The sequence below is a fragment of the Hyperolius riggenbachi genome, chromosome 1 (genome assembly GCF_040937935.1).
Source record: "Hyperolius riggenbachi isolate aHypRig1 chromosome 1, aHypRig1.pri, whole genome shotgun sequence".
Lineage (NCBI taxonomy): Eukaryota > Metazoa > Chordata > Amphibia > Anura > Hyperoliidae > Hyperolius > Hyperolius riggenbachi.
The window spans coordinates 78,315,538-78,459,716 of record NC_090646.1 but is presented as its reverse complement, the minus strand read 5'-3'; the positions used below and the strand labels follow the sequence as shown (position 1 = coordinate 78,459,716).

At 43.7% G+C, this 144,179-nt stretch overlaps 2 long non-coding RNA genes across 3 annotated transcripts; one reads left to right on the top strand and one right to left on the bottom strand.

The window, feature by feature from the left end:
* Window positions 1–22,766: 22,766 nt before the first annotated feature.
* On the bottom strand, window positions 22,767–104,854 carry LOC137545584 (uncharacterized). Of its 2 annotated transcripts, XR_011026061.1 has the most exons (5): window positions 104,765–104,854; window positions 104,278–104,477; window positions 61,405–61,685; window positions 27,023–27,093; window positions 22,767–23,057 (listed from the first exon to the last, which is right to left on the bottom strand). It is a non-coding gene; the product is annotated as an uncharacterized lncRNA (long non-coding RNA). The 2 variants fall into 2 exon arrangements; XR_011026060.1 differs by lacking the exons at window positions 22,767–23,057; window positions 27,023–27,093; window positions 61,405–61,685 and adding an exon at window positions 85,649–86,017.
* On the top strand, window positions 88,457–127,463 carry LOC137545589 (uncharacterized). Its single transcript, XR_011026062.1, has 2 exons — window positions 88,457–88,675; window positions 126,997–127,463. It is a non-coding gene; the product is annotated as an uncharacterized lncRNA (long non-coding RNA).
* The last annotated feature ends 16,716 nt before the right edge of the window (window positions 127,464–144,179 follow it).

Genomic DNA, 144,179 nt, shown 5'->3' with positions numbered 1-144,179 from the left:
GCAGGAAGTTACCCCTGAAGAGTCAGCATTGCTGATGAAACCAGTAGGGTGGAGCTTAGAGAGACACGCTGGACTTGCATAAGAAAGGAAGATGCTGATAGCCGCTGCTGGGACTGTCCTGCAAAGATGGTGAATATGTGGTGTGTTTATTGCTTTTAACTGCTTTTAATGGATATTTGTTGCTAATGTTTGAATAAATTGCGCTGATTTTACACATGGGAACTGCTTTGTTTTGAGGTATACCGAATTGCTGATGATTTAAACAGAGGTGTATGCAATGTATGGAGAGGTCTGGTTCATCTGAAGAACATTGCAAAGATTAAACATCTGATTCCCCCAGAGGATCTTCCAACCCTAGTCTACGCCTTCATCACATCACGGCTGGACTACTGCAATGCCCTTTATGCTGGCCTCTCCCCAAAAAGGACCTGCACCACCTGCAATTAGTGCAGAATGCTGCTGCCAGATTGTGGTAGCCAGATCCTTCGCTCACTGCACTGGCTACCAGTAGAATGGAGAATACTCTTCAAGATTGGACTGCTGACATTCAAATCACTGCACAATCTAGCCCTGCATACATGAAGGACTTGCTGAAGCTGCACCACACCTCTCACAACCTCAGATCAGCAAGTTCTATAAACTTGGTCACTCCCAAAGTGCACCTCAAAAAATCTGGAGACAGAGCCTCCTGTCATGCTGCCCCTACTCTTTAGAACTCCCTGTCACACCCAGTAAAGACAGCACCATCCCTGGAGCTATTCAAGTCCAGACTGAAAAGCCACCTCTTTAGCCTGGCATTTCCGGACTTATAAAATTCTTCCTCTGTACCACGATGGTCTGAGCCATGCTTAAGCGCTTTGAGTCCTACGGGAGAAACGTGCTTTACAAATGTTATTTGTTGTTGTTTGTTGTTGGTATAAGCTAATACAACAAGGTTTACTATGGGGATATTGATACATGGAAGCTAGGATAAGCAACCTGGTTTATTTGTACAAGAGACAGATCTGGTGAGCAGGGGAGGTGTAAACCCATGACCCTGGTGCTGGCTCCTCATGTTCCAATTTGTCTGTTTTATGGCAGAGCACACTGCAGTGGTGAATTATCCACCTAGTTGTTCAAGCTTCACTATGATCTGTTTTTAATGTATAAAGGTGTGCAGTGTCTCAAAAGGATCTGTGGCCTAGGATTGCTGCAGGCACTACTTGAACACTGAGCGCCTCGTGAATTGGATTGTATGTGCATGGGACTATAGGGTGGCCTTATATGCAGCGCTCCACCGTGCAAAGGACATTATAGGATCACATGAGATTTTAAGCGCGGATTACATTAGTGCAATTAGGAAGTTGCTAAGGTCCTCTGTACTCCTGGGCACAATTACAGCTGTCAAGTGATTGGCATGTGTTGTGCTCAGTAGAGGCATATATATATATATATATATATATATATATATATAGAGAGAGAGAGAGAGAGAGAGAGAGAGAGAGAGAGAGAGAGAGAGAGAGAGAGAGAGAGAGAGAGAGAGAGAGAGAGAGAGAGAGAGAGAGAGAGAGAGAGAGAGAGAGAGAGAGAGAGAGAGATAGATAGATAGATAGATAGATAGATAGATAGATAGATAGATAGACTATTTGCCACTTTCTCCACCCTCTGTATGAGAGTCTATTAACTGCTGGAGAAAAAGGATGGGGGTGGAGTCTCGTAGGCTTGAGATAGACAGGTCATACCTGATGATGCAAATTTAATGCAAAACTTTGTGCAGACTGAAACTGACCAATCAAAATAATCAGATAGTGCACTTGATTGACCCTATTGCAAGCTGCATACAACCTGTTTTAATAGGATCTCATTATCATGCTCATTATCATTACCTGTAACATGTAGTGTGCAGCCTTGCTCATTGCTCACTAAATATTGGTTTTCAGACAGTGCTGGGGTTCTTCATCAGTTACTATTTTGGAATAATGAATCATTGGGGATGTGGTTAAGTCTTGGAAATTGGCACCCATTGGCAAGGTTGGCTGCTGTGACATACAAGAGACACTCAGGAACCTGATGGAGCAGAGTGGTCTGTACACACAGATAGGCACTCAGTATAACAAGTCAGAACGTGTCACTGAAGACAAACATGCAGAGATAAATCATACGCCACCATCAGGATGGGCAGGAGATGCAGCCTACTCAGAACAGAGAGGACAATAACATGAATACAGGAAATCACAATACCATGGAGATCTTCCCATCATTCTACAGTCAGTGACACCGTGTTGCTTTACAATACTGCAGTTTAAAGTAATCCTGTTGATACTACTAAGAGAAATAAGTGTAAAGAATGCACTGGAGATGGCACTGAAGCAAAGATGGGTCAGATATGCTGTACCACCAGCAGCAGTCATATGAGTGCAGTCTCTGGTTGGAGGGCACTGCTGGAGTTGGTGACCAAAGGTGAGATAAACTTAAAGTTCCTTTGTCGTGAAAATCTTAAAAGTTAAAATACATGTAAACATATACAAATATGAAGTATGTTTCTTCCAGAGTAAAATTAGCCTTAAATTACTTTTCTCCTATGTTGCTGTCACTTACAGTAAGTAGTAGAGATCTGACATTACCAACAGATTTTGGACTAGCCCATCTTCTCATGAGGGGGGGGGGGTGTTCTGACGGTTTTCTTTATTTTCAAATGCACTTAGCGAATGGCAGTTGCTCTGTCCAACTACCAAATAAGTGTACAGCGAGCAGGGAGGTTGGCCAGAATCTTTGTATAACTCATTTTTAGAGAATGGGCCTGATTCACAAAGCGGTGCTAACAGTTAGCACGCTGGTGAAAAGCCCTTTATCATGCCTAAACTCAGTTTAGGCATGATAAGTTTAGGTGTGATAAGTTTAGGTGTGATAAGTTTAGGCATGATAAGTTTAGGCATGATAAGTTTAAGCACCAACTGGGTTAGCACCGCAGTGCACAGCTGATCAAAAGTTTTGTGCTAGCAAAGTCTGCTGCACTTCGCATAGAGTTTAATGGCGCTGCTTTGCGTGCGGGACTTTGCGCGCGATCTAAACCTATCTAAACTTATCATGCCTAAACTTATCACGCCTAAACTTATTACGCCTAAACTTATCACGCCTAAACTGACTTTTCACCAGCGTGGTCTCTAACTGGGTTAGCACCGCTTTGTGAATCGAGCCCAATGTCTTTATAAAGAATAAAGGCCGTGCTAAGAATCCCCCATGCAGAGATGAACTAACCCAAAACCTGTCGGTAATGTCAGATTTCTACTACCTACTGTATAGTGTTTGGCGAACACCTAGATGTTCGGGTTCGCGAACGTTCGCCATGCACCTTGGGAGTGGGTACAAGAGGGAAAAAAATATTTGAAAAAGAGCTTATAGTTTTTGAGAAAATTGATTGTAAAGTTTCAAAGGAAAAACTGTCTTTTAAATGTGGAAAATGTCATGTTTCTTTGCACAGGTAACATGCTTTTTTTCGCCATGCAGTCATAAATGTAATACAGAGAAGAGGTTCCAGGAAAAGGGACCGGTAACGCTAACCCAGCACCAGCAGCAGCAGACGTGATGGAACAGGAGGAGGCGCAGGAGGAGAAGGCCACGCTTTGTGAGACACAACAACCCAGGCCTTGCATGAGGACAAGAAGCGTGCGGATAGCATGCTTTGTACCGCCATGCAGTCATAAATGTAATAAAGATAAGTGGTTCAATAAACAGGGACCGGCAACGCTAACCCAGCAGCAGCAGACGTGATGGAACAGGAGGAGGCGCAGGAGGAGAAGGCCACGCTTTGTGAGACACAACAACCCAGGCCTTGCATGAGGACAAGAAGCGTGCGGATAGCATGCTTTGTACCGCCATGCAGTCATAAATGTAATAAAGATAAGTGGTTCAATAAACAGGGACCACGCGGCAACGCTAACCCAGCAGCAGCAGACGTGATGGAACAGGAGGAGGCGCAGGAGGAGAAGGCCACGCTTTGTGAGACACAACAACCCAGGCCTTGCATGAGGACAAGAAGCGTGTGGATAGCATGCTTTGTACCGCCATGCAGTCATAAATGTAATAAAGATAAGTGGTTCAATAAACAGGGACCACGCGGCAACGCTAACCCAGCAGCAGCAGACGTGATGGAACAGGAGGAGGCGCAGGAGGAGAAGGCCATGCTTTTTGAGACACAACAACCCAGGACTTGCATGAGGACAAAAAGCGTGCGGATATAGCAGCAATGCTTTTTGCCGCCATGCAGTCATAAATGTAATACAGATGAGAGGTTCAAAAAACAGGGACCGAAAAAACGCTACACCATCCCAGATGTTCATTGGTCATGTTACTTGGTTGGGGTCCTGGAGTGTTGCGTAGTCATTTCCAATCCAGGATTGATTCATTTTAATTTGAGTCAGACGGTCTGCATTTTCTGTGGAGAGGCGGATACGCCGATCTGTGACGATGCCTCCGGCAGCACTGAAACAGCGTTCCGACATAACGCTGGCTGCCGGGCAAGCCAGCACCTCTATTGCGTACATTGCCAGTTCGTGCCAGGTGTCTAGCTTCAATACCCAATAGTTGAAGGGTGCAGATGGATTGTTCGACACAGCTACGTCATCTGACATGTAGTCCTTGACCATCTTCTCCAGGCGATCGGTGTTGGAGGTGGATCTGCACGCTTGCTGTTCAGTGGGCTGCTGCTGCATGGGTGTCAGAAAATTTTCCCACTCCAAGGACACTGCTGATACCATTCCCTTTTGGGCACTAGCTGCGGCTTGCGTTGTTTGCTGCCCTCCTGGTCGTCCTGGGTTTGCGGAAGTCAGTCTGTCGGCGTACAACTGGCTAGAGGAGGGGGAGGATGTCAATCTATTCTCTAAAGTCTCCACAAGGCCCTGCTGGTATTCTTCCATTTTGACCTGTCTGACTCTTTCTTCAAGCAGTTTTGGAACATTGTGTTTGTACCGTGGATCCAGAAGGGTATAAACCCAGTAATTGGTGTTGTCCAGAATGCGCACAATGCGTTCAATGCGTTCAATGCAGTCTAGCATGAATTGAGCCATGTGTGCCAGAGTCCTACCAGAATCCTCATCATCCTCTTGTGAGCGTTGTGATAGTTGTTGTGATGCATCATAGTCGTCACCTTCCTCCTGGTCTGCTTCTGCTGACCATTCGCGCTGAATTGTGGAAGTCCAACGTGCACCGCTCTGGCCCTCGTCAGTGGTGGCATGAAATTCCTGCTCCAACTCCAGCTGTTCCTCCTCCTCTTCTTCGTCATAGCTGCTGGGGCCAGTGTTCCCTGAGGCGGATGGCCTGATGTTGGTACCATCACGCTGATCGTTTTCTCCTTCAGATTCCCCCAGTTGCATCATGACAGCTGTTTCCTTGATTTTCAACATTGACCTCTTCAGTAAACACAGCAATGGTATGGTAATGCTGACTGAAGAGTTGTCACTGCTCACAAGCAACGTGGATTGCTCAAAATTTTGGGGGACTTGGCAGAGGTCCAACCGGTTGGCCCAATCGGATCCACAGAAGCTTGGCAGCTGTCCGGATGCGCCTCGGTACTGCGCCGTCATGTACTGGACCACTGCACTCTTCTGCTCACAAAAGCGGGCTAGCATGTGCAGCGTAGAATTCCAGCGCGTAGGGACATCACACAGCAATCGATGGTGGGGGAGATTGAAGCGCTGCTGCATCTTGGCGAGTGCCCCCGAAGCAGTACTGGAATTTCTACAATGTTTGGCCACTCGACGCACCTTCAACAGAAGATCGGCCACGCCTGGGTATGTCCTCAGGAACCGCTGAACTACTAGGTTCAACACGTGCGCCAGGCAAGGGATGTGTGTCAGCTTAGCCAACCTTAAAGCGCGAATGAGATTACTCCCATTATCACACACAACCATGCCCGGTTTCAGGTCCAGCGGTGCCAGCCACAAATCCGTCTGTTCCTTTATTCCCTTCCAAATTTCCTCCCCTGTGTGCTGCTTATCCCCAAGGCAGATCAGCTTCAGCAACGCTTGCTGACGCATGCCAACAGCTGTGCTGCACTGCTTCCATGATCCTACTGCTGCTGGGTTAGCATTTCCGGATGAGGTACAGCTTTGAGATGCGTTGGAGGAGAAGGAGTCAGAGAGGTAGGTGCTGCTGTTGTTATCCAGTGGGAGGGACGGCGGTGCAGCTGTTTGCGGCGTAGGCAACACCCGCGCCGTAGCAGGTGAGGAATCGCTGCCAGGCTCCACAAGGTTCACCCAGTGTGCGGTAAGGGAGATGTATCGACCCTGGCCGAACGCACTCGTCCAGGTGTCAGTGGTGAGGTGAACCTTGCAGGCAACGGCATTCTTCAAGCTTCGGGTTATTTTGCTGACCACGTGCTCATGCAACTCAGGCACTGCAGAGCGCGCAAAGTGGTAGCGGCTGGGAACCACGTAACGTGGGATGGCCACTGACATCATGCCCTTGAAGCTGTTTGTCTCCACCACTCGATATGGCAGCATTTCGCAGGCCAGAAGCTTGGCTATGCTGGCTGTTACTGCCACGGCCCGGGGGTCATTTGCTGGCAATTTCCTCTTGCGCTCAAACATCTCCGACACAGACAACTGAACCGTAGCGCTGCACACGGAAGGGCTGTTGGTTGTTGTGTTTGATGAACACTGGGAGACCTCAAGAGCACTACTCCGGAAAGTGACAGTGTCAGCGTCGTCTGATGTTTGTGAATGTTGTGAACCACGCAATGGCTGGGCTACTGCTGCTGCTGAGGCGGGTCTGGTGGTGAGTCTGGTGAACCCAAGGGAGGCAGTGTTGCTGGTACCCTGTCCTGCCGTGTTTGCCCACAGAGTGGGATGTTTGGATAGCATGTGGCGGCTCATGCTGGTGGTGGAGAGGTTGTTAATACTTTTCCCCCTGCTCAGGCGGGTCTTGCACACCTTGCAAATCGCCATGGTAACATCCTCAGTGCAGTCTTCAAAGAAAGCCCAGACTTTGGAGCACCTGCCTTGCTGGCGATTTCTGTTTGCTCCTCTTTTGCCTCTCACTTGAACTTCCACGCTTGTGGTGCCTGAAATTGCGCGCCGCCTACCTTGTGGCACAAGGCGAACTCGTGCAGCAGTGGGTTCTTCAACAGACTCATCTGTGCTGCTGCTACGACGGCGATGTTCTCGTTCACAAACAAAATCTGGGTCTCTGTCCACATTGTCCATACCCTCCTCTTCCATCTCCTGAAACTCGTCATATGTCATTGTGGGGGGCCGCCGCCGTGGAGTAGAGCTCCCCAGAACAACCTCTGCGCAGCTCACTCCAACGTCGTCTTCCAGATCTTGTCGGCCGACCTCCTGCAATTGCAACCCCTCCTGCCCAACTTGCTCTGGGATTTGGGTTTCCGAGTCCTCCTCGGACTCGCCTTGTATTTCAGTGCGCGGTGCATTTCCCACAGTTAATGGTTGTGAATCCAGGCACAACATTTCTGGCTGTTCCTCCATTGACCTTTGAAAGGTGGAAGTTTGTTGGTCTGGGAATAGCTCCTGCGAATACCCCATTGTGTCCTGAGGTAATTCATCGGACTGGTTATCTGGCAGTTGTGTGCGTGGTGTCGCTGCCGGTTGTGTCAGCTTTGTGCCCACTGGCTCCTTGTAACTGGCTGAGGACTCGGACCTCGTGCGTGATGTGCTGGTGCTGCTTAACCCACTGCTGGACGCTTGAGAGGTCATCCAAGTAATTATCTGGTCCTGTTCTTTTGGATTTGTGAGGGTTGTTGTCCTGGACAACATGGGCGGTATTGAGTGGGTTTTCTTGGGTGCTCCCCTGTGGCCTGTACGTGAACAGTCAGGGGAAACACCTCTTCCCTTGCCCCTCCCTCTTTCACCGGATTTCTTCCTCATTTCACTTATCCTTACAGTACACGCTGACTGGCAGCAGTACAGTGGCAGTACAGAAATGCTATACAGTACCACTATTCCCAGCAGCGACACAGAGCACAATGCTATACAGTGGCGGGTGAGCGGTGTACCACTATTCCCAGCAGCGACACAGAGCACAATGCTATACAGTGGCGGGTGAGCGGTGTACCACTATTCCCAGCAGCGACACAGAGCACAATGCTATACAGTGGCGGGTGAGCGGTGTACTACTATTCCCAGCAGACACAGAGTGGCAGTAAACAGAATGCTATATAGTGTGGCTGAGCAAGGTACACAGAGTGGCAGTAAACAGAATGCTATATAGTGTGGCTGAGCGAGCGGTGTACTACTATTCCCAGCAGACACAGAACAGTAAACAGAATGCTATATAGTGTGGCTGAGCGAGGTACACAGAGTGGCAGTAATCAGAATGCTATATAGTGTGGCTGAGCGAGCGGTGTACTACTATTCCCAGCAGACACAGAACAGTAAACAGAATGCTATATAGTGTGGCTGAGCGAGGTACACAGAGTGGCAGTTAACAGAATGCTATATAGTGTGGCTGAGCGAGCGGTGTACTACTATTCCCAGCAGACACAGAACAGTAAACAGAATGCTATATAGTGTGGCTGAGCGAGGAACACAGAGTGGCAGTAAACAGAATGCTATATAGTGTGGCTGAGCGAGCGGTGTACTACTATTCCCAGCAGACACAGAACAGTAAACAGAATGCTATATAGTGTGGCTGAGCGGTGTACCACTATTCCCAGCAGCGACACAGAGCACAATGCTATACAGTGGCGGGTGAGCGGTGGACCACTATTCCCAGCAGCGACACAGAGCACAATGCTATACAGTGGCGGGTGAGCGGTGTACTACTATTCCCAGAAGACACAGAGTGGCAGTAAACAGAATGCTATATAGTGTGGCTGAGCGAGGTACACAGAGTGGCAGTAAACAGAATGCTATATAGTGTGGCTGAGCGAGCGGTGTACTACTATTCCCAGCAGACACAGAACAGTAAACAGAATGCTATATAGTGTGGCTGAGCGGTGTACCACTATTCCCAGCAGCGACACAGAGCACAATGCTATACAGTGGCGGGTGAGCGGTGTACTACTATTCCCAGAAGACACAGAGTGGCAGTAAACAGAATGCTATATAGTGTGGCTGAGCGAGGTACACAGAGTGGCAGTAAACAGCAGGGCCGGGCCGAGGCATAGGCTGGAGAGGCTCCAGCCTCAGGGCGCAGTGTAGGAGGGGGCGCACAATTCATTCAGCTGTCATTCCTACTTGTGTTTGAAGCAGAAAGAAATAAGAAAAAGAGATACATGGAAGTGACTACAAGCCAGATAACTATAGATTAAAGTGTCGGGGGCCCTGGGGTGCCTCTTAGTCTAAGAGCAATCAGCGTGTGACGGCTGGGGTGGGAGGGATGGAGGGGCGCACTTTGGTGTCTCAGCCTTGGGTGCTGGAGGACCTTGTCCCGGCTCTGGTAAACAGAATGCTATATAGTGTGGCTGAGCGAGCGGTGTACTACTATTCCCAGCAGACACAGAACAGTAAACAGAATGCTATATAGTGTGGCTGAGCGAGGTACACAGAGTGGCAGTAAACAGAATGCTATATAGTGTGGCTGAGCGAGCGGTGTACTACTATTCCCAGCAGACACAGAACAGTAAACAGAATGCTATATAGTGTGGCTGAGCGAGGTACACAGAGTGGCAGTAAACAGAATGCTATATAGTGTGGCTGAGCGAGCGGTGTACTACTATTCCCAGCAGACACAGAACAGTAAACAGAATGCTATATAGTGTGGCTGAGCGGTGTACCACTATTCCCAGCAGTGACACAGAGCACAATGCTATACAGTGGCGGGTGAGCGGTGTACCACTATTCCCAGCACCGACACAGAGCACAATGCTATACAGTGGCGGGTAAGAGGTGTACCACTATTCCCAGAAGACACAGAGTGGCAGTAAACAGAATGCTATATAGTGTGGCTGAGCGAGCGGTGTACTACTATTCCCAGCAGACACAGAACAGTAAACAGAATGCTATATAGTGTGGCTGAGCGAGGTACACAGAGTGGCAGTAAACAGAATGCTGAGCGAGCGGTGTACTACTATTCCCAGCAGCGACACAATGACTGGGGGGACCCTGGCTGGCGTGGCTGGAGCGCGAACCACCCTGCCTGCCTACCCAAAGCTAAACCCACAGACAAATGGCGGAAATATGACATGGTTCGGGTATTTATTTACCCGAACCACGTGACAGTTCGGCCAATCAGAGCGCGTTCGGGTCCGAACCACGTGACCCGTTCGGCCAATCACAGCGCTAGCCGAACGTTCGGGGAACGTTCGCCCATGCGCTCTTAGTTCAGCCATGCGGCCGAACGGTTTGGCCGAACACCATCAGGTGTTCGGCCGAACTCGAACATCACCCGAACAGGGTGATGTTCTGCAGAACCCGAACAGTCGCCCAACACTACTACTGTAAGTGACAGCAACATAGGAGAGAAGTAATTTATGGCTCATTTTACTCTGGGAGAAATGTGCTTCTTGTTTGTATGTGTTTTAAATTTTAAGATTTTCGTGACAGTTCCTCTTTAAGCTGAAGGCTGCAGGAAGCATGTGTAAATTGATGCTGTATAGCGAAGTCCATCAGGGCCTTGGTGTCATAAGAGAAGAAAGTGAGCAATAACAACTTGACAAAGGTTTGGCCTTTACTGCAATATGCAATACAAGAGTTTTCTTCATTGCTATTTCTGTTGCTGTTAAAGAGATTATTATTAATGTGTATTGCATTTACATAGGGCCAACATACAGTATTACGCAGCACTGAACAATAAATAAGGTTACAGACAATAATAACTGGGGTGAAAACACAGGTAATAAGCAATAAAGTACACAATGCCAGAACATACACTGGTGTGGTGGTTCCAACAATACAAGTTTGCATTATTCTGTGGGCAGGATGCACAGTCAAGTATGATACACAAGTAGGGAGGGCCCTACCAAAGGCTTACAATCTAGAGCATATATGTCAAACTCCGGCCCGTGGGCCAAATCTGTCCCTCAGAACAATTCAGTTTGGCCCTCCATGACTTTGCATTATGTTTGGCCCGCTCTAGACCACCAGGGACTCTATTTGGAGGTGAAGCCCTAAAACACCAAGGAAGCCATATAGGGAGGTAGGGAGAAAGCACTGAACACTATGGAACTGTATAGGCGAGGGTGGGGGCCACTAGACACCAGGGAACATTACAGGGGAGGGATGAGGACCACTAGACACCGGAGAACTGTATAGGGGTTAGAGGGGATCCAGTAGACACCAGGGAACTTTATAAGGGAGAAAGGGGGCCAGAAGACATTGAGGTTGGCCCGCGACTAGGTGTTCCCAGTGTTCAGTTTCAACCCACCTTGTATCTGAGTTTGACACCCCTGATCTAGAGGGAGGGGGCGGTGACACAAAAGAGATTTGCACACTTCCTGTCTGGAAAGGAAGTGAGGTAAATTCTTCTCAGTGGAGACAATTCCAGGCCAGCAATAAAAAAACAAACGGCTGTAACCTTCTGCCATTCGATCTAAAACTAAAATAAAAATGTTAAGTGGGGTTGGGCATTAATGGGATGAATATGTCAGGAACTGCGGTGTGGGGGTTATCAAGGCCAATTTTAGCATCCAAAGTTCTACTTTAATAGGCTAAACAGTTAAATAGTCCTCTGGCAACGGCTGAGGCTGGGAGACATTCTTTTGCAGTTCTCGTTTTAGAAAAACTTGTTTTGTCAACAACAATATTGCTGAAGCACGAGAGACATCCCGAATTCATAATGAAGTAATTGGATGGAGAAGAACAACATTGGCGAGTTGGAAACAGGACTGGATAATCTCCCGGCATGGCTGGAGACTGCCTGTGATTGGATAGCATCCTCGGCGCAGATCTTGGCCTTGTTTTGGGGGATTTAGTCTCATCCGTCCAGATGAGGCGATTTGGAAAAGGCACTTTCTCTCCTGTATTCACAACAGCACTGAAGAGCTGGTTTACCTGTCGGATGGGAATTTATGATGTGTATATATTGCCTCTGGCGCAGACAACCAGGAAAGTGCAGAAAGATCCCGGCTTGCAGGTGTCAGTGTCCCCCCCTCCCTTCTAGAGCAGATGTTTGCGCTGTCTCATGATGTCACCAGCTTCACACAATGCTTCTGAGACTCAAAATCCCTTTAAAGTTTTTTTTTAAGATATGCATGTGAACACAATCAGCTCAATGTAAATCATTTCTCCAGTGCTTGCCAATGTGTAGCTCCAGCCAAAGCCTTGTTAGTGCGAAGAAACTTTGTGAGGTTTTCATCACATCCTGTGTTCGTCTTCCTGACTCCCTGTTCTCTCTCACCCTGTCTCTAGTACAGGAACTGAAGAAACATCTTAATGGGGATGCAGACAGCAATAAAAAACAAATTTTTGTTAGAGGTTTAACAATATAGTTACCTTAACCTTTAGGGGACCGCCTCTATTAGATTGTAAGCTCGCAAGGGCAGGTCTCTCTCCCCCTTTTGTGTCTTGGAAATCATTATACATTTTATTCATCATGTTACTTTTATCACTGTCATTACCAATTCTATAATTTGTATTTTGTATCATTCTTTGTATTTTGTCACTAATTATGTATCTTGTATATTGGTGTACACCATTGTCTGTATTATTATGTACCCCATGTTTGTTTCTTACTTTGTACAGCGCCACGGAATATGTTGGCGCTTTATAAATCAATAATAATAATAATAATAATAATTAGATCCTACACCGCACTTGTGGCAGTTCCAGCCTGATACGGCGTAGGATCTACGCCGCCCGCCATTACTGCTCCCCACGCAATCGAGCGCACCCGAGAGGAGAGATTAAGCTGTCATATGACAGCTAACATCTCCCCTCAGTGATCAGCAGCCATCGCATATGGCTTCTGATCACTATGATCGCCGGCGGATCATAGTGACAACTGCGGCGGTAGGGGGGAAGAAGAGCATCCACTCACCTCCCTGCCATTCCCCTGACAATCGACGCTCCCCACTGATCTGGCCGGCATCCCCGTTCGCTCTGATGTCAGTGCCGGGTCATCAAGCCGCGACCCGGAACTGAGTGGCAGTAGGAGCGGAGATGCCGGCCAGAGCGGAGGGGTCCACAGTGGCTCATCGCTGGAGCCTGGGATGTGAGTAAATGCTACTGCATGCAGGGGGGACACCTGGCCACACAGGGGACACACAACCCAGCTAGCCACAGAGGGTATCCGGCTGCCTGACCCCCCCAAACACACCCCGCCCCGCATGCAAATTCGCTTGGTCCTTAAGGGGGAGTTAGGCGGCCGGTCCCCAAAGGGTAAAAGAGATACTTAAGTCTACTTTAAAAAGCCAGTTTTACTTACCTGGGGCTTCTACCGGCCCCCTGCAGTCGACCTGTCTGGGCCCCTGCTTCGGCTCAGTTTCAGCGACTGAGCTTGTCGCTGGTCACTGCGTCTGTGCCAGAGGATCATAGAATAACGGTGCGGCTGTAGGTCGACTGCAGGGGGCCGGTAGAAACCCCAGGTAAGTAAAACTGGCTTTTTAAAGTAGACTTAAGTTCCCTTTAATCTGCAGTATAGTAAAACAACCACAAGATGTCACTGTGTTTAAAATGCAATGGTGATCTGAATGGGATTGTTATTTCCTGTATTTTCTCTGTATTCTCTCTGTTCTAAACAAGCTGCATTTCCTGAGGGTTGTGTATGTATATCTCTGCATATTTTTCTTCAGTAAAGAGTTTTGACTTGTTATACTGCGTGCATATCTGTGTGTACAAAACACTCTGCTCCAACAATGTTTACACAACCTACTAAAAAAAGAAAAAAGAGGGGGAGGAGGAGGTGCTTATTGGCTAATGTGCTACTGTTCACAAGTTTTTTACTCACTTTATCCAATTAAAGCAAATCTGAAGCGAAAATAAACTTGAGATAATGAATTGTGTGTGTAAAGGTGGCCACACACCATACAATTTTTTAAATATCTGTTCAATTTAAGAATTGCAATCAATTTTTCTGACTGATTGTAACATTTAAAAAAATCTGACCAATGTACCACACACGTATGTTAAATTTTTCCCCAATTATGATAAAAATTATTGTAAACTATGACAAAATTGCTTGGGTGTGTATATTAATAAACTGACAATCTAACACACACCATACAATCTTTAGAAAGATTGAAGAAAAATATCTGGCATTCCGGATCAATAAAAATCGAAGAAAACGGGAAATCCGATCGGATTTTTCAGTCGAATGAAAAAAAAGTTTTCGATGTTTTCGGGAGATCCGATTTTCTTTAAACTTTCTAAAGATTGTATGGTGTGTGTTGGATTGGTAATGTATTAATGTACACACCCTAGCAATTTTGTCAGAGTTTCCAATCATTTTTATCATAATTAGGGAAAAATTTAACATACGTGTGTGGTACATTGGTCATATTTTTGAAATGTTACAATCAGTCAGAAAAATTGATTGCAATTCTTAAATTGAACAGATATTTAAAAAATTGTATGGTGTGTGGCCAGCTTAATACAGATAACAAATAGAACATTAGTAGCAAACAAAAAGTCTCATTTTGTTTTCCAGTACAGGAAGAGTTAAAACACTTACATTGTTATCTATGCAAAAGAGCTTTGACATTAACTATGCTTTGTATTACAGTTTAAAATACAGAGTGCGGTTTCTAAACTGCAAATCTGACAGAATGATGCAATGTTATAAAGCTATATAATAAAAATATGAGACTCTTCTCTTTGCTACTAATGTTCTGTTAATTATCTGTACTGCACAATTCATTATCACAATAATTTATTTTCGCTTCAGTGTCACTTTACATTTTTCTCCATGGAGATAATCATTCAACTTATCTAAAGAATAGCTTTTCAACACTTATCAATTAAACAAGTGTTAAAAACTACAGTGGCTGCAAAAGTATTCGGCCCCCTTGAAGTTTTCCACATTTTGTCACATTACTGCCTGAAAAATGCATCAATTGTATTGGAATTCCACGTGAAAGACCAATACAAAGTGGTGTACATATGAGAAGTGGAACGAAAATCATACATGATTCCAAACATTTTTTTTACAAATAAATAACTGCAAAGTGGGTTGTGCATAATTATTCGGCCCCCTTTGATCTGAGTGCAGTCAGTTGCCTATAGACATTGCCTGATGAGTGCTAATGACTAAATAGAGTGCACCTGTGTGTAATATAATGTCAGTACAAATACAGCTGCTCTGTGAGGGCCTCAGAGGTTGTCTAAGAGAATATTGGGAGCAACAACACAGTGAAGTCCAAAGAACACACAAGACAGGGCAGGGATCATGTTATTGAGAAATTTAAAGCAGGCTTAGGCTGCAACAAGATTTCCAAAGCCTTGAACATCCCACGGAGCACTGTTCAAGCAATCATTCACAAATGGAAGGGGTATGGCACAACTGTAAACCTACCAAGACAAGGCCGTCCACCTAAACTCACAGGCAGAACAAGGAGAGCGCCGATCAAAAATGCAGTCAAGAGGTCCATGGTGACTCTGGACGAGCTGCAAAGATCTACAGCTCAGGTGGGGGAATCTGTCCATAGGACAACTATTAGTCATGCACTGTACAAAGTTGGCCTTTATGGAAGAGTGGCAAGAAGAAAGGCATTGTTAACAGAAAGCATAAGATGTCCCATTTGCAGTTTGCCACAAGCCATGTGGGGGACACAGGAAACATGTGGAAGAAGGTGCCCTGGTCAGATGAGACCAAAATGGAACTTTTTGGCCAAAATGCAAAACGCTATGTGTGGCGGAAAACTAACACTGCACATCACTCTGAACACACCATCCCCACTGTCAAATATGGTGGTGGCAGCATCATGCTCAGGGGGTGCATCTCTTCAGCAAGGACAGGGAAGCTGGTCAGAGTTGATGGGAAGATGGATGGAGCCAAATACAAGGCAAACTTGGAAGAAAACCTCTTGGAGACTGCAAAAGACTTGAGACTGGGATGGAGGTTCACTTTCCAGCAGGACAATGACCCTAAACATAAAGCCAGGGCAACAATGGAATGGTTTAAAACAAAACATATCTATGTGTTAGAATCATAAGCTGTGCAGAGGCGCCAAAAGGATAAAAGTATGCTAAAAAGTTTAAAATATTCGGGTGGCGGTGGTGGACCGGTCACTCCAAAAAGGACACGAAATTGTCACTTGAGGAAAAGACAATTTAATTAAATACTCCACGAACAATGAATTGTTTGTGGAGTATTTAATTAAATTGTCTTTTCCTCAAGTGACAATTTCGTGTCCTTTTTGGAGTGACCGGTCCACCACCGCCACCCGAATATTTTAAACTTTTTAGCATACTTTTATCCTTTTGGTGCCTCTGCACAGCTTATGATAAAAAATTCCACCCTGGTGGAAGGGTGATACACCCTCTTTTCCTTCTACAGAGAGCGACATCTTAATCCTGAGTGGGGACAGGTTTAATCTCCCCACCTGCCTATACAGTGGTTGCCTATGCGGTAACCCATGTTTGTGAGTATAATACTTACTTTTTAATTATTCTCCTGGTTCCAATACGCACTACACCATACCGGGCTCTCGGTTTCTTCGTTTTATGTGTTAGAATGGCCCAGTCAAAGTCCAGATCTAAATCCAATCGAGAATCTGTGTCAAGATCTGAAAACTGCTGTTCACAAACGCTGTCCATCTAATCTGACTGAGGTGGAGCTGTTTTGCAAAGAAGAATGGGCAAGGATTTCAGTCTCTAGATGTGCAAAGCTGGCAGAGACATACCCTAAAACAGTGTTTCTCAACACGCGGTTCGCGTACCCCAGGGGGTACGCGAGACCATAGCTGGGGGCACGCAGCCAGGAGGGGATGCAGCGCAAAACGGGGGAGCATGCCCACACATAGCGGCGGGGAGGGGGGTCCACTCCCCCCCACCCTCACCTTGGACTCCCCCGTCAGTGCTTCCCCCTCCGACACGCATTAATAGCAGCGCCGGCGGCGGCATGGTAAAAGGAACGCGGACTTACTTCCGCGTTCCACGCCAGAGGTCCTTCTCTCTCAGCGATGACGCTACTTCCTGTTTATCAGGAAGTAGTGTCAGGCTCAGAGAAGATCGGACCTCCGGCATGGAACGCAGAAGTAAGTGTGCGTTCCTTTTACCATGCCGCCGCCGCTGCTATTAATACGTGTCGGAGGGGGAAGCACTGACGGGGGAGTCCAAGGTGAGGGAGCAGGGGAGTGGACCCCCCTCCCCGCTGCTATGTGTGGGCATGCTCCCCCGTTTTGCGCTGCATCCCCTCCTGGCTATACTTTGGGCACACATGCCTAACTAAACTGTAGGCACCCATGCCTAGCTATCCTGGGGGCATCCATGCCAGGCTGTACTAAGGGCACCCATGACTGGCTATACTGGGGGTACTTATACCTAACTATACTGGGGGCACCTATACCTGGCTATACTGGGGGCATCCATGCCAGGCTGTACTAAGGGCACCCATGCCTGGCTATACTGGGCGACACCCAATCCTGGCTGTACTGGGGGCACACATGCCTGGCTTTACTGGGGGCACCTATACCTAGCTATACTGAGGGCACCTATACTGGGGGCAGGCACCTATACCTGGCTATCTATCTATACTGGGGGCACCTATACCTGCGGTGCGGTATATATGCGGTATAAGAGTGCGCGTGTATGTGTATGTATATGTGTGTGTGTGTGTGTGTGTGTGTGTGTGTGTATATATATATATATATATATATATATATATATATATATATTTATATTTATACACGTGGGGGGGTACTTGGCTGAACCTGAATTGCGGTAGGGGGTACTTGGGCCGAAAAAGTTGAGAAACACTTCCCTAAAAGACTGGCAGCTGTAATTGCAGCAAAAGATGGTTCTACAAAGTATTGACTCAGGGGGCTGAATAATTACGCACACCTCACTTTGCAGTTATTTATTTGTAAAAAATGTTTGGAATGATGTATGATTTTCGATCCACTTCTCACGTGTACACCACTTTGTGTTGGTCTTTCACGTGGAATTCCAATAAAATTGATGCATGTTTGTGGCAGTAATGTGACAAAATGTGGAAAACTTCAAGGGGGCCGAATACTTTTGCAACCAACTGTAAATAAAACGTAATATCACACTCATTTTGAGTTCTTTCTTGCATGTATTTTTTCTAAACGGGTAAAGATAGAAGTCCAAGGAGGACACAGGAACATTGGCAAGCAAAAGAAGATTAAAAAGGTGTGCTTATTACCAAAGCTTAAAGTGGATCCGAGGTGAACTTTTGCATAATTGTGTTCCTTCCCTATTGTTTATAGGGCATTCCTCAAGCCAAATACTTTTTTATTTTTGTTTTAATACTCTAATTCCCTATAAACTAAATAAACCACGCCCACAGGTTTTCAGAGAGCCTTGGCAGTAGCAAGGGCTCATGGGAGCTCAGTCTGGGCAGGAGGAGGAGGTGTTACTAGCCATTGATTTCAGAGGCAGAGGGGAGGAGGGAGGAGGGGGGATTCGTTTTTTTTCACAGGCTTAGTGATCAAGATACAGATAAGCCTGCCTCTGTGTAATGTTTACAAATAACATGGCTGCTGTCATTGTATCACAGGAAGAAATAATAATTTTCTATTAAAGCTGTTTGCTGCTATATTTGCTGTGTAAACTATCTAAACTTTAGATAAGATATATAGACAAGTTACTTGTTATAGTTAGTTTTTCATCTCGGATCCTGTCAGGATTGATGTAGTTACCTCTGCAGCGGGGAACGGTGCGGCCGCCGCTCCCGTGTCTGACATCACCGCGGATCTCGCCGCATCATCTCAGGCATTACCTTCCAGTAGAACAGGTCTCTCCAGAGTGCATCAAAGCAGGGCAGCGCACGCACGCACCAGGAGACAGGACCTTTATGCTTTGAGGAGGCAGGTCAGCTGACCTGCCGGTCAGCTGACAGCAATGGGCTGGCTTTCGCCGCCAATTGGCTGAAGTTCGCAGGGCGGAACTTTTGGAATGTGCTGTTGTATTTAAGCCTGATCGATCAGTGTCTCATTGTCTGTTGTAACTTTGCGGTTAAGCTCTCAGACCTTAGTCAGTTCCCAGTGTGTTTGATCCGGCAGGACCCCGGGGATTCACACATAGCTAGGAATACTATTGATAGCTGTAAAAGTAATATTCATTATTGTATTGATTATCTGTGTATGACTCTTTGCCTGATACTCTTGACTCCGCCCTCTGCCTCTTGATTCTGTACTCTGCCTATCTGATTGTTGCCGACCTCGACTCTGATATTGCCTCCTGATTTTGTACCTTCGCTCATCTGATCTGTTGCCTACCTTTTGCCTGGTTCTCACTACGTCTTTGCCTGATGATTCTATACTGCCTCCTGACAGACCTGTTACCGATATTGCCTGACCCCGCCGAAGTGCAGCATGGCTTTTCCCTCATGCTGCGTCCCCTCCACCCCCCCAAACTTTAGAGAGACAGGTACTGGAAATAACATGAATCTCCACTCTTAAAGGAGAACCAAATTGTAAATGAGAGAGTGTAAACATGGACTTACTGTACAAGAAATACAGATTGCCTCGCAATCTCATGGTGAATCAGAACTCCTAGGAGTGTGTAATCCTGGGAATACACGGGTCGATCCGGCAGCCGATTAGCCGCCGGATCGACCCTAGCCGCGTTCCTGCCGCATCCCCGCTCGCACGGGGATCGATTGCCACTCTTCCCCGCTGGCGCTTTATCAGCCGCTCGATTCCCTGCCATTGTCCGCCGGCGTGGATCAGGCGGGCGGGAGTCGAGCGGCTTGATCGGGCCAATTAAATATTATCAGCTGTCCGGATCAGCTGGTCGATACACGGTACAGAAACGTACCATGTATCCCCAGCATAAGGGTCTGAAAGAGACCGAAAAGCCCTGTCACTAAGATTATATGAAAAAGAGAAGTTTTCCTTCTTAAAACAGAAGGTGACTCGCAGTGCATCACTGATGAATATGCAAAATATCTCTTTGTTGTCCCTGATAGCTAAACACACCTCCAGAATGCAATGATGTGGCAGCTTTATTATAGCTTTTTGGTCTCTTTCAGCCCCTTACACAATCCTAGGAGTTATGGTTCACCATGAGCTTGCTGGGTAATATGTAATGCTGGGTGTTAAGTCCTACCCCATAAAGAATATTAATCCATGCCATGCACTGATGAGGATCAACCAATCGGAAACAGTCTGTATGCATGTTAACCTGTTTTGGCTCTGAAATAGTAGCAAGCTGCATCCCAGTGGTTCTGGAGGTGTATTTACTTCAGGGACAACTAATGGACAATTTGCATATTCAGCAGTGATGCATTGTGGGACACTTTAGAGAATCAGAATCACTTTATCAGAATCACTTTATTTTGCCAAGTACAGCAGGAGCTGTAATCGGAATTAGTTGTGGTACACATGGCATAGGCAGAGTATAAGACAGACGCACAGCACGTACAATTTATAATGCAGAATCAGTTCATATCGTCCATTTCACTGCTGTGCAAATACAGCCCAGTAAATAATAACTCCAACCTGAATAATTGCAAATACCTTCTGCTGTACAAGAACGTGTCAGTAAAACCACTACTACCCAAATCCTACCCATAGAGCACTATTAACCACTTAAGGACCGCGGTGTTAAACCCCCATAGTGACCAGGCATTTTTTCACAAGTTGGGCCACTGCAGCTTTAAGGGCTCGCTGCAGGGCCACCCAACTCAGCACACAAGTGATACCCCCCCCCCTTTTCTCCCCACCAACAGAGCTTTCTGCTGGTGGGGTCTGATCCCTGCTACTGTTTATTTTTTTTTATAAATATTTTTTTTTAAATACATTTTACTATTATTATTTTTTTTTAAAGCCCCCTCCCTCCTCCCACCAGCCAATCAGCGTGATCGGCTGTCATAGGCTTCAGCCTATGACAGCGGATCACAACTTTGCCTCCCAGGGGGACAGCCGTGTCACTCCTATTAGACGGCAGTATCACAGTCTAACAGTCTCCGAGCGGCGATCGCTTGGAGACTGAAGGCGGAGCCTCCTAAGCGGTGATGCATGCGCTTGAGCGTGTGCGCTCTCCTAAAAAGCCCATTCCCAGTCGATCACACCAATCGGCGTGGAGCGGTCCTGGGCTTTGTACTGATGAAGGGTATTATTATTATTGATTTTTAAAGTGCCAACATATTCCTTTGTGCTGTAGGGTAACATATCTGTCTGCAAGTTAAATTATATGGCTCTGTACACAAGCCCAGATTTACATGACAGAACCCTATAGGCACAGATGTCCTGGCACCCTAGACCTCTCCCTCCATGAACCTACAAGTGTGTTGGCTGGCCCCGCTGTCACTTCACCCTTACTTCCCTTGCCCATTATAGGTAGCTACAGGTGCCCCTTAGCATTAGGTAGCCAGGGGTACCCTCAGTATTAAGTAGCTAGTGGTGCCTCTGACTGAAGGGAGGTCTGGTCAGTGGAATGGCATTGGCGAGAGCTAGGAGAGTAACCTCTCATTTACATTCTGCTTGAGACTCTGAATAGGGAAGGATGGAGAGAGGCGCTTGGGGAGAGGAGTGAGCCCCCTTTCTATCATCAGGCACCTGTAGGCACGTGCCTACAGTGCCTTGTGGTAAATCCGGCCCTGGCTCTGTACGATTCATATGCAATAGGCTCACTATAGGGACACAATAAAGTCTCAACGCATGCCTGGCTTCTCAGGTACCTAAAACAATGATTTGCATCAGGGGCGTAGCTAGACATCACTGGGCCCCCCTGTGAAACTTTGGATGCCCCCCCCCCCCCCCCCCACCCCCACCTCCCTCAGTTTCTGCACAGGAAAACTGAGGACCAGTGTGTTTTCCCCATGCAGATAAAAACACTTAGACTTAAAGGAAGTGTCAGGCAATATATGCTACCCCCAGATCTACTTACCCGGGGCTTCCTCCAGCCCCTTGCAGCGGACAAGTTCCTCATCGCAGCTCTGCTCCCAGTAACAGTACACATGCACACACAGCCTTATTATTTTACTGCATGAGAGCACATGCTATATGGAGGAACAACAATGACATGCTGAACATAAGATATAGTATTCACTGTAACTTCGGCAAAACATTCAGAATGTCACTGATTGATACTGTAATTACAGGATCTTGGACTTAGTATGAGACAACAAGCTCTCAATGAGGCACTGCCAGTCAGACATCAATCTTACCCACTCCGCTGTGTTTTAAAAGTAATCAGACACCATAAGGTCATTCTCCTGTGTGTGATAAGAATCTAGGAATCTCTTTGGAGGGATTGCTGATAAGGGACAGTCTACAACTTTTTTTTAACCTGTAACTCCTTTGTTTGTAAGGTTGTACATGAAGTCATCAGAACTTAGCTTAGCTGCGGTGTGAGACAGATGTTTTTTACGAACCCTAGGGAGCAGGTGTGTGTGATTCCTTTTCTGTGTGGTGGACACATGCAGTCAATATAACAATGGTGCGAGAGCAGAATAAGTTTTTTCTCTCCATGCCCTTGGTTGTTAGTAAGTCTTTTCCCCCCATGGGCCCCCTGTGGCCTCTGGGCCCCCCTGCGGAGGCATCCCTTGCAGGGTCTATTGTTATGCCCCTGATTTGCATATTCAGTTACTGAGCAATAGTGACATATTATGGGAGTACATTTTTACTCACAACAAGCTGAATCATTTTAGATACTTTCTTTTTTAAACTTTTTGTATTTAGCATAGTTTGTATAAGAAACGATAAAAAAAAAATTACAACAGACTTTGTTTGCAAAATGTTTTTCTGTTTAGCTTTATTTTTAGCAAGCGATATCAGACATACCAGCAACATCTAGAACACTGAAAAAGACCATTTTGAAGATATTTTCTTAATTTACTTGTATATTATTTTGTCAACAAATTAAAATACAAAAAGATAATTTGTTTTGTATTTGAACATAAAATGTCCTAATAATTACACCCAATTTATCGACAAGTTTGTTACCAATGCAGTTCTCTCCTTCGCAGACAGAGGGCGTTCCATTAGTGACGTTTGCATTTCTTTGTGAGTCAAGTGTTGGTAGGAAGATGCTGTATATTCTTCTGGGTAAGAAACTTCTCTACAAACCAAAATCAGAAAAGAATTAGAGAAGAAGCCTCTGTAAGCCATAATATACTCGCAGGGTGAAAAGATCAGCAGATTTACCGAATCACACATTTCTATGCAAGATAATGTAACTCCTTAAAAGTGATACTTAAAGGGGAACTTCAGCCTAAACAAACATACTGTTATTAAGTTACATTAGTTATGTTAATTAGAATAGATAGGTAATATAATCTCTTACCCACCCTGTTTTAAAAGAACAGGCAAATGTTTGTGATTCATGGGGGCTGCCATCTTTGTCATGGGGGCAGCCATCTTTTTGGTTGAAAGGAGGTGACAGGGAGCATGAGACACAATTCCAACTGTCCTGTGTCCTGATTACCCCTCCCAGCTGCACACACTAGGCTTCAAATGTCAAAATGTAAAAAAACAAACAAATTGCACCAAAACAGCAGAACGAGAACAACAACATCAGAAATCCCATCATGCTTTGCACAGCATAAGGGGAAAACTGCCCGGGCAGTTTTCTTCTGTGCAGCTAAAAATGAGGTTTGTATAAGAGAAACAAAGTTCTGATGCTGAGAAAATGTTAAAGAAACACCAGGCCTTTTTAGTGCTGCTGAGTCGATTTTTAGTCTGGAGGTTCACTTTAATGGGAACCTGAGACGGGGGATAGAAGAAATGTATACATCCCTGGGGCTTCCTCCAGTCCCCTCCGGCCTGATCACTTCCACACCGCCGTCCTCCGCCTTCGGGATTCTCGCCAATTGGTCCCGTAAATGTTGCCAGTCTGGGATTACTGCGCATGTGTGGCCTGGCCACGAGCGCACCTACCATCATGCTCCCACAGCTAGGAGCCTTCTGCCTGCACAGTACTACTGTGCAGTCTCACTACTGCGCAAGCACAGAATGATCCCAGCCACGGGAGCGAGACTTGGGAATACACACAGCCGCACTGCACATGCACTGACTGGCTGCGACTGGCTGAACTTACGGGAGCCATTACCAAGGACACAATGTAAGTGAAAACAAAGTGAAGAGATAAACAATAGTATCTATCCTCTTACTCCTAAAATTACTTTTAGATATGCCACAGTTTTATGTTATGCTTTAAAACTTAAAAAAGCAGAAACACAAAAGTGTTTGAAGGTGTGTAATTTAAGTCCCCGGGGGGCGGTGCATGCCTCTGTTGGTTTCATTTCAGTTCCAGCCTGATTGAGCACCGCCAATCTTTTTTTCCCCCGTTATTTCGAAATTGTGTAGACCATTTATGGCTAGCAGCCTTAGGTCCATACAATGTTTTACTGTTTAGCTAGTGGTTAGGTCTCTTGCGAGAGGGCACGTCATTGTCGTGGAATAGTCTAGTATTGTACAATCTGTGAAGCCAACATCCTCCTTTGCTGCATCTGTTTTGAATGCAAGTTGTGTAATCTAATATTTAACCATTTACAAAGTAGATTGAATGTTTTGTTGTCTCTGCTCAGTGGCAGTCTACTAAGTGTCCCCAAGTTAAAGTACTATTGATCCTTTTTATCTCTCCCTGCTCTCAGAAGTTGTATTCTGCCAGGAAAACTTTTATGGCTGTAATTTGCTTATCAGTGATGTTTACTCTATTCCTGACAAGGTACCAACAAGACAGAAGCTGTCACTTCCATGCAGAGCTGGGACAAGGTCCTCCAGCACCCAAGGCTGAGACACCAAAGTGCGCCCCTCCATCCCTGCCACCCCAGCCGTCACACACTGATTGCTATTAGACTAAGAGGCGCCACATTGCCCACAACCTCCCCAACACCTTAATATCTAGTTATCTGGCTTGTAGTCACTGCTATGTATCCGCTTTTCTTATTTCTTTTTGCTTCAAACACAATTAGGAATGACAGCTGAATGAATTCTGCGCCCCCTCCTACACTGCGCCCTGAGGCTGGAGCCTCTCCAGCCCATGCCTCGGCCCGGCCCTGCTTCCATGCCTAGAAATTAACTCTTTCTAGCAGCAAAATAAAGCAAGTAAAACAGCCTGGTTATTAATATGTTTTGCACTGTACATACACATGTGATCACGTCACATGTTGCCTTGTGTACACTTTAATTTATGTTCCTATTCCATTTTTATAAGTTATTGGTACTTTATGGTGATATGTCTTTTTTCAACTAAACTAACTATATAACTACTGTATAAGTAAAAACATTATTTATTCTGTACTCATCTGTGTCTTATACATCTTCTGGAGAATTCCATTGCCCTTTTTTGTGATTTGTGGAAATGTATTGCGGTCAGATGATTGCGTGACTTTGCATCGATATTCAGTTTATGGTGCATCTTGGGTTTCTTTCCAATTAGCTGGGTTTATATGAATTTAAGTATCATGTGATGTGAGGGTAATTGTATGATTTATTTTGTTATACTGTGTTCAGAGCATTGGCTTTATTCCAGAGTTAGGATTAAAAGCTTTGAAGTTGACCTGCAAGGTCAGTTAAAACAATGGTTACCCCATTCTATGCTTTATGCACTCTTAAAATATAGATTTTTTTAGTGTTGGATAGAACGGGGGGAGGCCAGATTTTAGAGTGAACCCAAGGTGAGAGTGATATGGAGGCTGCCATATTTGTTTCCTTTTAAGCAATACCAGTTGCCTGGCAGCTCTGCTGATCTATTTGGCTGCAGTGGTGTCTGAATAACACCAGAAACAAGCATGCAGATAATCTTGTCAGTTCTGACAATATTGTCAGATACACCTGATCTGCATATGCTTGTTTAGGGTCTATGGCTAAAAGTATTATGCTGGGTACACACAATGCATTTTTTCGGTCGATTTCCCGGTTCGATCGATTTTCGATTTGTTTTTCCGTTCAATTTCCCGCTCGACTCTCTTATCTTTTCTTATTAATTTCCATTCATTTTTATGAGAAATCGATCGATAAAGCGATCGAAAGTAATATCGGGCATGACGGAAATTATCAATCGCACGCATCTATTGACCGCAAAAACGCAACGTGTGTACCTAGTATTAGAGGCAGAGGATCAGCAGGACAGCCAGACAACTGATATTGCTTAAAAAGAAATAAACATGGCAGCCGCCATATAACTCTAATCACGGGTTCACTTTAACTGATCTGTGTTCCTGTTGAGGACATATCTGCTCACTTCTTTTTTCTGAAGACGTAACACCAAAAGCTGTTTTAGTAATACCTTAGATGACTAACTGTACAATATTTATTTGCAAGCTTTCAAAACTTTAAGTTCCTTCTTCAGGCATGACACAGAACTGGATAAGGACCATATAAAGTTTGTGTACATAAGGAATAGCTTTATACAATTCCGATATGGTTCTGTATCATGCCTGAAGAAGAAACGTAAAGGACTACTATAGCGGAAAAAAAGGAAAGCAGTTACAATCTGACAGGTTTTGGACTACTCCGTTTCTCATGGGGGGTTCTCAGTATTTATTTTATTCTTTCTAAAAGCATTCCCTGAATGGAATTTGCTAAGTCTAACTGCCAAAATAGTGTGCAAGTGAGTATGGAGGCTTGGCTGGCATCATACTATTTTGGCAGTTAGACTCAGCAACTGCTGTTCAGGAAATGCTTTTGAAATTAAAGAAAAACCTGATAAACCCCCATTAGGAGATGGACTAATCCAAAAACCTGTCAGTTCTGTCAGATTTGCCTGCTTACTTTTTTTTTTGTTGCTATAATGAGCTTTTAAAGTTTTGAAAGCTTTCCAATAAATCTTGTACATTTAGTCATTAAAGGTATTGCCTAAAGAACGTCTGTTGTTATGTCTTCGGATTATCTCCATGACTAACACCGGACCACACACAACTTCCTGTTTCTGTAACATCAGAGGTTGTGAGTCCATGATGACACAAGAGAAGGAAGGGAACAAAAGTAGAAAAGTCCTGGTAAAACTGCTTCTTCTGTCATATCCTACATAAAAAACTTTTATTCAGTACATTGTCTGTTCTGCAGAAGTCGTGTACCCACTTCCTGTCTTTCACATTGCGGATAACCTTCCTGCTAGATCCCTCTGGTCACTCATTCTTGTCATTGGCGTCCTGTGGGCAGAATCGTGCATAAGTCCTTGTATGCATAATGACTGAGACATTTCGTACATCATACCAATGTGCTTTTTCGTGTTTTTATTATTATTATTATTAGAATTCAACTGCAACTGACTTTTGAAGTTATCATCCTTTTTCCTCCCTACTTGGATAGTTCATTTTCAGTGGTCACTGTGGGTGAATTTGCACTGATTCAGTTGGTTTGTTTGGACAACAGGTTGTGAGCGCATTAGCAATAATAACTGAGAGGAGAACGACTTTGCCAAAAGGTTTTTAATAATTCGCAATAACGATGCAAAATTGTAATGCAAAACTATAGGCTCAATCGTAATTCATTTTGTTTGTAAATGTAATGAGGAACCGTAATTTCACAAATTTGTGTAATTTTAGCCTAATTTCATTCCGACTTTAGCAGTTAATAACAAAGCCCTCATATCATCACCAATTGCTAGGTTTGTTAATGGGAATAGTGAGAATAGTGCACACACAAAAAAATCCAAAAAGACCTTGTAGTTTATGAGAAATTCTGTTTTGAAAATGCAAAAAAAAAAAATTGTTTTTAAACTTAGAAAAACCATTTTTCCTTTGCATTTTCAAAGACAATTTTCTCAAAAACTACAAGGTCTTTTTGAAAAAAAAAAAAAAGGTTTTGCCTTGTTTGCACTATTCATCCTAACAGTCATAGCCATTTTGGTGATGATAACATGTATGGAGGATTTGTTATTAACCACTAAATTCGGCAAAAAATTATGTGACAGTTATGCAAAATTACGAATGGATTACCCAAAATCAATGGAATTCCCAATTATGTATGGGTGTTAATGAGAAAAATTACACAACATTTTGCGTAATCATAATTAGCAGATTACAACCATCACTACTGCTGGCTATGGGCTAAAATTATAACTTCAATAACATTTTTATTGATAAGTTTATTTTTTTTATTTTGGCAATGTGGAGCACAGATAAAAGCCTAGAAATGACTGCTGTCTATGTCCCTGTTAGGTGTGTACAGCATGGCAGAGATGGGCACAAGCAGAGGAATGCTCAGTTCCGATTAGCTTTAAAACAAAGGTGTGTGCCCTCACTGGGATGGGTGGCACCTTGACACCGGAAGTGGGAATAAAACCAGCGTTCTGGTGATGAGCATCATGGCAAGTGTTATGCCTAGTACACACCATACAATTTTCTGTTAGATTTTTCTTAGATTTTCTGTTAGATTTTCTGTAATTAGATTAATTTCTGTAAAGTACTGGTAGAGTACTTTATGTTTATTTTATGCAAATGTATGCAGCTTGGAATTGGACCAATCAAATTCAGCGTCTGATTGTTTATCGTTGGTCCAGTTTTCAAGCTGCATACTTTTTGTAAAAGTAATACAAATTTGGCATCAACTCAAAATTATCATCCTCATGGATGAAAGATTCAATATTCATCTGAGAAAGTAAAAAACAACAACAAAAAACTCTTTTTTGTCAAACTATTTTTCAAAAACATTGTTTTATATAGGTATGTAACATAGCCATTGTAAGGATGAAAGGATGTCAGGCATTATTTTTCTAAACTAGTAACACCTTCAAAAATTGCCAGATAGAGGGCAAGATCTCTACCTGTTATCAATATTTGAAAGAAAATAACTGCAGGCTACATTACACTAATCAGTTTAGCGTATCAAGTAGGCTTAATAAAATAAACAAAACTTTCCAAATGTTAAATGATCTATTATAATTAGTACAATATAGTCTTGTTCAAAGTGGAACTAAATTCAGAACTTCCTTTTGAAAGATTAGCCACAGCATGATAACCTTTAAATGGAACCAGAGACGTTGGGGGAAAGGTTTTATACATACCTGGGGCTTCCTCCAGCCCCATAAGCCTGGATTGCTCCCACGCCACCGTCCTCCGCTGCCTGGATCCGCCGGTACCGGGTCCCGTCATTTCCGTGAGTCGGCCAGTTGGCCGGCGGACGCGGCCAATTGTCCGCATCACAGGGGCTCCCTCCATATACCTACGCGTGCGGCTGCATACTGCGCAGCCGCATGCGTAAGGGTAAGGAGGGAGCCCCTGTGCATGCGGACAATTGGTCGCGTCCGCCGGAAGTGATGGGGCCCGGTACCGGCGATACAGGAAGCGGAGGATTGCGGCGTGGGAGCGACCCGTGCTTATGGGGCTGGAGGAAGCCCCAGGTATGTATAAAACCTTTTCCTATTTTTCCCTATCCTTCCTCTTTGGTTCCCTTTAAGGGTAAAAAAAACTTCATTACAATTTATAGAAATCCTTAAAAAATAACTAAAGTGCTACTAATGCTGGGAATACATGGCTCGATATTAAACCATTAAGATGGCTCGATAGATAATTTCCAACATGTCCGATCACCGTTTGATCGTTTTGCCGCTCGATTTCTCATTGAAGTGAATTGAAAAAAGATAAGAAAAAAGAGCGGAAGATAAAAGAATCGAGCAGGCAAAACGATCGGGCGCAGAATTGAGCGCCAGAATCGACCCGTGTATTCCGAGCATTAGATTCACTTGTGCAGAAAGCACTGCAAAAGTTAAGCCTCAGTGTTTACTATATGGAGAGCTGTGTTAGCAGAGCACTGAGTCCTGCAGTCTAGTCACAGCTGCTGATAACAACTCATTAGACAGGTTGAGCTGTCTAAACAAACACAGGACACAGAGAACTGAATTTCTTCAACAAATACATATGTAATAAAGACTTCATTGTGTGCTGTGCAAGAGTGTGGGTCCGCTTTAGTTGTAAACCAGCCAATTCTGTCCTGAAGACAAATAGACCAAGACTCTGTTACAAAAACATTCAGTACCCAAGGCTGTGTTTCGCAGAGATCAACATCTGCTTCTTCAGAGATATTGGCCCATATGCAACTCACAGTTTTCTCCTAGGAGATCATTTTTCAGCTTCGATTTAGAAACACTTTTCAGGACTTTGCAATTGAAAAAGTACCAAAAAGTCGGTGACAACATACTATCAGAATTATTTTGAGAATTTTTCAGTTTTCTGGTGGTTTAAAGAGGAGCTGTTAGGTATAGGGTCTCAGAGAAAAAAATACATATATCAGTAGCTAAATATTGGCTGTACTTACATTACATATGCATTTCACTGTCCACGTTTGGATTTCACAGAATTTTTATATAGGATATGCAGAGAATGATGCTCCTGACAGCTCATGGCAGGTTCCATGTTTGTCTGTCTCCTATGAAGCCAATTGTGATGTCATATCCTCCCTGCTTCCTGATGATTCGACTCACAAAACAGATCCTAATGGACAACACTACTGTGCAGTGAATATTAATTAGCCATGTGGCTAGGAACAATAGCGGACTCATCCAGTATACTCTAACAGAACATGTGCCCTGTGATTTTTCAGTGCTGTGAGTTTAGGCTGCTGCTGTTAGAAGCTGCTGTAACATGAGCCTGTAACTGTGAAAGCAGCCTTAGGGCGTGATAGGGAAATGAAGGGGAGGACCCAAGGTACTGCAGTGGGGAGAAGAGGCAGCCCCAGAATGTTTTGCAGTATGTTATGCGTCCTGCCGGCCTCCTTACATAGCTTGGGAATAACAGCCTTGCTGTTCAGCACACATCACAGTAAGAGAGATTTTTAACTTCAGTATTGCCTTTTTGGCTTCCTTCTAAACTGTTTAACACAGGAGAATAGAGGTATAAATTAGCTTTTGCAGCCTGACAGTTACTCTTTAAAAGGGATTTTACTGGCTAGTTTGAAAATATAACCTAGGAGAAAACTCAGGAGAATAAGTGAATTGCATATGGGCTTTTGTCATAAAATGCATTTTAAACCCCCAGCAAGCAAGAAAATTCTGATTCTGATTTTGATAATAGATTTTCACCAACTTTTGTGTTTTTTTTAAATTGTAAAATGCTAAAAAGTTATTTTAAAGAGAAGATGAAAATTATCACCCAGGAAAAAACGTGGGGTAAAAAGTGAATTAATTGTTAATTAAATTACTTGACAATAGAAAACAGCCTCCCAAAATAGTGACAAAACAAAGTGACAAATAGAATGTGAATAGGCAATAATATTATTATTTTTGATTTATATAGCGCCAGTACTTTCCATGGCCCGGATATGTGAGGTACATAATAGCATAAATAATTAGATTTATAAAATAGCCATACTCATTGCTTGAAAGTAAATTCTATTGACAATAATATTTCACAGTCAGATATACATGACCAAACTTTATTTATTGCCATAAATAGACCTCTTATGAGCACCAGCACAGTCCCCAGATTTGACTTCCTGATATGGATGTGTGTCCATGTACCTTAAGGCCCATACTCACGGGGGACGGCCGTCGCCGCAACCGCGTGGCACGCGCGTGTTGCGGCGACAGTTCCCCCGTGTGTATGATGCGCGCGCCCCGAACCGTCGCCCGTCGGAGCTGTCGCCAGGCGATTGACATGTTCAATCGCCGGCTACAGTCGTCGCCGCAACCTCGCCGGAACTGTCGCTAGCCCCGCATGTGTATGCGGGCTAGCGACAGCTACCCACACACACCACACGGAGCTTCCGGCGGGGGGGAGGAAACTCGGCGACAGCTTCCGCCGCATCGCTAATCCCTCTGCTGCCGTGTGGATGCAGAGGGATTTGGCGACGAGCTGTCGCCGAACTGCCGCCGAACTGTCGCGCACACGCTCCCGTGTGCGGCGACAGCTACAATTGTACCCCCGTGGGTACTTAGCTTTAAACTGGCGCACCAGATAAGCAGAGGTCATGTGGGTGGGAGAAGGTCTTTTCTCCAGGTGTCAGTGCAGAGAGCTAGTGAGGTGATAGGCCTGGTTCACACATCTGCACATTTCCAATACAGTCCTGCATCAGTTTTACCTGACGGGACTGGAAATGTACACCTTTTATGTGTGAACACCACCATAAAAATATATACAAAATTGACAGGACAAGACTGGACACCTTTTTTCTGTGTGAACCAAGCCTTAAAGGATAGCACTTACAAATCTGAAAAATGCCTACTGTGTGTGTGGGGAGTTGTGCAGATGCTGATCGCTCCTCCCGTGCCCGGGCGTCACCCTCCGTTCTCCGGTAATTGGTCCTGTACTTTACATCCTGGTCTGCGCGGTCGGTGCCCTCTGACCTGTACATACTATGCTGCACATGTGTTGTATGTCCGCCAGGGGTGGAAAGTGCACACATGCTGATGGGAGTCACATGGGGCCACATCTACACCATTCAAAACTAAATATGTTGTTCTGGAGCTGGTCTTTTCATGTACCACCTAGAAGCAATTAAAGGGACCCTGAGCAGAGCATACAAATGAAAATCTGCACTTACCTGGGGCTTCCTCCAGCGCCCCCTGTAGCCTGTGATGTCCCTCTGCATCCTCTGGGTGCCCTCTGTGGTCCCGCTGGTGGCTCCTTTAAGCTGGCGACTTTGGCTGAACTGTGCCTAGGTGGTCGTCCTTGCACCCGAGGGAGCTCGAAGGCTACGAGGGGCTGGAGGATGCCCCAGGTAGGTGCAGATTTTCATTTGTATGCACTGCTCAGGGTCCGTTTCACCATGTCTATGTGTCCATACTAAATTCTGCAATTGGACAGTATTTAGATGCAAAACAGCTAATGATTTCTCAACTGCTTTGTCTATCACAACCTAAAATGTGCAGTTGTTTTGGCCAGATACATTAACATGGTTTGTTTGGTTTTTGGGGCCGCCCAGCTATGGACTTGTTCTAAATAATTTGGGTTTACTGTGTGGTCTCAAAATAAATGTGTTTATTTATTTCCATAGATAAATGAATAGGGGTGTCCACAATAGGGGTTCTTTATTTATATTCACCGCTAAATAAGGATTTTTTTTAAACAATAACATTTTATTAATCACATAAAAAAAAGTATTGTACAAGCATGGTTGGAACTGATACACAATACAATAGCCAGAGATACAATGTATATCAACAAGTAAAAGAATGTATAAAAAAATAAGTAGTTAACCCTTGTCAGTATAACACTTTAAGAAATAAGCAATAGTTTGTGAGGTCAGTTAGAGTGAAGACCTCCACAGGAGAGAACTGGCCCAACACAGGCTGTCATACTTATATATTATTCAAACCAGCATACGGTGACCAAGAGCAACCTAATGGCTCAGGCATAAAAATCAGAAGAGGAATAGGGGGAAGCATCCAAAGAGAGAGGTATGAGAGGTATGAGGAAAAGGAAAAGAAAAGGAGAGGAAAGCAGAAAAGGAAAGAGAAAGGTGAGAAGAAACCAAGAAGTGAAGAAAGAAGGGAAAAACTGAGGGCGAGAGAGGGGAGGGAAAAAGAGAGACTTTTTAATGTCAGATCCAAACATGGCAACCATATTTCTTCTTGATGGAGCCTATCATTCCTCTAATTTTTGGGTGGGTTTTTATGGCATTTTGCTGGTTGTTTTGAAAATGTAACTAAACCGTTTCTTATATTGACGCAGCGCTTGCACCAACAGCACTAGTATGAATATTATAGGCTCCTGTCCCAATATGTACAGTCAATTACCAACATAACAATGAGGATTAAAACTACATAAAAAGCAAAAAGCGTAAAACAAAAAAGCCAATAAAGCATAAAAAGTTCTCCCCTCCGGATGAAGGCCAAAGTCCTATCAACAATAAAAGCGGGTCGTACTGAGGTGCATAAATTTGCGGTCTTCAATATTCAGGTGCGCTACGATCAGATCAGGATGAGTAACAATTTCCAGATACAAAGCATGCAGTTTAGTGCATCAGCACTTCCTACACCTTCACCTTTACACCCTGTGAAAGGCTCACTCACCAACCAGAGCTGGATTTCTGGGAAGGCCACAAAAGCCCGGCCTTGGGTGATTGCAGCCTACGGGGGTACCTGAACATGAAAGAGGGGCTGCTACATTGAAAGAGGAGGCTAAAATATGGGAAGCAACACATAAAAAAGAGAAACTGATGTTCAAGGGAGCTGTTCATGAGAAGATGGAAGAGGGAGCGGCACGTGGAAGTGGAGGGGCGCTGCGGCTCAAGAAAGGGGAGAAACAGCATACCTAGCCTAGGGGCTCAAAAAGTAGAAATCCGGCGTCCATCACCAACAGTGCTAAGCTATGATTTCAGTAACCAGCAAACACATTCAACAGACTCCCCTGACCGTCTGTGACTCTCAGATGACCTCCTTATATTTCCAATAGCTTATCTTCACAGTATGTACCTCAATGGACATATAAGAACCTCATTGCGCAGAGCAGTTTAAAATCATGAAAACCTTATTGAGAATTGCACTCACATGTCAGCGCAGAACTAGTAGGCTATTAGAATTTGGGAGCGGGTTCCACCCCACGCAGTATCCCGGGCTGACCATCGTTCCACCCCACGCAGTCTCCCTGGCTGACCATCGTTCCACCCCACGCAGTATCCCGGGCTGACCATCGTTCCACCCCACGCAGTCTCCCTGGCTGACCATCAATCCACCCCACGCAGTCTCCCGGGCTGACCATCGTTTCACCCCATGCAGTCTTCCGGGATGACCATCGTTGAGCCCCACGCAGTCTCCCGGGCTGACCATCGTTCCACCCCACGCAGTCTCTTGGGCTGACCATCGTTCCACCCCATGCAGTCTCTCGGGCTGACCATCATTCTACCATACGCAGTCTCTCGGGCTGACCATCGTTCCACCCCACGCAGTCTCTCGGGCTGACCATCGTTCCTCCCCACACAGTCTCTCGGGCTGACCATCATTCCAGCACACGCAGTCTCTCAGGGTGACCATCGTTCCACCCCTCGCAGTCTCTCGGGCTGACCATCGTTCCATCCCACGCAGTCTCCCAGGCTGACCATCGTTCCACCCCATGCAGTCTCCCGGGCTGACCACCCCACGCAGTCTCCCAGGCTGACCACCCCACGCAGTCTCTCGGGCTGACCATCGTTACACCCCACGCAGTCTCCCGGGCTGACCATCGTTCCACCCCACGCAGTCTCCCGGGCTGACCATCGTTCCACCCCACGCAGTCTCCCGGGCTGACCATCCTTGCTGACTGTTACCTCTCCCTCATTTTCCATCAGTTTTTCGAGTTCCGAGTTTATCTATATAGCGCCAACAAATTCCATAGCGCTGTACAATGTATAAAAATATTGCCATAAATACTCTGCTGCAGCGTCAAATGAATTAAGCTTTTTGCTGTGTGATGCAATGGTGGAGTATCAAACCGAAAACGCAATGACCAGGTGTAAAACCGACCTAAAATGCATTTTATTGATAAAGATTAGCCTTGAAAGAGGAAACAAAAATAAAGTAAAACATAACTTTTAATGAAAGATCAAAGATAAAAACATAGTATTTGTGAGAAAACGCGGAAAAGCCGCCGCATGTACTCAGAGCAAGGCGGCTGATTCCGCGTCCAACGCTGCGGTTGGCACGCGTGGGTCTACATCTGGTGGTATGGCCAAAGGCGTCCAGCGCGGCGGGTGCTTTGCAACACATGTCTAGTGTGGCTGGGACTGATAGTCCACACAGGTTCAGAAGGACGCGCGCGCGCTGAGAGGCTGAACTTATATGACAGCCAGAAGGGAGTCAGCTGACCAGGCCGGTCAGCTGACGGTTCTACTACTTCCCATTGGTCCAGCACTTAGGGGAGGCGCTGGAGGGCGCTTTGCTATATATGCTGGGTGCTGGTCATTCTCTGGTTGTCTGCCGTTGCGATCACTACGTGGTAGCACTCAGACCATATTGTCAGAAACTGTGTATTTACTGTGTTATACTTCAGACTAGTTCCAGGGTGTTGATGATTACGGAGCTCACACCCAAGACTAGGAATACTGTGCATTTTCTGTGTTATACTTCAGACTAGTTCCAGGGTGTTGATGATTACGGAGCTCACACCCAAGGCTAGGAATACTGTGTATTTTCTGTGTTATACTTCAGACTAGTTCCAGGGTGTTGATGACTACGGAGCTCACACCCAAGATTAGGAATTAGCTTTACCATCCTGTTATACTTCAGACTAGTTCCAGGGTGTTGATGATCTAGGAGCTCACACCTATAGACTAGACATTGTTGATTATTTGTTATGACCTTCTGCTTCCCTGACCTCTCTTCTGATCTCTGATTTGGTACTTCGCTATATCTGATACTCCGTTGCCAAACCTTGCTTGCCTTAGGACTCTGATTCAGTCTCTTCCCTCTGTTTCTCATCTGTCTGTCTGTCTGTTGCCGACCTGGCTTGTCCGACCTCGAGAACTATCTCCTCTGTTTAGAGATAGTTCACAGATCTGTCAGTGACATCTCACCATTGGTGTCACTCACACTCTGTCCTTCCCTCTCTCAGCCTGACTCCTCCCCTTGGGGAGCCTCAGGCCATTGGAAGGAGCTTGTTCTTGGGCAGTATCTCTTACTGCTTGGCACCCTCGAGACAGGTGCTCTCCTCAAAGTATTACTGTTGCACCAAACACTCCTATTACTCAGGTGTCCAGAGGTTAGAGATATATCTGATTATCGGTGATACTGCAGATCATCAATAATCGGGTATATATCTGTATTCTCGGTGATACTGCAGATCACCGATAATCAGATCCTCTCTGTGTTACACCGAACGTTACAGTATTGCTGCTAACACATGCTAGTTTGGTTATAAAACAGTGGAAGGTGATACAAATGAATGGTAATATCCTCAGCTTACATTGCAAGGGATAAATTCACTCTTCTCACTGCACTGATACAGACAAAAATACACTCCCCTACATGTTTTGGTCCTTCTACAAATGGGGACCTTCCTCAGGGGAACAAAAAGTGCTAAACGTACAACATGCTATCATACTGTTACTTGTTGTGATAAATTACAATGTACCCATTAGATTGTAAGCTTACCCATTAGATTGTAAGCTCGCAAGGCCAGGCTCATCCTCCTAATGTTTACTGTTTTTGTAACAATATTTGTGCTGCTTGGAAATCTGCTGTACATTTGTTAGTTGTATCTATGTTCCCCTTGTCGTCTTATTGTGCTTTGTAAAGCCCTGCGGAATATGTTGGCACTATATAAAATTAAAAAAATAATAATAATAATAATAATGTACTGTTTTTAATGCGCTTTAGCACTTAGCACCTTGCTGAGGATATTATCATAAATTTGTATCGCCTTCCATTGTTTTATTACCAAACTAGTATGTGTTAGCAGCACTACTACGCTTTTATCTTTGATCTTTCATTAAAAGTTGTGTTTTATTTTTTTTTTCAAGGCTAATCTGTGTTTAAATATTTAAAGAGGATCTGTAACATCAAAAGATCCCCTGGGGGGTACTCACCTCGGGTGGGGGAAGCCTCCGGATCCTAATGAGGCTTCCCACGCCGTCCTCCGTCCCTCAGGGGTCTCGCTGCAGCCCCCCGAGAATAATGACGTCAATATTTACCTTCCTGGCTCCTGCGCAGGCGCTCTGACGGCTGTCAGCTCCGAACTACACGGAAATACCTGATCGCCGTCGGGTCTGCTCTACTGTGCAGGCGCACGTTTCCGGTGCCTGCGCAGTAGAGCGGACCCGACTGAGATCGGGTATTTCCGTGTAGTTCGGAGCCAAGAGCAGCCACAGCGCCCCCGCTGGAGCCTGCAAAGGTAAATATTGAACTGACAGTCGGCTCTGTCGCCGGCTGTTCGGAGGGCTGCAGCAAGACCCCCGTGGGACAGAGGACGGCGTGGGAAGCCTCATTAGGATCCGGAGGCTTCCCCCACCCGAGGTGAGTACCCCCCAGGGGATCTTTTTGACGTTACAGAGTCTCTTTAAATAAGGTGTGTGCTCTATTTTATTGATAATAACGTCTGAAAATAGCACCTAGGAGAAAACTTAGGAGATAAAGTGCACTGAACAAAGGCCTTTATGTTTGAGGATGAAAATGCATGCAACGATATGTACTGTACATCATCAGTCATCATCTGAATGATAACACCTCTCCTATCCCGGTTACCTGTTTTGGTGCCCCAGTAGTTACATCTGAGGTTGTTACACTATTTACCAAAACCCTGGAAACCAAAAACAAACTGGTTAGTAAAGGGAACATGTGTTACAAGAAAGGAAGGATAATAATGGTAGTTCATATGGCTAACACAGGACCTCTCAGACACAGGAATGTAAGAAAGATCTGTGTGATATACAGCCAGTGGTATTACTGGTATCTGCAGGGCCGTACATGGATTACTGGTATTCTCTCTCGGAATGACCTTGCCAGGGCATGACACACCCTCTATTCTGAACATGAATTACCACAGACAGAATTATGTCAATAATCCTGGGGCTCCAGTATCACAGTGACATGCGAGTGACAAGGTAAACAAGTACATAGAAATACAAACACCTCTGGTGTGCTCCAGTAGCGTGACATCTCTCCACCTGCTGGTGATCGGTCAGAGGTATCAGAAGTGTTTTTCCATGACGTCAGGTCCAGAGAGAGACACGGGACTTTTTAAGCAATTGTGACTATTGGAGAGTATATTAAGCTACCTCAGTCTGTACCATGCAAGAGGTTAGGAAGGATGGTTGACTTTACATTACGTTATAGATAATGTAGGAAGAGAGTGGTAGAGAAGTAACACAACTTTGCTTCAGTTGTTAGCAGGCAAGATTAGATACAGGAAAGAAGTATCTCTGATGAGTAAATCTCTTCACTGTGTCCCCCCACATATGTAAAATTGTTACTATTCTTTTTTATTTCTTTTCTGTTTAGTTTAGTTTTTTTGTTAATGTGAAAAGTGAGTTGAGTCGGTTTTTGCTTCCACGGGGGCTTACACGGGGGTTGAGGCGCCCAATATATAAATACTGACTTCATCAAAGTAAAAAAGTGCCTTCAAAATGACTGTGTGGACACTGGCCTGTGCAATTGACTTGAGGAAGCGGGCAGAGACCCATGAAACGCATTGTCACCTAACAGTTGTGCTTGTATAACACATTTTCCAGTTACTTGGTGTTATTCATCTTGTGCAGTAAGAAATGCCTCTTTTATTTCCTTGATTGATATAGTAAGTTCTTATATATTGGGTACCTCCACTACGCGTGTCAGTTTGTTTAAACCTCCAGAGGAGGTGATTGCTTTATTGGTTCATACCATAAAGATTTCTAGGAGAGTGACCGTCCAGTTCCTAAGAAGTCATGGAGAACCGAATGGGGATGGTTATTTTCCTGTAGGCGCATATGGTGGTTACAGGAACTGCAACCTACCCTTGTGAATATAAATTAAGCAACAAACTCTACCACCACTTACTAAACAATACAATACCACTGGGCTCCTGGACCTCCTTTTACCTGTAGGTGACCGAGGTTGAAAAACTAGGGGCGTAAGTACAGGGGAGCAGCTCCTGTAACTGCAGTGGGCCCAGAGATAACAAGGGGGGCCCAACTGCTACTTCACTCCCTGTGATAAAGGGATCCATTCTACAGATCAGGTGTTTTGGGGGCTACACTTGTTATGAGTGTGAAGGTTATAATGGCCTTTGCGAGATGGGCCCTCAAGCTGTGAGGGTCACAAGGGGTAGGCAAGGGAGAGAGTGTGAAAATTGGCGGGCTCCATCAATGTTTTGCTTGGGAGCCACATGATTTGTAGTTACATTCCTATGAGAAACCCCATTGACTACTTTCCTCATGGTTATTGCTTCAAAAAGTGAAGCAATGCAGCGGAGGTTAGAATCCATTGCCTCATGACAAATGGCGGGTTTGTGAAAAGTTACCGCAATTCATCAATTAGCTCCACAGTGTCACATACACAATTTGTAACAGATGCAAACCACAAGTTCAGTTTCGAATGACCATATATTATATACTAGCTGGACCCCCGGCGTTGCCCGGGTATGTATTTGGCTAGTGTTGGCTCTACCCACTTTTCCTAACCATAACACACAATTACTTAATGACCAAGTATGTGAGCTTTGCGGTCTTTGGCATCAATAATTTGCAATGAAATAAAATTAATCTGATTGGATGTGGCTCCACCCCTTTTCTAAATTTGAACCCCAATCACCCAATGGCCAACTGTGCCAGGTACAGGTGATTAACAGTGCAAGAATGGCAGCAATTAAATACTCCTCTTAAAAATCAATAGGTGGATTTTGATTGGCTTTTATAGGCTCCACCCACTTTTCTGAATATTAATCCCAGTCACCCAGTGACCAATTGTGCAAAGTTTGAGAACCCTACCATTAAAAGTGTAAGAATTGCTGCAGTTTACATTTTCTCAGTGAAATTTGCATTTGTCTCCACCTACTGATGACCTGACATTGCCCGATTATGTATTTTTCAGGTGCTGGCTGCGCCCACTTTTCCTAACACACAATTAAACAATTACTCAATGACCAAGTTTGTGAGCTTTGCGGTCTTTGGCATAAATAACCTGCATTACAATGAAACAAATCATATTGGCTGTGTGTGGCTCCACCCTGTTTTAAGAATGTAAACCCCAGTCACGCAATGATCAACTGTACCAGGTTTGAGGCTTGTGCCATTAACAGTGCAAGAATGGCAGCAATGAAATATTCCCCTGAAAAATCAATTGGTCATTTTTGATTGCCTTTTGTAGGCTCCACCCACTTTTCTGAATATTAACCCCAGTCACCAAGTAATGAACTGTGCAAAGTTTGAGAACCCTACCATTAACAGTGTAAGAATGGCTGCAGTTTACATTTTCCCAGTAAAATTTGTATTTGTATCCGCCCACTTATGACCCGGCGTTGCCCGCTTATGTATTTGGCTGGTGTTGGCTGTGCCCACTTTTCTAACACTAACGCACAATTAATCAATTACTCAATTACCAAGTTTGTGAGCTTTGCGGTGTTTGGCATCAATATTTTGCATTGGAATGAAACAAATCTAATTGGCTGTTTGTGGCTCCACCCCCTTTCTGAAATTGAGCCCTAGTCACCCAATAATCAACTGTACCAGGTTTGAGGCTTGTGCTATTAACAGAGCAAGAATGGCAGCAATGTAAATATTCCCCTTGAAAATCAATATGTTAATTTTGATTGGCTTTTGTAGACTCCACCCACTTTTCTGAATATTAATCCCAGTCACCCAGTAACCAACTGTGGAAAGTTTGAGAACCCTACCATTAACAGTGTAAGAATGGCTGCTGTTTACATTTTCCCAGTAAAATTTGTATTTGTCTCCGCCCACTTATGACCCGGCGTTGCCCGCTTATGTATTTGGCTGGTGTTGGCTGTGCCTACTTTTCTAACCCTAACACACAATTAATCAATTACCAAGTTTGTGATCTTTGCGGTGTTTGGCATCAATAATTTGCATTGAAATGAAACAAATTTAATTGGCTGTTTGGGGCTCCACCCCCTTTCTGAAATTGAACCCTAGTCAGCCAATGATCAACTGTACCAGGTTTGAGGCTTGTGCCATTAACAGTGCAAGAATGGCAGCAATGGTTAATTTTGATTGGCTTTTATAGACTCCTCCCACCATTCTGAATATTAATCCCAGTCACCCAACGACCAACTGTGCAAAGTTTGAGAACCCTACCATTAACAGTGTAAGAATGGCTGCAGTTTACATTTTCCAGTGAAATTTGTATTTGTCTCCGCCCCTTTTTGGTTATGGGAAAAAAAAGTATCCTATACTTTATTCCAGGTAATGTACTATGTGTGTGCCAAATTTCATTCAAATCCATTCAGCCATTTTTGCGTGATCGAGTAACAAACATCCAAATATCCAAACATCCAAACATCCGAACTTTCCCATTTACTATATTAGTAGGATGTATCCTCGCTGCTACCAAATATGTCACATTAGCAGAAGCTGGTAGCAGCAGATAATAAAATAAGTCCACAAAATAAGTCCTTGGAGGCACACGTTTCTGCTACTGATACAACTGGTAAAAACTCAGTTGGATAACATTAGTCACGAAAGAGAATCTACGTGCAAGTGTGACATAGCCTATTCTGACATCTGAAGTGCTTTCTTTCCCTGCATGGTTCCCAATGATAATCATGGAACTGAGTTGCTGACAAAGCGTTAGAATCTTAATGGAAGCTCTGAAGTCAAACAGCGTTATGTCCTATATGGCCATACAGCTGGTCTATAGCTGCATTCCTTGGCCTGCCATACCTGTATTCTGCAATCCAGCATGCTATGCATTGTAGAGTGGCAGCTGCTAACCGCAAAATAGAATGCCCACGTGATTATCACAGAGGTTGCAGGTATCCCATTACCATGATTCATGCAGTCACATTACGACGATGCCACATACATCACACTGTGAAGGGTATCAGGAGAGTTGGCACGCATCTCAAATAGACATCAACAGGCCAACCGTGCAAACCAAGAAGTATTCACAGCTCGGAAAAATGGCTATTCCCTTGTTGCAGATAATGCTGTTGGTATTTATTCAATTTGGTATCAGTAACAGTTGGTAACAGTATTTAGGAACAGTATTTCATCTTTCTATGCTACTTCTCCAACTTGTTCTGGAATTATGAAGTATTAGAATCAAAACATTACATCTGTATTAGTCACTTGTAACATTCAAATGAGCTCTAAGGAAAGTCAAAACAAACTATATCTTTGTACCTATTTAAAATGTTTGATAGTATTGTGATAAGTTTGCTGCGCTAAGTCTCCTGACATTCTTCCTCTGCACATCCTATATTTACTAATGAAATAAAGCAAGGGATCGGGTGCGGTTGAACTAGTCTTAGGCCCCGTTCACATCATCAAATGCAGATGGCTGTGCGTTCCGTACGAACACACGGCATCTGCTTTTCTATGCGTTGTGTGACTGATCCCATTCACTGAAAGCAAATGGGTCAACCACGCGTTTTGTTAAAAATTACGTGCAGCATGCGTTCGCGGACCGCACTGGTCCCGAACGCATGCAGTGTGAACATCAGACAGTGCAGTCTATGCACTGTCTGATGTCGTGCATGTCGGCCTCCTGCTCGCGTTGCCGAAATGTGGACGGCATCACGTGCAGTGTGAATGGGGCCTTTGGCCCATATGCAATTACATTTTTCTCCTGAGTTTTCTCCTAGTTGATATTTTATGTCAATAAAATGTCTTTTAAATCACCAGCAAGCAAAAAAAAATACTCAAAATAATTTTGACAGTACTTTACACAATTTTTTTAGTACTTTTTCCATTGCAAAGTACTGAAACGTTATTCTAAATCGAGGATGAAAAATTAACTCCTAGGAGAAAACTCAGGAGAAAAAGTTAATTGCACATGACCAACATGTTTTCTCATATTCAATTCACGTTTTCTCCTGACTTTTCTCCTAGGAGGTACATTTACATCCTGTATTTAACATAACTTTTCAGCACTCTGCAATTGAAATACAGTAGTACCAAAAAGTACGTGGAAAAGTACAATCTAAATTTCTTGCTTTCTGGTGGCTTAAAATGCATTTTATTGACAAGTTTGAAAATATCACCTAGGAGACAACTCAGGGGAATAAGTTAATAGTATATGGGCCCTTAGCTTTTAAATATGTATCTATGTCTATGAATGATTTGTAATGGGATTAGGGACTATTTACATGAATACATAAATTATATTGTGAATAATATTTACTGTTAATTATTTTTGTTCTTTTAATGACATGGTTTTTTAAGATGAAAAATATTAAGATCCTCATTTGTAAAAAATCAATCATATTATTCAATCTCTACAATTTAACTGCAGTTTATTATTTTAAGAACAGTATATATCAAATATATAATTCCAATGATAGATATAACAATAATTATAGTAACTGCATCAACAGCAAATAAAACATGATGGCGTGATTAAATAAATCATAGCTGCAGTATTTATTTATATAGTGGTACAAGCAGTAGAGTGTTGTACCGTATTAGCCATCAGTAAAAGCAAGAAGTTTTGAATCAGAATGATACCATTTATTGGCTAGAGCCAATAAATGGTATCATCCTGATTTAAAGAGACACTGAAACGAAAAAAATATATGATATAATGAATTGGTTGTGTAGTACAGATAATTGCTAGAACATTATAAGCAAAGAAAATATTCTCATATTTTTATTTTCAGTTATATAGTTTTATTTATAACATTGCATCATTCTCTAATATTTGCAGTCTACACAATATTTAGCATTCTAAATGATTTTACAGCGCAGTCTGTGAACTTTTGAACTCTTCTCTGCCCAGAAAAAGAAAATACTTGGACAGACTTTTCACATAACGGGTTTCAGAACACAGAGCTCTCGGCAACTTTAAGGTCTCTTTCACAGTGGGACGGTGCGTTTGATGCGACGTTAAGGTCGCATAACGAGCCCCTAATGCAACGCATTGAAAGACTATAACTTGGATGTTGTAGTACATTCTTTAGCCCTGCGTTTGGTGCGCCGTTTTTGTCGCACAGTGATGGAACGAAAACAGTGCATGCGTTACATTTAAAAAAAAACACATTACTGAGCATGTGCAACACACACAACGCAGCAGATTTATTGCTAAACGCACAGCATGCAGCACTTTCTAAATATTGCTATACGTTACACACAACGCAACGTGTGCACTGTGAATGTTGCACAGACTGTATTGCTGTACGTTAGTCCACGTTAAAACATTTTCTAACGTGCGACCTTAACATCGCACTGTGAAAGAGGCCTTAATGTTGTGGAGCTCAATGGCAATTTGCATAGATAACAACTGGAGTTTCCTACCTCTTCCTGTACTGGAAACAACATTAGACTTATGTCTCTGCTCCTAATGTTTTATTTCTTAGCTGTATTACACATACAAATCATTATATCATAATTATTTTTTTCATTTCAGAGTCTCTTTAAAACGTATTGCTTTTATATAGTAGTAACATATTTTGTTATCTATATATTGATTTATATTGTTTCTGAGTAATTTTTTTTTATCACCATTTACTTTGTCAGAGGCGTAAAAATAATATTGCATGTTTGTAATTTTAACATGAACTGAGTAAGGTGAATGGCAGTATAAAATTATAAGTAGTAATAAGGACTTACTTGCTGCTAGTATATATTGTTTTTTCATGTTTTAAATCTCTGATTTTGGCATGCGATTTCTGCATCTAAGTTCCTTAGCGTATGTGACAATGACTGTTGGATATACTGAGTCCTTTGCTTAATTTGAAATAGTTTTTGTTTTATTTTGTGCATGATTATATTTAACCAGAACAATATTATATTCAGAATGTACTGCAGTAGAACGGTTTTATATTCTATAGCTTATAGTCTTACTTTGGGAACTGAAATCAAAATAATAATACATTCTAGTTCTCCTCCTGTGCATTTCCTATTACCAAAGGCTTGGCGAAGGGGTATGTTTTATGTCTTTAGCCCATAGAAACATGTTAAACAGCCATATACATTTATTTCATTTGAAACTAGCCCTAGGATTTTACAGTTGGACGCTGGACAATTGTTTCAGTTGAACTTTTTCAGCTAATTTCAAATATACTGAGTTCACAAGTTAGATGCAGAGACACACTACCTTTTATTGTATGGCACCTTGTGTTTATTTATGTGTCTAATCACTAAGCTATCTTTATACAGGTTCACTTAAATTACATAGTTTAACATTCAATTTTGCATAATTAAATAGATACTTAACTGGTGTGATTAATAAGAACGAGAAAAAGCGGAATGCTAGATTGACCCAAATTGTCCCACATTAGAAAGCAATGAACAGGCCCATTTTTTTTTAAATATTCATATAGATTTAAATGTTAATATAAACATAACTGTTATGAATTATTTTGCCTATAAGAATTTTAATTTTTTTGCTCTGAAAAAGCTGATTAAAAAAAAAAATCAAAACTTTGCAATAAAAATAAAATCAATATTTATAATATTATTGAGCGGACTGGGGAACCTAAAAATGTACATAGAATGGTTCTGAGGCAGTTTCAGAAATATGTAATAAAAAGCAAGAATCTAAATCTCAAAGTCAGCACTCTGATGAAAAAAAAAGTTACAAATGCTAAATAATCCGGAAATACACAAATAATTTAAAAACAGAATATTTCAATTTTAGGACACATTTCATACCAGAAATTAACATTTAGAAATTACCTCCTCCCCAAAAAAGAAAATGAATAACAATAAAATTATTGCAATTTGCATGGTCCCAGATTTAAACACATTGTGATTATTTGTTTTGTTTTTTTACTTAATTTTTTTTCTTTAATTCTTCAATCACCAATTGTTATTGTTTGATTTTTAACTAGGAAAATATGCATGCTTAACTGGACAGTTTGAGTGCTAAATAAGGCAGTTTCCTGTTTTACTGAGATATAGTAACGATAAACCTATAGTGAATGACAGGGCCTAATTATCAGTCAGTAAGTCATGAGCCATATTAACTGTAATGCTACTGACGTGTTTACTGATTACAACTATGTTGTACAATGTTGCTGTCTTTGAACAGAAGGTATTTGCAGCTTTCCACATGTACTATAAGAAATACCCATGATGCATCACATCAGGACAGTGAGTGAAATATGCAAATCATTTCTTTATGCCCTTGTAAGCCATGTGTACATTCATACAGATACAAATCAATAGGTCAGAGCTCAGAGATACAAAGAATATAAAAAAGTCCATGCACTTTACAGCTGAAATTGAATGTTACTCTAACAGCGGTGACACAGTAACACTTCACTTCTGCTGTGAGAGTGCCATTCAGTTTCAGCTGTGAAGTGCATGGACTTTTTTATATTGTCTTAAAGGGCCTCTTTGTATCACTGAGCGCTGACCTATTGATTTGTATCTGGATGATCCATCACTTTTCACACCCTGATCAGCGCAGTATATTTGCACATTGTACATTCATAAACACTAGTTTTGTAGCACAGCTATAGCAAGATGCAATCCAAGTTACAGATAGCTGTTTCAGGCTCTTTTAGTCTTCATCAGTGCAAACTATGGAGTAACACTAAGGGTCTATATGAAAAGGGCGCCGTTAAAAAAGGGCGCCTGGTGGAGCCCATATATACCAACTTCGACTACAAAAAAGGCGCCTGGTGTAGCCCACATAAACTTCGGCTACAAAAAAGGCGCCTGGTGTAGCCCATATAAAAACTTCGGCTACAAAAAAACTCCGGGATGTGTTAATTACTATTCACCCTCCAGGCCGCCATGGATAGTGGGGGAATGAAATAATTCGGCTTCCAGCACTTGTAGCCCATATAATAACTTCGGGTACAAAAAAACTCCGGGATATGTAAATTACTATTCCCCCTCCAGGCCGCCATGGAGAGTGGGGGAATGAAATAATTCGGCTTCCAGCACTTGTAGCCCATATAAAAACATAGGCTACAAAAAAAGGCAATAATATGGGCTACAAAGGGGCACCTTACTGTAGCCGAAAACCTTGTAGCCGGAAAAAATATGGGCTACAAAGGGGCGCCCTACTGTAACCGAAAACCTTGTAGCCGAAAAAATATGGGCTACAAAGGGGAGCCCGCTTGTAGCCTATATCAAAACCCGGGCGCCCTTTTCTACTCCTTGTAGCCCATATTTCCAGAAATAACATTGATGTCTATGGCAGCGCCCTTTTCATACAGGCAGCTCGGGCGCCCTTTTCATCCGATACCAACACTAAAAGAACACAGCTGCGCTAACCCTTTACACTTCCCAATATAAATATTGGGCTAATTTAAACCCTGGTGCAGTCCACTATAATTGCATTCCTTGTGGGCACGCAACAGTAAAAAAAAGTCAGATAGATCTCAACTTCTGCTGTGGTCTACGTGGAACGTTATCTTTAGGGTCCTTTTCCACTATATCAGTTGCTGTCAGTTGTAACTGAAAGTACAACTGATGTGCTAGGTAATGCCAATGTTTGTCTATGGCGTTTTTCAAACTAAATGCTGAAAAAGTTTTTTCACAATGCACTACTATGGATAAACAAAAACGCATTAAAACACAGCGCACAACAGTGCATTAAATCGCATTAAAGAGAAACCGTAACCAAGAATTGAACTTCATCCCAATCGGTAGTGGATACCCCCTTTCCCATGAGAAATCTTTTCCTTTTCTCAAATGGATCATCAGGGGGCTCTGTATGGCTGATATTGTGGTGAAACCCCTCCCACAGTGTGATGTCAGGACCATGGTTCTGATATCCCACTGTGGGAGCCTTGTTTGATTGTGGGAAATAACAGCTGTTTTCAACTGCCAAAAAAGCAAGCAGCATCTCCTTCCACTGACATCACCTGCCAGCAGTAAAAATGTCACTATGTGATAAATGTCAGAATGTAAATCAGGGAGAGAAAATATTTTACAATGGGCAAACACTGACTAAATCATTTATACATAATTGTTGTAAAAATGAAGCACTTTTTTATTACATTATTTTCACTGGAGTTCCTCTTTAAGTATAAAAGGGCCTAACCCTGGGCACACTTGGCTGAATTTCCAAACCTGTCTCACAGACCTGCAATATGCAATACGGTACCACCACTGATACACCCTGACCCAGGGGATCAGCATCTGTGTTTAGGGAGGGTGATCACTACATACACCTACTCCAAATACGCAAGGCTCCCCAGATAAACATCAACTCAGGCTTAAATACGAAACAACCACATGAAGATAAATCTGGCCAATTTCCTGTAACTTGCCGCCATATCACCTCAAAAAAAGCAACAGGTCATAGCATACCAGAAAGTTTTAATCATTAACAAAGTTTGGAATTGCACTTATAAGCGTAGATAGGTTATCAGCATTGTATGAAGCATGTGTATTCATCAGGCTAGGCTCCTGCAGCGTCCCATAATCACCCACCAATTGATCTCTCCTTACAGCCCACGATCCACCTGGATGGTGTATTTATTTAATTCAGATATTTTTAAGTGAGTGTGTTTTACATTAACATTTTAAGTTAACATGAACTCCCTATAGCGATTAGGTATTGAGTCATACATTTCTCTTATAACTTATTATTTGGGAGGAGGCAGACATTTGGGGGAATACTAGCTCACATTATGGATGGATAGGCAGTTATTATAGCTTGGAAGAGGGGGGGGGGGGTACTCAAAAATAAGAAAACAGGGGTGTGTTTTTGGTTTTGTTTTTTTTACAAAATTTGCTGATATTTACATTAAATATATTCACACATAAGGAAATCCTGAAAACACTGAGAATCCCCCATGAGGAGTGAGTCCAAGTACAGTTGATGAAATGATCAGAGCCTCCAGATTAATACAACACACTGTAATTACCAACTATATAGGAAAAAAAGGGTTTTATAGCGGTTTTCACTCTGGGAACACTGTACCACTCATACGTATGAGTAAATGTGTATTTTAAATTTGACAGTTTTTCAAGATATTGGCCCTTTAAGGAGACAAAATAAGCAAGATGATGATAGCTTTATTATGCCCTTATTGCACTATAGGATTAGCTTTTCTGAGAATCAAGTTAAATGAAATCACTGGAAAGGGTAGACTGTGCCAGCGACCTGACAAAGGTAGTGAGACCCACGAAAACAATTTCTTTTTCTTTTTTTTTTTTTACAATTTCTGAATGTGCGAATAAAAGGAGACTGAAGCGAGGGTAGTCATAATTAAACAATGATGTAATTGTCACATATATATATATATATATATATATATATATATATATATATATATATATGATGCAAGGGGGTGAGCAGCGCAAACCATACAATTATAATTGTGCATTGTTTGCAAGCGGCAAAAGAGTCCCTAATCTCCATGCAAGCATAAAAATATAAAGGACTGCAGTACACAATTGTAAAAAAGGAGTAACAAGGGCTCTTGGTCATGCTTTACAGCATTAGTAAATGCGCTCAAGCTTGCCGACTGTGCCAGTTACCCTCATACAGTGACCCATATGCAATTCACTTTTCCTCCTGAGTTTTTTCCTAGGTGATATTTTTGCACCTTGTCATAAAATGTCCTTTAAACCAGCAGCAAGCAAGAAAATACTCACACTAATTTTGGCAGTACTTTTTAACCGGTACTTTTTCAATTGCAGAACTGAAAAGATATTTTCAAGAGAATATGAAAAGTATCTTCTAGGAGATAACTGAGGAGAAAAAATTACTTGTATATGGGCCAGTGAGTCCTACTCCAATAATGCAAAAAAATGCTACTTGTCTTCACAACTGTTTAATGAGGACAATGAGATGCATCTATGCAGAGAGCTCAGTCAGAAGCTAGTTGGAAGGGTGAGGTGCTTTTAATTTCATGTTTATACCCATTTGTTTGATCCTCTGGCTTTTGGCATTGTCCCCATAAAAGAGATGTGAAGAGAAGTAGCATTTTGTTTGCACGGTTAGAATAGGACTCATCGTATGGGGCCTACATTCAAAATGGCTGTAGGCAAATTTGGGCGCAGGGTGAAACCAAAAGATGGCTCACTCTGCTGCTGCTGAAACTCAGGGTCAAATTAAATTCTATTCTACCTACGAGTTGTTGCAACTCGGGGGAAGGGACGGGACATGTAATTCCTGCACCGGCTATAGGCGGTGGACAAATTACCTGTGTGTTTGTTATTTTTTATTTGAGTTCCGACAATCGCCAGTGTCCAAATGGGTTACTGAGCATCGCCATAGCCGTAATTCTCATTATGGCCTATGGCGGTGCCCACACGATAGCGCTGAAATTAGCTTATCCGCCATATAGAGAACACTTTGGCACAGTCGGTGAGCTTGAGCGAGCGCATTTACTAATGTTGTAAAGCAAGCCCTTGTTACTCTTTTTCCAATTGCATTTTATATATATATATATATATATATATATATATATATATATATATATATATATATATATATATATATATATATATATATATATATATGGCCCGGCGTTGCCTGGGTATGCATTTGGTTGGTGTTGGCTGCACCCACTTTTTCTAACTCAATGACCAAGTTTGTGAGCTTTGCGGTCTTTGGCATCAATAATTTGCATTGAAATGAAACAAATCTGATTGGCTGTGGCTCCACCCTCCTTTCTGAAGTTGAACCCCAGTCACCCAATGACCAACTGTACCAGGTTTGAGGCTTGTGCCATTAACACTGCAAGAATGACAGCAATTAAATATTTGCCTTGAAAATCAATAGGTGAATTGTGATTGGCTTTTGTAGGCTTCACCCACTTTTCTGAATATCAATCCCAGTCACCCAGCGACCAACTGTGCAAAGTTTGAGAGCCCTGCCATAAACAGTGTACGAATGGCTGCAGTTTACATTTTCCAGTGAAATTTGTATTTGTCTCCGCCCACTTTTTGGTTATGGGAATAAAAAGTATCCTATACTTTATTCCAGGTAATGTACTATGTGTGTGCCAAATTTCATTCAAATCCGATCAGCCATTGTTGCGTGATCGAGTAACAAACATTCAAATGTCCAAAGTTTCACATTTATAATATTAGTAAGTAAGATATACAGTATAATATAGTTTACCAGAGATTGTAAAATTGTGTTTTATCTCTTACATTCAGTGTCATATAAACAGGGGATGCTGAGCTTGCGACCACACTGGGGCCCCTGGACCAGAGGGGCACACTCCTTCATTCATTGATTCTATGCTGGTAATGAACACCGCTATATGTGCGTTGCATAGTGGTAATCCTTAAACTGTTTCCTCACTCTAAATACACCTCTCTGACACTGCAGGTGTCCTTGGCAGGTTTTGGGGCTCCTTATCAATAGAGTACTTGGGGCCCCTTGTAAAACTCGCACTGGGGCCCACAGCTCCTTATGGCCCATACTCACGAGGGACTTTTGTCGCCTCAACACGCGGCGCGCGCGTGTTGCGGCGACAGGTCGCCCGTGAGTATGGGCCGTGCGCACCCCCGAACTGTCGCCCGGAACGGGCGCGCAACCCGAACTGTCGCCCGTCGCTGATGTCGCCAGGCGATTGAAATGTTCAATCGCCTGGTGACAGTCGCCGCCGCAACTCCGCCGCAGCTGTCGCTAGTCCACGTGAGTACGCGGACTAGCGACAGCAACCTCCATTGGGATACGCATAGCTTCCGGCGGGGGGAGGAGGAACGTCGGTGTGTACGCGGAGGGACGTGGCGACGAGCTGTCGCCGGCATGTCGCCCACACGCTCACGTGTGCTGGCGACAGGCTACTTTTGCTGCCCGTGAGTATTGGCCATTAGTTACACTGCCTACATTTGCCAATAAACTGCCTCTTATCATTCATCTTGAACTATTATGTAGTTTGTAATTGCTGTTTACCGCTGTACATTCTATAGGATTTTCCCGTGGGAATAGCTAATTTTCGTTGTACTAAGCGGCTTCCAACATAAATCAGCCCAACTTATAATTCCGGTCTAACAAACAGATTTTATGAAGGTAGTACAACCTATTAAAGTGTAATTCAATAATAGGAGCTTCCACAGCCAAACCAGCTCGATTATACTTCCATGTGATTTCCTTCTGCTGAGAGATAGTTTATTGTACCGAGTATTAATCCTTCTTTCTGGAATGGTTCTAAGCCTAATAATCGACTCCAGCGAGTGTCCAGACTGTAAAGACTTTTTACCACTGTCTAAAGTGGAAAAGAACATCTGGTGGATATTTGGCTGTACGTGTGACTAACCACAAGATTGGCTTCTGGAAGAAAACCCAGAATTCCTTGTAATAACAACCCACGCTGAGGAATGTTACCCGGCAGATTCTAAACAGGTTAAATAACAGCAGTGTGGGACGCCTGTGTGACAGGCAGCTATGTCATCGTGAGTACAATCTACCTACACCCATCCTCACAACACCATGCTTAAAGGATACCCGAGGTGACATGTGACATGATGAGATAGACGTGTATGTATTTACAGTGCCTAGCACACTAATAACTATGCTGTGTTCCTTTTTTTTTCTTTCTCTGCCTGTAAGGTTTGAAAATCAGGTATGTATGTGACAGTTCCTGTCTGGGTCAGGACTGGGCCAGACTACTGTACAGTACAAACCTCAGTGATAAGGAATTACAGTCATAAAACACTTTCCTAGCAGAAAATGGCTTCATAGCAGTAAAGAGATAAAAAGGGTCAATGGTTCATAGATTTTAGCTCTGGCATACAGTACATCAATGAATGTGTCATTGCGCAGAAACAATGAAACAGTAAAAACTTAAAAAGTAGATTTAGGTCGCATTCACAGTGGGACGTTATGGTCGCACGTTATAAAGCCTTATAACGCAGCTTACCGCACTGCAATGCTAATCCTATGGGCCGTTCCCAGTGCGATGTTAAAGTTGCGTTAAAAAAATTGTTGCGTTGTGGTAACTCACTGCTTGCAGTGCGTTACCTCTTAACGCAGACACGTTGCGAGACACGCAACATCCCTCTGTGAATACAGCCTCAAATGTAAAATGCAGCTGTGAGATATCTAAAAAAAAAAGTCATTTCTAGGAGAAGGAGGATAGATACAATTGTTTATCTTATCGGTTTATTTTTTACCAAAAATTGGTTTTCAGTGGGAAACCATTGTATATGCAAACTTGATGAATATCAGTCCCTCTAGAACAGGCATGGGCAAACTCGGCCCTCCAGCTGTTAAGAAACTACAAGTCCCACAATGCATTTGCCTTTATGAGTCATGACTGTGGCTGTCAGACTCCTGCAATGCATTGTGGGACTTGTAGTTCCTTAACAGCTGGGGGGCCAAGTTTGCCCATGTCTGCTTTAGAAACACAATTAATTTTCCCTTTAAAAAAAAAAACACTTTTTAGTTATACACCTAAATCTTGATACTAAACGAAATACATAATAAAAGGGAATAATATACAATTAAAAAAAATCCTTGCATTGCAAGTACCTTGGTTTGAGAGTGCTTTGCAACACAAGCAAAAATGTTTATGGGCAGCAGAAAAAAAGGGCGCCGGCTGAGGGTGGACGAAAAGGGCGCCTTCATAGACTTTAATGCAATTATCGTTAATACGGCGAAAAAGCAATTTACATTACAACATTATAGTTTTTATCGTTTTAGAAGTTTACAACGGTATAGTTATTATTTCGTTAATAACTACAGATTTTATGCTTTCTGCAGAGGGAGTGGTTAGGGTTAGGCACCACCAGGGGGAGTGATTAGGGTTAGGCACCACCTAGGCGGCGGTTAGTTTTAGGCAACACCAGGGGGTTGGTTAGGGTTAAGGCCCATACACACGTCGGATTTCCGCGAACGACGGGTCGTTTGAACGTCCCGTCGTTCCGTCGTTCGCCCGCTAAATCGGGCGTGTGTACAGGCTGTCGTTCGCTTGATAAGGGTGAGTTTGAGCGATCCGCCCGGCGGATCGCTCAAACTCACCCTTATCAAGCGAACGACAGCCTGTACACACGCCCAATTTAGCGGGCGAACGACGGGACGTTCAAACGACCCGTCGTTCGCGGAAATCCGACGTGTGTATGGGCCTTTAGGCACCACCAGGGGCGTGGTTATGGCTATGCACCACGGGGGGGGGGGGTTAGGGCTAGGCACCATCGGGGGGTGGTAAGTGTTAGGCGCCACTAGGGGGGGAGTGGTTAGTTTTAGGCACCACCAGGGGAGGGTTCTGTGTGAGGGTAGGGTTCGGTTAAGCAGTATTGATGGAAAACGTAACAACATTTAACGTTAATATTTATTCGTTATTATTTCTCGTTTGCTTTTGCAACAGTAATTATCGTTAATAAAGCTTGACAACGATGGTTCTCGTTAGCAAATTTCGTTAATACCTGGCGCCAAATTTGTTAATAACTCGGGCCCTTTTCTCACGGTGCCCTTTTGTCATGCATGTTGTTTATGGCATTTTGACTTTATAAGCAAACGTCTTGATGTACACAAAATGTATGCGCGCCTCTCGTCATCACAATTGAGATGATGTCTCTTCCCTCTTTGGCGCTGCAGGATTGTACTTATTTGTACTTAAAGTGGATCTGAGATGAACTTTTACACATTGCATAATTGAGTTCTTTTCCTATTGTTTACAGGGCATTCCTCAAGCCAAATACTTTTTTGTTTTTGTTTTTATACTGTAATTCCCTATAAACTAAATAAGCCACGCCCACAGGTTTTCAGGGAGCCAAGGCACTTTCAGACAGTAGCAAGGGCTCATGGGAGCTCAGTCTGGGCAGGAGGAGGGGGTGGTATTACTAGCCAGAAGATTTCAGAGGCAGAGGGGAGGAGGGAGGAGGAGGGGGGATTAGGTTTTTTTGCTCAAGATGCAGATAAGCCTGCCTCTGTGTAATGTTTACAAACAACATGGCTGCTGTCATTGTATCACAGGAAATAATCTATCATATTCTATTAAAGCTGTTTGCAGCTAGATTTGTTGTGTAAACTATCGAAACTTTAGATAAGATATATAAACAAGTTACTTGTTGTAGTTAGGTTTTCATCTCGGATCCGCTTTAATCTGAGTGTAGGGACTTTACAAAGTCACATTTCCATACATTTCTCCAAAGTAAGCAAAAGCAACTGTCACTGAATAAGTTCCTTGTTAAAGCCACAAATAAAAAATTCAACTTGGGTTGAGTAAACAGCAATGATTCTGTTAGTAATACTGAAGGTATTTTCCCATTTTTACTTTATACAGTACAGTGCTCTGTATTAAATATTTTTCTACGAATGTTTTTGGATTGTAAAACGAGTGTCCATTAATTCTTATAGGGAAATTTGCTGTGATATAAGAATGCTTTGGATTACAAGCATGTTTCCTAAAAGAATTATGCTCATAAACCAAGGTTCCACTGTACATCCAGCTTAAAGAATCCCTGAACAGAGGATAAAAATGGAACTTGAACTTACCTGGGGCTTCCTCCTGCCCCCCGTAGCCCGTGAGGTCCTTTGGCGTCCTCTGGGTCCCCTCCGTTCTTCCACTGGCAGCTCTGATATTGCGAGACTTGGCCAGCAGTTTTGCACAACTGCGCATGTGCAGCCCATCCACGTGCCTGACTCAATCACATGCCCATTGTAGTAAGCATTCTAAATAAGCACGGTTCACTCTTTGTGCACAGTTGCGCACAACTCCTATCAAAGTTGCACGCTACCGGAGCCACCAACGGGAGAATGGAGGGGACCCAGAGGATGCCAAGGGACCTCACAGGCTACGGGGGGCTGGAGGAAGCCCCGGGTAAGTTCAAATTCAATTTTTATCCTCTGTTCAGGGTCCCTTTAAAGCAGGGGCGTCGCCAGGGGGTGAAAGGGGGTGCTCGAGCACCCCCTAGAATTGTCAAAGCACCCCCTGGCATGAACTGACTTCAGGCGTCTAAGAGACGCTGAGTCAGTTCACAGCGACAGCAGAGCAGGGCTACGGTAAGATGGCTTCCGAAAGCCCTGCTCTGCAGACTTCGAGTCTGCAGTGCAGGGCTTCGGGCGGCCATTTTCCCGTAGCCCTGCTCTCAGCATACAGGCAGGAAGTCACGTGATGTCGGGAAGGAAGAGGATTGTGGGAGCTACGCGCCATAAGGAGGTCGGGACAGGAGGTGTTCTGACTGTAGGTAAGTAAATGGCTTTTTCTTTTTCAGGTGGTGCTGATTGTGGTCAGAACTGCTGAGGATTGTGCATATTGTGGTCAGAACTGCTGAGGATTGTGCATATTGTGGTCAGAACTGCTGAGGATTGTGCATATCGTGGTCAGATCTGCTAACGATTGTGCATTTTGGGGTCAGATCTGCTAACGATTCTGCATATTGGGGTCAGATCTGCTAACGATTGTGCATATTGGGGTCAGATCTGCTAACGATTGTGCATATTGGGGTCAGATCTGCTAACGATTGTGCATATTGGGGTCAGATCTGCTAACGATTGTGCATATTGGGGTCAGATCTGCTGAGGATTGTGCATATTGGGGTCAGATCTGCTGAGGATTGTGCATATTGGGGTCAGATCTGCTGAGTATTGTGCATATTGGGGTCAGATCTGCTGAGGATTGTGCATATTGGGGTCAGATCTGCTAACGATTGTGCATATTGGGGTCAGATCTGCTAACGATTGTGCATATTGGAGTCAGATCTGCTAACGATTGTGCATATTTGGGTCAGATCTGCTGAGGATTGTGCATATTGGGGTCAGATCTGCTGAGGATTGTGCATATTGGGGTCAGATCTGCTAACGATTGTGCATATTGGGGTCAGATCTGCTATCGATTGTGTATATATGGGTCAGATCTGCTAACAATTGTGCATATTGGGGTCAGATCTGCTAACAATTGTGCATATTGGGGTCAGATCTGCTAACGATTGTGCATATTGGGCTCAGATCTGCTATCGATTGTGTATATATGGGTCAGATCTGCTAACAATTGTGCATATTGGGGTCAGATCTGCTAACGATTGTGCATATTGGGGTCAGATCTGCTGAGGATTGTGCATATTGAGGTCAGATCTGCTGAGGATTGTGCATATTGGGGTCAGATCTGCTAACGATTGTGCATATTGGGGTCAGATCTGCTAACGATTGTGCATATTGGGGCCAGATCTGCTAACGATTGTGCATATTGGGGTCAGATCTGCTGAGGATTGTGCATATTGGGGTCAGATCTGCTGAGGATTGTGCATATTGGGGTCAGAACTGCTAAGGATTGTGCATATTGGGGTCAGATCTGGCAACAATTGTCCATATTGGGGTCAGATCTGCCAAATTATTGAACGTGTTTTTTGTTCAAATCTGCTCACATTACGTGTATTTTCTTGAGAAAACCTGCACAATTATGTGAATTTTCTGGGGAAAGGGTCACCAAAACTTGGGCCCTCTGTCTTTGCGTTGCACTTTTAAAGGGAACCCGAGGTGAGAATAATATTGAGGCTGCCATATTTATCTCCTTTTAAGCAATACCAGCTGCTTGGCTGCCGTGTTGGTCCTCTGCCTCTAATTCTTTCAACCATAGACCCTGAACAAGCATGCAGCAGGTCAGGGGTTTCAGAACTGACAAGATTAGCTGCATGCTTGTTTCTGGTGTAATTCAGTTCACTACTGCAGCCAAATAGATCTGCAGGGCTGCCAGGCAACTAGAATTGTTTAAAAGGAAATAAATATGGCAGCCTCCATATCACTCTCTCCCCGGGTTCACTTTAAATTACAGTTAGCCCCGTCCTCATCCGGTCATGACCACACCCATTTTATTGCCACAGCGCGCTTTGCACGCCGCAGGTTGTAGCCACACCCATTTTTTTGCCCATCTGCTTTAAAGTGAACCAGTTTATAGTCATAAGAGGTTTTTAGAAATGGTGATTTCATTTTGCACACAGCCCACTAAATAATCTGCTTTTCTGATGAACTGTGTTTTGCATGAAGTTTTAGTAAAAAAAAAAAAACCACAAGAAACAGCATACCAGAGCTGCGAAAATACCAGGTATAGTATTTATTTTGTAAAAACTGTCGGGGGATATGATTATTTTATGCCAAAGCGTTCATCTCTGGTTTCCTTTAAGGTTATGAATCTAACGCAAATGTCATTCGTAAAATGAACGCTGAACATATTAGCATGAATGTTCCCATGGGAAGCCTGTAATGTTTGTTGCTTAAAAAGCTCAGCTCTCATCTCTTAACCTACAGTATGTATGATATGTGACAATGTAAGCAATACTAGAGTGTTACGTTGCCTAATAAACTCCAGTATGTGAACATCTATGTGTATTGCTGCTGAAATACCATACTCCACCTCTTCAATACAACTCCACCCTCGCTGACAGTATCTATGTAACGTTCAATGTTCTTTGTAATTCATTGAATTGTGACGCTATACTAAGTAAAGTGCATTAATAATTTGTATCATCCATACTCATACCGTACAGGCGTATTACACAATTCCGTGCAAGGACACAAAACAATTCATACATTTGCTCCACAACACGCAGACAGAAAACTAGGTCCCATATGCAATTGATTTTTCTCCTGAGCTTTCTCACATCCTCTATAATAAAACCCCTGTGTCCGTGCGCTGTCCCTGTGTAGCGTCCGTGCTGGACCGTTGTACGCATGTGCACACTGCGCAGCACGGACAACACTACACAGAGATAACATGGGACCAAAGAGACGAGTGGGCGGCGTGTCAGCGGGCGGCCGGGGTTGCGGCGGGTCAGCGGGGCGGAGTGCACGCTCGGCGGGTGCACACATGCGCGGTGTGACACTGCTGCGGAGAGTGGGAGGGGAGTGGAGGAGAGGGGAGGGGAGGTGGGAGGGAAGTGGAGGAGAGGGGATGGGGATTCCACACAGACCTAGAGCCCATTTTTAAACGGGCTTAGGTCACCTAGTTTTATCAATGAAGCATCTATAAGTTCCCAACAACCAAGTCATTACTCAAAGTAAGCTTGATAGTACCTATTCTTCAATTGCCGGATGCAGATTTTTTTTGTTTTTTTGTAGACGAGATCAAAATGTATCTCCAGGGAGAAAAGTTAATTGAATAACAATAACATTTCGATAGCGCTTTTATCCCATAGGACTCAAAGTGCTTAGGTTCTCTTAGATTCAATAATTGGTAGTAGGATAAAGTATTAACAAAGAGGATAAAATTATATTTCTGCAAATGCCAAACTGAGCAGGTTGGATCTAACCACCTTATGACCCTCTATCGCCAATTGGCGGTCGCAAGATGGCTCCGAACGCCGATTGGCGTCAAGTCCTGGGGGAGGAAATTAGCAGGGATCGCATGTGCATCCGCGCTTGAGTGATGGAACGGGCTTCGTCAACAGTCTGCCGAACTTACGAGAGCCCTTCCGGTGGATCCAGAAGGCGGAAGACGGTGGCGCGGGACAGTTCAGGCGAAAGGAAGCTGGAGGAAGCCCCAGGTATATACACATTTTTTTTTCTATCATGCCATCTCAGGTTCACTTTACACACATCCAGAGCTGGAGCTGTCCTGATCTGCTGAGGTAAGAAGTTCCATAATGTAGGAGCTGCATGACAAAAAGTTTTCTGTGACCAAATGTTTTCAGGTGGACTCTGGGTATGACTAGATTAATAGAACCTGTGGATCTGAGACTGCATAAATTGCTATGCAGCTGCAACATTTCTTTCATGTATCCAGACCATATGCCAAATAAAACTGTAAGCGAGATTGAAGCAAAATTAACCCAACCCCCCAAATCCTCCAAATACACAGATACATGAATTGGGTTCCCCCCAAAAATGATCTTAGTCTACGATAGGGACATTGAATTATAACTGTGGTAGCATTAGATTGAGAGCTTCTCCAAGTGTTAGAGACATGACTATGTACTCTATAAAATACTACATACAGTACATGTCAACACAAGATAACTACATAATAATAATAATAATAATAACATCCACATTGTTACAAGCGGACAATTGTTTTAGAAACCAGGAGTTCATATCATCTGTTTGTATTATAAAGCAGTAACTGCTATAATTTCTATTCCCCCACTGGGGCTGTACAAAGTAGATATGGAAGTAGTGATACAGAGACAACAGGAGCCCAGTCATACAATATGTCACTAAAGTTGACCACGAGTAGAAAAGGATGAAATGGTCCTCACAAAAGTGGGTTGCATCAAGGGGCAACCAACCACATCAGGTAGGTGGAGAGTTATAACGTGCCTCCACTCAGGTATCCCTAACGTGGTGTGTTGGGGGTGGTCACTCTCTTCAGAAGAGTACTGGTACTGATTATGGCCAAACTACTATAGACCAATAACACCCAAAAAGGGAGGTATTTAACACAACAAGTGTGTAGAGTCACCCAGAGAGGATAAGAATGTGTTAAAAACCAATAAAATGGAAACAAAGTAGAGGTGACTACCTCTCCAAGGACACTAAAAGGCATTGCAAGAAAGGATTATTTTGCACAGGTTGGCAAACCTTTCTCACAATATATTTTATTGTCATTTGAGAGGTAAGCAACCTCTACGTTCCTTTCCATTTTATTGTTTTTTAAAACAATCTTATCCTCTCTCGGGGCGCCTCTTTACACTTGTTGTGCAAAGCAGGTTGTTCTCACTCAATAAGAAGTAATTAGACAGGTGGATCTACTTAAACAAACACAGAACACAGAGATGTGAATTTCTTCAGCAACTATGAGTGGAAGACTTTTAATTGTGTGCTGTGCCAGAGTTTGGGCATAAATAAGAGAAATCTGTGAAACACAAATAGTCTATGAGCTCTTCTGAGCTGTATACTCCTTTCCATCTGTTCCTTATTTATTGCACAGCTCTGCATCACTGGATAATATGCTGACCCTTTAATAATAAAGTAAAATTATACTGTATTCATAATATTATACATCACCATCACAATAAATAATAATTTGCCTTCAGAATGTAGAAGCAACAAGTGCTTAGGTAACTGCAAAAACGCTAAGAGCCATTTTATGAGTGAATTAATAAATATATGATATAGAACAGCATCACAGACATTTGCAATATTTAACTTTAGTTTTTTTTACCTTAATAAATGACTGCTTGCATTTTGAAGGGTCCTCTGAATGTCTCTTCTTCTCCTTCTTCAGAAGCCTGGAGTCACTCTGCACACAGTCAGGGAGATGAAAGGCAGTGGCCGGGGTGCTGCAGCTGTCTTGTTGAGGCATTTGACATTCAGCGGGTGAAGACCACGGAAGGACTGATGTTCCAGAGATCTGCTCCTCAATAATTCAGTGAATGCTTCTTGTTATTTTCCTCCTTGGAGTGTGGCGAGATGAAACTGCCGCCTAATTATTATAATCCCTTTCTGCACAAACAAATAAAAGTGTCTTTTCATGTGCCGAGGCATCCTTGTGAAGTTGCAAGGCTTTAATTGGAATTGATATTATTAGCATAGAATTTGAATGATTGCGAGTCTTCCTCAGCTTTGCTGTGATCTACTGAGGCTGGAGACATTACAGAGAATAAAAAAATGTTTTGCTTTTTTCAGTTATTGACTCCAATGCCTGAGATGTCCACAACATGTTCACTAAGGATGATTATAGCCATTCTGGAAAACTTTCTCTGTATGCAGATAGAATCAGTACTTATGTGTTTCTTGAAGCAGTAGTTCTGCACCTGCGCAGTACGCTGCGGACAACATGGACTTGATTGACAGCGACGCTTCACGCAGGCGCAGTAAGGACGACCTCGAGGTTGGCTTCTGTACCAGCGGGGACACTGGGCCATGCTGTTGGGACATGTCGGCTTCAAGGGGCTGGAGAAAGCCCCAGGTAAGTACTGTACAATGGGGTTCAGAAGTTTGGGCAACCTTGTTAATCGTCATGATTTTACCGTATAAATTGTTGGTTGTTACGATAAAAAATATCAGTTAAATATATCATATAGGAGACACGCACAGCAAAGCACATAGCACTCTCTGCTGCAACTCACTGGCTCACGATCACATGACCAGCTGCATGGGGTTCAGGGACCAAGGGGGCCCCATGTCCATGACATAATTATGCACAGGCTGCTCTAGAATTATTTTGTAATGGTGGCAGGTGAGCTATGCAGGTGCTGGTTTCACTAGGGTGGGAGCTTGGCATATGCGGTGTGGCCATGCGTGGGAATATGGGCGTGGTCATAATGGGTTATGGGTGGACCCAAATGTATATGAAATAAGTAGCAGTGTTATTCACAGACAGTGGGTCTGCCCAGATAAACTTTAGATAAAATAATCAAGTAGTTAAATGCCTTATGATATTTCACTGCTAAATAAAAATATTATGTAGTCACACACCTCTAGATAAAATAATTACCGGTAAGGAGTCAGGTGCCTTACAATGAGCAAATAACATTTTAATTAAATAGCTTTGCTATGTTCTTTGCTGGGCTATTTCCTGGGTGCTTTGCTGTGCAGTTTGCTGGGTGCTGGGCTGGGGGCTTTGCTATGTGCTTTGCTGGGCTATTTCCTGGGTGCTGGGTGCTATGCTGTGCAATTTGCTGGGTGCTGGGCTGGGGGCTTTGCTATGTGCTTTGCTGGGCTATTTCCTGGGTGCTGGGTGCTATGCTGTGCAATTTGCTGGGTGCTCGGCTGGGGGCTTTGCTATGTGCTTTGCTGGGCGCTGGGTTCTTTGCTGTGCAATCCTGGGTGCTGGGTTCTTTGCTGTGCAATTTGCTGGGTGTTGGGCTGGGGGCTTTGCTAGGCACTTTGCTGGGCTATTTCCTGGGTGCTGGGTTCTTTGCTGTGCAATTTGCTGGGGGCTTTGCTAGGCACTTTGCTGGGCTATTTCCTGGGTACTGGGTGCTTTGCTGTGCAATTTGCTGGGTGCTGAACTGGGAGCTTTGCTGGGCAATTTGCTGGGTGCTGGGCTGAGGGCTTTGGTGGGCAATTTGCTGGGTGCTGGGCTGGGGGCTTTGGTGGGCTATTTGCTGAGTGCTGGGTGCTTTGCTGTGCAAGTTGCTCGGTGCTGGGCTGGGGGCTTTGCTGGGCTATTTGCTGGGTGTTGGGCTGGGGGCTTTGCTGGGCTATTTGCTGGGTGCTTTGCTGGGCTGGGGGCTTTGCTGGGCTATTTGCTGGGTGCTTTGCTGGGAAATTTGCTGGGTGCTGGGCTGGGGGCTTTGGTCTGCTATTTGCTGAGTGTTTTGCAAATTGCTCGGTGCTGGGCTGGCGGATTTGCTGGATAATTTGCTGGGCTGGGGGGCTTTGCTGCACTATGTGCTGGATGCTAAGCACTTTGCTGTGGTGCTGGGCTGGGGGCTTTGCTGGGCTGGAGGGCTTTGTTGTGCTATGTGCTGGATGCTAAGCACTTTGCTGTGCAATTTGCTTGGTGCTGGGCTGGGGGCTTTGCTGGGCTGGAGGGCTTTGCTGTGCTATGTGCTGGATGCTAAGCACTTTGCTGTGCAATTTGCTTGGTGCTGGGCTGGGGGCTTTGCTGGGCAATTTGCTAAGCGGCGTAGGCACTTTGCTGGGCTGGAGGGCTTTGCTGTGCTATGTGCTGGATGCTAAGCACTTTGCTGTGCAATTTGCTTGGTGCTGGGCTGGGGGCTTTGCTGGGCAGCGGCATAGGCACTTTGCTGGGCTGGGTGCTGCCTCGCTGGGTAGTAGGGCTGGTCGCCACACTACCGCTACTCACAGACCTCAGATCAGTGATGACCGGAGAGAGGCAGGGCGCACATTACCGGCCGGGATGCGGTACAGAGACAAGGGTCAAGGCTGGCAATGCTGATGCTCGATGTAAGCATTCATTCTGTCACTGCGGTGACAGACAGACCTGTGAATTCTAACAAGGACACAGGAAACAAACGAGGACACAGGGGGACAAAAAGGGGCATGGATGAGGACATGAGGTGGGCAATAAAGGACACAAAGGGGAATGGAGGAGGACACAAGGGGGACAGAGGCGGACACATGGAGGACACACGAGGATTACCCCTCCCCCCAGTTGCTTAGAGTAACGCCTTTTTTGTTTTACATAAAAACACCCTGCTCTTTATGATTAATATGTTCTCTACCACAGCAAAGGAAAAAAAGATGCCTATATAGGATTAATTCATTAAATTAATGATATAACAGTCATGAACCAGTTGAGTAGTCAAATTGTAATCAGTTTATTGTGGACATATCCTTTAAAAACAGTTAAAATCCAAAATGATTAAAATCTCCCTGAAAGCTGTAGGTAAACATCACCCCTCCCAAACAGGTGCTATAATGTCGAGCGTCAAAAAACGTGCATCTATTGAATCAACTGGGACCAATCTAGATCAGTGTTTAGCCAAAGACAAGACAAAAATACAAATATCAAAAAATAGTGCTACACAAATCATCACTCCAATGTAATACAATCACAAACAACGATATCCACGCTGTAAAATAAATTGTCACGTGTAAAGTGCAATAGTGCTGTATAGAAAGTGTATGAAGATTGGCTCATCAGGCTGTCTCCCTGTCCCTCTCCTGGTGCCATTTCCTGGTGAGCCAATCTTCATACATTTCTATACAGCACTATTGCATTTTATTTTACCCTGTACTGTATTTCTGGTATCTACCTAGTCCTGCACTATTGCGTGACAATTTTACAACGAGGATGTCGTTGTTTGTGATTGTATTACATTGGAGTGATGATATGTGTAGCACTATTTTTTGCAATTTGTATTTTTGTCTTGTCTTTGGGTAAACACTAATCTAGATTGGCCCCAGTTGATTCAATAGATGGACGTTTTTTGACACTCGACATTAAAGCACCTGTTTAAGAGGGCTGATGTTTACCTACAGCTTTCAGGGAGATTTTAATCATTTTGGATTTTAATTGTTTTTAATGGATTTGTCCACAATAAACTGATTACAATTTGACTGCTCAATCATTGGTTCATGACTGTTATATCATTTATTTAATGAATAAACCCTATATAGGCACCTTTTTTTTTCTTTGTTGTGGTAACTTATTTATTAGCCCTAAAGGGTTTACCAATAATTTAGCACTGTGAAGTGCATGCTCCTGTTTATGGTAGTTAAGATACGTTCTCATTGACAGGGAGCCTTTTCAAGGTGGTACATCTTCTGTAAAGCTGTACACAGGTGCGTAACAATAGACCCTGCAAGGGATGCAGCCGCAGGGGGGGCCAGAAGCCACAGGGGACCCCGTGGGGGGAGAAGTTTCTTTTCTCTGTCCTGAGAGACTGACAGCTAAGGGCACCGAGAGAAAAAAAACTTTCTGCTCTCCACACAATTGTTCTAATGACTGAATCTGCTAAGGCATCATACAACGTTTTGCTGACAAAGATTTGTAGACAGTCTCTATTCAGTGTGCAGCAGGCTCTTGTGTATGGTGCCCAGCCCACAACCTCTTGACTCCCGTGTGTGTCTGTATGTGAGAAAACATGCACATTTTATTACAGAAGCTTATGTCATTGATAGAGAAAATGTTCCCAGTGCTTCACTGTTGTCTGTTTATATCTGCATGGGGAAAACACATTCAAGAGTGTACTAGCCAATTGAAAAACATTGGTTCTCAATTTACCTGTGCAGAAAGTGAGGGTGGAGGAGGGGGCTCCATCCAAAGTTTTGCAGGGGGGGCCCAGTGATTTCTAGTTATGCCCCTGGCTATACATAATACAAAACAAATAGAAGGGAGCAAAGAGACATGAGACTGTATGATCAGGACATCCAGCAATACAAATACAGACATTGTTGATGTGTGGTGTGAGACATCCCCAATTCTGGTACGTGTTCATATGATAATTTCAGCATAAGAAACACTAGGAGGAGGTCCCTGCCCTTGCAAGCTTGCAATCTAGAGGGTAGTGGGTTGGAGACATTGGGGAAGGAGACACAGGAGTTAGCATTCATTTTTGTTCTTTCATAAAGGGCTCTTAGGTATTCTATAGAATGCCTAGGCAAAGTACATAATATGTTAAAACGAAAGAAGGCATTTTGTACTTTACCTGAAACAATTTAAAAGGACAATATTGATTAACCTGTTTTGTTCAATTGAAATAGGAAATGTTTGGATAGTGTTGGTGTATACATTTCACTGCTTATCTATTTGATTACTGTTATCTAGAGATGTAGCGAACGGTTCGCCGGCAAACGGTTCCAGGCGAACTTTGGTGGTGCGCGTTCGCCTGCAGCAGGCGAACTTTTGCGGAAGTTCGATTCGCCCCATAATGCACTATGAGCGTCAACTTTGACCCTCTGCATCACAGTCAGCAGGCACATTGTAGCCATTCAGGCTACACTAAGCCCTGGAGCCCCCCTCCCCCCCCCCCCCTTATATAAGGCAGGCTGCGGCGGCCATTAGCCTCACTCGTGTGCCTGCTAGAGACAGACTAGGGACAGCTGCTGCAGACTTGTTCTCCTAGGGACAGATTAGTTAGGTTCTTGGCTGCTTCGCTTGCTCCTGGCTGATTATTATTGTTTTGATAGCACCCCTCAATAGCTCTTGTCAGAGCTAATCCTGTTCTTTTTTTTTTTTTTTTTGGAGTGTGTGTCAAACTGACACTTTTGTTGCAACACAGGCTTGCTAATTCATAGTGTGTGTGCCACTGCCAGCAGCCCAGCACATTTAGTGGCTACCTGTGTGTGTGACAGGGAGCTGCACATTGTACTGCCCAGTACTGCATATACCCAGTACCTGTTGTGTTTACTTAACCCACCTCATCACTGCATATACCTAGCTTTCTGTTGAGTGAACCCAGCTCACTGCATCTAACTACCTGTTGTGTTGAGTAAACCCAGCTCACTGCATCTAACTACCTTTACTGTTCAGTGAACCCACCTCACTGCATATAACTATCTTTATTGTTGAGTGAACCCACCTCACTGCATATAACTACCTTTACTGTTGAGTGATCCCACTTCACTGCATCTAACTACCTTTACTGTTTAGTGAACCCACCTCACTGCATATAACTACCTTTACTGTTCAGTGAACCCACCTCACTGCATCTAACTACCTTTATTGTTCAGTGAACCCAGCTCATTGCATCTAACTACCTGTTGTGTTGAGTGAACCCAGCTCACTGCATACAACTACCTGTTGTGTTGAGTGAACCCACCTCACTGCATCTAACTACCTGTTGTGTTGAGTGAACCCAGCTCACTGCATATATAATTACCTTTACTGTTCAGTGAACCCACCTCACTGCATCTTACTACCTTTACTGTTCAGTGAACCCACCTCACTGCATATTATTATTATTATTATTATTTAGTATTTATATAGCGCCAACATATTACGCATATTATTATTATTACATATATTATTATTATTATTTAGTATTTATATAGCGCCAACATATTACGCATATAACTACCTGTTGTGTTGAGTGAACCCACCTCACTGCATCTAACTACCTGTTGTGTTGAGTGAACCCAGCTCACTGCATATATAACTACCTTTACTGTTCAGTGAACCCACCTCACTGCATCTAACTACCTTTACTGTTCAGTGAACCCACCTCACTGCATCTAACTACCTGTTGTGTTGAGTGAACCCAGCTCACTGCATCTAACTACCTGTTGTGTTGAGTGAACCCAGCTCACTGCATTTAACTACCTTTATTGTTGAGTGAACCCACTTCACTGCATATAACTACCTTTACTGTTCAGTGAACCCAGCTCACTGCATATTACTATCTGTTGTGTTGAGTGAACCCACCTCACTGCATTTAACTACCTTTATTGTTGAGTGATCCCACCTCACTGTATATAACTACCTTTATTGTTGAGTGAACCCACCTCACTGCATATAACTACCTTTACTGTTCAGTGAACCCACCGCACTGCATCTAACTACCTTTATTGTTCAGTGAACCCAGCTCACTGCATCTAACTACCTGTTGTGTTGAGTGAACCCAGCTCACTGCATATAACTACCTGTTGTGTTGAGTGAACCCAGTTCACTGCATATAACTACCTGTTGTGTTGAGTGAACCCACCTCACTGCATCTAACTACCTTTACTGTTCAGTGAACCCTCCTCACTGCACCTAACTACCTGTTGTGTTGAGTGAACTAAGCTCACTGCATATATAACTACCTTTACTGTTGAGTGAACCCAACTCACTGCATATAACTACCTTTATTGTTCAGTGAATCCACCTCACTGCATATAACTACCTGTTGTGTTGAGTGAACCCAGCTCACTGCATCTAACTACCTGTTGTGTTGAGTGAACCCAGCTCACTGCATCTAACTACCTGTTGTGTTGAATGAACCCAGCTCACTGCATATATAACTATCTTTACTGTTCAGTGAACCCAGCTCACTGCATATTACTACCTGTTGTGTTGAGTGAACCCACCTCACTGCATATAACTACCTTTATTGTTGAGTGATCCCACCTCACTGCATTTAACTACCTTTATTGTTGAGTGAACCCACTTCACTGCATATAACTACCTTTACTGTTCAGTGAACCCACCTCACTGCATATAACTAACTGTTGTGTTGAGTGAACCCTTCTCACTGCATATACCTAGCATCCCCCGAGATGGACAAAATGGACAAACCAGGTAGAGGAAGAGGTAGAGGCAGACCCAGAGGAAGGCCACCTGGCACCGGCAGGTCTGTGCGAGGTGGTGTTGCTGTGATTTCGTGTGGACCTGGCCCAAAATACAGTACTCAGAAGAAGGCATGTGCCATCACTTCCCAAGATCAGGACGTGCTTGACTATTTAACACAGAACACCTCATCTCCCGCAGCCAGTGCCACCAGCGCTAGTACAAGCACCACATCCGCTGCATTTGACACTTCGCAGGAGTTATTTGGTGGTGGTGGTGGTGAAATCACTGATTCACAGCCACTACTGCAACGACAAGAAGAAGGCGCAGGTACACCACCTTATACGTCTGAGTTAGGTGGCGATAGTATGGACGTAACGTGTGAGGAGGGGGATGATGAACCACCTGAAGTTGGTGCAGTTGTGGAGGTGTCTGAGGAAAGCGAAGCTGGGCAGGAGGATTATGATGACGATTATACGGATGCCATGTATGTTCCAAGTAAAGGAGATGACCAGGGGGACAGTTCAGAGGGGGAGTCAGAGAGGAGTAGGAGGAGACGACTCCATGATAGAAGCAGAGGGAGCTCGTCCTCAGAAACAGCTGGGGGCAGTGTCCAGCGCCATGTATCGCCAGCTATGGACACCCAGCCAACATGCCCTTCAACCTCAGCTGCTCATGCCACCGTAGTGCCATCATCCCAGGGGGGCTTAGCGGTTTGGAAATTTTTTAACATGTGTGTCTCAGATCGGAGCAAAGCCATATGTTCTCTCTGCCAGCAAACATTGAGCCGTGGAAAGGCCAACTCTCACGTAGGGACAAGTGCCTTACGAAGGCACCTGGAGAAAAGGCACAAACAGCTATGGCAAGAACACCTGAGGAAAAGCAGCACCCAAAAGACAAGCCACCCTCCTTCTCCTCTTCCTCCTTCCAGTGCATCATCTTCATCCGCTTTCTCCCTTGCACCTTCACAGCCACCCTCCTCCACACCGCCTCTGCCCTTGAGCGGTTCCTTCTCCTCTGCCCACAGCAGTACCCAGCTGTCCATAAAGGAAGTATTTGAGCGTAAGAAGCTAATGTCTGCCAGTCACCCTCTTGCCCGGCGTCTGACAGCTGGCATGGCGGAACTATTAGCTCGCCAGCTATTACCATACAAGTTGATGGAGTCAGAGGCTTTCCGTAAGTTTGTGGCCATTGTTACACGGCAGTGGAAGATACCAGGCCGCAATTATATTTCACAAAAGGCCATACCCAAACTGTACCGTGCAGTTGAGAGGCAAGTGGTGTCATCTATTGCGAAGAGCGCTGGGTCAAGGGTCCACCTGACCACAGATGCCTGGTCTGCCAAGCACGGGCAGGGCCGCTACATTACGAACACAGCCCTTTGGGTCAACCTGGTGACCGATGGCAGCAAGCAGGGAGTATGTGGCTGCGCAGCGGACCGACTTGTCACACCTCCACGGCTTGCAGGCAGGCCTCCTGCCACCTCCTTTCCGCCTGCTACATCCTCTTCGCTGTCGTCATCCTCTTCAAAAGCTGTCACCCAGTACCTGTATAATTACAGTAGAAGGACACAATCTGGGAAGATGGGGATGTTGTGGCCCAACAACTGGACACTGATGCGAAATGCATGCAGGGTCATGGAGCACTTTGAGGAGGTGACCAAACTGGTGAGTCGCGCTGAGGGCACCATCAGCGACTTGATCCCCTACTTACTTTCTGGAGCGTGCCATGGGTGGATACAGCTGTGGAGGAGCGTGAACGAGAACAGTTATGGCAGGAGGAGTCGTGGGAGCGATTTTCATCCGAACCAGAGGTTTCCTCAGCACCTGCGGCAGCACAGACGGGGGAGGAGGAGGAAGAAGAGAAGTGGTGTGGGGAAGGAGAGGAGTCAGATTCTGATGATGATGAGGAAGGTGTTTCTGTGGAGGAGGAAGAGGCGGCTGAAGAAGAACAACCGCGGCAGCCGTCACAGGCAGCTTCTGCTGCTCCACGTTCCCGTGGTATTGTTCGTGGCTGGGGGGAGGAAGTGGAGTTGCGTGCCATCACTGAGGAAGAGCAAGAGGAGATGGAGAGTACGTCTGCATCCAGCTTTGTGCCGATGGCCTCTTTCATGTTGTCCAGCCTGTTGAGGGACCCCCATATCAAAAAACTCAAGGCGAATGACCTGTACTGGGTGGCCACGCTACTAGACCCTCGGTATAGGCACAAAGTGGTGGACCTGTTACCAACTCAACACAAGGCAGAAAGGATGCAGCACTTGCAGAACAAGCTGTCAATGATGCTTTACAATGCATTTAAAGAGAATCTGTATTGTTAAAATCGCACAAAAGTAAACATACCAGTGTGTTAGGGGACATCTCCTATTACCCTCTGTCACAATTTCGCTGCTCCCCGCCGCATTAAAAGTAGTCAAAAACAGTTTTAAAAAGTTTGTTTATAAACAAACAAAATGGCCACCAAAACAGGAAGTAGATTGATGTACAGTATGTCCACACATAGAAAATAGATCCATACACAAGCAGGCTGTATACAGCTTTCCTTTTGAATCTCAAAAGATCATTTGTGTGTTTACCTTCTTTCCCCTGCTTCTCTCATGCACTGAAGTGACAGGCTTCCTGCAGACAGCTCTGCCTGTGCCTGTGTTTGTAATTCCTCAGTATGTGTCAGCCAGCTACTTTCACAGCCTAACAGAGGAGGATTTTTATCCAGCTCTCTTCTATCACTGATAAGATAGCAGAGACGCTGCTGGCTTATGTAAATACACACACACTGGAGTGTGCATAGAGGGGCCTGGAGACTGTGCATAAACATACCAGCACGGAAGAGTTGGCAGCCTTCCAGACACAGGCCGACAAGTCTGACAGGGGAAAGATACATTGATTTATTACAGAGACAGTTATAGTAGAAAGTGCTGCTGTAAGGCAGAGCACATTAGAACAGCTTTAGGAACTTGTAGGATGGTAGAAAAAACGTTGTAATTTTTGGTACAGAGTCTCTTTAAGGGTGATGTGGCAGCACAACGCAATCAAGGTACCACTGGCAGTAACCCTTCTCCTCCAAAGTCCACGCAGGCAAGGACAGGATGCTCCAGCGATCTCAGGGTGATGTCGGACATGCGGACATTCTTTAGTCCAACTCCTGGCCATAGTCCTTCCGGATCCACCCTCCACCAACGCCTGGACCAGCAGGTAGCCGACTACCTGGCCTTGAGTGTGGATGTAGACACTGCGAGCAGCGACGATTAACCCTTGGACTACTGGTTGCGCAGGCTTGACCTGTGGCCAGAGCTGTCCCAATTTGCCATACAACTTCTCTCTTGCCCTGCCGCAAGCGTCCTGTCAGAAAGGACCTTCAGTGCAGCTGGAGGCATTGTCACTGAGAAGAGAAGTCGACTAAGTCATGACAGTGTTCAGTTCCTGGCCTTTATTAAAATGAATGAGGCATGGATCACGGATGGCTACTGCATGACCGAAGACTAAGTCAGTCCCCACACACAGCATCTCTGCCTGCAGGCCGCTTGCCTTCTCCGCCACCACCAACAGGGTCCAGGACTCTAGGCGGATTCCTGAATTTTTAAGGCCACTACACTAGCAGCGGCCGCTACACTAATTTTTCTGGTGCGTGTACATGCCTGCCTAATTTTTCTGGCTGCACTGCCGGCGGCTGCAACAAAAAAACAAAAGGCATGTACATGTGCCCATCCCACTTCGCGATCATTACCTTGTCGCGGTGAATGGGCTTGCGTATCACAATGAAGCAATGACCGCCGGCTATTTGAGTGTCTCGGGTGGGGGTGGGACACAAAAGATAATAAGGTCGTTGCTTCATTGTGGTCAGACCAAATTTGATCAGCTGGACAGTCACTGTTGTTCTATCATTGAGCTACCACAGCCCGGCGACCATATGGGCTTAAATACCGCCACGGCCTACACTCTCGCCACGGTGCGCACCAGTCCAGCACGGCCGTCACTACGCAAACAGCTGTTTGCGGTGCGTTACACAGTGAGTTTGGTGTGTCAGTGTGAAGCAGAACTCTAATTACACTCCCTGATTGATGTATACACATGCAAGATGTTTTAATGCACTTTAGGCTTGCAATTTAGCATTCAATGTGATTTCTGCCCTTAAAACGCTGCTTTGCGTCAAATCCAGATTTTTCCCCGGGACTTTGGCCATGTATCCCACTCCGCCATGCCCCCCTCCAGGTGTTAGATCCCTTGAAACATCTTTTCCATCCCTTTTGTGGCCAGCATAATTTTTTCTATTTTTCAAAGTTCGCCTCCCCATTGAAGTCTATTGCGGTTCGCGAACTTTTCTGCGAACCAAACCTTCCGCGAAGGTTCGCGAACCGAAAATCAGAGGTTCGGGACATCACTGCTGTTATCTAATTCCTTTCACATTTTTCTGACAGCAGTCTGCTGAAAGTCTGACAGCAGACTCAGCCTTGAGGGGAGGGGGGAAATTCCCTCACAGTGTATCTGTTAACTCTGTGTGTCCAGACCAGAGAGCTCAGTCAGAGACAGACAGAACTTTCTCTCACAGAGAGCAGATGAAATGTATCTTATGTGCAACATAAACATTTGTATACTGTAGTGTGTGAAACCTGATACCCGTTTTCATATAATCTGCTTCAATATTACACTATTCTTGGCATGTCAAGTTGCAGAGATTCATACAGATTCATACCTCTGCAAATGAGACATTCCAAAGTAGCTAAAATCTACACACAGTGATTTAAAGCTTTTGCCTCTGATGTGGAGTTAAGTGGAGGTAAATAAAACAAATTTAGATTGATATATTGTGACTCAATTGAGTTTTTTATTTTCGAGGGAGGTAAGTCCACCTGAACATCCCTCTCTTTTAGACGGTTTTTAAACATTTTTATTCTACTCTGGCGCCTCTGTACAGGCTTTTGCTGAAATTTTGCCTCTGATATTTAACATGAAAAGTAGGAAAATGTTTACACAGCTACTTAGACATTATTTGTACATTGTCATTTTAGAACACTTGGGTATTGATAATGTTCCTTTAAGCATTTTATAAAATGGCTGGAGTTTGTACTTTGCCTGTAACATATACATCTTATATCGTCTGCACTGGCTGCTGTGTCTACACTTTCCTCTTAAAACCTTCTCTTCATATTTGAAGGATATATGATGCCATTGGGCCTTCGTGTTCCTTATTTGTTTCTTCTGTTCTTAATATTACAGGCACTATCTGCATGGATCACTTGTAATGCTGCAAACAGTAAATCTGGATAAAGCTGAGACGAAGGCTGGATATTCCATTTGGCCTTCTCGCTGCTGAATGTGAATGAGAAGCTTGTTTAGTCTACAGTGTTAATTTATATTGCAGGAATATTCTCAGGAGACATGGTGCAGAATGAGTGACAGAGTAAAGTCTGCCCTAAAAACTGAAGAACAGTAAAGAGATTGTTCTACTCTACAAGCAGCACTTTGGCTAAGTGGTTAACCCCCTTGCCTTGCAGTACTTTGGTCTTGGGTTGAATTTCTATTAGGGACACACACCGCAAGGAGATAGGATACTTTAAGGGCTTCTTTTGGGTACTTGATGTTCTTCATAACCTCAAGGTAGCATACTATTAGGGTAGGAAATTCTGCCCCTAATGGCTTCAATTCGCTAAGCATTACCCAACATTTTGTAAAATGTCAATTCATTAAAGAACAAGCGACACCCATGCTAACCTAGAAATAAAAAACACATATATAAGTAGATAAATACTACTTCTACTTACATAACAGATGTATTGTGCTATCCACGTAATGATTCCTGTGAATTTTATAAAGGAAAAGCAGAAAATCCTATTCTAGGCAGTGGCCATCTTACCAAGCTAATGCTGACATCATATCCTCTCTGACTCTTGTTTTTCCCCCTCCTTTCTCTTGCTCATTGTGTATTCATTAGCTGCCCTCCTCCCAGAGTCTTTTTTTTTTATTTACACATCCAATCACTGAGTCACCTCAGCCTTGCTTGTAAACACAAGTGATCAGCTAGGCAGGGAAATAAATGTAAGAGGAGGAATATATTATAGATAAAAAGAACTCCCAGCATTCAACTATTTGGCACTGTTTGGCACTAGGGCCAGTGCTCCTATAGTATGTAATAACTCCAAACCATAACAGCAGAAAAAAGTTTTGAATGCAGGATTACCATCTTTATCACTTAATACACTCAGACCAGTTGCTGTTGAAATTTGATTTTTATGGTGACAATCCTGCTTTAAGGCTGTTACCACGTGGAAAACGGAAATTACTGACTACTAGTGAGGTTAATTACCGACGTGAGGCCTGAGGAAGTCTGGAAGCAACTAGTACAGTATTTCCACGGAAATCCAATTTCCAATTTCCGTTTTTCTGATTTCCCAGGGGTCCTTTTTTGGTAATTTTTTGCATTCCCTAATTGGCCAATATTTCCGAGTTGACTCTGCATTCTCTGATTGGTCAAATGCTTCCAAGTTCTGTGTTGGGGCTAAAATTACTGAGTTGCGGTAATGCAAAATCTGATTTCCGTTTGGAAATGCAGACATTTTTTCTGAGGAATCCAAGTGAGCATCACTAATCGTGAGTTAAGACAGATGAGGAGAGATACATCATGAGTAAAGACCTACAGTCAGGGCTGGTTCACACTGGGGCTCTGTGACGCTTACGTGGTCCCCGAGAAAACCGCAAATGCGTCATTTGAGTTACAAGCGCACATTCCCTTGCAATACAAAAATGTAATCTTAAACCAACTCCCCCCTCCCTTCTCCCTGGCTCTGCTAGCAATCACTGGAAGTTTTTTTAATTACAGAACCTTCCACCCAGGTGTGAGAAGCTTTCTCCTAGCTCCCATGAGACCCCTTAGAAGGTTTATAGTCTCATCCATCAGATCAGGTCAGATATGAGTTTGACAGAACCAATTTAAGGGATCCTTTCCAAGACAGCCCGTGACCAATCTCAGCAGGGCTTGTCACCTCTCTGTATAACTGGGGAGTTCAAAAGGAAATCCCATCTCCCCAGCTGGTTGCTATAACTGCATGGTTAACTGTAATCTATAAAATAATCCATAAACTTCTGTATTTATCATATTTCCTGTATTGCAAAGCTGCCAGGTCCTTCACATTCGCAGAGTGTGTTGGACTTTACGTGACACTAGACCTGAGGGATTTTCAACAACTTGGATCTCCCAGAACTAGTGCTACAAAGGTTGGAATTAAAAAACTGTGCTTTGAGTCATCCATGGTCCTCATGTTTAGTATCAGAAAATTCGTAAATTTATGCTGAGGATGAATATCAATCATATGTCTCCGTTGGGAGACATGGGCGCCGGAAATTGGCAGAACCAGGATTCTGCCACATTTTGTGTATCTGGGACAGGACTTGCCCCTATTCAAATGAAACTGGGCTGGACTTGGACGTGTCATAACCCACATGACACATAACCCTCCCAACTACAGTGAGGGTTAAAACACAATGACACACTGAGCCCAGGGTCCTATATCTTTAATCCGACGTCGAAATACCATCAATCGACGGCCAGCTGGACAGTGGCAAATTGCTTTGGATCACTTCTAACAATGGCCTCTGGCCGCATGGCAGTTGGCCATCTTGGACTTTTCTCCAAAGACTTTCGATTGCTGCATGGACTACCAATACCGGTATTTTGAACTGTATTATAAGACATTCTATTTCCTTTTTCACCTCTACTCATTTCTATCACCCAGTCTGTTCTGACTGACAGGTATATTTACCCATTGGTTGTAAAGTATATTTGTGTGTATAGTTTTAGAATAAAACTAACAATTTTATTGTTCAGTCTTGAACTTGTTTCTGGTATCTGATCATTGCTACAAGGAATCTGCCCTCCGAAGAGTAGTGTTGGGCGAACACCTGGATGTTCGGGTTCGGGTCCGTTCTGCCGAACATGGGCCAGATGTTCGGCATGTTCGGCCCGAACCCCGAACTCAATGGAAGTCAATGGGACCCCCGAACATGCCGCTTTTGGGGGCCCTATGGGGTCGCAGGCATAAGTAGGGAGCATGCCCCGATCGCGGGGGGGGGGGGTCGGAAATTCCCCCCACCCCCTCCGCTAGCGCTCCCCCCTCTGCCCGCTTCCCCATAAAAAAAGTTTGCGGAAAGTTAATAGTACCTGGTGTGGCTGGCTGGCTGCTGGCAGTGACTACTAGGAGACGCGTTGAGGCCGGGCAGCGGGCGGTTCAGCGGTAGTACCCTTGTGGTACTTCCGCCCTTTCTCTGACCTCACGTCCTCTACGTGATGACGCATACGAGGGTACGCGTCACCCGTCATGAGTGGCTCCAGCCTCAATTGCATTCCCGCGGCTATGAGCGTGCTCCACATACACAGTTGAAATATGTGGTCGAGGCCTGGGCCACGAATGCGCAGTAGCCCACCATAGGGCTCAGTCGGACAGCTTTCAGAGGGGCTCAGCAGCTGAACAGAGTGGACCGGAAGGACAGCTAGGAAGCTGAAGGAGTACATGGGGCTGGAAGAAGCCCCTGCTAAGTTACACAATGACCACCCTTGGGTCACTTAACCCATTAGCAGCTTCAATAGAGTTATCTCGTTTGAGATAAGTGCACTGCAGTCTGCTTTTGACCTCAGTAGGCAGAATGTGTTGTGCTGTAAAATCTTGGAGTGCTTTGATCTCTCTCTCTCTACTAGCAGAAAATATAGAAACTGAAAGCAGAAGTCTTCCGTTATAGTCTCACCCTGCCCCCTAGTGACAAGTGGCCATAAATACACATTACAGCAGTACTAATTAGAAGCAAGGGACTTTAACAAATAAGAAATAAAAAACGTGCTAAAATAAATTGGCCTAGAGCACTTTCAAGCCTCTACAAAAATTGGCTGCTAAAGGGTAAATGTTCCCTGTAAAGGCAACCTTGACTGAGTTTAATTCTGCATGTGTACATAACTGAAAGAGAGGAGCAACCACTGTGACCCCTGCTTCCATGTCACACTTTCTGCTGTCACTGTCCCTCCTCCCATAAAGATTTTCAAAAGTTGGGATTTTCCCACCAAACCAGTCAAACCAGCACAATAATAAAAGTATGGGAATGCATAATCTCCAAATTGTGAAGGTTTATAAAATATATCAAACAAGGTTGACATAAAGCAATCTCATGGAACGCCAGACAAATGGCTCGCTGAGAACTGTAATCCTGTAATTTAGACAGGTGTTTTACAAGGACAAAGTGATGGATGGCGAGAACAATGCTTCGTTTAGAATATGTTTACATTCTCCTAAAGGCTTTGAAGTATTTTATAATACTGCAGTCCCACCAGCCATGGTCGTGTATTGTTCGCGATGAATGTCACGTGGGTGTGCTCCCAGGTCGTCACAAATCACAGAACAATGGTTGGCCGCACAGCTTTGTACATGTCATGTCAGGTGACACAATGGCACTTTCACTATCAAACATGACATCAAATAGCCGATCCCTCCTTCTTTAAAATATGTCTATTACAATAATCCTGTAAAACCCCAATAATACAAGCTACCTGTGTTGTCATATCTACGGCTTTGCTAAAAAGAAGCAATCTTTCGTGAACTGCTTGAAATATACTAAACATCTAGCCAGACACATACATTGCAATTTGCTCAATTTATTTCATTCCAATTTCATTTAAAAGCCAAGAAAATTATGCACTTTGACTTCTGGATATGGACTATACAGTATATTCTCAAGTAAAAAGAAAAAAACAAGATTTTATGCTCCTAAAATGCCCCTCAAAGCAAAATTTTTGTTTATACTCAATTCATATCTTTGTACCTGAAGTCTAGTGGCTCCCCCCCTCCCTCTCCTATAGAGTGTTCCCTTGAGTGGCCGCCCTCCCTCCTTCCCCTCAGCATCCCCTAACTGTAGAGTAATAGCAGCAAAGGTGGTAGAAGGACAATCTCACTTGATCCAGGGCCGGATGATTTTGCCCTGTGACTCTTTGGGGGAGATTTATCAACGCATTACCGACAGTTTTTTCTTCTTAATCTGTTCTAACCAGCAGGGAGAACAGTTTTGCATGATAATAAGAACCTTCTTAAAGCGGAATATAACCCTGCATTTCAACTTTGCTCTAAAACATTATTTACAGTATATTATATGCAACCAGCATTTTTTTTTACTAGACCAGCATTGGAAGGGTTACACAGGGCTTTAAAGTTCCTGGAGATTTCTGCAGACGCATCCGAACCTGAAATAGATACATTTTGTTTACATAAATGTATCTAAGTGTTGAATGTGACTCATCTCTCTCACTGAGAAGGAGCTTGGAGGACAGCCAAAGAGTGTGTAACATTTCTCAATAGATACATTTGACTAAATAGAATGTATCTATCTGAACTTCTGCATATCTCTCCACGACTTTAAACCTCTGTGTTTACCCTTCCAATGCTGGTCTAGTAAAAAAAAAAAATGCTAGTTGCATATAATATGCTGTAAATAATGTTTTAGAGCAAAGTTGAAATGCAGGGTTATATTCCGCTTTAAATCCTAGGTATCCTTGCTTGGCTTACAAGGGCGAAAAGGGATAATTTGCATATTTAGTGGTAGTGCATTGTGGGTAACCACAAATGTCCACTTATAACTGAATTATTGCAAATGTCCTTCTGTTTTAAGAAGGCAATTACACCAAGCTTTACTTTTTCAGTAGGAGGGCTTTTTGGTTCCTTTTATCCCCCTATATATTCCTAGTAGTTTGGGTCACCCTGAGCTGCTTGGTTACTCTGTTGTACTGGTCCAAGCCCTATTTCAAACAGCTTTATCAATCCCTGCCATGTACTGATGAAGACCAAAAGTCTGAAACAGGCTGTCTGCATGTAGGTTTGGTATGGCTGTGTAAAACTTAAAGCTATAGGCTTGCTATACACCAGCAGTTCTGGATGCTTGCTTGGCTTACAAGGGCGAAAAGGGATAATTTGCATATTTAGTGGTAGTGCATTGTGGGTAACCACAAATGTTCACTTATAACTGAATTATTGCAAATTTCCTTCTGTTTTAAGAAGGCAATTACACCAAGCTTTGCTTTTTTAGTAGGAGGGCTTTTTGGTTCCTTTTATCCCCCTATACATTCCTAGTAGTTTGGGTCACCCTGAGCTGCTTGGTTACTCTGCAAATTCTAGGTAATAGTGGCAAGTTAGCATGAATTTCTGGAGCTGCACTACAGTTAAGAAAAGTGCAAATCCATCCCTAAACTGGCGCAGATTAAGAAGTGCTTAATAGCAGTTCTACAGATGTAGAACTGCTGGCTAGACATGATTGCAGATTGCAGGCTATACATGATTTGTGATGTGCTCCTCCCCCCTGCTGATTTTCTCCTCATAGCCTGCTGTTATCAATACAGCAGATGCATTGGTTACCTCAGCAACAGCAATTCCCCTCACACACTGCACTGTCTGAGAGACCTTCCTAGCTCCTCCTATTATACAGCAGTTTTAGAAGGAATCTGCACTATCTAATGATTTCTTATGATACCTGAGACAGTTCTGCACGGATTTCTAAAAACCTACCAATATTTTGTCTCAGACACTCTTGGTAAATCTGGCCCTCTGTGCCTTCCTCTAGTGTGTGCAGCTAGCAAACTATTTCCCAGTTCTGGAACTTTGGAAGTAGACAAAGAGCTACACATAGTAGGGGCGGATCCAACGAAAGGCACAGAGAGTCACAGTGCTGTGTCATCTGGCCCTGGATCAGGTTCGATTGTGCTTTTACCACATCTGCTGCCATTAGTAGACACCAGGTACATAGTATGGGGGAGGGAAGGGGAACCGCTAGAAGCCAGATATGCTGTGATGGAGTAAAGGAGGACCACTAGACACAAGGTGCACTGTATGAGGGAGGGAAGGGGAACCAATAGATACAAAGTACGCTGGATGGGGAGGGGAACAACTAGACACCAGGTATGCTGTATGAGGGAGGGAAGAAGGACCACTAGACACCAGGTACAGTAGGGGAGGAATGGGGACAGCTAAAAACCAGGTATGCTGTATGGAATAGGGAAGGGAGACCACTAACACCAGGTCCACTATATGAGGGAAGGGGGACCACTAGACACCAGGTATGCTGTATGGGAAAGAGATGAGGGACCACTAGACCACCAGGGAACTGACAGGGGGATGTGGGTGTTAAAAATAGTCAAACAATGTTTAGGGTGTCTGAAGGAAAAAATAAGTTCCTCGGTCTATGGTTGGATCAATTTATACAAGGTAGCTATTTGCCTTCTGTTTCCAACGCTCAAAAAGCAGAAGACCACATTGGGCTCTATTCACAAAACTTCTCATACATGACTTCTTTATCACCTAATTCATTTAAAAAATAAACAACCTTTCAGCACATTTACAAGCAAAATACCTGCTCAAAGTAAGTTGTTCCTGATTATGATTAACCTAATATTAATATTACTTTTCTTACCTTAATTATATTATATGTTTGCTCTTTGAGAGCCTAAAAAATGTAGCATAGATAAGGAAAAAACAGAGGAAAGCAGGTGAAAAAGCTTTGTGAGTCCTGCCCACATTGTCCAGGCTGCTACAACTACAAGGTATCCTCTCCTCATAAATGTCCCATCAAATAGCCCTTTCATAACAAGGTTTTTAAATCTTTAATTGTTCCCCAAAATAACTCTTTGTTAGTTTATTTATGTACATAGTATGTGGTATATACTACACAGTGTTATTGCTCTACGTTTCTACTTTTTTATGTATGTGTTAAGTACTAACTTGAGTTTTTTTTTCATATGGTAACATTGATTTGTAAGGGAAACACTAGAAGAACTGTATGGACTATGATTAAAGATATATTAATATTAACTGGAGTAAATTATCTTAAATATCTTCCTTTCTTACCAATGTAAAACGTTCAACACTATAAGCCTCGCTGACAGGCAGCACAAACCAATGATGATGAACAGTTAAAGTGAACCTCCGGACTGAAAATCTACTCAGCAGCACTGAATAGGCTTGGTGTTTCTTTAACAGTTTCACAGCATCAGAACTTTGTTTTTCTTACCAAAGCATCATTTTTAGCTGCATTTTTAGCTAAGCTCCACCCATCAAGAAAACTGCCCGGGCTTTTTTTCCCCTGATGCTGTGTAAAGCATGATGGCATTTCCTATGTTGTTATTCACGTTGCCTAGCAACTGGGAGGGGTGATCAGCACACAGGACAGTTGGAACTGTGTCTCATGCTCCTTGTCACCTCCTTTTAACCACAAAGATGGCTGCCCTCAGGAAATCAAACATTTGCCTCTTCTTTTAAAACAGGGTGGGTAAGAGATTATATTACCTATCTATTTTAATTAACATAACTAATGTAACTTAATGACAGTAGGTTTGTTTAGGCTGGAGTTCCTCTTTAACAACAGTAGTTATGTCCATCTAATGTGCAGACCAACAGCAGTGCTGCTAAATGCTTGTTTTAATGTATGCTGCACCTCATAATAATCTATTAGAAACATCAGCACTGACAGATTTCAGTAATGCAATTAAAAGTAGACAGGCAATAAAAGAGTTAGACACCACCAGGGGTGCTGCGTTAAATTATGCTGAACTCGATTTGGAAAATCGATCCCTCCCCGCCCTGCGGAATGAGCCCAACAGATCTGTTCCAACTGAGCAATGTGAATAGATCCTATTGAATAACATAGGATGTGTTCACATCTGTTAGGATCCGGTCCGTTACGGTCTGCTCATTGTGTATTGTGGATGAGCTATTTTTAAACGAAGCAATAAAATAGATTTTTTTTCCAGATGTGCACCACCGCTTTTTCCTCTCCTCAAGCTGGTATGACTACAGATTGGTGAGTTGCAATCCAGAGCTGGAGATTGTATCCTGCGCATTGGCTTTTCTTCTGCTGAGTTACATCCGTTACGGTGTGCTAAATGGAACATTTGTATGGCCAGTCTGAACTGATTCTAATGCATTTGTGGAAAGACTAATTAAGGTTATTATAAAAAGCTAAAGAATGGAACCCACCATTATACCAAGTAGAACATAATCAAACCCCTACTCTCCAAACATAAACCAAATCAAAGTACAACATATGGCACACAGGGACATATCAACGACATACCGTAATAAATACAGGAGCCTAGGGAACCAGAATATGTTGGTCTAACTGGCATTCCTCATGAGGTAATGACCATTCCATTATAATAATTGCTTTATAACATGGGTCTGTACAATTGCTCTAGTCCCTGCCTACAGTCATTTGTAATGTTTTGCTCATAAAGCATGTGGTGATACTCTGTGAACCTGTTCCTGTCTGCTGATACTTGTTGCTGGCTCACATAGCCTGACCTCTGCTTGAACCTATCAAATGCCTGCTGTATGCCTCAAATACTGCTTGAACCTGACTACCAATCGCCTCCTGACAACCATGACATTAGCCTGCACTCCACTACCAACCTTGTCTATTTCCTCAGGCTCCACATGAAAGCTCCTGTTCTCTTGTCACCTCTGAGGCGCAAACCTTGTGGTCTTAACTTTCTCCTGGCGGACTCAAAGCGCCAGAGCTGCAGCCACTAGGACGCGCTCTATAGGCAGTAGCAGTGTTAGGGAGACTTGCCTAAGGTCTCCTACTGAATAGGTACTGGCTTACTGAACAGGCAGAGCCAAGATCTGAACCCAGGTCACCTGTGTCAGAGGCAGAGCCCTTAACCATTGCACTATCCAACCATTAGGTCTAGTCTAGTAAAAAAGTAATTGCTAGGTCTAGTAAGACGTTTTTGGCCTGTCTTTCCTTGTAGGGTGATTGGGGAAGACCAAGGTTTCACTTAGATTTCCTCACACTGGGCTTGACCATGATGTCACCCATCTTGGATATGTCCCCAACAATAGCTCTAAAAAAAATCTAACAACTAAAAGTTGGTGTTAATCATTTGCTTAATATTTGTATGACAGGCTCCCTTTGAAACATGCAAAGGTACATTTTGTACACACTGGTATGATCACTGGGCATGGGCTGGTGTCCAGGCCCAATTCAGTGCAGTGTGTCTTTCTGGGCCCTTCTTGTCATTTTCTGCGCTGGATTTCCTTTGTCCGCAATGTTCTATTTTCTTCCTCTGTGTCTGTCGCCCTTATTCAGTTCACTTTTCTCCTAAGTTTCTCCTAGGAGATAATTTTTCATCCACTGTTTAAAATAACTTTTCAGCACTTTGCAATGGAAAAAGTACAAAAAAGTAGGTCAAAAAGTACAATCATTTTCTGAGTATTTCCTGGCTTGTTGATGTCTTAAAAGGCATTTTATTGATAAGGTGTGAGAATATCACCTCGGAAAGAACATAGGAGAAAAAATAAATTATATAAGGCCCTGTCTGTCTGCCTTTCACACCTGTATCCCAGAGGGATAGTCAGACAGGTATTTAGCCTCCTGGTTTCCCATCATGCATTGCTGTTGCATCATGAGCCTGGTCCTTTTGATGTGAACAGGTACTTGAGTTTCCTGATAATATCCTGATCCTGTGTTTTTCTGCATATAGTAATTCTGGTTACCCGTTGACTGGCCTAAGCCTTCTATGATTCTATTTGGTTAAACCCTGCCTTATTCTATAGGATAGATTCCAACTGTCCGTCTTTCACAGGGACAGCCCTTCTTTGGGAACCAAATCCCCTTGTCCATCTTTCTTCCTCATTTGTGCCACCTGCAGGACTGATGTACAGACATGCGTAAATATATATATATTTTTCTACTGTAAACGAACTGACTCTAAACTGTATTCCCATCATTTAAATTGATACATTTCTCATTTATTTTCAAACGTTAAAATGAAGGAAAACTACTAATGATAGAAAGGACCAGTGAGGTCTGAATGATAAATGTACATCTTTTGCTTCTGGAGTCTTTGTGATATGCATAATGAGGGTTGTGGTGGGGCGTGGTTAGAGGTGTGACAGGGGTGTGTCTTAACCTCCCTAGCATTCTGGAGGAGCTGAGCTCGTCCAGAGACGCTAGAGGGCACCGCTCAGGCCTGCTGGGCCGATTTTGATAGTATTTTTTCAAACACTCAGCTAGCAGTTTGCTAGCTGCGTGTTTGCTCCGATCGCCGCCGCCCGAGACCCCGTGCGCAGCCTGGCCAATCAGTGCCAGGCAGCGCTGAGGGGTGGATCGGGACTCCCTATGACGTCACGACGTCGATGACGTCATTCCGTTCGTCGCCATGGTGACGGGGAAAGCCCTGCAGGAATTCCCATTCTGAACGAGATTTCCTGATGGCCATCATCGCCGGCGGCGATCGGAAGGGTGGGATTCGGCTGGGAGGGGGGTATCATGTAGCTAGCGCTAGGCTAGCTACATGATTAAAAAAAATTAGGTTTAAAAAACCATGCGCAGCCATGCGGCTGCGCATAATCAGAACGCCAGGGAGGTTAACGTGTCCCTCTTTCTTGTCTCAAAATGTTGGGAGGAATGCCATGGATATCTGTGGACTTTGTCTATTGAACAATACCGTGTGGATTTAACCTTGCTTCCTGTTTTCATTTTCAACCTTGCCTATGAACTTGTGGTTTCCCCTAGCAACCTCCTTGGCTGTTTAGTGGAGCCATGCCTCTCATTTTAGGTTCTACACATCCTGGAGTTAGCCAGACCCCAGTTACATACACACACACACACACACACGCACACGCACACGCGCACACGCACACAAACACGCACACACACACACACACACACACGTCTACACCACACCGCATGCCTTGTGCTCCATCATTTGTATGGAAATACAGAGAGTTTAACTGCAACATGAAGTCAGTAATAAAACGTGACCCGCTGCAATGTTCCTAATGGTGGCAATGAAAGATCTGCTTTATAACCTTGTCACTTCCTTAACAGCCTTATATACAATCATTCCTGCATTCAATTTCCTGTACATGTGTACAACAGGACACCCCAGAGACCCGCCGCTGCTGTTCCTTCCACCCTTCCAGTACCAAAGCGCAGACGATTCAGCAGCTGGACAGCAAATCACGGCGAGGCACAGGGAGACAATATACTGGCTCATTAATAGTGATTCCAGTGCCTGTATTTTGTTCCCATCATTTCCCAGTAAGTTAATGAAAATCAATCTGTCTCCAAGAAAAGAATGCCTGGTCATCCGGTATTCCATATTTCTGCAAGTTTAAAGCTGAAATGTTGGATCACAGGAGCTGCAAAACAGGAAAGGGGGAGAAAAATATGGTTTTGTCAACAGAGCAGGAGGAGGTTAAATGTCAGTATCACATGCTTGTTACCACTCTTGCCTCCAGGGTCCTGAGGTTCATTCCCACCAAGTATACTAACTGCACAGCTTACAAGAGATGATAATTCTGGTCTGTCAGGTAGATGTTTACAAGAGATGATAATTCCGGTTTCTATAAGAACACCAGGATCATTTAGAAGAGAAGAGAGACCAGGAACCCAATGGTGCGATATCGCTGATAGTTTTTATTAGATACTAGCTGGTGGCCCGGCGTTGCCCGGTTATGTATTTGGCTGGTGTTGGCTCCGCATACTTTTTCTAACCCAACACACAATTACTCAATTACCTAGTTTGTGAGCTTTGCAGTCTTTGGCATCAATAATTTACATGAAATTGAATTTGATTGGCTGTGCCTCCACCCCCTTTTCTGAATTTGAACCCCAGTCCCCCAATTACCAACTGTATCAGGTTTGAGGCTTGCGCCATTAACAGTGCAAGAAGGGCAGCAATTAAATATTCCCCTTGAAAATCAATGGGTGAATTTTGATTGGCTTTTGTAGGCTCCACCCACTTTTCTGAATATTAATCCCAGTCACCCAGTGACCAACTGTGCAAAGTTTGAGAACCCTACCATAAACAGTGTAAGAATGGCAGCAGTTTACATTTTCGCTGTGAAATTTGTATTTGCCTCCACCCACTTTTTGGTTATGAGGATAAATATTATCATATATGTTATTCCAGGTAATGTACTATGTGTGTGCCAAATTTCATTCAAATCCGTTCAACCATTGTTGCGTGATCGAGTTGGTTGGCTCAGAGTTGGTCACTGCAGAAAAAGCAAAAGACCACTGGATGTAGTCGCGGCGGTAAACCCTGGGACAGGGGAGGAGACAATGCAAGATGGGAGGAGGTGCCACAATTGTACCAAATTAGGAGATCGGAAAAGGAGATGCATAGCTCAGACACTGCCTTGTATCGACCTGAGGAATCAGGCTTTTTATTGGTGTTTAACAATAATCTTAACCTTCTATCCTGAGGTAAGACTGTTCCTATTACTTACCTCAATTCACTACATATTGTATCACAATTGGGGCGCCTCCTCTCATCTTGCACAGTTTAAAAAGGGGAGGCAGTGTTGGTCTGGTCTTACCTCTCCTGAAGAATAGGCCTGTATTACTGGAAAAAGGTTTTTATTTGAGCACTAAAAAGGACAATGCATTTTGCAGGAACTTGCCCGTTTCTTCAGATAAATCAAATCCCAGTTCCTTAACGGTCTGCCTTGCAAGCTTGAGCGCCTCATCCGTCATCAGATTGAGGCACTCAAACTTGTAAGTGAGACGGTTAAGGCACTGTGATTTGATAGACCTAAGGAAGCAGTCAGGTTCCTGTGAAACGTGTTGTCCTTTTTAGTGCTTGAATAAAAACCTTTTTTTTCCCAGTAATACTGGCCTATTGTTTGGGAGAAGACCAACTGTTTTGGTAGCTGCAGCTGCACCTGCGTTAGCACAAATACTTCCTAGTCCCACATACCAATACATATTGGAAAGTGCATCCCATAGTTGGCCCAGCAGTAATGCAGGGCTGTTAGAGTACAAAACCCTTAGGGAAAAGGAACAGATATGGATGGTTCCTCATGAATATAGAAATGAGTTGCACCCTGCAAAGCTCCACAATTGTAAAATGGGGTGTGTCAGAGACCAGGCTTGGGATACTTAATAGTCCTACAGAAGAGAGCAGTCTCCCTGCTGATTGGAACACTCTTTAGGGTTGCCCACTGCCTGAAATTTCATGGATGGTCTGTAAATAAAGGCCTGTTGGACACCACCTCTAAAGCTAATAAGACATTTAATCCTTGTTTGTGAATAATCCCTCCCTCTTTGTAGAGTTTAGTAGGAAGCACATTAAATAAGGGCCAGTTCACAGAGCTGCAGCCACTAGAACACGCTAGTAGCGGTGTTGGGGAGTCTAGCCCAAGGACTCATTACAGAATAGGGAAGGAAGTAGGAAGGAAGTAGATCCACCATACCTTACAGCAGCCCTCTTCATGATTACAGTTTAGTGTGGGACTCCTTCTGGGTGCCCCCCATGTAACATGCAGCCCTTTACATGTGCCCCTTTTTTGTCATAACCCCCATTCTGTACATCCATGCTCTTTCTACATTTTGACCAGACCACACTCACAATAACTTGCTGCAGCATACATGACACCAGACAATGATGGTTTTTCTTAGGAAACCTTTCTCCTTTCTAACTTCCATCTCGCAGAATACAACCTGACAGTACAATGAGATAACTCCATCATGATGACAGCTTATTTAGCATCCGTCTCTACCTCAGCTGACATCTGTTATTTTATGCGGCTTTCGCTGTCATACCAACACGAGCCTCAGCCGTCACATACCATCAGTTTCCTCAGCAATCACTTCCTCCCATTGTGTCAAGGCGTAATACCAACTATGTGTTTTACTAGCAGAAGACTCGGGTTCCGCTGTCGGGCTCCATAGGTTATGGTTGGATGTTGCTGAAACGCTCGGATATTTAGAGCTAAACCTCATCTGACAAGCGTTCAGTTTATACAGAAGAATGATCCTGTGCAGTTTACCCACATTCCATGGCAGGATGTAAGGTGAGACCCTCAGTAGTTTTCATTGGCCGTCTAACAGAGGCGAGCAGCAAGCGCCAGATTCCTTTCCGACAGCTTCCTTGAAATTTGGGAAGCCTAACCCCCGACGTCTGCATAATGGGAAGTTCAACGGTTCTGTAATATTTATTTAGTCCAAGATGAGAAATACCAGTTTGGGATAATGTTTGGAAAGTGGTGCCAGGAAATGGACAAAATGGCAACATTACCCCAGTGGCACATGGGAAAGATCTGCAGAGGAACGGGGGCTGCTGGGAAATTCAGATTGTACAGGAAAATCCACTCCAGACATGACTCATGTCATAAGACACAAGCGTCTGTATGGTAGTTAGCGAAAATGGTTTGTGCAGGCCAAGTACCTTTATATAATGTTTCTCTTTCACTAATGGCCCATACTCACGGGCTACATTTGTGGCCTGTCGCTAGCACATGGGAGCGTGTGCGCGACAGGCCGGCGACAGCTAGTCGCCAGGTCCCTCCGCGTACACACGCAGAAGAGGGATCAGCTGTGCAACGGAAGCTGTCGCCGACGTTCCTCCCCCGCCGCCGGAAGCTCCGTGTTCTGGACAGAGGTTGCTGTCGCTAGTCCGCATACTCACGCGGACTAGCGACAGTTGCGGCGAATTTGCGGCGGCAACTGTCGCCAGGCGATTGACCGCGCCAATCGCCTGGCGACAGCAGCGACGAGCGACGGTTTGGGGTGCGCGCCTGTGTTGCGCCTCATACTCACGGGCGACCTGTCGCCGCAACACGCGTGCGCCGCAACTCCCACGCAAAGTACTGCAATTGTTTGAAGTCTCGTTCGCTCCCAATGTGTAATGTTGTGTGACGTTGGGCATACCCGCCGGCAGGAAGAGGCATTGCTAACGACTGTCGTCGAGGGGGACGTTGCAGGACCTGTCGGGTGGCAAGTACTCAGCTTAAAGGGTACCCAAGGTGACATGATGAGATGTGTATGTACAGTGCCTAACACACAAATAACTAGGCTGTGTTCCTTTTTTCTTTCTCTACCTGAAAGGTTTAAAAATCAGGTATGTAAGTGATAGTTCCTGTCTGAGTCAGGACTGGGTCAGACTACAGTACAACCCTCAGTGATAAGGAATTACAGTCAAAAAACACTTTCCTAGCAGAAAATGGCTTCTCAGAGCAGGAAAGAGATAAAAAAGCTCAATGGTTCATAGATTTTAGCTCTGGCATACTTCAATTAATATATCATTGAGCAGACACAATGAAACAGTAAAAACTTAAAAAGTAAATTTAAATATACAATACAACTGTGGGATATATTAAAAAAAAGTCATTTCTAGGAGAAGGAGGATAGCTGCAATTGTTTTATCAGTTTATTTTCACCTCGGGTCTTTTAAGACGTGTTTGAAAGTCCCTAGGCTCTCTAGCTCCAGAAAGGCGTATTTTTACAATTTTGCTTTTGGCAGGAAAAAGTCTACAACCTGCAGTGCCTCGCTTTCCCTGGCTGCTCATCACTTGCTCATTGTCCGCATCCTCCTAGTTTTGCTGGGGATCTGGACACTGTGGCCTCTGAACGTAGGTTTCAAAAAGGATAGTGGTCTAGCAGTCGTTTAAGGACAATCAGGAGCTCACACCCATTTATGAAAATATTTATGAAAAAATTTGGAGTAAAACTGGTGCAGGCACAGGTGAGAAGCAGTTCAGCCCAGTGCGACCTATCAGAATCCTTGATCTTGCAATTTTCCTTGCACTTGCTTTGATAAGTCTCCCCCGCAGTTCTGATAGGTTTTACCTGCAAGAACCCTTGTGCTCCTCTCTTCCCCCCAGGAGCGTAACTACAAATCATCAGGCCCCCAGCAAAATTTTGATGGGGCCCCTCCAATGTTTACTCCCTTTCCCTTGCTTACCCCTGGAGACCCTCACAGCCTGGGGACCCATCCTACAAGGGTCATAAAACAAGTGTGGACATCGTATTCTTTACATCCATAACAAGTGTAGTCACAAAAACGCCTGATCTGAAAGATGGACCCCTTCATCGGAGGAAATTAAGTAGTAGTTGGCAGGGCTGTGGAGTCGGAGTTGGAGTTGAGGAGTCGGAGTCGGGGCAATTTTGGGCACCCGGAGTCGGAGATTTCATAAACTGAGGAGTCAGAGTCGGGAGTCGGAGTCGGCTGATTTTTGTACAAAATCCACATCCCTGTTAAGTATTAGACTAAGGAGTCGGAGTCGAGGAGTCGGAGCCATTTTGGGTACCCGGAGTCGGAGTCTTGATTTCATAAACTGAGGAGTCGGGGTTGAAGTCGGAAGATTTTTGTACCAACTCCACAGCCCTGGTAGTTGGGGCCCACCTACAGCTCTGGTCCCCCCTGCTGTCGCAGGGGCTGCTCCATTATAATTACGCCCCTGCTTTCCTCTTCTCCCTTTTGGCCGCCAGAGGCTGCTATAATAAATATACATTCCTAGCATTTTGGGTCACCCCGAGATGCTTGGTTACTCTGTTGTACCGGTCCGAGCTCTATCCCATAGATCCATATCAATCCCTCCTATGTACTAATGAAGGCCAAAAGCCAGAACAGGCTGTCTACATGTGGGGTTGGTGTGGCTGTGTGATATTTAAAGCTATAGGCTTGGTTTACACCAGCGGTTCTGAATGCTTGTCTGGCTTACAGGGGCGAAAAGAGATAATTTGCATATTCAGTAGTGGTGCATTGTGGGTAACCACAAATGTTCCCTTATAGCTGAATTATTGCAAGTTTCCTTCGGTTTTAAGAAGGCAAATTTCCCCAAGCATTGCTTATTGGTAGGAGGGCTTTTCGGTCTCTTTTATCCCCCTATACTTTCCTAGCGGTTTAAGTCACCCTGAGCTGCTTGGTTAGGCCTCGTTCACATCTGCTGCGCTGAAAAACGTGTTAAAGCGCATGGTAAAAAACGCATGCGCTTGTGCGCGCTTTAGTCCGCATTTCTATGCGTTGTGCTGCGCTTCTTTAAAGCACGTTTTGCTTACTGTAGCAGCAGCAGTTGTCAATAAAACTTTGTTTTTGTATGTAAATGTATTTTTTTCTCCATTTAGGGGTAAAAAAGGCATGCGCTTCTATGCGCTTGTACGCGCTTCAATGCACTAAAAAAGCGGACCCATTCACTTGCATTGCTGTGCACTTTACAGCTCAGCGCACAGAAATGCATGCAACACTACGTTTCTGTAACGCTGCTCAGCGCAGCGCATAGATGTGAACCAGCTACATTTAGTTACATGGAAAAATAAATACCTTGCTGATCGCACAGGGCAGTGCGCTGTGGAAAGCGCACAGAAACGGCCCTGATGTGAACGAGGCCTTACTCTATAATAAAGGTGTGACTAACTTTTAGGTCAGAATACTCAGCCATCTCACTCTTGACTTTCTCTGAAGATTATTTATGATTTACATGTTTATAATTGGTACACATGCACATTTCGGACAGCTGTGTTTATTGTTTTGCTGTGCTTACCAGCAGAGTTATTCTATCCTTCTCGTAAAATGTATTCTAGGCTCTGTTCCTTTGTCCTCTCTCATGTCCTAACAGGTGGAGGGAGCAGACAGGAGCCCGCTTGTGCGTTAATGTAACACAAGACCATTACGTGTAAACACAGACAATGAGGGGGATTCATGCAAGCAGAGGCAGTTCTTCCCCACATAGTTCCTACATCATTGTCATTTCTGTCCCATTGTCACATGCCCGTGGGTTTTTCTAGAAGAGGTACACAGAGTCACGCTGTAATGTGGGCCGTAATATGGCCAGATGCATCACATGACCAGTTTCTGAAACCAGCAACAAACAGACTGGGTCTCTACCTGGATTTTGCACTGTGTTACTGCAATAAATTGGCCAATAGTCCTTAAAATCCAGGTAGAGACCCAGTCTGTTTGTTGCTGCACTGGATTGACCCTTTAGGTGGATAAGGGTGTTGACTGGTTGACTCCCTGGTGTTTGGAAATTATTGGGTTGCAGCGCTGAGATACTTCATATTGCTTCAGTTTCTGAAACCAGGCTGACGAAAGATGCCAAGCAAACTCAAAGAAAATCTATGCACTCTTTGAATCCCAATCTACAGTTGACGTAAAAAGAATGGCAAAAAGCCTCTTGAAGGACAACTGAAGTGAGAGGGATATGAAGGCTGCCATATTTATTTCCGTTTAAGCAATACCAGTTTGCCTGGCTATCCTGCTAATCCTCTGCCTCTAAAACTTTTAGCCAGAGACCCTGAACAAGCATGCAGCAGATCAGGTGTTTCTGACATTATTGTCAGAACTGACAAGATTAGCCGCATGCTTGTTTCTCTTGTTATTCAGACACTCCTGCATCCAAATAGATCAGCAGGGCTGCCAAGCAACTGGTATGGTTTAAAAGGAAACAAATGTGGCAGCCTCCATATCCCCCTTCCTTCAATTGTCCTTTAACCACTTCACATCCAGACCTTGTTTCCCCCTTATGGACCAGAGCAGTTTTGACATTTTAGAATGTCTCTATTTAATCAGCAATAATGTTATCCTTACTTATGACACCTAAATGAAATATATATTGTTATTTTCAAGACTAACTAGGCTTTTGTTGTATGGCATTTTTTCCCTCTAACAATTTTGTTTTCTATCCATTATTTGGAAAACGAGGAAAACAAATAGAAAAAACACATAATTTCTCAGTTTTACCAATTCCAGGTTAAAAATAAAAAGCGCTATTGTAGATTAAAAAACACAAATTTTGTTAGGCTATTTCTACTGTTTATCACATAACTTAAATTACGTTCCTGTCACAATTTATGGTAAAGATATTTGATTATGAAATAATGCTACAGTGTTGTATTTTTCACGATAAACTGAGAAAATAAAAAGTATTTTTAAAGGTAAAAATCAATCTTATTAACTCAGGGAACATATATTCCCTTTCACCAATTAGTGCTGCATCAGATAGTGCCAGGTGTTTTGCACAGGAGCAAGTCCAATTGTGCACAGCTGTGCTTCAGCTACACGACTTATATCTATGTTCTTGTGGCTTAGATGAAGTAACAGAGGCTGTAGATATACTGTAGTGGTGGAAAAATTGGTTAAATACCTTTTTCCATGACTTGAAAAAGTATTTTTTAAATTCTTTACAGTGTTTTTAAAAAGTCTCTGAATCAGCATTCTAATGTGTGTTTGTGAAATATATGCAACACTTTACATTTTACTATTTGTAAAACATCCAAGTTTTTTTTAATTACTGTAATATACTTTAGGGCCCGTTACCACTAGAAGCATGCAAATTGGGGGGCGTGGCTTGTGTGGGGGGAGATCTGGTCCGTTTCTATTGACATTAACAAAAACGTGTGCGAAAACGCACAAAAAATGCAAATGCAACAACACACGAAAAAAGTAATGCGGCACGGAAAACTGTCAACACTGCTGTACTTTTTTTTTTTTTTTTCTGCACAGATCTCCATACAGATTCTGCACACAATGGAAACAGGCTCATTGAAATACATTGCTATGCAAATCTATGTGCAGAAAGACCCCAAAAGCAGGAAAAACAATCATACCACAGAGAGTTTTCCTGCAGTCCTGCACACTACTGCACTCACCTCTTTGGGGTCCAGTGATGCAATTCTTCCCCCTGTCCTCCGGGTGGCACTCTATCACTGCCTGTCATCATGTGACAAACGGCGATCTCACCCGACGGGTTGAGAGCCTCTGAGAACCGGAAGAACACAGGCTGCAAGCGAATGGATCCTGGGGGAGATGAGTTACAAATGCAGCCGCGCTGCGTCCTTATACTTCCCAACGGTCACCTCGAGCCAAGCTCAGGACTACCGCTAACAGCATCTTTTTTTTACCCTGAGCCTGGAATGTAGTAAATTATTCAGGATGCCCACTTTTATGTTATCCTGGTTATCCTGGTTTCAGCACCAGAAACATTTCCTGCATCTATATATTGCTGTATAGTGGTAAGTAGCTCCGCCCTCCCAGTGATGTACAGCCTAGGCTTTTTATTATGCAGCCGTCTCCTCTCAGGCAGAGCACTCTGAGAGACCAGGTGTTGTTTCTACTCTCTTCAGAACGCACAACAAACAAACATTGCTTAGTGATACACCGACCAGCAGTAAATATGTCGCCATCCGTGATAAACTTAATAATGTAAATCAGGGTGAGCAAACATTTTACAAAGGGCAAACATCGAAAAAATAATTTATAAGTAATATTAAAAAAATAAGCAATTTTATCAATTACATTATTCCTCTTTAATTTAGGTGCAGGGACAGGACAGTAGCCACTGAGCTGCTAGGGGCAGAAGGTGGGGGGGCTAAATTATTGTTTATGTGTTCACTAACCTTTTAAAAAGTTTTCCACCCTGTGACTTAAAGAGACACTTCAGCTCTCATATATAGCAGGGGCACGTGTGCCGCTGCTAAAACGCCGCTATCCCGCGGCTAAACGGGGGTCCCTTCACCCCCAACTCACCCCCCGCAAAAGATGGTCGGCAAGTTGGTCGTAGAAATATTCTTTCTGGAGGCAGGGCTAACGGCTGCAGCCCTGCCTCCAGTCGCGTCTATCAGACGCGCATCGCCGCCTCTCCCCCGCCCCTCTCAGTGAAGGAAGACTGAGAGGGGCGGGGGAGAGGCGGAGGTACGCGCTGACAGACGCGCGTGGGGCAGGGCTGCGGCAGTTAGCCCTGCCCCAACCAGGAAGCGCTCCCCCGCATTACGGAGGGGGTTTGGGGGGACAGGGACCCCCGTTAAGCCGCGGGATAGTGGCGTTTTAGCAGGGGCACACGTGCCCCTGCTATATATGAGGTCTGAAGCGAGATCTATTCTCGCTTCAGACTCTCTTTAACATTTCTGAGTCCCTGTTCTGTATGTATTATAACTTGCATGTGAGTGTACATTGCCATGTCCACAGGGGCGTAGCAATAGGGGTTGCAGAAGTTGTGACCGCATTGGGGCCCTTGAGCCAGAGGGGCCCTCCTTCAATTGCAGTATTAGCTCTCTATTATTCCTGTGCTGGTAATAATCACTTATGTAGATACTTTAAATACTAGTAATCATTTACAAACTGTTCCCTAACCCCTTCTTGTACTTCTGACACTGTAGTTGCCATTGGCAGGTTTTGGTACATCGTATCAATTGTTATGTATAGAGTGCTTAGGGGGCCCCAATGTAAAACTTTCATCGGGGCCCACAGCTCCTTAGCTACGCCACTGCATGTCCACTCTTGCCTACGGAGTAGTCAACATTGTCTTTGCTCAAGTGTGCCTGAGTCTGACAGCCACAGAAACATTTTTCTAACTGAACCCGTTCCAGTGCGGTAATTCAGTATTGAGTCTATGATCTACAGGAACTACCTGTCCTTCTCCCTAAATAATTCACCCACTTTCACACATTCTAAATTTCTTTAGACTACATGATACCACAAAGCTTTGCGCCAACAGAGAACACAGATACAGGACCTATAACCTCTCAGTATAATTTACAAAAACATTTTTTTTAAAGAACAATGGTTCAAAACCAAAACCTTGTGGTTCATCTGGATGTAACTGGATCCTATGTGTGACACTGCAGACAGCAGCTGAGGGAAACATTCTGTGTCTAACATGAAGGGATAGGGCTTCCATAGATGAGGAGAACAATCAGGGGTGTAGCTAGAAATGACTGGGCCCCATAGCAAAAAAATGTTATGGGCCCCCCCCTCCACGACCTTCCAACCCCACAAAGCATATAGGTTAGCCAGACATGGGTGCCACTGCCCTCCAGCATATAGGTTAGCCAGACATGGGTGCCACTGCCCCCCCCCCCCCAGCATATAGGTTAGCCAGACATGGGTGCCACTGTCCCTCAGCATATAGGTTAGCCTAGGGTGACCATATTTTGATTTCCAAAAAAGAGGACGATTACAACAGCATGTGGGCGTGGTCATGGGTGGGGCCAAATATACAAGACCTTAGCATGTGCTGTCCAACTTCGTGGGCATGGAGGGCCCTTTTTTTTTTCAGACCACATGGTGGAGGGCCGGCCGACCACGAAATGCAATCTTATTGGCAGCAGATTTCCCCACAAAATGCAATCTTATTGGCTGCAGATTTCCCCGCAAAATGCAATCTTATTGACAGCAGATTTCCCCACAAAATGCAATCTTATTGGCAGCAGATTTCCCCACAAAATGCAATCTTATTGGCAGCAGATTTCCCCACAAAATGCAATCTTATTGGCAGCAGATTTCCCCACTGCAGCCCCTCCCATATAGGTTAGCCAGCCATATAGGTGCCACTGCAGCCTGCCCTCATATAGGCTAGCCAGCCATATACGTGCCACTGCAGCCCCCCCGCCCCCATATAGGTTAGCCATACAGGACAGGTACACACATACATTATACTAACATTGGCGTGGGGTCGGGTCGGTTGCGGGTTGGCTGATGCACAATCCAGGCAGGCAGGCCTTCGGCTCCAAGTATCAATGCGCGCCGGCCTGAAGTAGTCCCCTGTCCCCCTCCTCACAGCACACCAGCATTTGTAAGAGATGAGGGGGGCCGGGCCCCCGCTCTTTCGGGGGGGGGGGGGGGTGGACGCAGGCCGGCATTATTATATTAGTAAAAAAAAGTCCTCCGACTCTGGGCCCCCTGTGACGTAGGGCTGCCGTGGGACCCATAGCAACCGCTATGGTTGCTATATTGATTGCTACGCCCCTGAGAACAATAGACTTGGCCAACAATTATCACTTAACCTCATCAGGACCATGCGTAGTTAAATATATATTGTGTTTATGGATGCTTGCTTAATTCTGACACGGTATAGATTTAACTACATGGGCATTTATTATGAGTTGTTAGATGGCACACTAGCAGATTATGACACCAGTTTTGTAAATAGAAGGGAAAGCAGTGTAAAGCCTTATACACAAGGCAATGGTTCTCAGCCACGCTGGTCAGGGCTGGTGAGGGCCACTTCTGCCAAGAATCTAGCATGTATACAGCAACCCCATCATGCACCATGCTGTAAGCCCTACTTCCTCCTCCATAGCAACAGAACCGGAGGAGGAAAAAAAAGGCGCCGGCTGATGGTGGGTGAAAAGGGCGCCGCCATAGACTCTAATGCAATTATCGTTAATACGGCGAAAAAAAGCAGAAAAAACCGTGTCCGATAAATATCGTTAACAACATTAGAACATTACAGTTTTTGAAGTATGTTATCTTTTTAGAAGCTTGCAACGTTATAGTTTTTGTCATATTATTTAATTTTTATGTACAGATTTTACGTTATCAAAGATATTGTTTCTATGTGTAAAAGGGGTTTTCTGCAGAGTGAGTGGTTAGTGTTAGGCACCACCAGGGGGGTGGTTAGGGTTACACACCACCGGAGGGTTAGGCACCACCGGTGGGTGGTGGTTAGGCTGAGGCACCACCGGGGGGTGGTTGGGGTTAGGCACCACCGGGGGGAGGTTAGGGTTAGGCACCACCGGGGGGAGGTTAGGGTTAGGCACCATGGTGGGTTAGGCACCACCAGGGGAGGGTTCTGTGTGAGAGTACGGTTGGGTTAAGCACTATTGTTGAATTACATAATGATTTTTAACATTAATATATTTTCGTTATTATCTCCTGTCTGGTTTTAAAACTGTATTTATCGTTAACCAAGTTTGAACGGTATTTATCGTTATTAAGATTTCGTGCCCTTTCATCATGCATGCAACAGAACACATCCAGTGGCATAACAATAGCCCCCGCAACACTAGGACACTATCTGCACAGAATTTGTATGTTCTCCCCGTGTCTGAGTAGGTTTCCTCCAGGCCCTCTGGTTTCCTTCCACATCCCAAAAACATATAGATAAGTTAAACAGTTTCCCCCTAAATTGGCCCTATACTACAATACATACACTAGACCAGGGGTCCCCAAACGTTTTGGGTCGAGGGCCGGGTCAACAAACTTCAGACTGCTGGGGGGCCGGAGTATACATCAAATGATGTAGAAGTCTTTGCAGGCCAGACAGTGAAGCATACCCAGGTGACAACCTGCAGTCCAACTAGACAGCAGTGTCCCCTGATGTGGAATTTGATTGGAAACCAGCAAATCACTGCTTTCTGGCTTCCATGTGGATGGGAGGTGCCAGCACTGCTATTCTATATGCGGACCACCAATATTTAAAGATGTAGCTGACCACATCTATAAGTAATACATTTTGTGTGTGGGGGGGGGCGGTAAAAAAAAGCCTCAAGGGGCCACATTCGGCCCGCAGGCCTTAGTTTGAGGACCACTGCACTAGACAGTGATAGATGCATGCATACATACAGTACATACATACAGTACATACATACATAGACATATGACTATAGTAGGGATTGTGAGCCCCTCTGAAGGACAGTTAAGTGACAAGACAAAATACTCTTTACAGCACTGTGGAAGATGTTGGCACTATATAAATACTAAATAATAATAATAATAAAAATAATAATAATAATCGAGTCTCCATCTCTTGGCATTTGCACGCTGTATGCTGGCATCCTGAGGCACGTCAGATCATTAGGAGCCTCAGGGTGGCAGCATAGAGCATAGTGCACATGGCTCTGGGGAGGAAGAGGAGACCACATACAGCGTAGTCTTAGTAAATGTAATAAATGGTAACCATTCTGTATATGCCTTGATAAAGGGAACCCGCTGTGGCCCCGAAACATCACGTTGGTTTACTGAATGGAAATCTGTCACTTGATGATTTAACAGTTTGGTTTGAGCTTATGGAGTGTGAAGACCTTCTGAAATTCTCTGGACTTTTGCTCCGGACCTGCACCTCACAATCCTACATGGTGTGCAACTCCTTGTACGAATTTAGTAAATGTAACAGTTCTCCCTGCACTTACTCTTCACAAGAGGGGAGAGGAGGAGTGGAACAGCTGAACGGAGAATGGATTGACCGGCCTTGATGTGAAGGGGGTGGGCACGATCATTTTTCTGGGGGGCCCAGCCCAGGCCATCGATGTTATTATGTCCCTGAACATCTCGCTAGCCTGCAGACTGGACAGAACAAAGCCACAGACTGATACTCGAGGGATCGAGTCCTGTTCATTGCAGACAACAATCTTCAAACGAGTGTATGATGCTTTAGGTGCAGGGGACTCCAGTGATGATTAAACTGAGACCCAATGGCTGAGATCAGCCCAGGTATCAACAGTATTTCGGAGACCGTTACAGGAGGCAACCTTCGAGACAATCAAAGAACGGAAGCAATCTGTGACAAAAGGGAATCATTCAACTCACTGAAGCAATTTTGAATTTTTGTATTTTTTATTTTCATCTCTGACCACAGCAAGGCTAAATTCTGTTTTGCTAATATCAGTTTTCCCAAATGTTCGAAATCAAAAACCAGTGAAGCCCAATGATATCATGCATGAGGTATCTGCTCCTCAGCCTCAGTTATCAGCATCGTCTGCCATCCTCATCGGAGTTCTTCCTTTTAGCCAATTTTTACCGCGCTCGGCGCCTTCTGCTGGCAGGCTCCCAGCATTACTCAGGATCTGGTCACAGCAAGATGACTCATCTTTTGGGCAAAACTGCCTGATCATTCAACTCTTCTGGGTTATAAATACCGTTGGAATCTTCATGCAAATCCCATAAAAGATGTTAGTGTTTACACAATGTCAGTTTAGGGTGTCTTATTTAGCAGGAAAATGTCAGACGCCTGGCAGGGCGCTGGAAGTGACCGCAAGCTCTTTCCTGAGCCTCGGGGAGAGATGTGGATGGAAAAGATTAGCAGGAAAATAAGTGTGATTCGCTGGCTGTTCTGTAATGTGTTGACAGGCCGATCACTGTGACAGTCTGCCCCGTTCAGCCAAAATCTGCCTGATTCCAGCACAGCTCTCCAGGTCGTTTATAGTATTCCTTGTGTGACTGCCATCAATGCGTGATACATTCATCCACAGACATAGGAGAAATATCTGTCATCTGCCTGCACTCTATACTGTAAATGAACTTTCTTCTGTTCATCAAATGACAACGGTGATAACAACAATACCACGATCATATCATACCACCTGGCTAACAAGGTGTTTAACCTTAAAGCCCCATCTACACGATACGATTCTTTGTGCGATTCGATTACGATTCTATTTACGATCCGCTTAAATCTGACATGTCCGATCGAGATTCGATTCAATTCGATTTGCCATTGTTCTGCAATGGCAAATCGAATTGAATCCCGATCGGACATGTTAGATTTAATCGAATCGTAAATAGAATCGTAATCGAATCGCACAAAGAATCGTATCGTGTAGATTGGGCTTAAAGGGAACCAGAGACGAAGCACCCTCATGTATTTTACCATACATATCAATGGGAACATTGGAGAAAACACCTACCCCGCTCTCAGTCGGGGATTTTATCTGGGCTGATAAGAAGCAATCTGAAAAGTAAATAATGAAACAGAGAGCAGGGTAGGTGTTTTCTCTAATGTTTCCACTGATATATATGGTAAAATACATGAGGGTGCTTCGTCTCTGGTTCACTTTAAACTGTCAATCTAATTAGTGGCTTGCAAGTGCTCCAAGCCAGGCCAATTTATTTTGGAAAATTCATAATAGTTATTTGGCGCTCTGAAACAGAGATACACAGCTCAGACTTAGACACTGTATTGACCTGAGGAAGCGGGCAGGTCTTGTGAAATGCGTTGTCTTTATTGGTGTCTAACAATAAAAATCTTAACCTCTTATCATGAGGTAAGACTGTTCCTATTACTTATCTCCACTCGCTACATATCGTTTCACAACTGGGGCTCCTCCTCGCATCTTGCATTGTCTTCTCCCCTTTCCCGGGGGTTACCTCAGAGACTACATCCAGTGGTCCTTTGTATTTTCTGGTGTGCAACCCATGTTTACCTAACCGAGTCACACAACCGTGTAGGGACGAAATTGTGGTTGCCTATAGCAACCCATGTTTGTGATTGCTTAGTTGTTTAATTCTTTACATTTCTTTTTCCCAGAAAAACTACACTATTGGCGCTCCTGGTGCTCTTTTTGAATCCTTTTTTTTACCGGTACCTGGGTTTCCAAACCTGAAATTCATCTACAGGACCTCCAAGAAAGTATTTTAGAAAATGCTATTTATTTGTGATAGTTCTTTATTAATATGCATTCCACAGTCAACAGTCTGGTCACACACCTGTTAAAACTGCACCCATTCTGACGCATAACCTGACCATTAAACAAAATCACAAGAAAACTCAGAAAGTGAGAACAAAAATATGATTGCTTTGTGATGCAAACACAAAAAAAAGGTCTGTGATATCGCTCAGCTAAGTGTAGTATTATAACAAGTATTAGGACTCGAGCCACAGTGCAAGGGCTGCAGCAGTAAAACAGTAACAAGCAGACTACAGAAGATTTATATTGCACTTTTCTCCCGGCGGGCTCAAAGCAGCACAGCTGCAGCCACTATGGCCTGCTCAGTAGCCGGTCGCAGTATTAGGGAGTCTCATCCAAAAACTCCTTACTGAATAGGTGCTGGCTTACTGAAAGTGGAAGAGCTAAGATTTGAACCATGGTCTCCTGTGTCAGATGCAGAGCCCTTAACCAACAGAAGGCACCAATGTACCGTAATATACCGTGGTGCTGAGCAGGTTAAAGGCAGAAATGTAGCAGATGATGCTACCAGCTCGCACACCACAAAACAGGCCTTCAGGGATTACCGTGTTAGTATCCGGTAATCCCTCTCTGGCACCCGGCCAACAGGAAGTGACGCTCACGATCGATGAAGTGCGTGGAAGCGTATTTCTAAAATACGCTTCCGCACATGCGCAACCCTAAAAACGCACGTTGCCATAGACTTACACGACTTCCGGTCCGACGCAGATCACCACACGGTAATGTAGGTATGTGTTAGATAGGGAACTTCCGGCGCAGCGCAGGTAGTATGAACTACCCCATAGACTTTCTTTGCCTGGGGGCGTGATGTGGTAAATTTACCGCACCAAAACACCCCAGTGTGAAAAGGCACTGAAGCTTCCCCCATCCTCCTCAGCCGGCCGGATCCAGCGCTGTCTCCCCTGAACACTGCACAGCAGTAATATTTATAGGCACACTAGCGCCTCTCCACTCTGGCTCCAGCGGAAATACCCAAGCCAGATCGGGTCCACTCTACTGACTGTGCGAAGCTCCAGACAAGGGTCGACAAGGGGATTTTTGGGTGCTGCCACTGCCACTTTAGGATCCAGAGGCTTCCCGCTCTCAAGGTAAGTACCCCTCAGTGGCACTTTTTCTCACTTCAGGTACACTTTAAAGGACATCCGAGGTGACGTGACATAATGAGATAGACATGTGTATATACCAGGGGCGTTGCTAGGATCCTAAAAGATCCGGGGCACTTTTGGGCATTTCAGATGATAAATGGGTGTGGCCATGCACAGGAATGTGGGTGTGGTCATGCGTAGGGCCAAATTTACATGAACTTAACAGCGATCTAAGTAGGCCCGCCCAGAAAAAAATAAAAAGCAGCATTTCACATAAATAGGCAATGTCATTTAAACGTATGGGACATCCTGGATGCTGTGTGGCACCATGCTGGGCGCTGTGGTGCCTCTAAGGGTCATGCTGGGTGTTGTGGTGACATGCTGGAAGCTGCGGTGCCTGGAGCCTCCATACAAAGCATGCATCATGTGTGTCCTCACTGTAGAGTAGTGCAGGAGATGAAACTACTCATATCCACCATCTGGTCTCCTAGTCTCCTCTGTAGCTGTCCATTCTCTCGCTAGCATCCAAGAATCAGACACTAAGAGCTCTAGAATCTAATTCATTCTCATACGCTAGGGGAAGAAGTCCAGAAGAGGAGATGTCTGCAGAATCTGGAGACCAAGTGGCCAGAGGTGAGTACTGCCAGTGCCACCCGCTGCCTGGGGGACATCCGGGGCAGCCTAGAATAGATCCTTGCATGTGCCACTGATCTTTGAGGGTAGCAACGCCCCTGGTATGTACAGTGCCAAGCACACAAATAACTAGGCTGTGTTCCTTTTTTTCTTTCTATGCCTCAAAGAGTTAAACATCAGGTATGCAAGTGACAGTTTCTGTCCAGGTCGGGACTGGGTATGACTTGGTCAGACTAGAGCATAACCCTCACTGATGAGTAATTACAGCCATAAAATACCTTCCTGTCAGTAAATGGCTTCTGAGAGCGGAGAAGACCTAAGAGGGGTCAATAATTCATAGATTTGAGCTCTGGAATACTTCAATGAATATGTCAATGAGCAGAGACAACGAAATAGTAAAAACTTAAAAATTAGATTTATATATAAAATAAAACTGTGGAAGATCTAAAAAAAGGTCATTTTTTAGGAGAAGGATGGATACAATTGTTTTTCTCATCACTTTATTTTTACCTCGTATGTCCTTTAAGCACATAAGCCAATCCCTCGATGCATCCCTGTCAATTAACTCTTAGCTACAGAGCCTCAGGTCATATTTTCTGCTAAAATGTTGTGTTTGGAGTCAAACCTTCACTGCCTAGCCTGTAAAATGACCTACTTGAGGCCCAAAGTTACACCGTAAAGCTTTGCTTCAGAATACCAATGTGTCATTTCAGTGAAATCTTTGCCCGCGTCTGTAAACTGCAGCAGCCTGTGACTGACATAATACAAACACCAACCTGGACTCTCATCCGGCACCTTTCCAGGCTGTCCCACGAGCTGATGACACACTTCACACCTGCTGCCTTGGAAATACATAATCGTTTCAGGAGAATACCGTCCTCTCCTCTGCGCCACGTATTTTCCTTTCTTCGGTACGTTTTGTCTATCATCGTTGAATGCTTTAGCAGTTGATCTTTCCTGAGGTGTTGATTTTCACCTTGGGAAGTAATCAAAGTGAGGTCATTGTGTAAGGGGAACGGTGATCTCATGTTTCAATTAAAATTCCTGTCTCCAGCTGCAGGTTTGCGAAACGTCCTTCTGAGGTCTAAACTTTTGGTTTACGCTCAAACTTATAAGACTGGACTATTCACTCCCTCCAGAAAAAAATACTTTATTTTATTATTTACCAGTTATGTGGCATATATTCATCATGGCAGGTTAATCCTCTACAGGAGCTCATCCTAATCAGTAGCTGATAACCCCTTTCCCATGAAAAATATTTACCTTTTCTTGAATAGATCATCAGTGCGGTCTGTATGGTTGATATGTGGTGAAACCCCTCCCACAGAATAGGTCCTAACAGTTTGCTGTCTGTGAAACTTATTGCATTGTGGGAAATAACAGCTTTTTCCAACTGCCAAGCAACCAATATCTCCCTCTGTGCATATACAGTGTATATCTATATAAAAAACCCAACCTTTTAGCCTATTGCGTTGTTAGGGGGTGTGGTTATAGTCAATGGTGGTGTCTATTTTTTTCAGGTCTGCCAGTAGTAGTGATGGATTACATGCAGGCTGATCAGGGGCGTAGCAATAGGGGTTGCAGAGGTTGCATCGGGGCCCTTGGGCCAGAGGGGCCCCGAAGGGCTCTCCCTCAACTGCAGTATTAGCTCTCTATTGGTCCTGTGCTCATAATAATCACTTCTATAGATACTTTGAATAGTGGTAATCATTAACAAACTGCTTCCCCATCCCCTCTGATACTGTAGTTGCCATTGGCAGGTTTTGGTGCGCCGTATCAATTGTTACATATAGAGTGTTTGGGGGGGCTGAATGTAAGACTTGCTTTGGGGCCCACAGCTCCTTAGCTACGCCACTGATGGCTGATTGTGGATCAAACAACATGAACAAATTGCATGGCGAATACCAATCATTTCTTGATGTCTCTTTTATTTTTTAACTTCTCACTTTGCAATGTATGGATTTTTTCTCCTTTTCGCTAAAGTTCCGCTTTAAAGGCAAAAACACTGTAACACTATCAGGACAAACTACAATTTTCATTTGAAGTGATCTGAATGCTTACGTATAGAATGTACATTTATCACTGGGTAAAATGTACTATGTAAGTGACTATTTCCGCTTGTAGCTTCATCCCGCAGTAGTTATTAGGGATGTTCAATAAGATGCTAATAATTTCAGCTTCCTCCTTACATTTAAAGGTGAAAACACTGTAACACTATCAGGAAAATATGTAAAATGTGATGTGATCTGAATACATGCCTACTTACCCCTGAGTAAAACGTACTGTAAGGGCACGCTATGAGCGTTTGCAGATTTTTTTTAATCGCTGGTGATTTTAGAAATTGCCGCTTTAAAAAGCGCTGCCTGTACCATTTTCTGAGCGCTTTGGCTCAATGGAAGGTATAGGGAAAACGCAAAGTGCTTTAAAAAGCGCTTTGTGTAGCGATTTCCCAAATGCAATGCAGGATGGGGAAAACACAGTACTTAGTCCAGACCTCAGCTCTTTAATAGGCATACATTTAAAGTAGCAAGCCAAAAAAATTTGGCGCAAGGTGATGCTAATAATGACATCTTGCTTCTAAGGTTACCTAGTGTTTTAGAAATGTCCTAAAACGTTAAATAACCGTAGTAACAAGATGACATTACTGGCATCTATTATACATTTACTGGTCTGGGCGATCACATCTCCTCCACCACTTCCTGGTTAGTTTGCAGGAGTTCTGGAGCCAGCCAATCACCATGTGGGGACTGAAGCCGCATGGTGATTGGCTGGCTGCAGGACAGCTGCAAACTGACTAGGAATTGGAGGAGACGCGCCTGCCCAGGACCAGGTAACGTATCCCTTCACCCCTGCCTACTCTCACACTGACCCCTCCCTCTACCTAGTCCTAAGGCCCTCCTGGTGCATAACCCTAAACACCCCTCTACTTCTGCCTAACACTAACCATGTCTCCCCCCAGGCCGGGCCAAAGCAGAGGCGAGAGAGGCTCCAGCCTCAGGGCGCAGTGTAGGAGGGGGCGCACAACTCACTCAGCTATCATTCCGCTATTGTGTTTGAAGCAGAGAGAAATTAGAAAAGGGGATACATGGCAGTAACAGCAAGCCAGATAACTAGAGATTAAGGTGTTGGGGGCCCTGGGGGGCCTCTTAGTCTAATATCAATCAGCGTGTGACGGCTCGGGTGGGAGGGATGTAGGGGTGCACTTTAGTGTCTCAAGCCTTGGGTGCTGGAGGACCTTCTCCCGGCTCTGTCTCCCCCACTGCCTAACACTGAACCACGTCATCCCGCCCTGACCTGTTACCAACAGGTACTATATATGTTTACTAGTCTGCTCTGCTTACATGTGTAAATGTGTTATCACACAAGTACAGTAAGCAGGCTAGTGAACATAAAAAAACCTGGTGGTAAGAGGTCAGATCCATAATGCCTGCTGAAAGTGACAGCTACATAGGAAAAAAGTCATTTGTAGTGCATCACCATTTGGCGTACCATTGTTTAATATATATATATATATATATATATATATATATATATATATATATATATATATATATATATATATATATATATATATATATATATATATATATATATAATCGGATGGATGTATGTATGTATGTATGTGTGTGTGTGTGTGTGTGTGTGTGTGTGTGTGTGTGTATGTGCCACGATCACGCAAAAACGGCTTGACCGATTTGAACGAAACTTGGTATGCAGATCCCTTACTACCTGGGATGATAGGTTCTGGGGGTCTCGCGCCCCCCCTGTACACCTGGGCGGAGCTACAAACAGCAAATCAGATTTCACCCATTCAAGTCAATAGAAAAAAAAGAAAAAGCTGCCATTCTCGCAGTATTCAAGCCAGAGTCCCCACACTTGGCACAGTTGGTCACTTGGTGACCGAGGTTACAAATCCAGGAAAAGTGGGCAGAGCATAAAACAGCCAATCAAATTTCAGCCATTCATTTTAAATGGAAAAATGTAAACTGCAGCCATTCTTAGACTGTTAACCGCAGGGGTCTCAAATTTGACACAGTTGGTCACTGGGTGAATGTGATTAAGATTCAAGAAAATGGGTGGAGCCTACAACAGCCAATCAAAATTCACATGTTAATTTTCAAGGGGAATATTTAAACTGCTGCTATTCTTACACTTAATGGCAGAGGCTTCAAACTTGCTACAGTCGGCCATTGGGTGACTGGGGTCCAAATTCACTAAAGGGGCGGGGCCACATACAGCCAATCAGATTTCTTTGGTGGATAAACTGCTTCCATTCACACATTTTTGATGCCAGGAACCTGACAGCTCACAAACTCATTGAGTGACTGTGTGTCAAGGTTACAAAAAGTGGGCGGAGCCAAAACAACTTTTACTGGGAAAATATAAACTGCAGCCATTCTTACAACGTTAATGGCAGGGTTCTCAAACTTTGCACAGTTGGTCATTGGGTGACAGATTAAGATTTTGGAAGGTGGGTGGAGCCTACAACAGCCAATAAAAATTCACCTAATGGTTTTCAAAGGGAATATTTCATCTGCTACCATTCTCTTATACTGGTAATAGCAGATGCCTCAAACCTGGTACAGTTGGTCACTGGGTGACTAGGGTCCAAATTCAGGAAGGGGGCGGAGCCACAAACAGCCAGATTTGTTTATTTTTCAATGGGAATATACAAAGTATTGATACCAAGGACCCCAAAGCTGATAAACTTGATAATTGAGTGACTGTATGTCAAGGTTAGAAAAAGTGGGCGGTGCCAAAAACTTCAATTTTTACATTGCAGGGTTCCCAACCTTTACACAATTGGCCACTGGGTGACTGGGATGAATATTCAGAAATGTGGGTGGAGCCTAAAACAGCCACTCAAAATGTACCTATTGATTTTCAAGGGGAATATTCACATTGCTACCATTCTTACACTGTTAGTGGCAGAAGCCTCAAACCTGATACAGTCAGTCATTCGGTGACTGGGGTCCAAATTCACTAAAGGGGTGGAGCCACAAACAGCCAATCAGATTTGTTAGATTGATTTCAGCCATTCTGTTATTGGCAGGGTTCTCAAACGTGACACAGTTGGCCACTGGGTGACTGGGACTAATATTCAGAAAAGTGGGTGGAGCCTACAGCAGCCAATCAAAATTCACCTTTTAATTTTTTAGGGGAATATTTGCATTGCTGCCATTCATGCACTCTTAATGGCAGAGGCCTACCATGTGCTACAGTCAGTCACTGGGAGACTGGGGTTTAAATTCTGAAGGGAGCGGGGCAAAAACAGCCAATCAGATTTGTTTAATTTCAATGGTTAAATGCAACTTATTGATGCCAAAGACCCCAAAGCTCATAAACTTGGTCATTAAGTGACTGTATGTCAAGATTAGAAATAGTGGGCGGAGCCAAAAACAACTAACTTACATTAAATGTAAACTGCAGCTTTTCTTACACTGTTCATGGCAGGGTTTTCAAACTTCACACAGTTGGTCACTGGGTGACTAGGATTTATTTTCGGAAAAGTAGGTGGAGCCTACAAGAGCCAATCAAAATTCACCTATTGTTTTTTAAGGGGAATATTGAAACTGCAGCCATTCTCACACTGTTAATAGCAGAGGCCTCAAACCTGCTACAGTCGGTCGTTAAGTGTTTGGGGTTCAAATTCAGTAAAGGGGCGGAGCCAAAAACAGCCAGATTTCTTTGCTGGATAAACTGCTTCCATTAGCACAATTTTGATGCCAGGAACCCAAAAGCTCACAAACTTGCTCATTGAGTAGTGACTGTGTGTCAATGTTACAAAAAGTGGGTGGAGTTAAAAACAAATTTTTCTGGGAAATTGTAAACTGCAGCCCTTCTTCACTGTTAATTCTCAAACTCAGCATAGCTGGTTACTGGGTGACTGGGATTAATATTCAGAAAAGTGGGTGGAGCCTAAAATGCCAATCAAAAATCACATGTCACTTTTCAGGGAGAATATTAAAATTGCTGCCATTCTTGCACTGTTAATGACCCATGCCTCAAACCTGGTACAGTCGGTCATTGGGTCACTGAGGTTCAAATTCAGAAAAGGGGACAGAGCCACAAACAGTGAATCAGATTTGAAATTATTGATGCCAAGGACCCCAAAACTCACAAACTTGGGCATTGAGTAATGGCTTTGTGTCCAGGTTACAAAAAGTGGGCGGAGCCAAAAACAAATTTCACTGGGAAAGTGTAAACTGCAGCCCTTCTTACACTGTTTATTTCAGGGTTCCCAATCTTTGCCCAGATGGTCACTGAGTGACAGAGATTAATATTCAGGCAAGTGGGTGGAGCCTATAATGGCCAATCAAAATTCACCTGTTGATTTTCAAGTGGAATATTTAAATTGCTGCCATTTTTACACTGTTAATAGCAGATGCCTCAAACCTGCTACAGTTGGTCATTGGGTGACTGGGGTTAAAATGCTGGACAGGGGTGGAGCCACAAACAGCCTATCTGATTTGTTTAATTTCTATGGGAATATACAAATTATTGATGCCAAGGACAAGGACCCCAAAGCTCAGAAACTTGGTCATTGAGTGTTTGTGTGTTAGGGTTAGAAAGTGGGTGGAGCCAACACCAGTCAAATACATACCCGGGAAACGCCGGGTCATCAGTGGGTGAAGACAAATACAAATTTCACTGGGAAAATGTAAACTGCAGCCATTCTGTTAATGGCAGGGTTTTTAAACTTTGCACAGTTGGTCACAGGGTGACTGGGATTAATATTCAGAAAAGTGGGTGGAGCCTACAAAAGTGAATCAAACTTCACCTGTTGCTTTTCAAGGGGAATATTTAATTGCTACCATTCTTGAACTGTTGATGGCGCAGGCCTCAAACCTGGTGCAGTTGGTGACTGGGGTTCAATTTCAGAAAAGGGGGTGGAGCCACACACAGCCAATCAGATTTGTTTCATTTCAATGCAGATTATTGATACCAAAGGCCGCAAAGCTCACAAACTTGGTCAGTGAGTAATTGTGTGTTAGGGTTAGAAAAAGTAGGCGGAGCCAACACCAGCCAAATACATACACGGGCATCGCCGGGCAATCAGCTAGTATATATATATATATATATATATATATATATATATATATATATATATATATATATATATATATATATGTATACAGTGTATAAAGGTCCATTGGCTACATTTAGTGCTTAAGCCCCAGTCATGCCAGCATTACCATATTCATAGCAATCACAGAGGAAAGCAAAGTTCACACAAGTGCATCAGTCGGTGACGGAAACAGATCAGGTTGTGAATTTCAGCAGATTGTTGGGCTTGCTCCACAGCAGGACATACTTGTATCCAAAGTATTTTGGCAGCATTGCTCTCTGTGTCTGTGAAACCCGAGCGTCCTTCTGCATCTTCCTATAGTAGTGCTGTCTGGGGAACATCTGCTACCACCGCCAGCTGTTACAGCGCTTCCTCCTGTGATGTTGTCCTTGTGACATGGCAGCGGGCGCTGATAATATTACATCTCTCCATGCCGATATTCAAATACATTCTGTGCGTTTCCTCACAGGCACAGCTAAGGGGGTGAAGTCCTCGCCCTTATGCTGGATACTGTGTGCGTTGCATAATGCATGCATTATCATGTGCATACCTCCCAACTTTCTGAGGTAGGAAAGAGGGACACCTGCAAGCAGGGCTGGATTTTCCATAAGGCACCATTGGCACATGCCTACAGGAGCCTTATGTGGGAGAGACGGCCTCCCTCTTCAGATCACTGACCTTAGGCACTTACACCCTACAACCTTGTCTCATGTCTCTGAGGATGATAAGAGACAATGATGAGAGTGTAAAGGCTGCCATACACTAGTCGATTGCCACCAGATCGACCAACAGATAGATCCCTCTCTGATCGAATCTGATCATAGAGGGATCTATTAACTGCCCATACACTGCCCACAGATTTCAGCGTGAAATTGATTCACAGGCTCATACAACTGTATGGGCAGTGAGTTGACATGCAGAATTATTCTGCGAGGCTAAAGTCTAGTAAACACATGATTGGCCAGTTTTACCACCTCCATGTGGTATGATTACCTACAGTTGGGATAACTATGAACAGATTGTGTAGATAAGCTCTATGACAGATGGTAAAATTGGCAAGGCATTGAAAAATTTAAAGGACCACTATCACAAAAAAATGTAAAATTTAAAATGCATTTACGCACATACAAATAAGAAGTATGTTTCTTCTAGAGTAAAATGAGCCATAAATTACTTTTCTCCTATGTTGCTGTCACTTACAGTAAGTAGTAGAGATCTGACAGAAGTGACAGGTTTTGGGCTAATCCATCTCTCCATAGGGGATTCTCAGCATGTCCTTTATTCTTTAGAAATACCCTCCCTGAAAAGGATTTATACAAAAATGCTGGCCAGCCTCCATGCTCGCCGAACACTTTTTTGGCAGTTGGACGGAGCAACTGCCATTCACTAAGTGCTTTTGAAACTAAAGAAAACCATGAGAACCTCCCCTGAAGAGATGGGCTAGTCTAAAACCTGCTGGTTCTGTCATATTTCTACTGCATACTGTAAGTGACAGCAACATAGGAGAAAAGTAATTTATGGCTCATTTTACTCGGTAAGAAATGCCCTTCTTATTGGAATGTGTTTACATGTATTTTACATTATATGATTTTTGGGCATAGTTGTCCTTTAAAGTGTGTACCAGGCTTTAAAGAGAAACCATAACCAAGAATTTAACTTCATCCCAGTCAGTAGCTGATACCTCCTTTCCCATGAGAAATCTATTTATTTTCACAAACGGATCATCAGGGGGCTCTGTATGGCTGATATTGTGGTGAAACCCCTCCCACAGTGTGATGTCAGGACCATGTGCTGACATCACACTGTGGGAGCCTTGTTGCATTGTGGGAAATAACAGCTGTTTCCAACGGCCAAAAAAGCAAGCAGCATCTCCTTCCACTGACATCACCTGCCAACAGTAAAAATGTCACCATGTGATAAATGTCAGAATGTAAATCGGGGAGAGGAAAGATTTTACAATGGGCAAACACTGACTAAATTATTTATATATAATTACTGTAAAAAATGAAGCACTTTTTAATTACATTATTTTCACTGGAGTTCCTCTTTAAAAACCACTTAACGACCGCCTAACGCCGATAGGCGTCGGCGGGTCGTTAGTGGTATAGCATGGAAACGGCCGCTCGATCGAGCGGCCTTTCCATGCCAGTTCACGGAGACTGTCTCCGTGAACAGTGTGCGAGCCGCCGATCGTGGCTCGCACGTATAATGTAAACATCCGGGGAAGAAATCCCCACTGTTTACATCACACGGCGCTGCTGCGCAGCAGCGCCTTGACGTAGATCGGCGATTCCCGGCCTCTGATTGGCCAGGGATCGCCGGCATCTGATAGGCAGAAGCCTATCCTATCAGGCGCAGGACGGAACTCCGTCCTGCGCCACTCACAGGGTAAGGGAGAGGGAGGGAAAGCCGGGGAGGGCGGAAAGCGCTCCGGAGGGGGGCTTTGAAGAGCCCCCCCCCCCCCCCCGGAAAGTGCGGTTAGCCGGCGGCGATCAGACCCCCCCAGCAGGACATCCCCCTAGTGGGGAAAAAAGGGGGGGGGAAGTCTGATCGCCCTGGCTATTTCCTGATCGGTGCTGCGGGCTGGAGAGTCCACGCAGCACCAATCAGAAGAAAATACCCTGGTCCTTAAGTGGTTAAAGAGAACCTGAACTGAAAATAAAAAGTCAAAATAATCATACACCGGTCATACTTACCTCCTGTGTAGTCTATTCCTCAATCTCACTCTCCACTCCTGCGTCCCATTTCTCCACTGTGATCAGTGGAATTCTCCATCCTCCATTTAAAAAATGGCCATTACCCCATAACAGCTTCCTGGTCAGAACACCGTTAAACTGTAATATCACCCCCTTGAGCCATAGGGAAACATGGACATTACCTTGCACATTCAGTTGTAACTGACAGCTGCTGGTATATAACTGACAGCAACTGGTATATTTCAGTTCTGACAAATCTTGTCAGAACTGGAAGGGATCACTGAAAGAAGAAAATGGTGAGCGTCTGAGAGGAACGGACGGTGAGGTTAGTATGTAATATTCATTTGCAGCTAAATGACGTGTTTATTTTAAGTCATTTTACTCACTTCAGGTTCCCTTTAAAGAGAACCAGAGATGAAGCACCCTCTTGTATTTTACCTAATAAATCAGTGGGAACATGACAGTTAACACCTAATCTGCTCTTTGTTTCATTGTTCTCTGTTTAATCTGACTGTTATCACCTCTGATAAGAATCCCCGACCGAGCACTTACGGTAAAAGAGTCCAGGTCAGCACACCTTTTTCAAGAAAAGAATTTTCTCAATTTATTGCTCCATAAGCACGTGAAAACTTATGGAGCAATAAATTGAGAAAATTCTTTTCTTGAAAAAGGTGTGCTGACCTGGACTCTTTTACCGTATTGTTGAAGTCTGGATGCTGGGGCTCAGTATCCACAGGCCATAGCACCCACATCTTGGGTAAGGTGTGCCACCTCCGCACTTGAACTTTATCATTCGACCGAGCACTTAGTCTAGCTTTGCTATGGAAAGATTATAGCTGAGTATGTCTTCTCTGGTGTCTTTTCAAGCCCAAGTCTGCCCCCTTGTGGCTCTGCTATAATGACGCAGCTATAATTATTCCCTGCAAAGCCAGACTGAATGCTCACACTGGGATTCTTATCACAGCTGATAACAGACACTTTTAGCAGTGAGGATGAAACAGAGAGCATGGTAAGTGTTTTCTCTAATGTTCTTACTGATATATATGGTAAAATCCACAAGGGTGCTTCGTCTCTGGTTCCCTTTAAGTATGATGAGATAAATCATTAGATATGGTTTTTTGAATCAGCCCCATAATCACATGACTATGATTAGCCAATGCTCCTGCAGTATTCATTTTCCAAGGAGAGTTAACCATCTGTAATATTCCCTGTCAGCTGGGGCTGTTTGACCTGATGTTGAAATGGCACCAAACACGCATTTACAGTCAGTACTTTGCTGTCAGCAGCATGGCTGCATATCCCTGCACACCTTTTCTGTCTGAGCCTGCTTGCATCTGGCAGTAACTAAACCAATGATGAATGTGTAAATATAGCATGTTTTGCCCAGGAGGCAGGGGCAGCTTGACCTGTAGCACAATATGGTGCCAGGTTGGATCTTATCTACAAACAGCCAGAACTGTCCATCATCACAGCCTCCCCTGACACAGAATACCAGAGCCTGACTGCAATTACCAAGTGTAACTTTATTATTTTCCCTCAGCATTGGACCTGAATGCCTCTCCACGTTTCCTTGGCGATATCGGGTTTGTATGGACTCTTGCGGACAAATACTTTAATACCTTGTGCATTTGTAATGTTCACTATCAGCAGTTGAAAAGGCGTTAGTGGGTTTGTATGGCAGCCTCATATTTTAGAACAAGGGTTTTATATTCTGTTGAACATTCCTGTGGCCAACAATGTTTTTCTTGTGTTTCTGTCAATCTTGAGACATGCCTTAACACTTTAGATGTTAGATCCTTTGTACGCCAATCTTTTGAACATGCAGGACTTAACCACATCCCATCACCCTGTTTTCCTTCACTTTGCAGGATGAGTCGCCCAGAGCTGGCAAGATCTGACCGCGATCTGGAGTTAATTATGTTCAGTACTTACTTTTTCTAATACTGCTTTATTAATAAGTGTATAATGTATAGGTGTGTGATGCAAAGAAACAGAGAGTGGGCACCACCCAATGTAACTATTCAGACAATCCAGCATATATGATCGGACAGGTGTGTGGGCACCGGTATGACCTGCGACGGCCATTTTGTGTCCCCTTGGCCTTTGATCAAGTGTTGTCTGGACCTCTTCCGTCGTATTAGAGGTACTGTGGCCTATCACATAGAGACTAGCGGCCACTTAGACGAGCTGCGGCGGGGAGAGTACCGCGACGCAACATGTTTGAAAGGAGCCTTTAAGCTGAGCGAGAGCAGCTTAGCGAAAAACAGCACTGTCCTATTGTGTACAGACCACAGCTGAGAGGGTTAACTCGCCCATGCCGCCCCCTCTGGCCAGGCCTGGATTTACCTCACAGAAGCCTATAGGCAAAGATGTCTTGGCACCTTAAAGGGAACCAGAGATGAACGTTTCACACAAAATAAACATATCAGTCGATAGCTTGTAAAGAATAAATGCTCTACCTGATAATTTCGCCGCTCTGGTGTGCGTTTTTTAGTGTTTTTTATCCATTATTGCTCCAGGAAAAATCCAATATGGCCGCCGGCTCATATCCCTTCTGCTTCCGGGTTATGAGTTGTTCTGGATGTGCTGTCTAGGCTATATGAGACTAGGCTGCTGTCTAGGCTATATGAGAAAGGCTGCTGCAGCCTTTCATCTGTGTGCTTTCATTTTGGTATGATGTGCAGCTGCCTGTAGGAAGTGTCTCTCATAGGAATGAAACTGCAGTCATCATCATTATCTATGCAGAGTGTACACAGATCATATTGCAGCCACACTTGTCTGTTTCAGAGCTTCTCTCTCAGCAGCAGCAGCCCCTCACATGTCATCCGAGCTCTCAGTATGCAAAGCAGCAAAGCTGAGCAAGGAGGGGGCAGGCTTGGGCTTGAAAAGACTCCACAGAAGAGTGACTCAGCTATAATGATTCCAGGTCAAACCTAGACTGAAGGCTCAGTCGGGGATTCTTATCACAGCTGCTAATAGACTAATTAAGCAGATAACAATGAAACTAAAAGCAGGGTAGGTGTTTACTGTCATGTTCCCACTGATAAATGTAGTAAAATACATGAGGGTGCTACGTCTCTGGTTCTCTTTAAACTTTGCCCTCCATGAACCTACAAACCCTCACTGAACTGCTGGCCTGCATAGGGAAAGAGGAGGAGAGGCACTATGGCGGGGGGATGTCTTCCCCTAATCAGGCGTCTGTAGGCATGTGCCTACAGTGCCTTATGGTAAATCCGGCCCTGCCTCTGGCTGATGCGCTGCACGCTGCTCTCCATCCTCCTAACACTACCATCTCCACAGCCAGACGTTTCGCCCCAAGAAACATATAGAAAATATTCCATATATTAACTTTAGTAGCAGTAGACCATTGATTGTAGCACTCAGAAGATGAGAGTGAATGGTGTGATTGTCTTGCAGGTGGGATAACCCCACAGTATGATTTGTACAAAAATGATTTGGTTAATTTCTAAATATATTACAAAAATTAACCAAAGAGGCTTATAGCCAGCCGAAATTCTTAAAGAGGAACTGTAGTGAAAATAACATAATAAATAAAATTGCTTATTTTTTTTACAGTATTCATTTATAGTCAGCGTTTGCCCATTGTAAAATCTTTCCTCTTCCTGATTTACATTCTGAAATGTATCACTGGTGGTGGCATCTTTAGTTCTGCCAGTACGGCATGTTCGTTACTGAGTGTTCTTTGCACAGATATTGCTTGCTTGACAGTTGAAAAAAGCCATTATTTCCCACAGTGCAACGAGGTTCACAGACAGCAAACTGTCAGGACCTTGGTCATGACATCACACTGTGGGAGGGGTTTCACCAAATTATGAGTCATACAGACCACCCTGATTCGAGAAAAGGTAAAGATCTCTAATGCGAAAGGGTCATCTGCTGACTGGAATGAAGTTCAATCCTTGGTTAAAGGATACCCGAACTGACATGTGGCATGATGAGATAGACATGTGTATGTACAGTGTCTAGCACACCAACACCTGTGCTGTGTTCCTTTTTTTCTTTCTCTGCCTGAAAGAGTTAAATATCAGGTGTGTAAGTGGCTGACTCAGTCCTGACTCAGGCAGGACGTGACTATAGTGTGACCCTCACTGATAAGAAATTCCAACTATAAAATACTTTCCTAGCAGAAAATGGCTTCTGAGAGCAGGAAAGAGATAAAAAGGGGAATTTCTTATCAGTGAGGGTCACACTGTAGTCACTTCCTGTCTGAGTCAGGACTGAGTCAGCCACTTACATACCTGATATTTAACTCTTTCAGGCAGAGAAAGAAAAAAAGGAACACAGCATAGTTATTTGTGTTCTAGGCACTGTACATACACATGTCTATCTCATCATGTCACATGTCAGTTCGGGTGTCCTTTAAAGTTCCTCTTGAAGTCTCTCCTTGAGTCACAGTGAGGAGTGCTGCTGATGACCCCCACTTACACAGTAGATGGGTTTCATGTAGTGTAGAATTAGGGTCAGCCTATGGGGCAGACGTATAGCTGTATATACAGCAGGCATGAACCCTGTAAGACTTCCACAATGTGAGAAAGGTGAGACTCCCCTTGGCATTCGTGTGCACGCAGCTAAGCCTTGATTACCTCCATGTGTTTGGATTGTTTGAAACCAGCACAAAGGGTCATACATCCATTCCCTCTATGTCTCACTAAATCGATTCTGACAGGTCAAATCCTTCAGGATCTATATTTCATAGCCAGCAAAAAAAAATATGATTACACTTTATCCACTGTGCTGCAGCTTTTGGATATTTCGAGGTATGTGAAATGCAGAAGACTATTTTTGGAATGTTCTAATCTCAGTTCAGGTCTAATGCTGGAGTTCTTTGTTTCCTTCCATCTGACCCTGAAGACCAACTCTTCCACACCTCCATTATCTCAGCAGTGCCTGCCATGTACACCAGCCATAGGTAAAACTTATTTATGGCACCTGCAGATTATTATTGCCAGTGCCAGTCTTTGATCAGTGTGAGTGCCACTAAGTGGCCAAAAAATGGAGGCATTCTATTTAAAAGCTAACCAGTCCAACAGTGACGTAGACTAGGGTGACCTAACAATGCAGAGTTGCTTGTATAAGGATCGCTCAGCTTCGGACAGCGTATTTCTCACGGAAGTTAATGTGAAAATGGGAAGACAAAAGGTTTAAGCGACTTTGAACGAGGGATGCTTGTTGGTGCAAGGTGAGCTGGTGCTAGCATCTCTGAAACTACCACTCTTTAAGTATTTTATTGCCAAACAGTAGCTCGGGTTCTTAAAGAGTGGCAGCTGAGAAAAAAAAATCAAGCATTAAGGACTATTGTGGTCGAAGAAGGCTGGTGAATGAGTGAGGTGAAAGGTGAGTAGCAGGCATAGTCTGCAGCAACAGAAGGGCAACAACACGACAAATTACAGCTGAATTAAATTCAGGTACATCACAAAGCATATCCCAACGCACAACAAGATGGACTTTGCAAAGGATGGGCTTTAGCAGCAGGAGATCATCAACGGGGCTTTCAGGTATCACAGAAAAATAGGAAAAGATGCCTTTTGTGGGCTCTTGCCACAGTGCTAGATCAGTCTCAAATTGGTTTAAGGAACATCAGAGTTTAAAGTGAACCTCCAAACTAAAAATCTACTCAGCAGCACTGAAAAGGCCTGGTGTTTCTTTAACAGTTTCACAGCATCAGAATTTTGTTTTTGTTACCCAAGCTTCATTTTTAGCTGCACAGAAACTAAGCTTCGCCCCACCAAAGAAATCTGCCTGGGCATTTTTCTCCTGATACTGTGCAAAGCATGATGGGATTTCTGATGTTGTTGCTCTCATTGCCTAGCATGCACATCTGGGAGGGGTGATCAGGACAGCTGGAACTGTGTCTCATGATCCTTGTCACCTCCTTTCAACCAGAAAAAAAGGCTGCCCCCATGAAATCATAAACATTTGCCTGTTCTTTTACAACAGGGTGGGTAAGAGATTATATAACCTATCTATTTTAATTAACATAACTAATGTAACTTAATTACAGTTTGTTTGTTTAGGCTGAAGTTGCTTCCATAGCCTGCTCAGTCCCCTGACTTCCATCATATTAGGCATCTTTGGGACCAAGTCAAAAGGTCACTTCAAAGCTTGGAAACGCCACCATCCAATCTGACCCAACTTAGAGCTGCCATTATGTCAGCATGGGTCATCATTGCTCAGCATTGGTAGCAGCATCTTGTTGAGTTCATGCCAAGAAGAATATTGGCTGTGATCAGAGCAAAAGGTAGACCAACTTGGTATTAGAGGTGGTCTCTAATTTTTGGGCCACTTGGTGTATATTCTGTAGTAAAAAAAAAAAAGGACAAATCCTGCTCTAGAATTTGCCTTGTTCAATTTGGGGTTTTGTTGTTTGTTGTTTTTGATTAACTAGAGAAATGTTTTTTCTAAAAAGGCTCTTTTTTTAAATAAAAACAAAAACCTAATGATTGCAGCAGCGATCATGGACCACCAAAAGAAAGGCCTATTTGTGTGAAGAAAAGGAGGTAAGATTAATTGGTGTGCTAAGTTGTATGGTTGTGCAGCGAGCTGTTAAAGCTGCAGAATGCTGCATTGTAAAAAATCGCCTGGTCACTAGGGGGGTTTAAAGCAGTGGTCCTCAACTGGTTAAAGAGAATCTGTAGCTTTAAAAAAAACTATAAAAATAAACATACATCTGAAATCCTCTTGTTGCCCTGGCCCCATGTGCCCCATTTCTGCTGCTCCCTGCCAAAATCATAGCCCTAAAAATACAGTTTTATCATTTGCTTACAAACAACAAATATGGTCTTGGGCACTCCAGTCTGGAGCTGTGCAGGAGAGGTCAGCATGTTTGAGCATCTGCTGTATGTCTTCTCATGCCGCTCAAGTGTGACTTTACTCCGCACATTGTCAATGGATCTCCGCATAGCGGACAGCTCCCTTGCTCGCAGGGACACTGACTATGAAGAGACGGGAGCGCGCATTAGACCAAGTGGAGCAGGATGCATCTTGAGCTGAAATGGGCATACACTGGTCAGTCAGCAGATGCAGCGCCTTCCATATTACAGCCAACAAGGCTATGGGAAGTGGGTACAGGGGAGCAGAGGGGGACCTACGAGAGGCAGCAGTAAGCCAGAGGGCTCCTCCACAGGTACTGCTACATGTAGTAAGGGAGAAATGAGGGGGTAAAAAACTAATTCTGCATGAAAACTGTATCCTCCATTAATGTTAATTTGGTGCATCTGTTTTGAATGCAAGTTGTGTATCCTGCTTATAATTAGGCTCTGCACATCCATGCAGTTAGCCATTCAGATGCAGCCTGTCTTGGGAAGCGCTGCCACCTCTCCCTGCAGTTAGGGCCAGATTTGTAATTTTTACCATCCAAGGCCCACTATCACCAGCTGCCCCTAACCTGCAGCATCCTAACCCCCCCCCCCCCCCCTCACACACACACACACACACACACACACACACTCAGCAGGGATTAGATTGTATGCTCTTCTAAGGAAAGTTAGTGAAGTGATGGCAGGGATTACATTATAAAATCCTCTGAGGACAGTTAGTGACATGATGGCAGGGATTACATTATAAAATCCTCTGAGGACAGTTAGTGACATGATGGCAGGGATTACATTATAAGATCCTCTGAGGACAGTTAGTGACATGATGGCAGGGATTACATTATAAACTCCTCTGAGGACAGTTAGCAACATGATGGCAGGGATTACATTATAAAATCCTCTGAGGACAGTTAGTGACATGATGGCAGGGATTACATTATAAACTCCTGAGGACAGTTAGCGACATGATGGCAGGGATTACATTATAAGATCCTCTGAGGACAGTTAGTGACATGATGGCAGGGATTACATTATAAGATCCTCTGAGGATAGTTAGTGACATGATGGCAAGGATTACATTATAAGATCCTCTAAGGACAGGTAGTGAAGTGATGGCAGGGATTACACTATAAGCTCCTGCTCTGAGGACAGTAAGTGACATGCTGGCATGGATTATATTGCAAGCTCCTTGGCGAGCAGCACATTCGGTGAGTGACAGGCAGCTCAGAGATCACTATTAGTGCCCGCTCGCTGCCCCTTCATCTCCCCAGTGCCGGATCTGTCTGTTGATAGCCACCCACCGCTATGTGCAAACTCTGTGTAGCAGGACAAATGTTCGGCAGGCTAACTGCTGCTGCCACCCTGCTGCCCACAGCCCGCCCCTTGCTTTCCTGGTGCCCTAGGCCATGGCCTATGTGGCCTTGCCTGAAATCCGGCCATGCCTGCAGTAATAATCGCTTGGGACATCGATTTCTAGTGAATTCAACCAAATGGTCAAATTGGATGGATTTTGATGCAAAAAAATAAAAATCAATAAGTATATGGCCTTTAGACAGGCAACAGACTCCAGTATGTGTACAAGTAATGTGCAGCGCTGGGCCGGGGGAATTTGCTCGCTAATAGTTGGCTCAGCGCTCTATGCCACTATCAGCACTGGAGAGCTCAGACTAGAAATTATTTTTACAGATCGTGTTTCGGGCCGTCTGGGCCAAGTTTCTATCCTTTTTGATATAAACACAGGAGTGAGAGAGCGAGGCGTAGAGCCGCTATCTCCCCACGATGGCTCGCTGCCTCGCTGAATACTCGCGCCTTTGTGATTTATGCGATCACTTTCAGCCTCAAACTTTCCTTTTTATCAGCGTTGATAAGCCCTCTCATTGCTCTCACGGAACGGTTGAGAAGAGTGAATAGGGCTTAAGAGCTGATATCGTGCAGAAGTGAGAGTATCAGTCAGAACTGAGACAGATGCTTATCTTAAACCTTCCATTGAAAGGTGCTCTGAGCATCGTGAGAGATGCCGGGCTGGGAATTGCTGTGGCTGCCTCTCCTGGAAGAGAAGGCCTTTATACAAGTGCTGTTATAAGGAACCCGTATTATCTTTTCATTAAAGGACACCCGAGGCAAAAATAAAATAATTGTAATAAAACGATTGTATCTATCTACCTTCTCCTAAAAATGACTTTTTAAGATATTCCACAGTTTTATTTTATGTTTAAATCTACTTTTTAAGTTTTAAAGAGGAACTCCAGTGAAAATAATGTAATAAAAAAAGTGCTTCATTTTTACAATAATTATGTTTAAATGATTTAGTCAGTGTTTGCTCATTGTAAAATCTTTCCTCTCCCAGATTCACATTCTGACATGAATTACATGGTGACATTGTTACTATGGGCAGGTTATGTAGCTGCTCCTAGCTGTTCTGGCTGTTACAGACAGCTGTAAACAGCCATTTCCTGTCTGTGAACATTGTTACATTGTGGCAGTTTGCCCAGAGTACCGCGGTACTCAGAGCTTCTTGTGGGAGGGGTTTCACCACAATATCAGTCATACAGCGCCCCCTGATGGTCTGTTTGTGAAATGCAATAGATTTGTCATGTAAAAGGGGGTATCAGCTACTGATTGTGATAGAGTTAAATTCTTGGTCAGAGTTTCTCTTTAACTGTTTTATTGTTTTTGTTCAATGACACATTCATTGAAGTATGCCAGAGCTAAAATCTATGAACTATTGACCCTTTTTATCTCTTTCCCGCTCTCAGAAGCCATTTTCCGCTAGGAAAGTGTTTTATAGTTGGAATTTCTTATCTGTGAGGGTCACACTGTAGTCACTTCCTGTCTGAGTCAGGACTGAGTCAGCCACATACCTGATATTTAACTCTTTCAGGCAGAGAAAGAAAAAAAAGGAACACAGCATAGTTATTTCTGTGCTAACCACTGTACAGTACATACCCATGTCTATATCATCATGTCACATGTCACCTTGGGTATCCTTTAAAGAGGAACTGTAGTGAAAATAATGCAATTAATAAAATAGCTTGTTTCTTTTTGCATTATTCATTTATAAATGATTTAGTCAGTGTTTGCCCATTGTAAAATCTTTCTTCACCCTGATTTACATTCTGATATTTATCACAGGTGGCGATATCTTTAGTCTTGTCAGGTGCATCTCTATGGAATGTTTGTTTGTGAGAATTCCTAAGCCAGTGAAAATAATGCCTGGTTTCCCAGAAAGCTCTGGGAGGAGAATTCTGCATAGCTTAACAGCCTAGGCTAAGCCTTAGTAAGACGGTGAGGCTACATACCAACATACAGCAATATATAGATATAGGAAGTGTTTGGACTGTGTGTTTGGGCTAGTTTACACTGCAAAAGCTTTTTCTAAGCGCTTGAGATTTGAAAAGCTCTTGCTAATGTAATGCTGTGTGTGTGTTCTCACTTGAGGGATATGATTTTACAAAAATCATCCATAACATTGCATTAGCTTTTCAAATCACTAGCGCTTAAAAAGCTCTTGCTGTGTGAACCAGCCCTATCTGATGCTAAAACCAGGAAAATGACCATGAAAGTCGGTATCCTGAATAATAATACTCTTAACCTCCCTGGCGCTGCGGAGGATTTCTCAGGCCCTGGTGGGCCGATTTGCATAATTTTTTTTATTACACGCAGTTAGCCCTTTGCCAGCTGCATGTACATTACGATCGCCGCCGCTCCATGCTGATTCGCCGCTACCCGCCGCCCCCCCCCCCCCCAGACCCCCTGCGCAGCCTGGTCTATCAGTGCCAGGCAGCGCTAAGGGGTGGATCGGGACTCCCCGGTGCACCATGACGTGGATGACGTCATCCCAATCGTCGCCATGGCGGCAAGGGAAGCCAAACAGGAAATCCCTGAACGGGATTTCCTGTTTGCTCTGATCGCCGGAGGCAGCTATCATGTAGCTAGCGATAGGCTAGCTACATGATTTAAAAAAAATAAAAATTAATGTGCTGCACTGCCCCCTGGCGGTTTTAATAGACCGCTAGGGAGGTTAATAAAAGAATATATAATTCACAATGTGAGAAATAAATATGTACAAAAATGACAAATACTTACCAATACATAAATACCACTGATAGCTGTATTTTTAACCACTACCTGACGACCCACCGCATTAAAACGTCCTGTTGGAGCCTCTTAAAGAACAAGTGACACCCATGCTAACCTAGAAATAAAAAACACATATATAAGTAGATAAATACTAGTTCTTCTTACATAACAGATGTATTGCACTGTCCACGTTATGATTCCTGTGAATTGTATAAAGGAACAGCAGAGAATTCTATTCTGGGCAGTTTCCATCTTTGTTACCTTTGACCTCCTGACATCATTCCCTCCCTCACTTTTTTTCTCCTTTTGCTAATTGTGTATTGATTACCTGCAGAGTCTGCAGACACTCCCACTGAGGTCTATACTAAGAAGTGCACTGTCTTATGTCATTAGAAAGAGGGGGAACTAAAGGGAAGAGGAGGAATATAATATAGATAAACAAGACCCCCAGCATGCAACTGTTTGGCAATGGCACTTAAAGGGCCAGTGCTCCAAAAGTATGTGATAAGTCCAAAACATAACAGCAGAAAAAGTTTTGAATGCAGGATTAGCATCTTTATCACTTAATACACTCAGACCAGTTGCTGTTGAAATTTGATTTTCATGGTGACAATGCCGCTTTAACTGCTCCTGGACGTTTTAATGCGTCGCTCGCTCCCGCCACCGTTGTGCACACGTGCGTCCCTCTGTGGCTCGTAACTGTTGGGACACTGCGATTGGGGAAGGGGAACCCAATCGGAATGCTTGGAATGAATGGACATGACCCCGATCAGGGGCCATGTCTATTCATAAACCAGGAAGTAGTGTGAAGCTCATAAAATGTTTAAAAAAAAAAAAAAAAAGTGAACACTTCCTGTAAAATAGGATAGTGTTTGCAGCACCAGCGCCAAAAAGTAAAATTACACCTAACATTTACAATTAAAAATTCTCCACAATTCAGTCCGGTAATGCCGTCAGTCAATGCAGGTGCAGTCCAACCGAGCGCGCTCCCCCGGCATGCTCCCGCGCCCGGGAGCTTTCTGTGGCTGTGCACTAGTACTGCGCAGGCGGAAAACTCTCCCGGCGATGGGAGTGCGACAGGGCACACGCACACGGCCGGCTGTGCATGCACAGTACACACTGACTGATGGGATTACCAGACTGAATTGCAGAGGACACAGGCGGTCTAGGAGGATGATGAGGGACCAATGGGCCTGAAGGGGGCTGGAGAAAGCCCCAGGTATGTATAAAACTTATTTCCTTTAGTCTCAGGTACACTTATCTTATAGACGTCAGTCTGTAATGAAAGAAGCATGCCTTGATGGTACTGATGTTTCGCTGGGACATAGATATGACTTATGCTCCTAATATAAACAATAACCTTATCATACTAAAACCAGCTAAATGCAAAATATACTGTATGATGTATCTCTTATGAACCTGCTGTATATTCTTGACTGTTGTTCTGTATTTGTTGAAAATTTTCAATAAAATAATTTTTTAATGAAAAAATCTTGAATTTTTAGATGGACATAAACTGAAATAGTATTTACAAGTGACGATATATCTCAAGAGGATGGTTTGGGGGCAAGCTTATATATCCTAGCACTAACCACAGCTCTGTCCAAACTATCCTCACTACTGGTAGTATTGCACAATAAAATGTCCATACTAAAAAGGTCCATACTAAATTTGACCTTACGTGGTTCACCCCCAAAGGGAGCTGCTATCAGTTTGGCTAGCGCTCTTGGGTAATACTAGACGGTCAGCTATCACTAGTCGAATGGCTAGTGCTTCAGCTAGTAGTTAAGGGGGGAGCTGGTATTACACATTAGGAAGGGGGTTAGTATTAGGCAATAGTGATGGTCACGTCCAATGCTAGGTACACACCATACAATTTTCTGTTAGATTCTTTTGTTAGATTTACCTACAACATGGAAAAAAGCTATCTGGCAGGTAAATCTAAGAGAAAATCTAACAGAAAATTGTATGGTGTGTACCTAGCATAAGGCTCGGTACACACTATGAGATTTTATGGTCGATTTACCGTCAGATCGATTATTTCCAACATGTCCGATTTGCTGTCCGATCGATTTCTGTGCATTTTACGATCAATTTCCGTTAACTTTAATAGGAAATCAATCGGAAAATGCTCGGAATTCGATCGGAAAGCAAATGAGACATGTTGGAAATAATCGATCTAGCATTAGAGAACTGGTGGAGAAGCATGTGATCAGTTAGGTCAGGTGATAGATATGCAAGTCACTGATTTGTTAGTCATGATCATGTGCTAAAGCAGGATGTCATCACAGCGAATCATAGCTTTGCAAATCTGTCAGCTGATCTAACAAATCACATGCTTCTCCGTGACACATGATCATCACTATTGGGCATTAGGAGGGGGTTTAGTGTTAGCCATAAGGGGGGGGGGGTAGTGTTAGGCATTCAGAGGGGGGGTTAGTGTAAAGCATTAGGAGAGGGGTTAGTGAAAAGCATTAGGAGAGGGGTTAGTGTAAAGCATTAGGAGAGGGGTTAGTGTAAAGTATTAGGAGAAGGGTTAGTGTAAAGCATTAGGAGGGGGGGGGGGTTGTGTTAGGCATTAGGAGGGAGGTTAGTCCTCCTGCTGGACACTTGTAGTTCACAGGAAGTGGTATTTGAAGACTCCCCTTTCTAAACAGGAAGCAAGCACACTGAAGGGGTCTTGCAGCTGTATGAATGCAGAATGTGCACAGCTCTAATACAGATTTTGAGACTGAAAAAATGCAATGCCCAAAGCAATGCTTCTATTGTAAACTAAACAACCCATGTGCCTTAAGAATTTAACAACTTCTGTTTTAGGTTTTGTTGCGCCTTAAGTTCATGACCGCAGATTCCTGGCGCCACCCTGTATGGATATCTAGGAACATATTGCGTTGTCATTACAGCAGTGGAGGTCAGCTGTCACACCAGTAAAGGTGGATGAATGTTTGTCAAGCTTAGATGTACAGCGGCCAAGAGGACATGCATCCCTTCAGATTAGCACAGGTGGCTGCCGGTGACCCCGATCTCAGGATTTTACGGCACATTCCTTCTCGGAAGAGCCGGAATCAACTTTGAGGATAGAGGATGAGCCAAACCACAACAACCATCATGGTGGCCCAAGCTTCATCTGCAGCCCATCATCCATTTCCTTATCAGAGTAAATATAAAAACACTTATAAAATTGTACGAAACGAAGAAAAAAAATGGCCAACAGAAAACACAAACAAAACCATTAATACAACTTCTACCAAAAACACAATAAACGTCAATTTCGACAACTGTAATGGAGCGCATGTAGCCTTTGCATTTTCCTTCACTCCCATAGTAAAGCAAGAGCTTGTAAATTTAGCCCACGTTATGTCAGATTCTTACACGATCCCCCCCACATCCCTAAATAAACTTGACATCTTGTTTAAACAATGGCCAGAACTAATGGAAACAAATGGAAACATTTAATCACCGAGTTAAGCAGAGGGTTTTTATTTTTCTTCTTCTGTCAGTGCATCCCGTAAAGTTCTAAGCCTTTTATCTGTTCACGCCTCCTAACCTCATGTTTAATGTGAAGGCCAGGAAGCCTTTAGATCTCGGCAAATGCTGCCCTTGATGTACCGTATTACTGTATGAGCACCTGTTCCTGCTCTCTTGGCTCGGGAGCTGCATAAATAGGTCACATCATGGCCTACGAGCCGTTCTTCTGCAAGTATCAGAAAGCAATCGCAGATGTAACTCAATCAAGAAGAGGACCCCACCCCAGCACCACTGAAATATCAAGTAGTGACACTTGTCCATTGCAGAGGTTTTTCAGTGCTATATAAACATTACAGCATCAGATGCAGAGGTTGTGTTTTCACCAAAGCCCCTTAACCAACCAGAACCAGGACCAGAATCAAATGTATTTGCCAAGCACGACTGGGTAGTGACCGCCGACCGAAATTGCATTTGGCACATACATGGCTCAGAGTGGAGGTAAGACAAATAACATTTATATTGCGCTTTTCTCCTTGCGGACTCAAAGCGCCAGAGCAGAGCAGCAGCCACTAGGGCGCGCTCTATTGGAAGTAGCAGTGTAAGGGAGACTTGCCAAAGGTCTCCTACTGAATTAGTGCTGGCTTACTGAACAGGCAGAGCCGAGATTCGAACCCTGGTCTCCTGTGTCAGAGGCAGAGCCCTTATTTACACCATCAGCCAACTGCAATATAATAAGATATGAACAATATAAATAATGAGGTAGAACACAAAAGCAGCAGTGACAAAATACATTCAACAGTGTTACGCTAGACCAGGGATGTCAAACCGGTCCTACAAAGGCAGAGGTCCTCACACATTTTTGACACCACTCAAATTAATTGATGGCTCTCAATCAGGAAAGGTGTGGTCCATCAGGCAGAACACATTCCTCTCTTTCTCAGTCCCTCCTAAACACTGGCATGGATCTGGCCCTCCAGGCCTGGAGTTCAACACCTGTGCGCTAGACAGTCCATCGATAACAATAGCCATTGGCTGTGACCTTACGGGGAAAAGGGGGAGCTGCTGGAGGGGGGAGGGCGTGGAGAGAGTTCAGGAGGTTGACAGCAGAGGGGAAAAAGAGTTTGTGCTTAGTTCTGGTGGAGATGGTTCAAAACCTTTGGCCTGAGGGGAGTAGACTGGAGAAGCGTTGGCTTCCTCAGCAGGACCCAGCAAGGGCCCATATTCAGCTGGTGTATAAGCTCTTTATTGGTGCTGTAGTTGTAATGATCAGCTGCCTTGCCTTGTGCTTTGAATAGTGAAAATCATTACCAAAGCATTCTTTTTCCTCTGCATACACCTCTCACAAACTGTGGTTGTCATAGGAATGTCAGTTCTGGTGGTCAGTATCTTGTGATTGTTACCCGTCTGGGTTTCCGAAGATTCACAATACCCTTGAAACTTAGTAAAATGTCATTGACACCATAGTGAGTTTAAGGACCACTATCGCAAAAAATAGTACCAATTAAAATACATGAAAACACATAAGTAAAAAATACATTTCTCCCAGAGCAAAATATGCTATACACTACTTTTCTCCAATGTTGATGTCACTTACAGTAGGGAGTAGAAATCTGACAGAACTGACAGGTTTTGGACTAGTCCATCTCTTCATAGGGGATTCTCAGAGTTTTCTTTATTTTCAAAAGCACGGATCAGTCCAACTGCCAGAATCGTGGTGCAAACAGGTGTGTGTGTGTGTGTGTGGGGGGGGGACTTACATGAGCACAGTACAGATGCACTTGTCTTCAGAGGTACTCAAGAAAGCGAGTACTTCTGAAGGCTGCCGGAGTAGTATTGAAGAGTTATTCCACCTAACAGGTTGAATAACCTCAACGGGGAGGGCACAGGAAAGGCGGGATGGACCAATGACTGGGAAGGCTCTTTGGTATCCAGAGTCTTCCCCCTACTTAGGTAACTATCCAAGCGCTACAGGGGAGCAGTCACTGCGACTGCAGAGGGGTCCAGAGGTGTGTGGAGTGCCCCAACGGGATAGTGTAATGGTTAAGGGCTTTGCCTCTGACACAGGAGACCTGGGTTCGAATCTCGGTGCTGCCTGTTCAGTAAGCCAGCACCTATTCAGACCTTGGACAAGTCTCCCTAACACTGCTACTGCCTATAGAGCGCATCCTAGTGGCTGCAGCTCTGGCGCTTTGAGTCCACCAAGAGAAAAGCGTGATATAAATGTTCTCTGTTTGTTTGTTTTAACCTACCCTCCGAAGTTCCAGATCCGGTGTTTTTGTGGCTACACATGTTATGGGTGTGACGATTCTGATGGCCACACTTGTTTTATGATCCTTGCAAAATAGGCCCTCATTCTACAAGTATCACCAAGGGAAGGCAAGAGGGCGGTTGTGAACATTAAGGGCGTCCAATCACAGTTTTGCTGGGGTTCCCCATGATTTGTAGTTACTGTAACTGTCTAACCTGACGTGAGTTTCCTTGTTTCAGATTCATTTGAAGGAGAATATCAGTAACTGCCTCTTACCAGTCCTTGCGATGCATCAGAACTTCACGCCTATCTACCAAGAGAATCAGAAATACTTCAGCATGTGTCAGCTTTTATGCGTAATTCCATTGTGTGTTTAGCTGTTTGGCTTCAGACGAAATTTGGCTGCCAGTCCTATGATATAAGTGAACCCTGTGTATATATCTGGTAGACAATCCAGTAACGGGGTGACCTTGGAGTGCAGAAGCAGATAATCCAGTATCAGCTCTCCATTGGTGGAAAGGGTTTTACAAGCGCTGAATTATGGCCCTGCAGGAGGGTGGTCTACTCCTCTGCGCTCGGCTACACTATAGGAGTTATCAGCTAAGCTCCCATTATAAATTACTGTTTATCGCTAATGAAAACATTGCCGGCAAAGACATAAACATGGATTAACCCTGACAATTTACAGTCCAGTGGCCTCCAAAAAACAGGGGCCCTCTGCTCTCTTCCATCTTTGGTAAATTGTTTCATCAGATGAAAAGAAAAAAAAAAGAGAGGGGGAGAAATGGGAAGTACAAATGACATTAATAAGGCCCTTAATCGCCGTCTCCTGAAATATTCAATGGTATGATCCATACATCAGCTGCACAAGCTGGTCTAGTCCTGTGAATGTCATAGCAGGATATACACAACACTCTCCAGACACAAAAGCTTTAGATCACAATGGGAAGCCCAAAGCAGCCAGCACTGAAGTGTGCTAGTCTGCAGGCCAAAGAAGGTAGCTTATAGGAATACTTAAGGAGGTGTATAAAATGCATAGGTATGTAAAATGATGCTTCAACTTTAATAACCCATTGAAGAGTACTTGCAGTGCAATCTTAAAGTGGACCAAGCACCATTTTTAGCACCCAGGGCATCTCGATAGCACATTTAATATGCATGCCAACCATGTGGCTCATTAAAAAAAAAAAAACAATCTTACCTCTTCTTTTTACATGTAAAAGTTTAGCAGAGGGTTGTATTAGCCTACTTCCGAGGTCTGCCTCGACCCCAGAAGTTTTAGGCAGATAAGGAGTGATGTAATTATTTTATTGGACACATTAGCGGCGAACATACTGTGCTTCAAATAGTTTACAGAAGTCACAGATGCTATCTTCACATCTTCCCCTGGGTAAATAATGGGCAGCTAGAAGGGGGGAACATGGCAGCTCCTACAGCTATTAGAAACCAGGAAACAAAAGAAGTGCTTGGTTCCGTTTAAGGCTCTCTATTATTGCTGCAAGGATTGGCAGCTTGTAGGGTTAATTACTGGCCCGCTGGTCTGAAATTCATTCATGACAGAAACTCCTCCCCGGTTTGCTGTGGTCCGCTCCAGCTTTGCGGCCAAAGCCTAATTGGTGGCTGCTGATCTGGGGGCGGGACGTAGCAAGCAAGCGGGGGTGGCCACAGAGGTCAGGGAAACATGGCCGTGGCTGTCCTTTAAATGGAGGGGGCGATGATTCTGTCATTAGTGAATTACGGGCGAGTTGATGAAAGATTAACCCTACCGCCCACCGATCCATCCTTGCAGCAATATAGGAGAGCCTTACACTGCAGGCTCTCTATTTTACACAGTGGAAGTAGTATTTAAAGAAAGAAACTACAAACAGTGATAATTTGTGATAAATGCACAATAAAGAAATAACAATTGTAGCATGTGTACAGCAGCTCCACAGCCCTATTTGTCGGTGGGTGAGCAATCTGTCCAGCGAATCATCTCATATGAGCACTGGCTGGGGGCGTTGTTCTCATATTCACCCCACCTGCTTTATGCCATGCCATTGCTTCCCCTTCCTCCATAGCAACAGAACATGTCACAAGCCTGATTATTGTAATGGCCACACTTACTTATGTTCTTTTCTGGCCAAATTTACCGAGGGTAGGGTGGTGGTGAGGGACTATTATACTGGCCACACTTACTAGGGGGTAAAGAGGGATTATTATACCTGCCACACTAAAGCTAAGTACCCACTTTCTCAGTATTTAGTGAGTATGGACCCATGTGAGAAAGAGATCTTGCTCAATGAAACCTTCTCCTGAGTTTTCTCACAGGAGATGTTTTCACACCTTATTAATAAAATACCATTTAATCCCCTAGTTAGCAAGGAAATACTCAAAATAAGGCTGCCATTACTTTTTTAAACCACTTTTTAGAACTTTTTCAATTTTGAATACTGAAAAGTTATTTTCTAGATACGTTGGAAAACTATCTCCTGGGTGAACTCAATAGAAAAGTTAAGTTAATTGAGAGAGGCCCATATGCAATTCACTTTTTCTTCTAAGTTTTCTCCTAGAGATCATTTTTATCTTCTGCTTAAAATAACTTTCTAGCAATTGAAAAAGTACTAAGAGTATTTTCTTTTTTTCTGGTGGCTTAAAGAGACTCTGAAGCCTCCTAAAAATCCTTTTTTTTTATTAAAGGGACTCCGAGCAGTGCAGAAACTATGGAAAGATGCATATCATTCTGAAGCTCTCTTTCTCCTTTTTCCAACGATATATAAACCTCCACCCTACGCCTTTTCGCGATCAAAATCGTGGCAAACGTGATTTCGATAGCGAAAATAACGAAAGCGAAAAGGCGTAGGGTGGCCGTTTATGTGTTGTTGGAAAGAGGAGAAAGAGAGCTTCAAAATGGTATGCATCTTTCCATAGTTTCTGCACTGCTCGGAGTCCCTTTAAACAATCCTGTTGAATACCACAATCCTACCTAAACCGCCGCATTCCCGCGGCTGTAAACTATCTAAAACCCCCCTAACTCGCCCTCCCTCTCCCCAGCAAAATCCACGACTTTCTTGGTTGTGGATTTTGCTGCCCCTGTGCGCTTCCGTGTGAGGCAGGGCTATGAGCTGCAGCCCTGCCTCACACGTGTCTGTCAGCAGCGGATCTCCGTCTCTCCCCTGCCCCTCGCAGTGAAGGAAGACAGAGGGGCGGGGGAGAGGCGGCGATGCGCCGCTGACAGACGCGTATGAGGCAGAGCTGCAGCTCATAGCCCTGCCTCACACGGAAGCGCTGCCCAGATCGCCCCCCGGGGATTTAGATAGTTTATAGCCGCGGGAATGCGGCGGTTTAGGTAGGATTAAGGTATTCAACAGGATTGTTTACCAAAAAAAGGATTTTTAAAAGGCTTCAGAGTCTCTTTAAAAAAGAATTTTATCGCTAAGGTGCAAAATATCACCTAGGAGAAAAAGTGAGTTGCAAATGGGCCACAGGCTATTATTCAATTCACTTTTTCTCCTTAGTTTTCGCTTAGGTGACGTTTTCACACCTTATCAATAAAATGCCTTTTAAGCCACCAGAAAAAGAAAATACTCAGAATAATTTTGACAGCACTTTTTTCACCTACTTTTTCAGTTGCAGAGTGCTAAATAGCTATTTTAACTAGCTGCCGACCGCTCCACTCCAATTGGCGTGAAGTCCTGGGGCGGGGTTTTGCAGGGGACCATGAGCGCATCTCTGCTTGAATGACGGAGTCTTCCAGCGGCGATCGCCGCTAGTAGACTGTTAAACGGCAAAATCGCTGTCTATTTACACTGTACAGCACTGCGATCGGCGGCAGCGCTGTACTGGGGACAGACGCGTGCCACGGCTGAGCCCCTTGGAGGCACAGAAGCGATCAGCTGTCATAGGCTAATGCCTATGATAGCCGATCGCTGTGATTGGCTGGCGGGGGAGACATTTTTTGCAAAAAAGGAAAATTTATTTAAAAACAAAATAATAAAAAAACAGCCAAACATGCCGGAGATGATCAGAGCCCACCAAAAAAAAGCTCTGTTGGTGGGCAGAAAAGGGGGGGAATCACTTGTGGGCTGAGTTGTACGGCCCTGCAGCAAGCCTTTAAAGCTGCAGTGGCCTAATTTGTAAAAAATAGCCTGGTCACTAGGGGGGTGTAAGTCTATTGTCCTGAAGTGGTTAAACAGTAGATGAAAAACTATCTCCTAGGAGAAAACTTAGGACTAAGGACTCATCAAAAAGTAAGTAAGTGTGCAAAGTAAGTAATTAAAATGGAAATTGATGAGCACTTGCCAGTCCAAGCTGTCGGGATATTTGTTTTCTCAGTGCTGCGAGCTGCCGGCTTGTGTTGTACTGTGTGCCAGCGGACGGCTCGAGTCCGGAATCGCAGCCACGTTGACGAGGCACAGCGTAAGCCCATTGTTTCACACAATATTTCATTACAGGGAATGAGCTTCGAGCTGCTTGGATGGAGCGTGTCAGAATCAATACCAAGTAAAATAAAAAAGGGGGGCCGACTGAAGAGCAGCCACAGCAAAGTACGGAAGGCTGCAGACTACTGAGACACTTCTGTTACAGTTTTATTCCTGGCGTGGAGATAAGCCGGGGGCTGTAAAAAAAAACAAAAAATCCATAAAAAGTGTCAGAACGACTGATCACTGCTGACGGAAATCACTTCACTGGAAGCTGAAGAGCAGCGATGGAAGAAACAGTGGAGACCACGACATGTGAGAGGTCTACCTTATACAGAGAAGACATGGCAGCTCTCTTTATGGAAAAAAGGCAGGATTTACAATGAAGCTTTTGTTGAGGAAAAAAAAAAAAGTCCCCATCAGGTTATCAATACACATTGCAAACAAACAAAATAAGAGTAAAAACTCGTGGATGCTGCCAAATGTGTACAGGAATCCCAGAGACTGAGGCTCTTCACACTACAGCAGGAAACGTACTTTTGGAACGGACCACAACAGACCAATGGACATTTAGAATGGTCCTATGTCCTGACATGTCCATTGCAGTGACAAAGGACACAACAGAATAGTGAGGACTGATGGGATGGTCAAAGTGGACCATACATCGGATCAAGTGCAAGAGACCTTGCAGTCCATGTGTAGCATGGAATCGCCGCCGATTACAGTTTCTCCATAGGATACAGATTGCGGGTATTTTTGCACTGGGTCCACTGTTGACGTTTTGTATACGTTGTGCCTCTGAGGACGCGGCTTTTTGGCCATGAAACAAGTGTCAGGCAGTCTTTTATGTGAATTTTAACTCTGAATTTGTATCCATGCGTTGTGTCTACAACCATAGAAGATATTGTGAACAAAGAATAAATGGAGAGACTGTTCGAAATAAACCCAATTTTTTGAGAATTGTTTTGTCTGTAACAATGGTGTGCAGCGCGGTAATTGAAATTGATGCCCTAGCAGGGATGTCAGTTCTCGAATCAAACACGCCGTCGATTTCAATGACCAAGGTCTGGAAGTGGTTAAAGTGGCCCTAGACTATGATGGACATATAACTATGGTAGGGATTAGATTGTGGGCACCTCTGAGGTACAGTTAGTGACATGACTACGTATACTCTGTACAGCGCTGCAGAAAATATACACGCTGTATAAACACTAAATAATCATAATAGGAATGATGTAATCAAGACAGCAACAGCAGCCACTCCCACAGAATCTGAACGCTGACTCACTGTGGTCATGCAATCAAAAATGTAAAAGTCTTTTAGGTGCAAAAGCCTCATTTCACAGAAAAAGGCAACAATTCAACTTCAAGCATTCTGATTACTAAGCTGTTGGATGGTATGTAGAGATCTGTGCCTGGAAATGGGATTTAAAACGGTCTGAATCACTGATCCCCAATGACTGTACAGATCAGGTGTTTTGACTCAACGGGTAGCTTGGTTGTTTCAAGTGTGTGATTCAGGGATTACAGAATCCAAAAGATCATTGTGCCAGGACGCTAACCACTATTTTTTTTACAAGGTGGTAGTTGTGGCGGCTTCAGTGCCTAGAAAACTGAAATACTAGCTGCAGGGAGAATACGTTGTGGTAAAACTCTGATTGGAAAGACGTGATCTCTTGGTCACAGCTTGTCCTTAAAGCAATACTGAAGTGAACCTGAAAACAAAATAGTTAGAAACTGACCTATAGAGAGGGAAGGCTCTGGATCCTATCCTCTCGCTCTCCGTGCCCTCAGTCTAACTTGTGAAAGTTATTTGACCATCTGGTCAAATACACCTTCAGGACTCCTGAAGGCTTCAGAAGACAAGTGGCTCTGTACTGCACATGTGGTAGAATGGACTGAAACAACGTGCGCAATATATTTTTCAAAAAATACTCTGGGGTGTGACAACTTCCAAAACTTTCACGAGGACTCACAAATTTTGTCTGAGCAAACAGGTGCTCCTCACCCGCTAAGTTGAGGCTCCAGTGGCCCACAACAACCAATCAGCCACACTATACTTGTATCCGTTACAAAGGTATTTGGCATGTCTAGAAATCTCCACCCAATGGCTGTAAGGGATGGAGAGCGGAACTTCTACTGACATAACACATAGTATAGGTAACACCAGTATAGGTAACCAGGTAAAGTTGCCACCTGTATAGGTAGCCAGGCATAGGTGCCCCCAGTAAAGGTAGTCAGGCATCATTGCCCCCCCCCCCCCCCTTCCCCCGGTATAGGTAGCCAGGTATAGTTGCCTCCTGTATAGGTATCAAGTATAGTTGCCCCCAGTATAGGTAGGTAGCCAGTATAGTTGCCCCCAGTATAGGTAGGTAGTCAGTCCTAAATTTCTTGACTTATAGTCCAGTAAATACGGTAATATTGAAATATGTCATATATGGTATAATTTTAATTTTTAATCGGGACAAGCCAAAAAATATAAAAATATGGTTTGAGTTTTTTTTTTTTTTTATAACTGTGGCGCTTCTCATTTGAAAAGTGGGAACGGTGAAATGTGGAAAAAAAAATATATTTTCTGCATTTACGCCCATTTGTTTTCCCTGTCAAATGACTATAAAATTAAACAATTCTTGGAAGAAATATTACCTAAAGAAAGACTGTTATCCCTTCCCCCCCAAAAATAAAATTAAAATAAATAAAACCTCCTTCTGGGTCTGTGAACACTAAGTCTGTTACTGAACAGCTGCCTGGAGCAGATGACAGTGGCCCTCAGAGATGCAGAACAGGCCCATGCTTTTCTATGGGCTTGTTCAACAGGAGCAAGATTATAAATCTAGAAGTGCGAAAGAGCTACGATGTACAGCTTGGCAGGTGTCAGTGGCAGTAACTTACCTGCTAATCATTAGAGGTCTGAAACTCCACTCTCCACCATCAACAAGACCGCCGCGGCCATTTTTGTCCAAGTCTTCTATTAGGCCATGGCTGGCGAGCTAAGGGTAGGTCAAGGCGACACACAAAAAAAAAGCTAGTGCCAGTGGAGGGGGCGGGGTTTCAGGCCTTACATTACAGGCTCTCTGTTTTTCAATCTTGGTACTCTTTCACAAAAGTCCATTCTCACCAGGTCCAGGTTAGTCTGCCACATAACACATAATCCTGATCTGCACAATGTTTTTGGATAGAGGACCATTTCCCCGATAAAAAGGCACACATCAGCTCCAGAATAGAGTACAAGACAAGACAAGACAAATAACATTTATATTGCGCTTTTCTCCTTGCGGACTCAAAGCGCCAGAGCAGAGCAGCAGCCACTAGGGCGCGCTCTATTGGCAGTAGCAGTGTAAGGGAGACTTGCCAAAGGTCTCCTACTGAATTAGTGCTGGCTTACTGAACAAGCAGAGCCGAGATTCGAACCCTGGTCTCCTGTGTCAGAGGCAGAGCCCTTAACCATTACACCATCAGAGTAGACACTGCAGTGGACCTCTGGAGCAGTACAGTACTATTTTGATATGTTACTGTTCCGGCACCATCATTCCATGGTGAAGCCAGGGCTGTGGAGTCTGTGGAGTCGGAGTTGATACCCAATTTTATGGTACTTGGAGTCTGAGGTTTCGTAAACTGAGGAGTCGGATGATTTTTGTACCAACTCCACAGCCCTGGTAAGTACTAGACTAAGGAGTCGGAGTCGAGTTGGAGCAATTTTGGGTACCTGGAGTCGGAGGTTTCATAATTTGAGGAGTTGGATGATTTTTATACTGACTCCACAGCCCTAGGTGAAACAACCCTCCATGGGGCAGTAGATAGTTACCACTGATGGAGAAAGCACTGTTTCTACCTCCAATGAGGAAAGTATATTTGGGCAAAGAAGCGCCACCTTCAGGCAAGGAGGTGCTCAGCTCATTTCACAGTAAACGTAAGTAAATGAAAGAAACCACAAGGCAGACATCAGTTCTGAACCATAAGCAGGTTTTATGAAAGCTACATATGGCACTTTTTATACATATCTTACTATACAAAAATGTATAATATACAATTTTACAGGTTTAGATGCAAAAACAAAACATGAAAATAACAAACGGGAGCAGATATTACAGAGGAAGGATTATCGGGCATTCAGCTTCATTACATGACCATTCTAACATTTACAAAAACAAAAACCTCTTCTTTTTCATTACCAAAAATAACATATAAAAGATTGCTTGCCCAAAAGCTGCGAATACAAATTATATGTACAAACACGCCACACAAAACAATATAAAGGTCGATATGTATCTTGAGGATAGTGTCTATTTAAAGGATAGCTACTTTTAAGGCCTTCTTCACAAAATGATTTACCAGTGGCCCCTAAACAGTGACTATATACATAATATTGAATTGCTGATTTGGCTTCTATGCAGTCAATTTAAAAAAGGTAGCAGCTGCCCACTGTTTACATGTGGTTGGACGCTCCTCAGAGGCCAGTCTGTGCTGTTTTTAGCTACTGATGTAGACTTTATTCTGTCACATGATGCTACATAGTCATGAAAACTCTTTCCTCCACCCGCAACATATATAAAGACTACAGCTGTGAAGCCTGGCTGTAATGGAGCGTAAAGCAGTTTGTGTGGTTCATTACCTTGACCAGGCACCAATAGGACTAGCATATTTGGACCCCACCCAATAAGTATTGTTGGTTTTAATAGAGATTTAAGTCATGATCGAGGTTAGGGTTTCAGTGAGTGTTAGGATCAGAATCTGAAGACATAACAACAAAAAGTTGTTTAGATGATACGTTTAATGACTAACTGTACAAGATTTCTATGCAAGCTTTCAAAACTTTAAGTTTCGTCTTCAGGCATGTTACAGAACTGGATAAAGTTTCAAAAGCTTTCAGAGAAATCTTGTACAGTTAGTAATCAAAGGTCTCAAAACCTTACCTAAACAATGTAAGTTATGTCTTCGGATTCTCTCTATGATGAATACCAGACCACACGCAACTGTTAGGATCAGGTTAAAATTAGAGAGTTTCCCCGAAAATGAGACAGGGGTCTTATATTATTTTTTGCTCCAAAAGATGAGTTAGGGCTTATATGCAGAAGATATATTATTTTTCAATGAGCAACAATCTAATTTATTATTGAACAATATTTATTAAAATATCTCTCCAAACTCTGAATTCTATCTTGAATTTCTCATAGTTGACTCTATTTCCTTTTTTTATTTACTGTAACTAGGGCTTGTTTTTTGGAGTAGGGCTTATATGTCAAATATTTCTAAAAATCCTAAAAATCATGCTAGGGCTTTTTTGGGGGGTAGGTCTTATTTTGAGGGACAAGGTAACACAGAGCTATCTATTAAGTTTAGGCAGAAGCATCTAGTTAAAAGGACCCTGAGGTGAGAGGGATATTGAGGCTGCCATATTTATTTTTTTTGTAAACAATACCAGTTGCCTGGCAGTCCTGATGATCTTTTGGCATAAGTAGTGGAAGTCAAAACTTTGGAACAAGTATATGGCTAATCCAGTAAAACCCGAATTAGCCGAGTCAGAGTACCTAATCTTCTGCATGCTTGTTCAGTGTCTATGACTGGGATCGGGAGGGCAGGAAACTGGTATTGTTTAAAAGGAAATAAATATGGCAGCCTCCATATAGCTCTCACCCCATGTCCCCTTTAAGTCTGATAAGCAACAGCATAATAACCTTTAAGAAAAAATAATTCTTTGTTACAGCTGATACACATCCTGCAGTACATCTGCAGTGTCTACTTCCTGCTTTCATGGAATCAGATATAGGGTTAACAGCAAGGCACAGCTGATAGGTCAAATTACACTTGTGATTAGACACAGATGAGGGGGAATTAGACTGGCTAAACTCTCTAAATACATACAGGGTGCATTTATCTCTGTTTTTCTTCCGTCCTGTGCAAGAGTTCAGGATAGGACTCAAATTCACAGGTAGTATTGAGGTTACGTATGTGAAAGCTTTAGGTTATGTGCAAGATTGATTCGGTTAAGGGACCCTTGGAGGACAGTAAAGAGGTTTAAGCTACGTACATAGAAGCAATAACTTTGCACATGGATGGGAGGGAGCCATGCACAATGTCCTGTGCACAAGCTCATACAGATGCGTAAGCTGGCAACACCTGAGCAGCGCGTTCTGTTGCTATGGGGAGAAGAGTGATGACAGCACAGCACATGATGGAGCAACTTCCAGTGGGCGGGGTAAGGAGGGCAACAATGTTCTTTGCTTTATTATACCTCCCCCTTTTTTGCCTGAACACACACACTTCCTGGCTGCTGCTACCCGTACTGTACAGCAGGATATAGAAGAAGACAGAGAGACAAGTATGCTCCCACATGGTATGAAATCAGTTATTTACGCACAGTATTCTTATTAGCTAATCTGACAGTTCTGAATGACAGGAAGTGCGCAAAGGCAGAAGAAGCAGCTGAATGTTTGTAAACAGAGCACAGCTGCTGCCCTGTGTATGCATAGTAGCAAAATCAATCCTTTAATTCAGTACAATTTTGTTTGGAGGCCCATTTTACTCAGTCTATGAAGAATGCTGTTACATATCAGTTATCCTTTAAATAACAATTTATAAATCTGCTTTATTGTTCAGGTTTTGCAAATAAAATAACTGGAACACTGCTGAACCCAATAAGAGAAAACCAATATCATGGATTTCTGATGACACCTGGCAGAAAACTAAGGCAGGAGAAGGAGTAGTTGTGTGTAGAGTCATAGCAGCTGCATTTTACATCATTTTTTTAAAAAATCATTTACATCAAAAATGATGTACTGTTTGCATTCCGTTTACAAGGTGTATGAAGCAAAAACATTGTGCAACATAAATGTATCCTATTCTCCGCTTCCAAGAATTTCTCCCTACTGTTGTCAAGATGGTCCGTATTTTTGGGACTTGTATGTGTAGACTGGATGAAGGCTAGTGTGTTGGTGCAAGGTACATTTTTTTTAAATTGATGGATCGCAAAATAAATAAAAAAAAAATAAAAAAATAATCCCACAGCCCTGCAATTGCTGTTATTTTTTTGTTTTGCATTATGCCATTGCTATGTGAATTGCTTTATAACTTATTTGTACACTTATTTGTATTAAACCTGATTTTGACCAATTTTTGCTTTAAAGCAAGGATGTCAAACTCAAATACACAGTAGGTCGAAATGTAAAACTGGGACCAAGTCGTGGGCCAACCTATGTCAAAGTGGCCACCTCCCTCCCTCGTACAATTCCCTGGTGTCTAATGGCCCCCTCCCTCCCCTACACAGTTCCAAGGTGTTTAGTGTGTCCTCCCCTATACAGTTCCTTGGTGTCTAGTGGCCTGCCTCCCTCCCTTATACATTTCCCTTGTGTCTAGTGGTGCCTCTCCCTTCACCATGTGGCTTCATAGTTTCAGCACTTAACCACACAGGCTTAGCGCTCGGATGCTCATGCGCCAAATATGATGCAAAGTGGCAACATGCACACCTTGTATTCAAAACAGATGCTGAACTATGCCCTTCCAGAAGGATAGCCTCATTGCGGTGAAAGGGTCCAGTGCAGAAAACTCTGCATGCAAACTGTTTGTGGAAGCTAACATCCTCCATTAATGTTAATTGTCTTGGGAAGCGCTGTCACCTCTCCTCGCTGTCTATGAATTATAATTCACCGTCTCCCTTTGAATGGCAGTTTAATAACCAAACTATGGCCAAGTGCATTCTGGTCATTCGATCACTATGGGGCACATTTCTGTTGCTATTTCAAGGTTTTTACTTCATATTTTTTTTGCAGAACATGCTCACATTTTTTTCTTTATAAATAAGACTAAATTATTTTTAAAATATAACCTATACAGTATATATTTTACTGGACACTTGTACAAAAATAATATGGAATAAACTTTTACAAGAATATGGTTTTCTTCTTATAGCCAAGCGATGGTTAGATTGAGAAAAGGCGGCAAACAGTCCTTCGGATGTACACAAAAGGGCTAGACATAGGAACAATCGTACATGCTAACATAAAGGTGCTATATTCACCAACAGACATGATATATACATTTCTTAAACGATACACGAGGTGACATGTGACATGATGATAGACATTGGTATGTACAGTGCCTAGCACACAAATAAGTAGGCTATGTTCCTTTTTTTCTCTGCCGGAAAGTTAAAAATCAGGTATGCAGGTGACGGTTTCTGTCTGGGTTGGACTACAGCTCACAGATAAAGAATTACAGCCATAAAACACTTTCCTGGCAGAAAATGGCTTCTGAGAGCGGGAAAGAGATAAAAATGGTTTATAGTTCATTGATTTTAGCTCTGGCATACTTCAATGTATGTGTCATTGAGCAGAGACAATGAAACAGTAAAAACTTAAAAAGACAGATTTAAAACTAAAATAAAACGGTGGCATATCTAAAAAAAAAAAAAAAAAAAAAAGGCATTTTTTGGAGAAGGAGGATAGATACAATTAATTATCTTGTCAGTTTATTTTCACCTCGTGTTTCCTTTAAGCAAGCATTTCATAAAGCTTTGACCATAGGAATGAAGCGTTTTTATTTACAGGATTGTCAATAAGGCGATTCATGCTAAAGAATTAGGAGTTAAGCAAAGTTTACAAAAATAGGACTCCTGGCTCAGTGGTCATTTAAAGAAAACCTGTCTATTATGGCTCCTGTGTGGCCATAATAGACAGAAGGCAAGGTGCAGTGGCCCACATAAACTGCAGGATGGATCTCTCCATTGTGTATTAAATTAGACCACAGTAACTTTTGTGTTAGTTGAAGTTGACTGTCTAAGACACAAGGGGACCTTGGACTCTGTATTACATCTGGATCTTTAGTGTAAAGTTGTGATGGTTAAAATAAATGATTACATGCTAGTTCAGATAACGTGAGACCCCACTAGTGACAATAGGGGGGATCTCATGTGACATGAAGTGACCATGGGGGTTACAGCCTGAAGTCACCATGGGGATCAAAGCCTTACAGCTTGAATCCACCATGGGGTTACAGCCTGAAGGTACTACCATGTTGTTACTTTTCCACCACTTTGTCTAATCACACATGCTAGTAATGTTCACAAGTGTTTAAAGAGAAACTCCAACCTAGAATTGAACTTTATCCCAATCAGTAGCTGATACCCCCTTTTGCATGAGAAATATAATGATTTTCACAAACAGACCATCAGGGAGCGCTGTATGACTGATTTTGTGCTGAAACCCCTCCCACAAGAAGCTGTGAGTACCGCGGTACTCTGGGCAAACTGCCACAATGTAACAATGTTCACAGACAGGAATTAGCTGTTTACAGCTGTCTCTAACAGCCAAAACAGCTAGGAGCAGCTACATAACCTGCCCACAGTAAAAATGTCACCATGTAATAAATGTCAGAATGTAAATCTGGGAGAGGAAAGATTTTACAATGAGCAAACACTGACTAAATCATTTATACATAATTATGGTAAAAAATGAAGCACTTTTTTTACTACATTATTTTCACTGGAGTTCCTCTTTAAAGTCCTCATACTGTAAAGGAAAAAAAGCTCAAATCTATCAAACTTGTACTGGTGAAGAGAGTATAACCTATCATTTATAAAAGCCTCTGTGCCGGAAATTCTCCTAACCACCCCGAGCAAGTCACACTTAGACCTAGGTGAGAGCCATTCCCCAACAGCTTCCGGAAGGCCGACACCTAGTGGAGGGAAAATTCATTTCTCGGCTGCTGGTCTTGGAAGTTGTTTAAAGCTGGCGCCATCCACTGGCTGCACATGAACCTCCCAGCAGTGCTACCTGAGAGATGGAGAAGAATATTTTCCTAACAAGCTAATTAGCTTCTGTAATCTGAACCGGGATGATTAGCTTCTTAGAAGACTTTATCTCCTCACTGTAGAGAGTGGATGGTGTTTA